General features: G+C 44.3%; 1 protein-coding gene across 2 annotated transcripts; it reads left to right on the top strand.

Moving 5' to 3' along the window:
• Positions 1–54,754: 54,754 nt before the first annotated feature.
• On the top strand, positions 54,755–137,931 carry LOC115086172 (vomeronasal type-2 receptor 26-like). 2 transcript variants are annotated; one of them, XM_029592670.1, is made up of 6 exons: positions 54,755–54,825; positions 55,043–55,168; positions 75,186–75,261; positions 120,420–120,644; positions 127,174–127,297; positions 136,498–137,931. In XM_029592670.1, exons 4-6 carry the CDS (start codon positions 120,504–120,506, stop codon positions 137,406–137,408), a joined length of 1,176 nt encoding a protein of 391 aa, XP_029448530.1. In that variant the 5' UTR covers positions 54,755–54,825; positions 55,043–55,168; positions 75,186–75,261; positions 120,420–120,503; the 3' UTR covers positions 137,409–137,931. The 2 variants fall into 2 exon arrangements, with proteins under 2 accessions (XP_029448530.1, XP_029448531.1); XM_029592671.1 differs by lacking the exon at positions 54,755–54,825 and having other exon boundaries at positions 54,949–55,168.
• The last annotated feature ends 6,248 nt before the right edge of the window (positions 137,932–144,179 follow it).

Here is a 144,179-nt window from a genome sequence, read left to right as displayed (position 1 = left end):
ATGATAGCAGATTTCTATCTGTAGAAAAAAATGAACAAACCATAAACTGAAGAAATGGAGAAATATGAAGATCAATAATCAGCAGTGTGGGAAGTGGACAATTTTTCTGGATGAATTTAGCTGGGCAAATTGTCACATATATTCAATGGAGCACTGCCAATTAGGCAGTTAACCAGAAAAACATTAGGACTGCTCTCCTGCTCGATCAGACTTAGCCAGATAAGTCTGAGTTAGCTAGATAAGTTCCCGGCTAAGTTAACTCTGCCCCAAATCACTTCCAACTTATCCAGCTAACATTTATGCAACTAAACAGCCAGCTACATCAAAGGCATCAGAATAGAAAGGAAATTAAAAAATTAAATACTTAGGGGCGGATTTTCAGAGCCCTGCGCGCCGGTAAGCCTATTTTACATAGGCCTACCGGCGCGCGCAGAGCCCCGGGACTTGCGTAAGTCCCGGGGTTTTCGGAGGGGGCGTGTTGGCGGGCGGGCCCGAACCGCGCGGCGTTTTCGGGGCGTGTCGGGAGCGTTCCGGGGGCGGGCCCGGGGGCGTGGCTACGGCCCGGGGCGGCCCGGGGGCGTGGCCGCGCCCTCCAGACCCGCCCCCAGGTCGCGTCCCGGCGCGCAGGAGGCCCGCTGACGCGCGGGGATTTACGCCTCCCTCCGGGAGGCGTAAATCCCCTGACAAAGGTAAGGGGGGGGCTTAGACAGGGCCGGGTGGGTGGGTTAGGTAGGGGAAGGGAGGGGAAGGTGAGGGGAGGGCAAAAGGAAGTTCCCTCCGAGGCCGCTCCGATTTCGGAGCGGCCTTGGAGGGAACGGGGGTAGGCTATACAAAATCGATAGCCTTGCGCGCGCCGATCCAGGTTTTTAGCAGATACGCGCGGCTCCGCGCGTATCTACTAAAATCCAGCGTACTTTTGTTTGCGCCTGGAGCGCAAACAAAAGTAGGCCTATTCACGGAGTATGAAAATCCGCCCCTTAGCTTCCAAGGTTTGTTTGAAGATTGAACCGTCTGTGAATGTTCCATCGAACTATTAAGCACCTCCCAACACAGCCATGTTTCGAAAATCAGCTTTCCTTTATCGGGAGAACACTTAGACAAATTTCTCTCACAGCTCTATCTGGCAATCCAGTTCATTTGATGTGGGTTTAGAGGAGGTGATCAAGCAGCTAGATTAAATTACAGAGAACAATTTTGGATTTATCAGTTGGACACTGTGATACCACAAGGACTGAATGAGGAACATGACTGGTCTTCATTGATTAGGGGGTAGTGCTTCCACCTGATTTGGTTAAGTTTGGAGGAGGACGTATAGGATAAAGTCTGTTGGGGGTAGTAGTAATTTAAACCCACATCAAATGAACTGGATCTCCAGATAGAGCTGTGAGAGAAATTTGTCTAAGTGTTCCCCTGATGAAGGAAACAGAAAAAAATGAAATAAAAAATTATTTTGCTGGGGATTTTGCTCACTATAAAATGGTAGATTGTGGTAAGTTAATGATTAAAAGTGAATGCAAGACCATATTAAAACTGGATGGCAGGTTTGAAAATGGTTAATGACATGAAACTTCCACCTTTTCACTATAATTTAATCTGTGTGTTGCACATTAGTAGAAGTATAGGTTCCCGAGGTAAATTTGTGGAAAGGGTTACTGGTTTTGTTAGCTTTGTTTGCTGTAATGGCATAGAATGTATTTTTGTTAGTTATAAAATGAGATGTTTGAGACTTTTGCACATGAGCCTGCGTTTTTATTTGCATAGAGAAAAAAACCCCAAAATGTGAAGCAGAAACCCAAGCTGAGAGTGAACTACATGCATATTTCCTGTTCACCCATAAATTTACCTACTCTGAGCAGAGGCATTCCTAGGGAGCAAGGTAAGGGAATGGTTAGAAATGTATTGCAGAGTGTTTGAATTGTCATGGGAAATTTATGCAGCCATTTTAGTAGGTATAACCTGTGCAGATAGATTTGGTGGAATAATTTTCAAAGTGGACTTATGCACATAGATCCGCTTTGAAAACTGGTGCAACTTGTGTTCATATTTGCTGGCTAAATGGTGTGCAAAGTTACAAAATTGCCCTGTAAGCTATAGCTATTGAGTTAGTAGGTTCTCTCATCAAGCCATGGTGCTTAATTGTCATAGGTGAGTCAGATGCTCTGAAACAAAGAAAATGGAATCTATTGGAAGTCAGTAATAGCTTACATGTTGAAGTTTGCTACCAAGTGAACTATCATTTTGGAAAATAAAATGTCTCAAAAAATATCTTTGTTTCACTAGAAAACCACAAACGTTTCAAGCTTAGTGGCAACATTATATATTTTGAATGGTGTGCTGCAGCCAGATGTTATATTTGCTGGCTCGTGGCTGCCCCAGTGAGCTGGCTCACTCGCCCCTTGCTGCCTGGCCATGAAACCTTGCTGTTCTGAGCAGCCGAAAAGCACTGCCAGGCCATGCAGCTGGAGACACTGCCACTGTCAACCTCTGGGTCCTCCTCTAGGCATGCACACAGCACACACCAACACTTAAAGAGCCTATAATGGGAACAGCATGGGCTGATGCCTCCAGATGACATCACACAATCAAGTATTTAAACCCTTGCCGTGCAACGTTGCAGTGCCTTAGCAACAGGTTGAATACCTTGCGATACTGCTAGTTGCTGTCTGTATCCAATCTGCCTTGCCTTCATCATCCAGCCTTGCTTGTGTATTAATCATCCAGCCTTGCCCTTGTCTTTAACCTCTTCTAGCTTACCTACCCTCAGACTGATTCTTGGAACTGACCTTAGCCTGTGACCTGACCATCCTTGCTTGCCATCTGCCTGGACCACAGGTTGACATCGGAGCCCCTCTTCAGCTTATACCTCAGAGACTGCCACTTAAGACCTGCCTGCCCCTGGAACCCAAAGGCTCAATCTACGGTGAAGGGGGATGATAAATGTGAAGTTCCAGCTCAGTTTCTGCACCATTTGTTCTGCCAAGTTAGCGGTGAGGACCTATAGGGCCTTCCCTATAGGTTGTGTCAACCTCACCCCAACACAAGAGTCCACAACCCTAACAGTTTGCTGAGATCATGGCTCAAGCATCACTCCTAGTAATACCAGGCCTGCTACAGTGCCTTCAGGAACAACAGAAGATACTCAATCGAGTTACCATGGCCCTGGAAAAATTAGTCATCACAGTGGATGCTCTGAGGCAGAAACTCACAATGACACCAACAATTTCTCCCCCTCAGGTGCTGCCTGACTATGCCAGTCCTTTACTGCAGTTATTGACACCCCCACATTTTATGGGGGATCCCAATGTCGTGGTTTCATCAATAAATGCTGGATACATTTCCAGCTGCAGGCCACAATGTTCCCTTATGATTGAACTAAGGGCATTTATGACCTCATCCTCTTGGGTGGTACCACATTAGTTTGGGCCTCACCCCTTTGGGAGCATGAAGATCCCATGCACCAGTATCTTAGAAGTTTTTTCCACAAATTTTGCCTTGTGTTTAATAAACCAAGAAGGGGCACCACCCGAGCTATTGACATGTTGCAGATTCGCCAGGGATCCCAGACTGCCTCTGAATATGCAAAATAATTCAGAACTCTCACCTCTCACATTAAGGACGAGCTCGCCGCTCGGGAACTTCCTACCTCTTTGGGTAACCTCATCACCTTAACTGAGTGAATAGACTGAAGGTTCAATGAGAGAACCTGTGAGCATTAAGCTTGATGCTCCATTCTCTTAGCACCTCACTTCCAGTGGCCCCTCTCTCCACCCATGACTTGGTCCTCCAAACCTAAAACTCAAGAGAAGCTCATGCAACTGGGTCACAGCTGGCTGATTGCTCAAGAAAAATCATGTCGTAGACAGCTGTGCCTATTTATTAATTTTGTTAGTTAGTTAAGAACATGCCATACTGGGTCAGACCAAGGGTCAATCAAGGCCAGCATCCTGTTTCTAACTGTTGAAGATCCAGGTGATAAGAACCTGGCAAGTACCCAAAAACTAAGTCTATTCCATGTTAATGTTGCTAGTAATAACAGTGGCTATTCTCTAAGTCAACTTAATTAATAGCAGGTAATGGACTTCTCTTCCAAGAACTTATCCAATCCTTTTTTAAACACAGCTACACTAACTGCACTAACCACATCCTCTGGCAACAAATTGTGCGTTGAGTGAAAAAGAACTTTCTCCGATTAGTTTTAAATGTGCCACATGCTAACTTCATGGAGTGCCCCCTAATCTTTCTATTATCTGAAAGAGTAAATAACCGATTCACATCTACCTGTTCTAGACCTCTCATGATTTTAAACACCTCTATCATATCCCACTCAGCGTCTCTTCTCCAAGCTGAAAAGTCCTAACCTCTTTAGTTTTTCCTCATAGGGGAGCTGTTCCATTCCCCTTATTTTGGTCACCCTTCTCTGTACATTCTCCATCACAACTATATCTTTTTTGAGATACAGCGACCAGAATTATACACAATATTCAAGGTGCGGTCTCACCATTGAGCGATACAGAGGCATTATGACATTTTCCGTTTTATTTACCATTCCCTCTCTAATAATTCCAACATTCTATTTGCTTTTTTGACTGCTGCAGCGCACTGAACTGACAATTTCAATGTGTTATCCACTATGACGCCTAGATCTCTTTCTTGGGTGGTAGCTCCTAATATGGAACCTAACATTATGTAACTATAGCATGAGTTATTTTTCCCTATATGCATCTCCTTGCACTTATCCACATTAAATTTCATCTGCCATTTCGATGCCCAATTTTCCAGTCTCACAAGGTATTCCTGCAATTGCTTGTGATTTAACTACTCTGAACAATTTTGTATCATCTGCAAATTTGATTACCTCACTCGTCGTATTTCTTTCCAGATCATTTATAAATATATTGAAAAGTAAGGGTCCCAATACAGATCCCTGAGGCACTCCGCTGCCCACTCCCTTCCACTGAGAAAATTGTCCATTTAATCCTACTCTCTGTTTCCTGTCTTTTAGCCAGTTTGTAATCCATAAAAGGACATCACCACCTATATCCCATGACTTTTTACTTTTCATTGAAGCCTCTCATGAGGAACTTTGTCAAACGCCTTTTGAAAATCCAAATTCACTACATCTACCAGTTCACCTTTATCCACATGTTTATTAACTCCTTCAAAAAAGTGAAGCAGATTTGTGAGGCAAGACTTGCCTTGGGTAAAGCCATGCTGACTTTGTTCCATTAAACCATGTCTTTCTATATGTTCTATGATTTTGATATTTAGAATACTTTCCACTATTTTTCCTGGCACTGAAGTCAGGCTAACTGGTCTGTAGTTGTTGTGGCTCACCCCGCCAGGAGGGCGGAGTTAGCAATCTGATATGGCTCAGCTCCTCCAGATGGGAGGAGTTAGCAATCTGTTGTAGATCACTCCTCGAGAAGAGAGGGGTTAGCAATCTGTTAGTGATGTGACCGCCAGGGAGGCGGAGTTAGTCTTCTGTAGAATGCTGTTTCCCCAAGGTAATGAGCTAGCAATATGTAATACTCCATAGGCGGAGTTAATGATCTGATGTGGGTTGGCTCCCACAGAATGGCAGTCTGAATGATACCGCTCTAGTAGTGTAAGGAATAAACACGTAGTGGAATTACAGGTATTTTGTTTTATGGCCACATGCCACATACTTCCTGTGGTCTGTACTAGACATGTGCATTCCTTTCTAAGGAAATAGGCAATTTCAATGAAATTGCCTAATTCGTTGTGGTTCGGGGGGACCTGAACCACGAAACGGATTTTCCGCGAGCTTCGGGGAAAATTCATTTTTCAGGTTAGTGCGGGGAAAGGGGCACATTTATTAAAAAAAAACAAAAAAAATACTACCCCAACCCTTCAATTTTACTTTCTTACACCCCCCCCCCCCCCCCCACCATCGCAATCCCTCCCCAAGACTTACTAAAAGTCCCTGGTGGTCCAGCGGGGTCCCGCAAGCGATCTCTCCCTCCATGCAGTCCGGCTGTCGGGCCTGTTATGACTCAAAATGGCGCCGATAGCCTTGCCGGCGCTACCTTTGACCTGTCATATGACAGACAGGCTGTCCTGAAACAAATATTCTAGTAGTATACCCATCTCTTTTACCTGTAAGTCAATGAACCCACCAAGTATTTCAGGAACCAGGCCTTGGGAAAGAGAGCTTCACATAAAAGGGTTAACCATAGACAGGAATGAAACATCAATACACAGTGCAAATCAGTTTTCAGAAACCCTCTGTCCTTAGGGCAATAATCTACAAATAATATGCAACTTTATATTTGCTAGTACCAAAGTCTGGTAAACATTTAAATCATCATAAGACTTGCCATACTGAATCAGAACAAAGACTTGCCATACTGCGTCAGATCAAAGATCCATCAAGCCCAGTATCCTGTTTTCAACAGTGGCCAAGCCAGGTCACAAGTACCTGGCAGATTCCCAAGGGGTAGATAGATTCCATGCTGCTTATCTCAAGGATAAGTAGTGGATTTCTGAAACTCCACAACAGTAATGGTTTATGGATTTTTCCTTCAAGAACTTGTCCAAACACTTTTTAAACATACTCACATCTTTCACCACATCCTCTGGCAATGAATTCCAGAGCTTAATTATGCGTTGAGTAAAAAATATTTTCACTTAATAGTTTTAAATGTAATTCCTAGTAAAGTCATTGTGTGTCTCCTAGTCTTTGTACTCTTTGAAAGAGTACATCGATTAACCTTTACTCATTCCACTCCACTCATTATTTTATAGATCTCTATCATATCTCCCCTCAGCCGTCTCTTTTCCAAGCTGAAGAGTCCTAACCTCTTTAGTCTTTCCTCATAGAAGAATCGTTCCATCTCCTTTATTATTTTCAATGCCCTTCTCTGTACGTTTTCTAATTCTGCTATATCTTTTTTGAGATGTGATGACCAGAACTGCACACAATACTCAAGATGAGGTCACATCATGGAGCATTATGGTATCCTCTGTTTTATTCTCCATTCCTTTTCTAATAATTCCCAGCATTCTATTTACTTTCCTGGCTGCTGCTAGGGATGTGCAGACAAAAAGTTTATGTTCATAAGTCCATAAGTCGAAAAGGGGGGTCAATTTCGGTCAATATGGACATATGGAGAATTCCATAAGTTGAGGCTATGTCCATACGTGCACCGGTTCCCTAAATAAAAATTTAAACCCCTCACCCTCCTTAATCTCCCCCCCCCAAGACTTACCAAAATTCCCTGGTGGTCCAGGGGGGAGTCAGGAAGCCATTCCTCTATTCCTTTGCGAGGAGCACGTGACGTCCGCGTCACGTTGGAGTGACGCGACCGTCACGTGGTCCACCGCGGTTCCGCTCCCGGACCCCTCGTTGGACACAAACGGAACTTTTGGCCAGCTTGGGGGGGTCAGGAGGTCAGGAGGCCCCCCCAAGCTGGCCAAAAGTTCCGTTTGTGTCCAACAAGGGGTCCGGGAGCGGAACCGCGGTGGACCACCTGACGGCCGCGTCACTCCGACGTGACGCGGACGTCACGTGCTCCTCGCAAAGGAATAGAGGAATGGCTTCCTGACTCCCCGCTGGACCACCAGGGAGTTTTGGTAAGTCTTGGGGGGGATTAAGAAGGGTGAGGGGTTTAAATTTTTATTTAGGATCAACGATCGCGATTTCCAACTTATTCAACATAGCTATGTTGAATATGTTGGAAATCCGATCGTTTTCGCCTCATCACTTTTTTAAGTTAAAAAAAAAAAAAGTAGCGTTTTACATTTAAGTTCAAAACGAATGCACACCCCTAGCTGCTGCTGCTGTACACTGAGAGGAAGATTTCAACATATTATCAACATGACACCTAGATCCTTTTCCTGAATGCCGACTCCTAATGTGGAACCTTGCATGTTGTAGCTATAATTTGGGCTTCTCTTCCCTAAATGTATCACTTTGCACTTGTTCACATTAAATTTCATTTGCCATTTGCATGCCCAGTCTCCCATTTTTATAAGGTCCTCTTGCAATTTCTAACAATCCTCTTGTGATTTAACAACTAGAAATAATTTTGTGCCATTGGAAATTTGATCACCCGTCTCATTGTTCCCATTTTCAGGACATTTATAAATATATTAAAAAGCAGTAGTTCAGAACAGATCCCCGGGCCACTCCACTGTTCACCTTTCTGCATTGGAAAAATGTATCATTTAGCCCTACTTTGTGTTTTCCATCGCAGATTCTACCATAAGAAGCTTGTTGGGCAGACTGGATAAATCATTTGCACCATTTCTGCCATCATTACTATGTTGCTATCTTATGTTAACCAGTTCTCAACCCACAATAGGACACTGCCCCACCCATGATTTTTTAATTTCCTAAGAAGTCTTTTATGAGGGACTTTGTCAAATTCTTTCTGGAAATCTATTTACACTATAATCAACTGGCTCACTTTTATCCACATGTTTATTTACGCCCACAAACAAAGTAGCAGATTAATGAGGCAAGACTTCTCTTGCCTAAATCCATGTTGGCTTTGTGCCATTAAACTATGACTATCTATATGTTCAGTCATTTTGCCTAGCAAAGACGTCACTCACTGGTCTGTAGTTTCTTAGATCACCCCTTGATTCCTTTTTAAAAATTGGTATAACATGGCAAACTTCCAGTCCTCAAGTAGCATAGATAATTTTTATGATAGTTTACAAATTACTAATAGCAGGTCCGCAATTTCACTTTTTATTTCTTTCAGCACTCTGGGATATATACCATCTGGTCCAGGTGATTTCCTGTTCTTTAGTTTGTCAATTTGCCCTATTACATCTTTCAGGTACACTAAGATTTGTGTCAGTTCTGCTGAATCATCACTTCTGAATATCATTTCTGGTATGGGCATCTCTCTTGGACTAAGGAATCAGGATGGTTGACTGTCAAGTAAAACCAGAGGGCAGAGCAAAAGAAAGGACCGTTCTCCTTAGATGTAAGGACTCCTTTATTGAACAGTTATATCAGGAATAGCAAGGTTAAAAAATGCCCATCAGTAATGCCCGACTCAGGCCGAGTTTTGCCCTTTAATGGGGCTGCATCAGGGGCTTCTAATTAATATAATAGTCTCTCAATCAAGTATCCGCCTGATGTCTACAAACATTTGTGGACACACACGTGAATCAATCAGCAGTACAGAGTACACACTTAAATTGTGTATACAGCAAGAGCCGGCAAAGTTTGAAAGCCTGACTCCATGATTTTATGCTGACAAGTAATTAAAATCACCCATTATTTCTGTGCTGTTGATTATCAGGCCGTTACAGTAAGGAGCGGTAGGAAGAGCTGCATTAGTGCCGGGCGCACCCGCTGTTGCCGCACGCCCAGTCCGGCTCACCTACCGCTCGATACTGTATGTAAATAGCTTGCAAATGCAAGCCGCGTCCAAGAAGCGTCCATGAAGCGTTAGGCCCGCGCAACCCATTTTACTGTATAGAGCACTATACAGTATCCTGGGTGCGCTGGCCTAACGCTTCACGAACACGCTGGTATCTGTCATTTCAAATGACATTTGAAATGACAGGTACCAGGAAGTGGACGGTTCTCCTACGCTCGGGATTGCCAGTCCTCTCTCCCCTCCTCCCGAAGCAAGGCGCAGGGAGGGGGGGAGAGAGGACTGGTGAAATGACATGTAAAGTGTAAAGCAACGAAGCGACTTACTTTTCTTGTGGCCCTCCTCCGGAGACGGACATCGGCGGAGACAGACCGCGGCTCCCCTGCCTCCCGGGGGGCAGCCGGCAGCGAAAGCGGTCCCGCCGGCGAAGATGGATGCCTGCACGGGCGAAAGCGGCCCCTGTGCGTGCAGTTTGGCCGCTCAAGACTTGACGTTACAACGGCATGTGACGTCACGTCTTGAGCGGCCAAATTGCACGCACAGGGGCCGCTTTCGCCCGTGCAGGCATCCATCTTCACCGGCAGCTGCCTCCGGGAGGCAGGGGAGCCGCGGTCCGTCTCGGCCGATGTCCGTCTCCGGAGGAGGGCTGCAAGAAAAGTAAGTCGCTTCATTGCTACTTTTTTTTTTTTTCGCTTTTTCGATTTTTTCCGCTTTCGTTGCTTCAGGAGGAGGGGAGAGAGGACTGGGGCTGCCCCGGAGACCAGCACCCATGGACGCGGCCAGGGCAGGTGAGCGGGGGCTGGGGGAAAGTTTTCTGCCTACCCTTACCCCTGCTTCTAACACAGGGGTAAGGGTAAGCGGTAAGTTAGAAGGTTAAACGCGTGGCAAAACTGCAGGTTAAAAAAGCGATAGTCGGGGCGCGGGTTACTGTATGGGAGGGAATAGCTAATTTGATCGTTTACATCTAATGTACATGCCGCGGGTGGAAGGGGTTACCCGGTAATTTTAAAGAGGCGGTAAGAATGGGTTAAAGGGGATAGTGTATCGCGGGTTGGACTAACGCGGCCGAAAAGTGAGTAGACTAGAAAGCGGGTTAGAAGCAGGGTAACCGCGGCCGCACTTTACTGTATTGACCTGTATGTTAGCTTCCCTAATTTCTTTTAGCAATTTTTCAAAGAGCTCATGTAATCTTTATAACAATTTTGAATTACTACCCTAGTAATTTAATAATTAGCCTTCTGTAAACATTCAGCTATTCTTCATAAATAAGCTAAACTTCATCAATGAACTCACTATTGTAAACCTGTGCAGAAGGAAATAGTCCCTGCCACTTTGGTGCTAATGCTGCTATGCTGTGCTATCTACTCCTCCCCTGCTTTCTGTTGTTTCCCATGTTGACATATAAGTCATGAAAGAACAGATTCCAGAATTCTGTAGCTATAAAGCCAAAGAAAAGCAATTTGTTTGATGTTTGAATGCAAATGTCTTTTATGAAGTTTATCTTATTTAAGAAAAATAATTGTTTACAGAAGGCTAATGATGAAATTACTAGGACAGTAATTTAAAACTGTTCAGGTTACTTGAGTTCTTTGAAAAATTGTAAGCAAGACTGTAATACTTCCCTTGTTTGAAAATAACCAACTTTTCTGCCAGCTTAGCATTTGCTTAAACTAAGGTATTATTCTCTTTGTAAGTGAAGTGCCAGTTTATTATTTCTCCTGTAAATCCAAACTGGTCTTTTACCATCTGAGGATCTCTCCTTGAAACAAATAATTGGAAATACCGAAGCCTAAAACCATTGTCCACTCTCATGGCAATGGATAAGAGAAGTTCCCTCCACTAAGCCAATGTCTTACTCTCTTTTCCCCTCTCCCCCCACCACTCCCCTCTTCCCACAGCATCTTCCCCTCTCTCTTCTTGCCTCCATCTCACAAAATGTTTCCCCACTGCTCAGAGGCTGCAGAGCTCCTTTATGGCTCCTTTATTTTCAGGCCGATACAGTAGAGTGCGCTCCAATGGAGTGAACTGTTAACCTGCCACTGGACGCACGTTTTCCCTTACCCCTTATTCAGTAAGGGGCGGTAAATGAGCGTCCAACCCGCCGAACCTAATAGCGCCCTCAACATGCAAATGCATGTTGATGGCCCTATTAGGTATTCGCGTGCGATTCAGTAAGTAAAATGTGCAGCCAAGCCGCATATTTTACTTTCAGAAATTAGCGCCTACCCAAAGGTAGGCGCTAATTTCTTTGGGCACTGGGAAAGTGCACAGAAAAGCAGTAAAAACTGCTTTTCTGTGCACCCTTCGACTTAATATCATGGCGATATTAAGTCGGAGGTCCTGAAGGGTAAAAAAAGTAAAAAAAAAAAGAAAAAAAAAATTTTGAAGTCGGCCGGCGGCTGTTGGGTCGAAAACCGGACGCTCAATTTTGCCAGTGTCTGGTTTCCGAGCCCGTGGCTGTCAGTGGACTTGAGAACCGACACCGGCAAAATTGAGCGTCAGCTGTCAAACCCGCTGACAGCCGCCGCTCTAGGCCAAAAGGAGGCACTAGGGACGCGCTAGTGTCCCTAGCGCCTCCTTTTGCCCGTTTCTACCGCCGGACTTCTTTTAAATACTGAATCGCGCGTGCAGGCGAGTAGCCTGTGCGCGCGCCGAGAAATAGGCGTTTGCCCGCTTTCCCGCGGACTTTACTGAATCGGCCCATTTGTTTTTAGTGACTCTTGTATAAAACTCCAATCTTTTTCTGATCCTATCACACCTGGTATATCACACCTTTCCTGTCTCCTTTGGTTTGTTTTTTATGGGGTGGAGGGGGGGGGAAGGATGGTAGGCTGCAGGGCACCAAAGACTTCAAAAAATTGTTAGCCTGTAGGATTTTCTAGTTACTGGTTACAGTAGGGTACCAAAATTGCTCATTTAACAGTTAATATGTAAAATCAATTGTACAGAAAATACAATACTTAATACTGCAAATTGCTACCTATTCCAGTAAGTACTGAAAATGTAAATAAAAATATTTTTCTACTTTTGTTGTCTATAACTTTCATAAGCATTTTTTCTTGTCTGTCATCTGCATCCTTTTCCTAGTTTTCTTTCCACTTTCCATTTCTCTGTATATCTCCTTTCGCCATCTTTCCCTCCCATTCCACCTCCTTCAGCATTTATCCCTCTCATCTAACTTCCAATCTGCGCTTCTTCATCTCTGTCTTTCTGCAGTCCAATGTCCATTTCCTGTTCGTTTCTCCCTATTTTGCCTGCTTTCACCTTTGTCTCACACTCTTCCAACTCCCCTCTCAACTTCTAACCTCCATCTCCCCCTACTTGTTCCCTCCTCACATTTTCTCACTTTTGAACTCGTTGGCCTTTCGGTTCTGTCCCCGTTTCTCCTTCTGTTTGGCTCTCAACTACCATCCGGGGCTTAATTTGCAGGAAAAAAGGAAGTGGAACTGTGGAGGAGGGATAGGGATGGGCAGGGCTGGGACCAGGGACAGGTGGGACCTGTGCAAAATGGTGGGACCAGAGTAAAGTGTGAACTCTTCTTTCTCTCACACAAAGATACCTGAACACATTCTTCATACTCTTAATTTGCTAGATGAGCACTGGAAGGCAAAGGGTGGCTGAGGGTTAGGCATGCATAATCACTGGGGTAAGGTTGAAATGGCGGACAGAGAGAATAGAGAATTTGCCTGCATCTTTTGTTTTTTTTTTTTACCTTGTCTATTGTTCCTCACAGCTTTTTAGAAAGATGTCTAGCAACCGTCATATATTGCCGTAAAATGCTTTCTGGCTTATATTGTGAAGCCCGTGTAGCAGTGGGCTTGTCTAATCATAGGTTGCGTAGATATCCGATATTCTCCTTTCGGGGCTATATTGCAAGAGCAGGCACTGTGTGATATGAAACAACTAATGCATGCACTTATCTCACATATCTTACAAGAACTCTGTGTTTGTTTTCCATATAGAATTGCATTGACAGTATGTCGTTTCCTGGAGCTCCCTGAAGAAGGAATAATACACTCCGAAACACTGCCGTGTCGGAGGATGGACTTCAGGACTACACATGCCATTAATTTTCTTGTGGACAGAGATAAGTGCATGCATTAGTTGTTTCATATCACACAGTGCATGCTCTTGCGATATAGCTCCGAAGGGAGAATATTGGATATCTATGCAACCTATGATTAGACAAGCCCAGTGCTACACGGGCTTCACAATAAAAGCCAGAAAGCATTTTGTGGCAATATATGATGGTTGCTAGACATCTTTCTAAAAAGAGTTCTCATAATATAGCTGAATTGATATTTTTGTGGTTTATTTCAACTTTTCAAGCTATTTTTTGGGTCATTTACAGTCTTGTCTCAGGGTAAGCAGCTCCAAGACTCGCTGTTCTTCTCTGCTTCCTCTAAGGGCTGGGAGTCCAAAAATAATCCATGCAACTGCTGGCTCTGTTCTGTTTTCTCAGGGGAGCCAGAATATATATATATATATATATAAATATAAATATAAATAATAAATAAATAAATATATATATATATATATATATATATATATATATATATATATATATATGTATACACTGACAGCTCTGTTGCACTTTCTTGAGTCCCAGAAAAAAAGGTGTCAGAATGCTGTTCTGAGTTGTTCTGTTGGCAATTAAGCCCTCAGTAGGGGTTGAATTAGCACAAGTTTGAAAGTTGTGTGCAATAGTGGCATGCATCAAGTCCAGGGTTGAAGCCTTGGCCATTGGCATTACTGCCCACAAGTTTCAAATGTGTGCTAATTCAAACCGTTATTGTGTCCATTCCTTGCAGTGTCTATCTCAGTGTCACCCTTCCCATTCCCATTCTGTGTCCTGCAATAGAGGAGAGGAGGGGAGGTTATGGGAACAAGAGGGGAGGGGCTGGATTACAGAACAGAGTGGTTGTTCTCTTCTCTGGATGCTCCATGCTCACCCCCTCTGCTTTTCTTCCCTGCTGGCTGCCTGGAGGGGAGAGGGCTGGAGAAGAACACCCCTGCTGCTCTTTTTCTCAAGCCTGAAAACAAGTGCTGGTAATGCATTCCCCCACAAATTAAGCCCTGACTGCATCTAAGCCTTCTACTTCCTTGCATTTGATTCTCAAACTTCCATCTTCCCCTTTCATTAATTCCCTATCTTCTCCTATCTCTTCTTGGTCTTCTTCAGTACCCCCAACCTCAATCTCTCTCTCCCTTAGAGACTCCTCAGCATCATCGCTTCCTCATTGCCTCCCCAACTTCAATCATCCTTCCTCAGTGCTTCCCTCGACTCAATTATCCCCTTAGCCTCAAGCATCTCTCTTCAGTGTCCCACAATCTAATCTTTCTATCAGTTCCCCATCAGGCACAATCATCTATTTCCATGCCCCCTGTCTCACTCATTTCCCCCTCAGTGACTAAGTCTCATGCATCTCCTATCAATGCAAACCTTATCAGCCCTCTTAATGCCCCCCCCCCATCTTCACTCATCCTCTCTCAGTGCCCCCCTCCAAGTCTCGCTCATCCTTCCTCTGTGCCCTCATCCTTAATTATCTCCCCCCACCTGTAGCATCAGATCACAGCTGACAGCATCCACTGTTGGGATGCTGAATGTGTGCATGCATGTTCATGCAAGGTGTTGCATATACGGAAAAATAACCCTTGCTGTAGTTACACGATGTTAGGTTCCATATTAGGAGCTACCACCCAGGAAAAAGATCTAAGCATCATAGTGGATATTGGATAACACATTGAAATCGTCGGTTCAGTGTGCTGCAGCAGTCAAAAAAGCAAACAGAATGTTAGGAATTATTAGGAAGGGAATGGTTAATAAAATGGAAAATGTCATAATGCCTCTATATTGCTCCATGGTGAGACCGCACCTTGAATACTGTGTACAATTCTGGTCGCCGCATCTCAAAAAAGATATAGTTGCGATGGAGAGGGTACAGAGAAGGGCGACCAAAATGATAAAGGGGATGGAACAGCTCCTCTATGAGGAAAGGCTGAAGAGGTTAGGACTTTTCAGCTTGGAGAAGAGACAGCTGAGGGGGGATATGATAGAGGACTTTAAGATCATGAGAGGTCTTGAATGAGTAGATGTGACTTGGTTATTTACACTTTCGAATAATAGAAGGACTAGGGGGCATTCCATGAAATTAGCAAGTAGCACTTTTAAGTCTAATTGGAGAAAATTATTTTTCACTCAACGCACAATAAAGCTCTGGAATTTGTTGCCGGAGGATGTGGTTAGTGCAGTTAGTGTAGCTGGGTTCAAAAAAGGTTTAGATAAGTTCTTGGAGGAGAAGTCCATTAACGGCTATTAATCAAGTTTACTTAGGGGCGGATTTTAAGAGCCCTGCTCGCCTAAATCCGCCCAAAACCGGGCGGATTTAGGCGAGCAGGGCCCTGCGCGCCGGGAAGCCTATTTTACATAGGCCTACCGGCGCACGCAGAGCCCCGGGACTCGCGTAAGTCCCGGGGTTCTCCGAGGGGGGCGTGTCGGGGGGTGGGCCCGGTCGTCGCGGCGTTTCGGGGGCTAGTCGGCAGCGTTTTGGGGGCGGGTACGGGGCGTGGCTAAGGCCCGGGGCGGTCCGGGGGCGTGGCCGCGCCCTCCGTACCCGCCCCCAGGTTGCGGCCCGGCGTGCAGGAGGCCCGCTGGCGCGCGGGGATTTACGCCTCCCTCCGGGAGGCGTAAATCCCCCAACAAAGGTAAGGGGGGGTGTAGACAGGGCCGGGCGGGTGGGTTAGGTAGAGGAAGGGAGGGGAAGGTGAGGGGAGGGCGTTAGAGGATTCCCTCCGAGGCCGCTCCGATTTCGGAGCGGCCTTGGAGGGAACGGGGGTAGGCTGCGCGGCTCGGCGCGCGCCGGCTATACAAAATCCATAGCCTTGCGCGCGCCGATCCAGGTTTTTAGCAGATACGCGCGGCTCCGCGCGTATCTACTAAAATCCAGCGTACTTTTGTTTGCGCCTGGAGCGCAAACAAAAGTAGGCTATTCGCACTCGTTTTAAAATCCACCCCTTAGGGAATAGCCACTGCTATTAATTGCATCAGTAGCATGGGATCTTCTTGGTGTTTGGGTAATTGCCAGATTCTTGTGGTCTGGTTTGGCCTCTGTTGGAAACAGGATGCTGGGCTTGATGGACCCTTGGTCTGATCCAGCATGGCAATTTCTTATGTTCTTATGTTCTTACATTCCATATCCCGCGGTAGTCCTGCTGTCTGCCAGTTCTATTTGCAATGCTGTACTGACTTTCAGAATTAGAGATATCAGGACTGATGCAAGGGTATTCGGCACCTTGGGCCCCCACCCCATTAATTTTAAGATTCATGGACTACCTCCTCATCTGAGATTTTGCTAATTAAAGTCAAACATAATGATCTTACCACCACCCCTCCCAAAGCAATACATTAAAAACACAAGAACAAGTTTCTAAAGCCATTTATATGGTTACATACCAATTTACCTGTATAAAAGGACTTTATAAACTTGCCCACCCTAAAAGCACTTTTTCCTTTGAGAAATGATGCAAAAACCTATGGATAAAAGTACTGAGAGAGAGAGAGAGAGAGAGATAGTACTCAGATAGAGAGTACATCAAGCTAGGGCGAGAGTACATTGTAGAAATCTCAACTTTGTGTATCTTTCCTCATTCCAAATCACATCAAATCTTCCCTGATGTGTACTGTGCTGTTCGTACCTCTGACTGTGCATGTAAAACTGGCCCCCAAACAATAGACCATCACCAAAACCTCACCTCAGGTTACTAGTTCACCCTCCTACAGTGGTATAAATAGATGACTAATATGTGTGCCACCCCAGAGTCTCTCTCTCTCTCTCTCTCTCTCTCTCCCCCTGCCTGAAAATGTCTAAAGTGGAATTTGCAATAAATATCACAAATCCCACTTCGGGCTTAACACCAGGAAAACAGGTGTAGTTATTTCCAGTGTGTGATAATGCCCCTCATTTTCATTGATCCCACCCCCTTGAATAAATTGAAATCATGTGTAATCACAGGCGTTAGGGCCCTAACACATTTTGATGAATGACCCTTTAAGGTTGATAAAGTTTCAGCAAACCCATTTATTTGATAGTCCATGAAGTTACAATGTTCTTTTGCCATACGTAAACATAAAGGAGAAATATTTTAATGGTATTGATTTCATTTGAGAGATTTATCTGCAGTATTGGACTTTATAATAATGGGGTAATATACATGATTAACCAAAAGATTAGATATAGTTACATTGCATAAAACAGGCAAAGTTCTTTGCATTTCTGGGAACAATTCTTTTATATTCCTTTGCAGACTGCAGTGTACAGTAATACTGCTAACAATTCACATTTCCAATTACATAAACATAAGAAATAGACCGAATGTCAACAAAATTCTTATAAAAGACAGTTCTGACAGAATGTGGCTGATGTATTTCATAATAAGTTTAGTTCAGGGGATATGATCTGAGCTTATTAGAAAACTACAGAAATAGAGGTCCATAGTACATCTCAAGAAATTTGTGTGTACCTTCCCCTGTTTCCAGACAGGATCCACTTTTCCTAAATCATGCCAGAAAAATGTTTATCTAATCTGCACTTAAAATCTAAAATAATAGATTCCAAATCTCCTTTTGCAGTCTGTTCCAGTGTTTAGCAAACTTTACAATTTTCCCTGAAGTCACTAAATCTCCCCCACCCCACCACTCCCAATTAGAACTAAACCTGTGGTAAAGAACTTTGTTTAAGAAAGAAAAGGCTCATTCTAGATATTGGTTTTACTACTAACATTCTAAAATATGTAATTAAAGCAGTTCCGAAAGGACATTAATATTAAAAGTAGTTTGAACTTACTCAGCTCAGCAATAGGCCGTAAATCCATTTTTGTGATTTTCCTTGTGATAAATGGGACACATGCACTTGAAGCAAATCCTTTAAAAAAGGAAGACTTTCTTCCCTGTAAGGATTGCACAACTCTTTTCTTAGCTGCTCTCCTTGTACACAAAGCTTCTGGGTGTATCTATTAAGTACGCATCTAAGTGGGTGGAGCTGAGAAAATTGATGGTTTTAAAGTGATCAGCATCTAAATTGTCTTGCTAAGGAAATTCTGTATCATAGTGCACTGCATCCCACATACTCCCCATCTGTAGTCAGAGGAAATAAGTTATAATCTATACACAATTCCTTGTGTAAATGCACATGCGTACACAGACACAAAACTCTTCCCACATATGCACATCCTACACAAACACAGAACTCTAACAGATATACACTTTTCCCTGCACAATCCCTGACACGGTTCACACAAATACACACACACACACACACACACACACTCTCTCTCTACCTACACATTCACTACATACTCTCACTAACCTGTTACATTATCACCTTACACTCTCCTCCCATAACAATGCCCCTAAACCTTAAATTCTCCCTCCACACACTTTGTTACAATATACCTTCACACTCACACTTTAAACACATTCTTCCAACCACATACACACCCCTACTCACAAAATACCACAAACCATCGCACATATACATACTCCCCTGCTTCCATATTTATTTATTTATTTATTTGTTTATTTAAGTCTTTTCTATACTGTCGTTAAGCTAGATGCCATCACAATGGTTCACAATGAGGCACAAAAATTAATGTTGCTTAAATGTATTAAATTATATCAACTAAACAGGTGCCATCAAGATACTGAAACATAGTTTCATAATAAATATTAATTGGTGGGTGTGATAAGTCATGTCCAATCCTATCCATATCAGCTATAAAATAAATTAGTACTTAAATCTTAGCCTTTGCTGTTGAAAGAAAATAAAATACACACATATTGAATAGGTGGAATGTGTGGGTGTTCTGCTAACCGCATCCTATATTTCCCTGGATTCTACTCTCCATTCTCCTTGTGGAATGCTTGCTTAAATAGCCATGTTTTTAAACTTTTTCTGAATGTTTTGATGTCTCTTTGCAATCTGATTTCTAAAGGCATGGTGTTCCATATTATAGGTCCTGCGAAGGATAGAGCCCTATCCCTTACTTGAGTTAGTCTTGCTGTTTTGACTGAGGGAATAGTTAGTATTGCTTTGTTTGCTGATCTCAGGTTCCTGTGGGGGACGTGTACGCGAAGGGCTGTGTTCAGCCATTCAGCTTTTTTGTCATGTATTAATTTATGTATGTGTTGCATTTGTGCCTGTTCTCGCCCTCGCGCCACCCTCTCTACCTTAGTGGCGACTCCCTTCGGGTCTGACGGACAGATGCTGCCGCGGCTTCTCTTCGACATTCTTCCTGGAATCCCCGGGCTGGCCTGATGCTGCGGATCTACCATGTTCCTGATGATGTAAGGGTGCGTGTGCTCGCTCCAGAGTTTGTACCGGCAAGGGCGTAAACCTCGGGGGCGTCCCCCCGTAGTGACATCATCCGCTTCCACCTTAAAAGGTATTTGCTTGCTACTACAAATCGGGTTAGCAAGGGGGAATTCTTTCTCCTCTGCTCTGCCTCCACCATCTTACTTAGGGGTAAGACGGGACTTACTTGGTAAGACGGGATCCGGTACTCGCTCCACAAGGGCCTACGACCCTGAATGCTCAGAAGACTCCCTACTACCTGGAAGCGATTGCAGACGTGAACACAGTGAGTTCTACAGATAGGAACCGGTACTCGCTCCACGAGGGCCCATGTTCCTAATCTCCCTTCTGTCTAAGACGTTATCGCAGGTACAGAGATCATGAGTCATTACTGCAGATTGCAGATAGGAACTGGTACTCGCTCCATGAGGGCCCATGTTCCTAAATCCCTTCTCAACTCTCTTCTATATCAGAAGCTATCATTTCTTCTATATCAGAAGTTATTATATACCTATCTCTTGTGCATTACTATTATAGATTGCAGATAGGAACCGGTACTCGCTCCACGAGGGCCTATGTCCATAAAACCCTCCAGACTCTCTTCTATTCCATAAGCCATCTCATACACAGATATTGTGAGTTCTCATTTCAGACTGCAAATAGGAACGAGCACTCGCCTACGGCTCCTGTTCCTGAATATACTGAAGACTCTCTGTTGCATAGAAGCCATTACAGATATATACAATTGTGAGTGTATCATCTACTACTGGTTATGTACTACCTATAGTCTCTCTGTACAGCTCAGCAACTCAGAGACCGCAATTCCAGTATCTGAGGGACTTCAGCCCTGCTGGGCACATCAGCTCACTACTGCCACCTCTGGTGGTTCTACTTCCTGTTTAATAAAGAACTATCTGTGTTTGTCTCCATACTCCAGCCTAGCCGGTGGTCCCTCTCGGGATATCCTCCCGGGGGCGCTGTCATCTGCCATCAGCCCAGGGATTCACCAATTTACCTCAAGTGTTCATTCCTTACACTACTAGAGCGGTATTATACGACTGCCACTCTGTGGGAAGCCAACCCACCACAGATCATTAACTCCACCTATGGAGTATTATAAATGTTAGCTCTTCCCCTTGGCAGGGTGAGGAAACAACAAAGAAGTGGATGCCACAGAAAAGTCTTTTTCAATTCTTTAATAAAGGAGACGTGTAGTATTAGTTAAAAATTGCCCTATTTTTTTTCTAGTAGATCATTCACAGTGCATTAGGATTGAAGCAGTGTCATATTCGTCCATGGCTCTTAATGTGGGAGTTCGACAAGGCTCCTCTCTTTCAGCCATTCTTTTTAATACTTATCTGTCTCTCCTTTGTAAGGTTTTAGCCCATTTAGATGTTGGCTAATGTCTATATGCTGATGATATCCAATTTTTTGTACCAGTTTCACCTTCTATGCCCTTTAAAGCTGCTTTTGACAGAGTTGGGATTTGTCTTTCAGCTGTTAACAGTTGGTTATCTACTAATAGATTATCCTTAAATATTCATAAATCTGAGATAATATGATTTTAAGACACTTTCCTTCCAAGGAAGCACCTGATGCATTTTACTTTGAAGGTCAGCAAATTCTAATTTCAAAACAGCTATGCAACCTGGGAGTCATATTTTTTATTCAGCTTTATCTATTTGCTCCCAGGTGAGAAATGTGGTGAATACTGGCTTCTTTAAACTGCATCAGATAAATAAATTAAACTTTTTGCTTATGATACATGATTTCAGAACTGTACTACAAGTACTAATGTTGAATTACATTGATTATTCCAACACTGTTTATTTAGGACTTCCTATGACTACTGTTAAAGCTCTTCAAATGCAGAATGTGACTGCGAGAGTTATTTTTTGAGTTATTTTTGTTACATACAGGCTGATACAGTACAGTGCGCCTACCCGAATTAGTGCCAAAGATGCTCCGGGAACGTCTCTCCCTGCAAACTCACGTGAGGAGCCTCGGCCCTGAAGGAGTCCCACTTGAAACAAGAAAGAGCATCGCCTTGATAGTTACATTCCAGTGCAGTAAGGGGTAATAGCGCATCGAAAACGCGCGTCCAACCCCCCCCGAACCTAATAGCGCCCGCAACATGCAAATGCATGTTGATGGCCCTATTAGTCATTCCCGAACCATTCACTAAATAAAATATGCAGCCAAGCCACACATTTTACTTTAAGAAATTAGCGCCTACCCAAAGGTCGGCGTTAATTTCTGCTGGCGCCGGGGAAGTGCACAGAAAAGCAGTAAAAACTGCTTTTCTGTGCACCCTCCAACTTAATATCATGGAGATATTAAGTCGGAGGTCCCGAAAGTTAAAAAAAGAAATTTTTTTTTAAATAGGCCTACGGCTTGCGGGTTGAAAACCAGATGCTCAATTTTGCCGGCGTCCATTTTCCGAACCCGTGGCTGTCAGCGGGCTCGAGAACCAACACCAGCAAAATTGACCATCGGCTGTCAAACCTGCTGACAGCCGCTGCTCCTGTCTGAAAAGAGGTGCTAGGGACGCGCTAGTGTCCCTAGCGCCTCTTTTTACCGCCGGCCCTAATTTAAATAAATTAAAATACTGTATCGCGGGCACTCGCCCGCTCTCCCGCAATTTTTACTGTATCGGCCCGTAAGTTAAGTGACAATATAACATGTGTACTATTTTCTTTGCACTGGCGCCTGATTCAATTCTGTATTAGTTTTAAAACAATTTTAATTCATAGAAACATAGAAACATAGAAATGACGGCAGAAGAAGACCGAATGGCCCATCCAGTCTGCCCAGCAAGCCTCACACATTTTTTCTCTCATTCTTATCTGTTACTCTTAGCTCCTTGTTCTATTCCCCTTCCACCCCCACCATTAATGTAGAGAGCAGTGATGGAGCTGCATGCAAGTGAAATATCTAGCTTGATTAGTTAGGGGTAGTAGGGGCAGTAACCGCCGCGATAAGCAAGCTACACCCATGCTTATTTGTTTTACCTAGACTATGTTGTACAGCTCTTGTTGGTTTTTTTTTTTTTTTTTTTTTTTTCTTCTCCCCTGCTGTAGAAGCAGAGAGCCATGCTGGATATGCATTGAAAGTGAAGTATCAGGCGCATTTGGTTGGGGTAGTAACCGCCGTAACAAGCCAGCTACTCCTCGCTTTGTGATTGCGAATCCTTTTTTTTCTTCACCCCTGTCGTTGAAGCTATGCAGGATATGCGTGAAGCATCAGTTTTTTGTTTTGTTTTTTTTTTTTTTTTTTTTCCCCTGCCGTTGAAGCAGAGAGCTATGCTGGAAATGCGTGATGTATCAGTCTTTCTCCCATGCCGATGCAGCAGAGAACCATGCTGGATATGCATGGAAAGTGAAGTATCAGGCACATTTGGTTTGGGGTAGTAACTGCCGTAACAAGCCAGCTACTCCCCGCCATGATGCACCTGATATTTTAAGTTCACTTCTTAAAATATATAGGAACACCCCCCCCCCCCCCTCATACTTTGAGACCATCAAATTAGAATTTAATAGACATACCATCTGTAAAACTGGCACATTTGGTCAAGACTAGCAAGAGTACCTCATTCATAACTGGTCCTCAACAATGGAATTCACTTCCAAAGCATTGAAGAAAGGAAACATGTTTAACCACCTTTAACATAGGGAAGCAAGACCTGCAGCTCGCTCCCCATTTGTCTCCTTCCCCCCCCCCCCCCCCGTACAAAACACAGCAACATCAGTATGGCTTTAAAACATGGCCGCAGTTTATTACAAAACACAACCCGAGCCCCCAGAACTTATTATACATAAACACCAAAAGCATATTCCTCCTCTCCTTCCTCCATCTTGCCCCTCTTCACTTACCACTGCATCCCAGTGATAAGACTACGTTGACGCTCCCCCATCTCTTACCCCGCCATGGCCCCAGGGAGGGTAAGCACATGGCCTGAGCATCGGCTCACCCCCTTGCTCGTAGGCCTTCCTGTGTAGCAGCCCCAAACTACACGAGCATTCCCCCCCCCCCCCCCCCCACAATGTCCTTTACAATCCATTACAACATATTACAACTTAGGGCTCGGGTTTTCCACCACAAACAAAGGCAACCAAAATTGCCTTTGTTCCCCCACTGAGGCCCTCCACCTAACACATTTGTTGTTCAAATCCTTCCTGCAGAGCATTGTTGAATAAATCCATACCAATGTCTGAAAGATGTACCCCGTCGCCCAGGAATAAACCCCCAAGTACTTCCCATGACCAATTGTGCTTTACCCAGAAACCGCCCTGTTTAATCAACTATTTCCCAATTTGTCGATTCAATTTTTTGACACCGTTGTGTCACAAAGGCTGAATATGGTGCCTAATCCGCACTATAATGTCGGACCAGCCCACCCTCATATCCGGCATCCCGTTTATAATCCTCGCCAAATCCTTTCTCATGATCACTACCAGAGCATGGCACGACACTTTATCGATGTCGTTGCCCCCTAAATGAATAATCATGAGCCGTGAAGCACCCCAAATTTCAACCCGCCCCTACAAGAAAGAGAGCAACTCCCTCCAATGCATTCCCCCTTTGCCGAACCAATGCACGGTCCACTGGCTGGTATTCAAATTCAAATTTTCTCCATAAGGCCTCTTCGCAGCCCTTCGCTGTGCACGGTGAACAAAAGAATGGCGCACGACCCAGGCACATTTTCAATTGCATGGAACCCCTTCTGTGTCTGCAAAGCAAAGAATTTGATTAGCCAATGCAGTAAGTGCCCCTCCCCCACCGACCGCAAATCTGTCACTTCTGCACATACGACCGGAAGGCTGCTCATTTCCAGCGTCCAATTGCTTGAATCTGCCAAACAGACCACCCTAGCTCCGCTGCCGAGGTTGCAGCTTCAATTTGGAACGAATTTGGTGAGTACATCCCCGCCTCCCACCCTAATTCCTCCACTACCCATTTTAAAACCTGAGAAAATTGAAAAATTGCCAACGGTGAACCAACCTCGTGTACTAAGAAATACCCCCCAATTTCCGGCCTTACGCACACAAAAGCTTGAGTGACATGCACCGGGCACGCCAGCTCATCACACGCCTGCAACAACGAAATCCAAAACCCTTTGACCTTTTGATCCATCTTCGATTTTCGAATACACAAAGTCGCCCAATGCTCATAAACCCAAACATCTTGAGTCCGCAACCCCGCCCCATATTTGCTCACCTTGGATCTGGCAACCAACTTGCTGACCCTCATGGCTCCGAAAAAAGCCAAGGAGAACGCAGCCCGAAACAGCAAGACCTCATACCTAGACCTGCAAACTACTGCCTTGAACGTCTCTCCCTCAAAACTCGTGTGAGGAGCCTCGGCCCTGAAGGAGTCCCACTTGAAACAAGAAAGAGCATCAGCTCATGGTACCAAGTTCATGGTACCAAGTACTTGCTTCGCCTTGGTAATTACATTCCAATGCAGACATAGGAAGACCAACTCCCTCAGCAACACTGACACATGGGGACACTGCAGACTGCCTGTTGACCACCTGAACAACCCCAAAATTGTCACACCACCACACTACCTTCTTGTTCTGCAACCTATTCCCCTAAATAGTTAATGCTACTATTATAGGGAACAGCTCTAAGAATGTGATATTTCTTGTAAGCCCATCAGACTCCCAGTCCCCCGGCCACTGCTCCACGCACCACTGCCCCTGGAAATACACATCGAAACCAGTCGCTCTGGCAGCATTGGAATACAATTCCAATTTCACGTTCATTACCTCAGTCTCTTGCATCATGCATGCTCCATTAAACGAGTCTAAAAAACCTTCCCAAACCCTCAGCTCTTCCTTCACCACTCGAGTAACTCAACACCGCTCGAGTACCTCAACAGTTCTAGCTGAAAGCCTACAGATGAATGCCCGACCCATCAGAATAACTCGGCATGCAAAATTAAGCGAACTAATCAGGGATTGCATCTGCTTCAAAGTCATTTTAGCTGACCCTTGAACCAGCTTCACCAGTTCCCTCAATTGAACTACCTTCTTGGATGGTAACCGTGACACCATCCCTACTGAATCCAGTTCAATTCCTAAGAAAGTAAGTCTAGTAGGTGGCCCTTCCATTGTCTCCCGTGCAATGGGCACTCCTAATGACCTAGCCACCTCTAGGAAACCTGTTAACTGACACTGACAGACGCTTGTCCCACTAGGTCCCACAAACAAAAAATCGTCCAAGTAGTGTAACATGGCTTCACAACCATTGTATGCATCGTGGCTCATTGGATGAATGTGCTAAACACCTCAAAGAACGTGCAAGAAATCGCACAGCCCATGGGCAAACAACGATCCACAAAATAACCTCCCTCAAAATAAAAACCGAACAAAGGGAAGCTCGACGGGTGAATCGGTAGTAGCCTAAAAGCGGATTCAATATCCGCCTTGGCTAGGAACGCCCCAGGCCCCGCGCCGTGCACCAAAGCTACCACCTCGTCAAAGGAGGCATATTTCACCGTACACTCTTGTCATGGAATAAAGTCATTGACAGACGATCCCTCCGGATATGATGAGTTCAGGATCAACCTAAACTTGCCCAGCGCCATCTTTGGGATGACCGCCAATGGCAACAGATGCATCCGGTCATAGGGCCAAGTACTGAAAGGCCCCACCACCCTCCCCAGCTGAATTTCCGCCCACAACTTTTCTCGAGCAACATCCACCATTCTATATGCCGATCTAGCGTTCCTCATTCTCCCCTCGGTCCCTCGTACGAGATACTAAACCCAACACTCAACAAGGTTGCCGCCGGTACATCCGGATAACACTGCTATCGCTCCTTTAACACGGAGACCACTATCGGTGAATCCGCCTTTTGATATAGTACCTCATAATTTTCCGCCCTTGCTAAGGGCAATATTCTGCCTTTGCAAGCACTTTGTGGCCGGGTGCGCTCCCCCACAAGAAGCACACGCGTGCCTGAATTTGCACTCCGGGAACAAGCATGTAAGCTTGTTAAACCTCCAACAGAGGTCAGACCCCCCCCCCCCCCCACCCCCCCCCCAATGATTTTGCTTCCTGAATTGAGCATACAAATGATTCCTGATCCATGAAAGGAACCACCTTTACTACCACTGGCCCCATACCCTACTGGGTTACTGCTCACACCTCCCCCAGCTCCTGCACTGCCACCCTTATTCGTCATCTGGGTTAGCCACAGATGAATATCCTGCGTTCCCCAAGACATAAATCTATTCCCCACCATTTTGTCCCAAAACCTTTCGTTGTAGTTGAGCCAAGCCTAACCTTCATAATCTTTTAATGCCCCGAGTATGCTGTCCGCATAAGACAGCAAGGCCCCATATTAGGTCGGGTCAAAATGACTTACCATGCTGGCCAAGCATAAAAAAACCCATACCCAATTTACTATACTTTTAGAAACTTTTGGGCCAGATCTTTCCCTTCTATTCTTCATTTTGGCTTTCTTTTTATCCTTTCTCCCACCCCGTCTACCCTCTAATAATTTGAAAATATTCAAAACTTTACACTTATGAATCCGCCTGACTAAGCGCTTCGGCACTTCTTCCCACAATTCAGTTAAAGAAGCCAATGCCGGGTGTCCCATGTCTTGCTTGGGCCCCTCAGCTAACACAGATCGCTGTCCCGGATCTACATCGCTTGAACTCGAGGAAGACGAAGACGAGCTGAAAGAACTGCTAACCCTAGACCTCTTTTTCTTCCTGTCGTGCCTTCTACCTTCGCGCGCTTCACCCCTAGGTGTCATACCTTCTCCCTCTCCTGCTGCACCGCTGTCCGGAACTTCCGCAGCATCACTTCCCGGAAAGCCCTCTGGATAAACTGCCGACATCATCCATCTGGGCATTGTGACCTCTCGCCCTGCTGGGAAATCACAGTCTCTCCAGGTCTCTTGACATGATGTTCCTGGGACAACCAACTCCTCTGCATCTGGAAACGAATCTGCTTCCCATTCCGCCCTCTTCCTACTTGCAGGACTGTTGCCTCGCATTCCCTTATCCCTGGCAACTGGCTTCGGAAGCCACTGATCCCTTCCCCCAACCCGCCCCTCCTCTCAGGGCTCTCTGCCAAATGTCGGCTGGAAAAAAACTCCTCCCTGTACCCTCCCTCCAATTCCTGCAGCCAGTCCCCAACCCCTCCCAAACCCCCGCTACCCCCCCCCCCCCCCCCCCCGAATTCGGCCTGGGAGTTAGCCCTGAACCGAGCACTCACAGAATGGCCCAGGATGTCCCAGCACCCAGTAGGGTGCAATGACATCATCACCAGGGCGGTGGGGTACCCTCATGGTCCCTAACTCGCTGCCGCCCCTAAGCACCCCAACCCCCAAAGCCTGTCTTCTGGCCCTCCCCTCCCATGGGCCTGCACTTGTGCTGACCAGCAAAGGCAGCAGGAAGCACTGAGCCCGGCTGCCTGCCATACAAGGAAGTCCCTCCTCCCCCTTTTACCCGTCCCTTCCCACTGCTCGAAGGAACCTTCCCCTTGCTCACTTTACTCGCGGCCACTGCCGAAGGAATGGGCCTGTGCCCCCTGTAGGAACTGCGGTGCCTGCGAGTCGCCTGCGCTGATACCGGGGCTGCCGATGCACCTAGGCTCACCGAGGGCTCTGCAGCCTCGTCAACGCCGAAGCAGCTGTGGGCAGGGCCCACAATAGGACCGGGCAGGGACAAACATTCACACCCGGATACGTTAAGAGAGATCTCGGCCGCCGCACCGGGAGGAGATGAGGTAGGAGAGGCACGGCCAGGAACTGAAGTGGTGGAAAAACCCGCGGCGTCGGCCGACTCAGGGCTACTCTCCCCCGAATCAGAAGAGGGGGAGCAGCCATGCTCAGAAGGAGCCAAAGCTAATGAAACAGAGTGGGGGCAAACAGGCGCAAGGGCTGCGCAGGGCAGGGCCCCGGGCCACGATCCACTCACCGCTGCCAACCTCAAAGGAAGGGCAGGGCCCGGGACCCCTGCCTCACCATCGCCGTCCGCCTGCCGACGATCCGGCGCCACCTCCCAAAGGGGGGCTGATGACCTGACCTTCGCTCTCCTCATATTATCTCGAGAAAAATGCGCCGCCGGGGAATTAGCAAAAAATTACCCAAAAAACGCAAAACAGCCAGAAATCACCACCGGAGCAAAAGCAGAAATCTGCCACTTGCTTCGCTGCTGATTCCTGACTGCCTCTAATCGCGCCAAAATCGGGCGCTCCAGCAGGTCAACCAATGGCAAGGCAGCAATTCAAAATTGCCATCGGTTACCTCACCCCCCTCCCCCCGCCTGCGCTCCCTGCTGATTGTGCCCATGTTAACATCTTGGCCCAGTTTTTTTCTTCTATCATGTTAACATCGGCAGCACAAGACCAGCTCGCGCCACTTTCTCTAAAAAAAAACACCTGATAGCCTTCTGGTAAAGGTCTATTTATTTATTTATTTATTTATTTATTTAAGGGTTTTTGTATACCGGGATACGTTGGGAACATCATCTCAGTTCACAGATAACTAAACTTAGCAACAGGCTTTACATAGAACGAGTTACAAGGTGAACGTAAAGGTAACCATAAACAATGGTCTATAAACAATGAGGTCCATATTCAGTCATGGTCTGGATAGCAAAGTTAGCTGGATAAACCTATCCATCTATTTTTGGAGATGTATTCAATAATGCAGTCGCATTATCCGGCTAACTTTAGGGCAACTCTACAGCATGGCCAGACTTAGTTGGATAAGTTATTCAGCTGTCACTGAATATCAGAGTTAGCCAGATAACTTTTTCAGCTAACATCATTTCTCCCCAAAATGCCCAGAATGCCCCTAAGTTATCCAGCTAAATTCTGGCCAGATAATAAGATATCTAGCTAAAATTTAGCCAGAAAAGTGCTCAAATTTTCATTTAGCTGGATAACTGGATATGTAATTTTTAATATTGTTTGGATTCTCTGAACTCATTTATTTTGTTTGAATTTTCTGTCCTCTTTTGCTTTTGACATTGTTATTCCCATACCCAAACCTCAGTTTGTATATATTAACATATTAATAAGATGTTATTTCTTCTGTTGGATTGTGCAATTTTTAATATTGTTGGATTCTCTGAACTCATTTTATTTTTAGTTTGAATTCTCTGTCCTTTCTTTGCTTTTGACTTAGTTTCTCACCCTTTTCCCCTACCCCTGTTATAATGTATTTTCTAGCTTTTGTTACGATGTGAACCGGCATGATGTGCCTATCTAATGCCGGTATATAAAAGTTATTAAATAAATAAATAAATAAATAAATAAATAACCTCTGAGTTAAATACCTTCAAATAAGGACCTCAGAATTGTTAATTCATTCATAGCTCAATTTTTTCTTGTGTTATCATGAGGTGTTTTTATTTTATGTTTTTATGAATGTTTTGCATTCTACACCACATAGAACAATGAATGTAGTGGTCTAAAAATGTATAAATAAATTAAATACAGTGTGCAAAAACGGCCACATACGCACGTATGTGGGCCGCACACGATCAATGCGAACTTTAAGAAGCCAGGAAGGGCGCGCCAGAATAAGAATAAGAAACCAGAAGAAGCCAGAAGAAGCCAGAATAAGAAGGTGGAAAAGGGGCAAGTCATAGGCATTCCAGGGGTGGATCCAACATTGGTGCACGTAACCACAAAGTTTGCAAAGGTGTTACGTGTATGTTACTTGTGAACTTTGCTACTGATCTTCATGAGATGCAGGAACCTGGAAAGAGTGGGGGGGGGGGGGGGGGGGGGGCAGGGTGGAGAAAGAGAGAGAGAGAGCCTCTGTATAGAGTCAATATGACACTCTCTATCTATGTACTACTCTAGAGGGGTGGATTTTCAGGAGGTGGGTTGGGATTAGGAAGGGTGTTTGAAAAGTCTAACAAGAAGAGTTGATTTGTACACTGCAGATGCTAAGTGCAGTATACAAATCTACTCCTTTTCATCACCTATAAGGGCTATAATTATTTACTGATGTCAATTTTACAATGAATCCCTCTGAATGTGTCTGAGGCAACACCCCTATCCCCAACCCACCTCCCGAAATCCCACCCCATTTAAAGTGCCCCTCTAGAGAGGTACATATATAGAGAGTGTCAGACTGACTCTATACAGTCTCTCTCTCTCTCTCTCTCTCTCTCTCCTCTCCTCTCCATCTGTTAGAGGCTGTAGAAGTATGCCTAGCAACAGTATTTTACATGTGTACTTTATAAAACAAGGCGTATTTTTGGGCATGTGTGTGTTCCTTCAAAATTTACCCATAAGTTTATTTCTGATGCAATAAGGACATGCATTGCACATTGTAGTTAAACAATAGAGGATAACATGTGCAAGCGCATCCATATACGCAACTATATGGATATGCACCCGTATACGCAACTATATGGATGCACACATAAGTTCGGACTTATCTGGCTATGTGGTGACAAATATCCGTGGTGATTCTTCCAGATGTTTAAACTTATCTGGCTAAGGAAGATAACCAGATAAGTAAGTAAAAGAAAGTAAAGGAAAAGCACTACATAGATAGACAGATAACTAGAGTTTGAAGACTTATTTGGCTAGCTTATTTATCCGGCTATGTAGCACGTTTTAAAACTTACCTGAATAAGTCAAATATAATGCAGCTAAATGGTGGGCACCCCAGAGTTCTGAAGGAACTAAGTATGAAATTTCAGACTTGTTTAGGTGATTTGAAACAGTGGTGTCCCCTTGGTCTGTCAATAGATGGCTCTAGATCCCCACTTAGAACCCTTACAACCATGAGCCTTCCATCCCCTTCTGCCCCTCCCAACCTGGAGGGCTTGGATTGGACGCCTCATCCTAGTTAGTCCAGCCATTTTAATGTTCTGTGTGGTCAGTTTTAGAAAGCCTCTTATCAATGAAGATGTCTTTTTCTTTACCTCTCTGGTGAGGCCTCCCAGTCTAAGAGGAGCAGTAGCTCTTTATGTCAAAAACAATATCCAAGCATCTGAGCTGCAAGGAAGATGGGGCAAAGAAGAAGCATTATGGGCTGTCCTAAAAAAAGATGATGGGGCATCCATTTTTATTGGAGTGGTTTACAGGCCTCCAAATCAAATGGAAGAATTTGACAGAGTTCTGGTTGAAGACATCCAAAAGATGGGAAAGAAGGGAGAAGTGGTGATCATTGGAGATTTTAATCTGCCAGATGTAGACTGGAGAATTCCTTCTGCAGAATCTAACAGTACAAACAAATGGTAATGGAACCCACGAGGGAGAGAGCTATACTTGATTTAGTTTTCACTAACGGAGATAATGTATCTAATGTGCAGGTGGGAGCCCACCTCAGCACCAATGATCATCAAACAGTATGGTTTTATATCACAAATAGGATACGGAGAAGTCGGATGAAGTCCCGAGTTTGCAGTTCAAAAACATGGACTTTGTTGAAATGGGGAAGTACCTGGAGGAAGAACTAGAAGTCTGGGAGAAAATGAGAGATGTGGAACAACAGTGGGCCAAACTAAAAGGAGCAATTACCAAGGCAACTAATCTATATGTTAGAAAAGTAATGAAAAGCAAAAGAAAATGAAACCTATCTGGTTCTCGAAGGAGGTGGCTGATAAAATAAAAGCTAAAAGATCAGCGTTTAAGAAATATAAAGGATCTCAAAGGGAGGATCACAAGGAAGAATATCTGATGGAACTGAGGAAGATGAAGAAAGTAATCAAGACAGCAAAAAATCAAGCAGAAGAAAGGATTGCCAAAGAGGTAAAGCGAGGTGACAAAACATTTTTCAGCTACATCAGAGAAAGGAGAAAAGTCCAAAGTGGTATAGTGAAATTGAAAGGGGAAAAGGATCAATGTGTGGAGAGAGATGAAGAAATGGCAGAAATATTAAACAAAACCTAAAGTTCGGTGTTCACTAAAGAGGACCCTGGAGAAGGACCATTGCTAGTTAACAAGAAACAGGACGGTAGTGGAGTAGAAGAAACTCAGTTCACAGAAGAGAACATATGGGAAGAGCTAGGAAAACTGAAAGTGGACAAAGCCATGGGGCCTGATGAGATTCATCCCAGGATACTGAGGGAGCTCAGAGATGTGCCCTTCCAGAGAAGGGTGAATAAAAAGTGGAGGGTCTTATAGAGATATGCCAGTGGATCCGCTGTGTGACATGTTCAATAGATCCCTAGAAACGGGAATGGTGCCGAGTGATTGGAGAAGAGCAGTGGTGGTCCCGCTTCATAAGAGTGGGAGCAGAGAGGAGGCTGGAAACTACAGGCCGGTTAGCCTCACCTCGGTGGTGTGAAAAGTAATGGAGTCATTGCTGAAAGAAAGAGTAGTGAACAATCTACAATCAGAAGACTTGCTGGACCAGAAGCAGCATGGATTCACCAGGGGAAGGTCCTCTCAGACAAATCACTGTGAACCTAGAAGATGTAGTAGGCCAGATTGACAAACTAAAGCGTAGCAAATCACCTGGACCGGATTGTATACATCTTAGGGTACTGAAGGAACTCAAAAATGAAATTTCTGATCTATTAGTTAAAATGTGTAACCTATCATTAAAATCATCTATTATACCTGAAGACTGGAGAGTTGCCAATGTAACCCCAATATTTAAAAAGGGCTCCAGGGGCGATCCTGGAAACTAAAGACCAGTAAGCCTGACTTCAGTGCCAGGAAAAATAGTGGAAACTAGGGATGTGAATCATTTTTTGACGATTTAAAATATATCGGACGATATTTTAAATCGTCAAAAAATCGTTAGGGCCACGATACAATACCAATTCCCCCGATTATCGTTAAAAAATCGTAAATCGGGGGAAGGGGGAGGGCAGGAAAACCGGCACACTAAAACCCCCTAAAACCCACCCCCGACCCTTTAAATTAAATCCCCCACCCTCCCGAACCGCCCCCCCCCAATGCTTTAAATTACCTGGGGATCCGGCGGTGGTCCAGAACGACGGCGGTCCGGAATGGCCCCCTCAATAGAATCGTGTTGTCTTCAGCCGGCGCCATTTTTCAAATGGCCACCGCAAAATGGCCGGCAGGAGATCGAGTGCAGGAGGTCGTTCAGCGGCGGTCCGGAACCCCCGCTGAACGACCTCCTGCAGTCGATCTCCTGCCGGCGCCATTTTCCGTACGAAAACGATTCGCGGCAAGAAATCGCTCCCGGAACCCCGCTGGACTCCCAGGAAAATTTTGGCCAGCTTGGGGGGGCCTCCTGACCCCCACAAGACTTGCCAAAAGTCCAGCGGGGGTCCGGAACGACCTCCTCCGTCGAATCATTTTTGTCTATGGCCGCCGCCATTTTGCGGCGGCCATTTTGAAAAATGGCGCCGGCTGAAGACAACACGATTCTATTGAGGGGGCCGTTCCGGACCGCCGCCGTTCTGGACCACCGCCGGATCCCCAGGTAATTTAAAGCATTTGGGGGGGGGGGGTTCGGGAGGGTGGGGGATTTAATTTAAAGGGTCGGGGTGGGTTTTAGGGGGGTTTAGTGTGCCGGCTCACGATTTTAACGATTTTTCACGATAGTTTACACATCCAAACGGCAACAATACGATTCCCTCCCCCTCCCAGCCGAAATCGATCGTTAAGACGATCGAGGACACGATTCACATCTCTAGTGGAAACTATTCTAAAGATCAAAATCACAGAGCATATAGAAAGACATGGTTTAATGGAACACAGTCAACATGGATTTACTCATGGGAAGTCTTGCCTAACAAATCTGCTTCATTTTTTTGAAAGGGTTAATAAACATAAAGATAAAGGTGAACCAGTAGATGTAGTGTATTTGGATTTTCAGAAGGAGTTTGACAAAGTACCTCATGAGAGGCTTCTAAAAAAACTAAAAAGTCATGGGATAGGAGGTGATGTCCTTTGTGGATTACAAACTGGCTAAAAGACAGGAAACAGAGAGTAGGATTAAATGGACAATTTTCTCAGTGGAAGGGAGTGGGCAGTGGAGTGCCTCAAGGATCTGTATGGGACCCGTACTTTTCAATATATTTATAAATGATCTGGAAAGAAATACGACAAGTGAGGTAATTAAAATTGCAGATGATACAAAATTGTTCAGAGTAGTTAAATCACAAGCAGATTGTGATAAATTGAAGGAAGACCTTCTGAGACTGGAAAATTGGGCATTCAAATGGCAGATGAAATTTAATGTGAATAACTGCAAAGTAATGCATATAGGGAAAAATAACCCATGCTAGAGTTACAAAATGTTAGATTCCATATTAGGAGCTACCACCCAACAAAGAGATCTAGGCGTCATAGTGGATAACACATTGAACTCATCAGTTCAGTGAGCTGCGGTAGTCAAAAAAAGCAAACAGTATGTTGGGAATTATTAGAAAGGGAATGGTGAATAAAACAGAAAATGTCATAATGCCTCTGTATCGCTCCATGGTTAGACCGCACCTTGAATACTGTGTACAATTCTGGTCGCCGCATCTCAAAAAAGATATAATTGCGATGGAGAACATACAGAGAAGGGCAACCAAAATGATAAAGGGGATAGAACAGCTCCCTTATGAGGAAAGACTAAAGAGGTTAGGACTGTTGAGCTTGAAGAAGAGACAGCTAAGGTGTTTAAAATCATGAGAGGTCTAGAATGGGTAAATGTGAATCGGTTATTTACTTACTCCATGAAGTTATCATGTAACACATTTAAAACTAATTGGAGAAAGTTCTTTTTCAGTCAACGCACAATTAAACTCTGGAATTTGTTGCCAGAGGATGTGCAGTTAGTGTAGCTGTGTTTAAAAAAGGATTGGATGAGTTCTTAGAGGAGAAGTCCATTACCTGCTATTAATTAAGCGGACTTAGTAAATAGCCACTGCTATTACTAGTAACAGTAGCATGGAATAGACTTAGTTTTTGGGTACTTGCCAGGATCTTATGGGCTGGATTGGCCACTGTTGGAAACAGGATGCTGGGCTTGATGGACACTTGGTCTGACCCAGTATGGCATGTTCTTATGTTCTTATGTTCTTATCTGATATTACTAGATGAGGAATTGAGAGAGCTGTAAAGAAAATGACCTATATTGAGGGTCATTGAGGGACATAAGAACATGCCATACTGGGTCAGACCAAGTGTCCATCAAGCCCAGCATCCTGTTTCCAACAATGGCCAATCCAGGCCATAAGATCCTGGCAAGTACCCAAAAACTAAGTCTATTCCATGCTACTGTTACTAGTAATAGCAGTGGCTATTTACTAAGTCCGCTTAATTAATAGCAGGTAATGGACTTCTCCTCTAAGAACTTATCCAATCCTTTTTTAAACACAGCTACACTAACTGCACATCCTCTGGCAACAAATTCCAGAGTTTAATTGTGTGTTGACTGAAAAAGAACTTTCTCCGATTTGTTTTAAATGTGCCACATGCTAACTTCATGGAGTGCCCCCTAGTCTTTCTATTATCTGAAAGAGTAAATAACTGATTCACATTAACCTGTTCTCGACCTCTCATGATTTTAAGCACCTCTATCATTTCCCCCTTTAGCCGTCTCTTCTCCAAGCTGAAAAGTCCTACCCTTTTTAGTCTTTCCTCATAGGGCAGCTGTTCCATTCCCTTTATCATTTTGGTCGCCCTTCTCTGTACCTTCTCCATCACAACTATATCTTTTTTGAGATGCATGACCAGAATTGTACACAGTATTCAAGGTGCATTCTTACCATTGAGCGATATAGAGGACATTATGACATTTTCTGTTTTATTCACCATTCCCTTTCTAATAATTGCCAACATACTGTTTGCTTTTTTTGACTACCGCAGCTCACTGAACTGATGAATTCCATGTGTTATCCACTATGACGCCTAGATCTCTTTGTTGGGTGGTAGCTCCTAATATGGAACCTAACATTTTGTAACTCTAGCATGGGTTATTTTTCCCTATATGCATCACTTTGCAATTATTCACATTAAATTTCATCTGCCATTTGAATGCCCAATTTTCCAGTCTCAGAAGGTCTTCCTTCAATTTATCACAATCTGCTTGTGATTTAACTACTCTGAACAATTTTGTATCATCTGCAATTTTAATTACCTCACTTGTCGTATTTTTTCCAGATCATTTATAAATATATTGAAAAGTACGGGTCCCATACAGATCCTTGAGGCACTCCACTGCCCACTCCCTTCCACTGAGAAAATTGTCCATTTAATCCTACTCTCTCTGTTTCCTGTCTTTTAGCCAGTTTGTAATCCACAAAGGACATCACCTCCTATCCCATGACTTTTTAGTTTTTTTAGAAGCCTCTCATGAGGTACTTTGTCAAACTCCTTCTGAAAATCCAAATACACTACATCTACTGGTTCACCTTTATCTTTATGTTTATTAACCCTTTCAAAAAAATGAAGCAGATTTGGTTTTTGATTGGGTGACTAGGGAATTGTATCAAGGAAGAACGCTCGATGTCATCTACTTGGATTTCAGCAAAGATTTTGATATGGTCTCGCACAGGAGGCTTGTGAATAAAATGAGAAGCTTAGGAGTGAGTGCCAAGGTGGTGGCCTGCATTGCAAACTGGTTGACGGACAGAAGACAATTTGTGATAGTAAATGGAACTTACTCTGAAGAGAGAGAGATGTTAAGCGGAGTGCAGCAAGGATCGGTGTTGGGATCAATCCTGTTCAATATCTTTGTGAGCGACATTGTGGATGGGATAGAAGGTAAGGTTTGTCGTTTTGTGGATGATACTACAGAGTGGACATGCCGGAAGGAGTGAAAAGAATGAGACGGGATTTAAGGAAGCTGGAAGAGTGGTCGAAGATATGGCAGCTGAGATTCAATGCCAAGAAGTGCAGAGTCATGCATATGGGGTGTGGAAATGTGAAAGAACTGTATTTGATGGTGGGTGAAGGGCTGATGTGCACAGAGCAGGATGGAGGCCTTGGGATGATAGGGTCTAACGATCTGAAGTCGGCGAAACAATATGACAAGGCAATAGCTAAAGCCAGAAGAATACTGGGCTGCATAGAGAGAGGAATATCTAGTAAGAGAAAGGAAGTGATGATCCCCTTGTACAGGACTTTGGTGAGGCCTCACCTGGAGTACAGTGTTCAGTTCTGGAGACTGTGGGGCGGATTTTCAGAGCCCTGCTCGCCTAAATCCGCCCAAAACCGGGCGGATTTAGGCGAGCAGGGCCCTGCGCGCCGGTGAGCCTATTTTACATAGGCCTACCGGCGCGCGCAGAGCCCCGGGACTCGCGTAAGTCCCGGGGTTCTCCAAGGGGGGCGTGTCGGGGGCGTGTCGGGGGCGGGCCCGGTCATCGCGGCGTTTAGGGGGCGTGTCGGCAGCGTTTTGGGGGCGGGTACGGGGCGTGGCTACGGCCCGGGGCGGTCCGGGGGCGTGGCCGCGCCCTCCGTATCCGCCCCCAGGTCGCGTCCCGGTGCGCAACAGGCCCGCTGGCGTGCGGGGATTTACTTCTCCCTCCGGGAGGCGTAAATCCCCGGAGAAAGGTAAGGGGGGGGTGTAGACAGGGCCGGGCGGGTGGGTTAGGTAGAGGAAGGGAGGGGAAGGTGAGGGGAGGGCGTTAGAGGATTCCCTCCAAGGCCGCTCCGATTTCGGAGCGGCCTTGGAGGGAACGGGTGTAGGCTGCGCGGCTCGGCGCGCGCCGGCTATACAAAATCAATAGCCTTGCGCACGCCGATCCAGGTTTTTAGCAGATACGCACGGCTCCGCGCGTATCTACTAAAATCCCACGTACTTTTGTTTGCGCCTGGAGCGCCAACAAAAGTACGCCAAAGCGCCTTGTTTGAAAATCTACCCCTGTATCTCCAAAGGGACAGAGACAGGATGGAGGTGGTCCAGAGAAGGGCGACCAAAAAAGTGGAGGGTCTACATAAAATGTCTTATGAGGAGAGACTGAAGAATCTAAATATGTATACCCTGGAGGAGAGGAGGAGCAGGAGTGATACTTCAAAAAAGGAATCAAGACATGGCTCTTCAAGCAGGCCTACCCCGATGCAAACCAAACCTAGCCTGATCCCAGCCGAGCTGTCTTGCATGCCCTCTAGCCTCCCACCTCTTCCGTATAATCCCCCCAGTGTAGTCCTACCCCCCTCTCCCCCCAGAACTCGTCATTGTATTATGTATATTTGTATATGGTTACTCCGGTTAGAACAAGTACACATCCTATGATGTGTTTTGTCACTTAATATGGTTTTGATGTACACATCCTATGATGTGAGTTGTCACTTATTTATTTATTTATTTATTTATTTATTTATTTATTTATTTAATTTTATATACCGGCAACCGTTTGCACATCGTGCCGGTTCACAAGTAACTTACAACAGAAAGTATATAGGCATAGCCTTTACAGAGAACGGTGTATAACGTAAAACGCAGTAACAGAACAAATAACTAAGTAACTGTGGAGGGATGAGGGGGGGGGGGTCGATACAAAGGGGGGGCAGGGGGAGGGTGCAAACAGATACATGGGGATAAAATGTGAATAGGGATTCGAGGAAGAAATATGTACAATGGTTATATACAGAAGTTGTACACTGGATATATATACAGATGTTGTACACTGGTTATATACAGGAGATGTAGGAAACTTTAGAGGGGGAGGGGGTTGGGTGTAGGTTCTGAAAGGGGGGTGTTGGAGAGGAATGATGGTTGGGCTAGCGTGTTAGTTGGTGAAGATGATGAAGAATGGGGGTATGCTTGGAGGAAAAGCCAGGTTTTGAGTTTCTTCTTGAAAGTAGGTGTGGAGGTTTCGGTACGTAGATTAAGAGGCATAGAGTTCCAGAGGGAGGGGCCTGCAAGGGAAAGGGCTCTATTGGTGGTGGAAATGAGTCTAGTGGATCTTATGGAGGGAGGGATAAGGGTTCCACGGAGGGAAGCACGGGTGGGTCTTGTGGAGGTACGAGGGAGGAAGGGTGGGTTTAGCCAGTTGCAGTGTTCATTAGTAATACTTTTGTGGATGAGGGTGAGGGTCTTGTAAATAATTCGTGAGTGAATGGGAAGCCAGTGAAGATCAATGAGGGTGGGAGTGATGTGGTCTTTCTTATTGACATTGGTGAGGATGCGTGCAGTAGCGTTTTGGAGGAGTTGTAGAGGTTTGATGTGGCTAGAAGGGAGTCCAAGTAAGAGAGCGTTACAGTAATCAATTTTTGAGAAAATTATGGATTGGAGTACCGTGCGGAAATCGGAGAAGTAGAGAAGGGGTTTGAGTTTTTTGAGGGTTTGAAGTTTGAAATAGCAGCTGCTAAGGATAGATTTGATGTATGGTTTGAATGTTAGTTGGTTATCAAGTATAACACCCAGGTTTCTTGTGTTATTGTGTAATATGGTTATTCTCCATCTATCTTCATAACTTCGTTCCTCTTTTCTCCCCTTGTCTTTACTATCTCCTTGCCCCCCCTCTTCCTCACTTTCTTGCCTGCTCCCCTCTCTCCGATCCCCGTTCATTGTAATTTTCCATTCTTTTATAGTTAATTGTAAACCGGCATTATGTGTCCTATGAATGTTGGCATATAAAAGTTCATAAATAAATAAAATAAAATGATACAGACTTTCAGTTACTTGAAAGGTTTTAATGATCCATGGTCAACACCAAACCTTTTCCACTGGAAAAAAAATCAGTAGAACCAGGGGTCACGATTTGAAACTCCAAGGAGAAAGACTTAGAACCAATGTCAGGAAGTATTTCTTCATGGAGAGGGTGGTGGATGCCTGGAATGCCCTTCCGGAGGAAGTGGTGAAGAATAAAAAGCTATGAAGGAATCTAAGGGGCATGTGGGTCCATAAAGCCTAGAGGATGGGAATGAAGAGAAGAGCAAAGGGGATGGCTTGCTGAAATGGTGATGGCTGCTACCTGGTGATTACTACCCTTACTCAATAAGCCTTCACATGGTTAATGCAACTCCAACATTGCTCTCTGTATCAATGGCAAGGGGAAATGTGGAAAAGAGAATTTGCATTCAGACAACAACCATCAAGGACTAAACTCCAACATTGCTCTCTGTATCAACGGCAAGGGGAAATGTGGAAAAGAGGATTTGCATTCAGACAACAACCAACTAGGACTAAACCACACAGTCTGGGTAAACAAATAAGCTTGGGGGTAGCTTGCTTATTGCGGCGGTTACTACCCTAAACCAATTAAACCTGATACTTCACTTTGAATGCATATACAGCATTGTTTTCTGTTTCAACGGCAGGGGGAAATGTGCAAAAGAGGATTTACATTTAGACAACATCCAACAAGGCATTGATCTGTGCAGTCTGGTTAAACAAGCATCGGGGTAACTTTCTTGATGCGACACTTACTACCCTTAACCATTAAGCCTTATGATTTACCTTTGATGCAACTCCATCATTACTCTCTGCATCAATGGCAGGGAGTGGCAGGAAATTCAAATCAAAAGTTACCAACAAGGGCCCTGAACTTGGTGGTCGGTGAAACAGATAAGTATGGGAAAATGAGTGTGGGAGCTTGCTGGGCAGACTGGATGGGCCGTTTGGTCTTTTTCTGCCGTCATTTATGTTTCTATGTTTCATCATGCACCTTTAAGTCTGAAGAAATCCTTTATCACGCACTCCCTGCCAGAAGGTCTCTTCTCTATTAGTTACAGAGAGATAGGTTTTGAACCGGAATCCCTTTTGGGCTCTCTATCCAGAGGACCAGGACAGCTCTTCTGAGAGAGATTTTGATGGCTGAAGATGTATCCAGTTTATCGTAAAGAAAGTATTTTGGACAGTTGTTTTGTGGGGAGGTTTTTCGATTCACCCTTCCCCAATGGGATGCAGAGCTGAGATAGTCTGATCCCCTTTCTAGAGACTTTTCCTGCAAAAGAAGTTCACAACAACAGAACTAAGGAGAATGATCAAGATCAGGAGACCCCCCCAACTGGATCTCTTCACCAAGGGACCAGGACAGGCTGGGTGTCCAAGAATGAGATGAATTCAGGTAGGACTGTTGTTTCTGTGTTTAAAGAGACCCCTCCCATAGGATTCCCATTTAGCCACTGGGAGAGCTTTGTGCCCTTAAAAACACCATGGGAAGCTTCACTCAGAAGCCTGAAATTAAGGACACCTACCTAACAAGAACTCATATCTGTACTATCAGTCAATTTTAACTTCAATATTATGGATAGAGTGGACTTTAATTTAATTGTTGTAAAATCAGTAAACTTTATTTTAACATTTAGAGCCTGTTCCTGCTTAGTTTGTCCCAGCATCTCACCCCTTGGGATGCAGCTACTAGCAACACACATGGGTAATAACACTCTACTGTCTGGCCAAAAGCGAGAGCTTTCCCCACAGAAAGAATCCACTCTGGGACAGAACGTTATGCATTAGGGATGTGCAGGGGAAAAAAAGTTCATTTTTGTCATTCAGTTTGTTTTCAGGAAGCTTTTTCCCACATATTTTGGTTCATGAATTGCTTGATTTGCTTCATTTGTCTGGAAGAAAAAAAAAAACGAATCAAGCAATAAAAAAAAAATGGCCAAAAACAAAAGCAAAGCCTCCCTCCCACAAAAATGCCAGGGCCAGAATCCCCCAGGCCCCTACTTATTCAGTTTGGTGGGGTACTGCCGGCAAGAACTAGGCCGAAGCCTTGGACTTGCATAGGTCAATGCCTTTGACAAGGCTGGAGCCCAGACCCATGTCCAATATTGCGGCCTGGCAGCCAGGTACCAACGTGGTGATCTTGGCCTGCACCCAGGCCCGACACTGTGACCCAAACCAGAGGCCGGGTCCTGATGCCGGGTCCACTGTCCAAGACCAGGCCTGAAGCAGCGACCCCCACCTGGAGGCTGGGTCCTAACACTGGGACCTCGGTCCAAATCCAGATCCGACACTGTGACTTACCCCAGAGGCCAGGTGCCAATACTTGGGCCTCAGCCTAGGCGGGAGCACAAGCTCAGGGTCGATGCAGCAACCCAAACTGGAAGCTAGGTCCCAAAGCTGGGGCCTTGGCCCGCACCCAGGCTCAACACCATCACCTGACCCAGAGGCTGGGTTTCAACATTGGGGTCTCAGCCTAGGCCGGAGACCAAGCCCAGGCCCGATGCTGCAACCCAACCCGGAATCCAGATCCTGATGCCGGGGCCTAGGCTTGGACACAGGCCTGACACCAGGGTCTCGGCCAGGAGGCCAGGTCCTGATGCTTGAGCCTCAGCCCAGAGTCAGGGCCAGGCCTCAGAGCGGAGGCCTGGGAGCTCCTCTTCAGGTCCTCTTCTTTCTTCAGCTCTTCACTGCCAAATGACAGCGTCCGCTGAGGCCACACCGAAGTTAATTAATCCCGGCGCATTTACCCCAGCGGACAGCACCATTTTGATGTACACAAAACCTACATGCTAGCAGAATATTTCATCTTCATCACACAAATAGAACACAGACAGACTCTCACATAATACAGAATAAGGGATCACAAATTAGAAATAGAAATATTGCAGGCAAAAACTGTTTCCTTCCCCTCCCTTTCTCTTCCCTGCAGATAGTGGGGGAAGGGAACAAGAGTGGAGAAGGGGCTGGATTAGGGAAGATTCTTCTTTGCTTTGTGCTGTGCTCTGTCTACTTCAGATTCAAATTCACCCCAATCCAGTTCCTTGCATGCTGCCTGGGAGGGCAGAGGCTGAGTAGGAAACAGAGGGATGATCTCTACTGCCTGAGGTTTTGGGTATTAATAGCCAATATAGTCATCAGGACAGAGCCCTGTGTGCTTATGCCCATAGGTAAAAGCAGCCTTGCTGATGATGCCCCCTTGGGCTTGACACCTGGGCCAGCCGCCCCTCTCACCTGCCCCACCCCCAGTCCCACCTCTGCTCCATAGTTTGTGCGGCATCCCATGCTAAAACTGTCTACAACCTGAGGTTTCTTTGAGATCCCTTGGTCAGACCATCGAATTATATCATCGGTTTTAAAAATAAAAGAACTTCCACCACAATCCACACAACCTATAACTATATCGCTTAGGAAACAGTGCTCAGGAGACCAACTCGGTGAACACCTAGCCAAGGAACTTGAGCACCTAGACCTATCCGACGTAAACTCAGCAACTTCATCATGGACCAACATCACTAAAAAGGTTGCAGATCAAATTTGCCACATGACAACTAAATCTATCAATCCAAACAAAGACAACAGGAGACCCTGGTTCACACCAGAGCTAAAAAATCATAAACACGAGTTGAGATGCAAGGAACAAAATTGGCGAAAAAACCCATCTACAACCACCCTCCTCATCTACAAATCATGCCTTAACTCATACAGAAACAACATCAACACAACAAAGAGAATATTCTTCTCCAAAAAAATCCACCACCTCATCTTTGATTCAAGAGCTCTTTTCTCCTATGTATCAACCCTCACAAAACCCCCGGCACCGACCATTCCAGATGATCAAGCACTCACTAAAGCGAACGAACTAGCAGACTTTTTCGACAACAAAATCACTTCACTTCTAGCTCCCCTCAAGGGACCATCTACACATCCAAAACACGTAATCAACCTCACCCCCCAATCTTCGCAATCACCCGCTCAACAAACACCTCATTCAACCGCTCAACCACCACTCCCAACAGATCAACAACCATCGCACCCAAATGTCAAACAACCTAACACTAACACTTCACTAACACTACTCAACACTTTTGAGCTCACATCCACTCTAGAAATAGAGAATATTCTCAAGAAGATAAAACCATCCTCTCATCCATCAGACCACATTCCATACAACAAACTGTGTCTGATCTCCAACACCATAGCCAAACCTTTAGCAGACATTATTAACTGCTCCTTCTCTCAAGGACATGTCCCGAACCAACTCAAGTTAGCCATGCTCAAGCCGCTCCTCAAAAAACCTAACTTACCCACCTCAGACCCAGCAAACTTTAGACCCATAGCAAACCTCCCGTTGATTGCCAGAGTTATGAAAAAGTTGTAAACAAACAACTTACAGAATATCTTGACGAAAACAACATCCTCACCTCAAACCAATTTGGCTTTCGCAAGTCTATGAATACCGAATCATTATTAACATCATTATCAGACACTATCATTTTCAACCTAGAAAAGGGCCAACCTTGCCTCCTCGCTCTCCTTGATCTTTCATCAGCGTTTGATACCGTTAACCACTCATGCCTCCTGCAACGCCTAATAGACATTGGCATTACAGGAGTAGTTTTTAACTGGTTCAAATCATTTTTGGAGAACAGAACATACAAGGTCAAGATAAATAACAAAGAGTCCCACACCATCGAATCCAAAAGGGGGGTACCACAAGGATCATCCCTCTCCCCGACTCTTTTCAATATTTATCTACTCCCTCTTTGTCAACTTCTCACTAACCTTAAGCTAAGACATTACCTATACGCGGATGATATTCAAATCCTCATCCCTATAGAAGATTCCATATACAAAGCCATATCATTCTGGAATAAATGTCTGTCAGCTATCAACAATCTACTCACCAGTCTCAACTTGGTTCTAAATAAAAACAAAACTGAAATCCTCATTATAACTCCGGAAAACTATACCCCTTCCTCACATTCTAACACTAATCAACATCCGGTCACCACAGGGCTCTCCACCACACAACAAGTTAGAGATCTGGGAGTCATCATAGACAACAGACTCAGTCTCAACAAATTCGTCAACAACACAACAAAAGAATGTTTCTTTAAACTTCAAACATTAAAGAAACTCAAACCTCTCCTCCTATACAGAGACTTCCGCATGGTTTTACAAGCCATCATACTCCCAAAGCTGGATTATTGTAACTCTCTCCTCCTAGGCCTTCCAGCATGTACCATCAAACCACTTCAGATGGTCCTGAACGCCTCTGCAAGAATTCTATCAAATGCCAAAAAGAGAGATCATATCACCCCAATTCTCCACCATCTCCACTGGCTTCCAATTAAATACAGGATCCAGTTCAAGTCTTTAATGATGATACATAAGGCCTTACACAACATCGCACCTCTCAACCTAACATTCCAAATTCAATTACACACATCTGTGAAACCAACCAGAAGCGCCTATCAGAACAGACTAATCACACAACCTATGAAATCCGTTCTGAGGAAACGTGCATTATCCACAGCAGGCCCTTCACTTTGGAACTCGCTCCCTCCAGACCTTCGTTTAGAACCATGCCACTCTACATTTAAAGGGAAACTTAAGACTTGGCTTTTCAAACAAGCTTTCCCCTAGAGCCAAGAACACGAAGAAAAGTCTTTTCAAGCCCACAACGAGTTATTCAGATCTATTTTTCTTCCTTTGTTAATCAGAAATTTACACATGCTGACTTCAATGTAAAACTTATTACTTTGTTTTTGTTCAATGTAAAACTTCTTTTATTCTGTTCTATGTAAACCGCTATTTGTAGCGATAGTTACTGTTCTTTGTGAACCGGGGTGATATGTATATTATACAGGAACCTCCGGTATATAAATTAATTTAAATAAATAAATAATCCCATTTCCATGACACCTGCTTCTGCAGCAAGAGAAGCAGCAGTTCTAACACATTGGACAATCTAGGGAGACATCTATGATAGTAATTTAGGGACTCAAGAAATGCTTTCAGTTCTGGCACAAAGCACGATGCAGGTGAATCTTCCAGTGTCTGCACCTCATTTTCAATGAGTACCCTTTTGCCTCAATGACGTGACTCAAAACTATAGAAATATTGTTAAAAAAAAAAAAGAATATTTGTTTTCCTCTAATTTTAATCCTGCTTGTTTTTTTACCTTTGACACACAGCCTGCAAGTTTTCCAGGTGTTACTTTTAGTCTTGTCCTGTCACTAGGATATTCTCCAAATTCACCATTGCATTTTGTATTCCCTGGAACACCCCTTCGATGGCACACTAAATAATTCCTGGGAACCATGCCACCCCAAAAGGTAATTGGGAAGAACCCTCAATATAGGTCATTTTCTTTACAGCTCTCTCAATTCCTCATCTAGTAATAGCTGCACATACGCATGGCTCAGGTCCAGTTTGGAAACAACAGTCTATACATTAGAGAGGTAAAAAATAAAAAATTCTAAAAATTGAGAATGAGTCCAGTTGTGCTGATCTATTCAATGTGACTCTAGTTTTCAAAAATTTGCAACAATCCATTGCTTTTCATAACTGAATGAATGGAGTTAAGCCAGCATTAAAATTACACAGGTTCCAAATCTTCTCTCTCTCCAACCAGAGGAGATCCCAGGCCACCATTTCCTGGAGCTTATAAGGCACCTAATTGGGAATGAAGAAATGGGGTTAAGCATCTGAAAGTAGTAGAATGCGGGCCAAAACTCCTGCAAATGTCCCCAAATTTGTGGCACTTCTGTAATATGTCATCCATTATTGCTGAGTAAAGCTAACTAATCTTTGACTAACCCCAAGTACAGAACAGGGAGCCATTTCCTTCCTAGAAAGCAAAGTGACAACCAGTAACACTGCAGCTCTCCCTCTTCCCTCATGTCCACCATGGCTTTCCTCACAAAAGGGAAAAAACTCACTAGTATATGCAAACAGCCTTATACTAACTGGTTGCATTTCTGTTGATTTCTCTAGGGACCCATGTGATAAAAAGGGGTTCATCTCCCATGAGAGAGAAAATGGCCCTCATATCAAGTTTCATTTCCACCTGTCTGTCATTGACAGTGTCTCCGAACCAAAATTGGAAGTGAATATGTTATATTATTCAGTTAATATACTCTCTTCTCTTCATCTACCATTGATTCTTGCAGGCCTAACCATCAATCTGGCCCTATGGTTGGCCCTTGTAGGAATGGATTCCTGCCAAGACTAATCCTGACACTCATTCCCCTTTAAACAAGGATGAAACAAAATGGTCCTAGGGTTGCATGTCTAAAAGGAACAAGTGCTGACTCCAGCTCTGCCAGGAGACATGTGTTTATTCTGTACCTACTTCACCAAATGGTCTCTGGGCCAAAAAAATTATATGTATTAAAATTCTGCCAGCCATCAGGCTAAGAAACTAAGTGACCTGACCAATGGCAGTGATCCTGTACCAAGTCACACAGTTCCTTTTTTCGTTCTCCGGCAAAATGGGAGCCACCACATTCTGAATCACAGAATAAGTCTCTTAATCACAAACTGTGAGAAAATGAACCATTGATGGGTCTTCATCAGAGATTTTCTTGGCCTTGAAATATGTCCATAACTCTCCACATATTCTGACCAATCACTGACTGCATAAAATTCTGATTCCATTACAAATGTTGCCCTTAAGTCAATTTTATCCTTGTCACCTCTCTATAGGATTTGCGGCTCAAACATTTTCAGTTTGATTCATTTTTTTTTGTTTCAAGATTTCCTTTTTCAGCTCATTTAACTTTTTTTTTTCAATCCTACTCATTTTGTGAACCTCCAAAAAATGATTATGCACCAAAAAAAATCCAAAAGAAAATAGATTGGGCTTCCCCAAAGTGCTTCAACCCCTCCCCATCTCAGTAAATTCAAACCTGGAGCCTGTGTTTACTTGTCTGGGCTGAACTTAGGCATCCCTAGTTCCCATCAACCTCCCTTCCACCTGGTAAAATCTATCTTGGGGCCCAGGCTTACCTAGCTGTGCCAATCTGTGCTCAGCCAGGGCCTCACCAGGTGCCTCCTGCCATCCCAGAAACATGTGATGGGTCCTAAGACTTCCCTCCCAAGCCCCCACCACCCCCTTGCAACAGATCTGAATAGAAAGGATGAAAGGGGCAAGAATGAGGCCCACTTGCTCCTGCCCTACCATCTGGAGTTTTTAAAATGACTCCAGTCACCTTGAGGATGACTGGCGCCTGTCTCAGTTATGGCTGACACCACTATGTTGCATGGCTTTACAACATAATGATGCCAGCTATAACTGAAGCTACATTAATTCAGCGCTGGCCACAGGTGACTGATGCCATTTTTATATATCCAGGCAATAACAGAAGAGCAAGTGGGTTTCACTCCTGCCCTTTCTTTCCTATTTATCTGGACTTTTGAGAAGGGATAAGTGGATGCCAGAGAGGAAGCTCTTCAGCCCAGGCACATATATTTCCAGGGAAACAGGAGGAAACCGGGAAGGTCTCATCTGGACCTGGCTCAGACCAGACATTTTAGGCCCAGTCCCAGTTCCTAGCTAGCTTTTACCAGATAGGAGGGGAATTAGAGGGTATGGGGAGGCTCCGGTTGGGCCCAGCTCAGGCTAGCTAGAAAAAGCCAGGTCCCAGGTTTGATTTTACAGGATAGGAAGGAAGTTGATAAGACGTGGGGAGGTCCTTTTTTAAAATGTGGCCAAAAAAAAAGAAAATGCCCTAAAATTTGCAGATACATTTGTGAGAAACCATTTTTTGTTTGTATGATTTGGAATTAACTGAAAATCTGTTGCTGGGGGGGGGGATGGGGACACACACCCTTGGGATGAGGTGGAGCTGGCGTAACCTGCAGAATAGAGCCCTGCAGGTCCCCACCGTTGGCTGCGGATCTGGCTAAGGCAGGAGCCTAACTGGAGCTTCATCTATACCAGCCCTCGTTCCTCTTAGATTAGTCATCAGGTGCTGACGCCAGCAACTCTTTGGCAGGGGCCTTTGCTGATGAGCTGTAGATCAATAGAGATAGATGGGTCACAGGCCAGGGTCCAGGGCAGACTAGGTATGGGCATAGTCAAAGAGCAGGCAAAGGTTGCTGGCAGGCAGAGAACAAATGTGATCAAGAGTTAGATGTTGGTCAGTGGCAGGCAGAGTTCAGGTATAGTCGTGAGTTAAGCCATGGTCAGAAACAGAGATCTGTCCAAGGAAAGGTGGGACAGACAGGCAGGCAGGGAGATGAGGAGCAGCACAGGTGAGCAAGTGAAGACATGAAAGAAACTGAAGAACTGAAGACTGACCACTAGATGAGGACCTGACAAAGAACTGAAGGCTGATTACAAAATGAAGACAAAGACCAGGAGTACAGGAACAAAGACCAGAAACACAGGAACGAAGACCAGGAACACAGGCAGGAATACTGAGGCAATTTGCTCTAATTTGCAATAGTGGACCTATTGCCGAGGCACTGGAGCCAAGTCAAGGAAGGACTTAAACAGGCCTTAGCATGAGACGCTACCTACAGGAGCCATGGGGCTTTTCCCACCATAGCCACTTTAAGGACCGGGGAGAGCCACGTATTCACACCTAAGGAGGATGCGCCACACAAGAGGCATCAACAGCATCTCGCCGTGACAGAGAAGGACAGCCAGCCCAGGGGGAAACCGATGGTGGCAGTTTTTGAAAACTAAGAACGACGGTCAATGGAACAGTCTGCAGACCACCAACTGCAACAGTAACCCCCCCATTTTAAGGTCTTGGGTCTGCGGGGGTACCAGCAACAAAAACTCCTTTAGATCCTTACAGGTTTCTTGGCTCGGTTTGTAACTTCTGAAACCAAATGATTGGTTTTCTCCCCTAGTTCATGCAATTCTAGGATGGAAGTGGAGCCTCACATGAATGAATGGTTCCTCCTGGGCTGACAGACTGTGAACAAACACCTCCTGTTAAGCAGACTGATTGTGAAGAAGCACCCTCTCTTCTGGGTGGCCAGGCGGTAGAAGAACATTCTCTTTTGGCAGAAGTCAGCCATGCAGGATTTGTATCTTGGCATCTTTAGAACATAAGAACATAAGAAATTTGCCATGCTGTGTCAGACCAAGGGTCCATCAAGCCCAGCATCCTGTTTCCAACAGAGGCCAAACCAGGCCACAAAAACCTGGCAATTACCCAAACACTAAGAAGATCCCATGCTACTGATGCAATTAGTAGCAGTGGCTATTCCCTAAGTAAACTTGTTTAATAGCCATTAATGGACTTCTCCAAGAACTTGTCCAAACCTTTTTTGAACCCAGCTACACTAACTGCGCTAACCACATCCTCTGGCAACAAATTCCAGAGTTTAATTGTGCGTTGAGTGAAAAAGAATTTTCTCTGATTAGTCTTAAATGTGCTACTTGCAAACTTCATGGAATGCCCCCTAGTCCTTCTATTATTCAAAAGTGTATATAACCGATTCACATCTACTCATTCAAGACCTCTGATGATCTTTGTCCTTGATAAGGACCTCAGTCTTCTGCTTAACAAGGTGGTTTTCCTTTTCCAAGCTTTCTCATGGGTATCTCTCTTGTTCCAATTTTTCCTTTAGCTGACCATAGACTGCTTTAAGAGTATTTTCTTGGAGGTGATGAGGAGTGGTCTGAATTCTTCTGGAGCTCTTACAAGATGTTGAAGTCTCGGAAGGGCCAGTCCCCTCAGGCTTGCCACAGGCTTTGGTGCATCCAAGTTCCCACTGGATGAGTTCAGCCGTGGACCAGTCAAATTGTGGCTGATGTCGCTGGAGCCATGGCATGCCTAGTATAATCGTGCTCATGGCTCTGGGAAGAATGTTGAAGCTAATGACTTCCTTGTGTGAGGACCCAACACGTAATGTAAGGGGAGCACTGTGAATCTTGTGACCCATTCTGGTAGGGGGTGTCCATAGAGAGATGAGAGCACTAAGATGGTGTCGAGGGAACAGTAGGGATTTGGAACTGCTTAAGAAACTCTTGCTGTATAAATTTCCCCCTGGAGCCAGAGTCCATTAAGGCTTGGGTGGAGCAATGTATGGAAGACTGCTCCAAAGTGAAAGACAGGAGGAGCTGGGGGGGCGGGGGGGGTTATGGTTGGGCAATAGGCAGGTGTGGTGAACACCACCAGCAGGGGTGACTCACGACAGGAGAATGGGAGCAACAGCAGAATATCTGGTAAGGCTAGTTAGTGTCTCTGCAGCTAGGTGCAGGATGATAGGAGTCTCTGGCGCTGGGTGCTGGCTGGGGAAGAGTCTCTGGTGCTGGCTGGGAAGAGTCTTTGGTGCTGGGTGCTGGCTAAGAGGAGTCTTTGGTGCTGGATGCTGGCTGAGAAGAGTCTCTGGAGCAATCTGCGTGGGGGTAAGGGTGAACTTCAGGAAACACTGGAACAGCATGGGGGGTACGCGTGGATGTGAGTGCAGGTAAGCATGGTCTGTACACAGGAGCTGAGTGCAAGAATGGGTGGAATCAGGATAGCATGCAGGTAAGCGTGAGACTGAATGTAGGTAAGTGTGAGCTGGATGAGAGAACCAGGGTGAGCAGGACAGGTGATGAATGGACTAGACAAACCAAGAGAAGACTACACTGAACAGGAACCACAAAGGCCAAAGGCAGTGTGGCAAGGAAGCAGAGGGAAGTAGGACAGCAACAGGGAGGGGTTCAGGAACAGAGAACAAGGAAGCAGGCAAGGCAGAATGCCTACAGGACTGAATAAGCAGAGGCCCAAGGCCACAGAGCAAGACAGGTAAGCGAGAAGCCCAGAGGCGCACAAGATAAGTAACAGGAGGCTAAAGCAGGGAGCCCAAGGGAACTCAATGCCAAAGCACTGAGGCATGGGCTAGGCAGGGTTAAGTAGGGAGTTCGGGACATGGAAAAGATAGGTAGGTCAGACTGGGCCAGCCAGGGGAGCTTGCTCATGAGGGGCCTCTGGTGGTGAGGAGGCTGCACAGCAGCCATAGTCGTAACAGGGGTTTTGAGGCAGTAAGCCCTAGGGTTACCTGCTTAACTGGCTCTAGGTATTTTATCCTTTCCCTTTGCTCAGGACCCTGGGAAAAGGACATGTCTTTGAGCAATGCAATATAGGCAGAGACCTAATTGTCTGCATTGTCTCTTCTCTTTGGGTGCCAGGTGACAGCCGCCCAATTGCATGGGTTCCTTTGGTGGCAGGGTCATGCGTGTGGCAGCCTCCATCAGGACCAAGGATTGAAGTAGTGGTGCTTGGGTAATTTTTCTCCTTGCGGAGCGGTTCTCTTGGGCTTCCTCTTTTAGGTATCGATCTATCTTCCTGGTCAGTTCGTTGAGCACTTCTAGTGTGATAGGCAACTCTCAGGCAGCAACTTCATCTTTAATCAGTGGCACAAAACCTTCAATAAAGATGGTGAGCAAGCTAACTCCATGCCATTTCAGCTCTGTTGCCAGGGTCCTAAACACAATGGCATACTCTGTAAATGTGCTGGAGCCCTGGTGGAGATACAGTAGATTGGGCCCATTGTGGCCATTCGGCCTCACTCCTCAATGATTGTCTGGAAGTGGCCCATGAATTGTTGTAGGTTAAGTGCAGAGGATCTGTATGCTCCCAGAGGGGAGACCCATACTAAGATCTTCCCATCCAATAACGAGAGAATGTAGGTGGTTTTCGTCAAATTGTCAGGGAATAATGGCGTTTGCAGAGTAAAGTGCATCTGGTACTGGTTGGGATCCCTGGAGTACCGGGTTGGGGCTGATAGTTGCGGTACATGAAAGCTAATAACTGGTAGCGGTCCTGGTAACGCTATTGGTGGAGGCGGGGTGGCGGGTACGATCAAGGTGTTCAAATGCACAGTGAGTCAATTCCAAGGCCAATCTGTATTGCTTGCAATTTCTAGGCTAGGCCAGGAATGGCCTTCAGTGCAGACAAGTCTGCCGGGTCCATGGCCTCGGAAATCTGTTCTGGACATCAACCCTTGGGCCGAGGTGGAGTTAGCTGAGGCAGGGGTCCAACTGTAGCTTCACCTATAACAACCCTCGTTCTCCTTATGTTGAGCCCTCAGGTGCCAGGGCCAGCAGGTTTTAGGCAGAAGCCTCTGCTAATGAGCTGGAGATCAGTAGAGCTGGTTGGGTCACAAGCCAGAGTCTGAGGCAGGCTAGGTATGGGCATAGTCAAAAAGCAATTGAAGGTCAGTGGCAGGCAGAAGTCAAACATGGTCAAAAATCAGGTTGTCAGTGGCAAGCAGAGCTCAGGCATAGTTTTGAGTCAAGCAGTGTCAGCGGCAGGCGAAGTTCAAGTGTAGTCATGAATCAAGCCAAGGTCAGAACCAGAGATCTGTCCAAGGAAAAGTGGGACAGAGAGGCAGGCAGGGAGATGAGGAGCAGCACAGGCAGGCAGGTGAAGATGCAGAAGACACTGAAGAGCTGAAGACTGACCACAAGACGAGGACCAGACAAAGAACTGAAAGTTGACTAGGATGAAGATGAAGACCAAGAGCACAGGAATGAAGACCAGAAACACAGGCAGGAATGCTTTTGCTCATATTGCAGTAGTGGACCTATTGCCGAGGCACTGGAGCAGAGTCAAGGGAGGCCTTTTATAGGTCTTAGTGTCAGACATAATCTTCAGGGGCTGCTGAGCTTTTCCTACTGCGGCCCCTTTAAGGCTTGGAAAGAGCCGTGCAGGCACGCCTAGGGTGGGCACACCATGCAAGAGGCATCAGCAGCATCTCACTGTGATGGAGAAGGACAGCTGGTCTGGGGTTAATAGGCGACGGCAGCCCACCTCATATGCTGGGCTAGGCTGGAGGTAAGAACGGAGGTCCGTAAGACAGCCCACAGACTACTGCTCACAAATGGCCTTATTTGTCCCATTTTACACATTTGTTTTAAAGGAATACACATTCCTACCAGTATGTAATAATTCTCCGACTCGTTCAACACTAATCCAGAGCAAGAAATACCGGGAAGAATCTACCTTAATACAAATCAAAATAACCGGGACCAGTTACCCTATACACGGGACTAAGTATCAGAATATTCTAAGTGCTCTTAAGAATAATCTGCAGGCTCTTGCCCGCAATGGGCTTCAACCAGCATTCATACCACTGAGCACATGGTTCTCATGTCATTTACTCATTCCCTTTCTATACTACCCCAAGCTATTTAACATTCATTTTTATTTATATTAATAACAAAATTATCTCAATATCTAAAAAGCTATTTGCAACTTATCTTTTAAACTGCACTTAGAATATTCTGATATTTATTCCCGTGTATAGGTCAGGGTTATTTTGATTTGTTTTAGGGTAAATTCTCTGACTACCATGAAATGTGCAGCTAACCTTTTATTAGGAATTCACATCAGTTCAGACTTGATATCCAGCCAGCCACTGCTCTGCTTCCTATTCAATCATTTGCAGGTATAAATGTCTCCACACAGGGACATAAACCATTGTCATTGTTAAGAAACTATCTGCCAATTATCTACTCTAGAAGCATCTAGGGACGGCTTAATCATCAACCCCTAACACCACGTTATAACATCTCTCTCTTGTTACAGCTGGGAGCAAGCCCTTCTGAACTGCTTGCCCCCACTCACAAGAACCGATCAGCCACGAGAGGTAGAAAAGCAATATCAGCTCAGAAGAGCTTCCCTGATGCCCTCGCAGCCCTGCTTTCCCAGAGGGAAAAGAGGCAGCCATGCTGAGGGGGGGGGGGGGGGGGGAGGGGCGCGGTGATGCTCCTAGACCCTTTCACTGTGCCCATTCCTTCTGTGATCTTTCACTGTATCTCCCTCCAGACGGGAGCTAATTGACCTGCTGCTCCTTTCCCTATCAGCTGCCCCACACTGGAATCACTTCTGCCACAACTACTGGCGGCTGTCTTTAGGCCTGTGCAGGTGCGACCACCGTGAGGCATCTCTAGCTGCAGGGCCCAGTGTGGCCCCGAAAACCTGGATGCGTGGTGAGTATCAAAAAGACCTCAATATATAATTCTGCTACATACTCAGAAAACAACAAGCAACATACTCACAAGGCGATCAGACTGGATATTTCATTGCTGCTTTCTCAGTCCTGTTTTTCCCTCTGGGCCCCCTTGTAACTACTGGGGGCAGTGAAGAAGGGATGATGTGCCCCCGCTCATACTCTGGACAAAGTGTTTTCTCTCTTGGCTGTGCCAAATCCTCAGAATTTCTGAAACTTCTTTAGTTCACTCTGGAAAACAAATGCAAGAAAACAAGGTTTAGCATATGCTGTACTAAATTCTTTCATCTAATTTCACATTTCTGCTTACCTTTCCCTTCAGCAAATTGGCACATCAACAATGTTTACTGATCCCAAAACCAGATAGTTTTGAGCTCTGCCTCTTCTTTTCTCTTAAATGAGTGGTAAAGAAGCTTTCAAGGGCTTGTGAGTATCACGGACCATAGTAAGGAAAAGTAGCTATGGCTTTGTGATTCTACCACCAGCTGATATCACCATGTGTGTGACTAGTTAGGCAATGAACATTTTTTAATATGATGCAGGGCATCCATAAGGTTAGCGCTGGTAGTCATTTCAACAGTCCTCATCTAATATAGCAAAGTTCACCCTGTAAGAGGACTTCCTGCCTTATGTTGCCCCAATAGGGTGTGAACAGCAATTATTTCTGTTTTGTTTCAGGGGGATCCATTTTTTTTTTCATTTTGTTTTGTTTTACATTTTTGTGCACACAAACTGTAAATAGAACAATTTTATTCTGCATGCACTATTTGCATTATGCACACACTATTTGCAAACCGCACACACAAAAAATCAGAAAACAAAATGAAACAAAAAAAAAAACCTTTGTCGGCATTTTGTTTTGTTTTATTTCGAGATGAAGCAAAATGAAACTGCCTACCAATCCCAGCACCCAGTACTGGAGGGCAGTTGCATGCACAGTCTTCACAGCCAGATTGAATCCAGATATACAGACCCATACATTGCAGCCCCTTCATCCATGTCCCACCACAGAAGACACTGCTTAACTAAATCTGAGTGGCATTATTTTAAGTCCAAATTTGCTCATCATAAGAACATAAGAACATAAGAAAATGCCATACTGGGTCAGACCAAGGGTCCATCAAGCCCAGCATCCTGTTTCCAACAGTGGCCAATCCAGGTCATAAGAACCTGGCAAGAACCCAAAAACTAAGTCTATTCCATGTTACTGTTGCTAATGGCAGTGGCTATTCTCCAAGTGAACTTAATAGCAGGGAATGGACTTCTCCTCCAAGAACTTATCCAATCCTTTTTTAAACACAGCTATACTAACTGCACTGACCACATCCCCTGGTAACAAATTCCAGAGTTTAATTGTGCGTTGAGTAAAAAAGAACTTTCTCCGATTAGTTTTAAATGTGCCCCATGCTAACTTCATGGAGTGCCCCCTAGTCTTTCTACTATCCGAAAGAGTAAATAACCGATTCACAAGGCCCAGACAGTTCTCTCAATAATTCTTTCCTCTGTCATGCATTGCCATTGCACTTTCCTATTGTCTTGGAAAAGAGTAATTTTCTAATTTTTTGTTAGATTTGGGCCCAAATGTTCTATGAGCTCTTTCTCGCTCATATTTTTCCAGGTCTTTCTTGTTTAATACTTCAGAAACAATTTTCTTAACTAGGGCTTTCATGCCTACTCCTTCATTCGCTTCCAGAACCCCCACAATTCTTATATTATTCCTGTATGAGCCCATGCTAAGATGAAAGAGGCTTTTTGTATGTTCCGGTATATTGCTGGCCCTTTTCTTTCATTAATAAGATGAAAATATTGTCTGCCCCACCCAATCTCTTTTAAGTTTTTGATGTCTGATGTATGAGAGAGATCTGCCTCTGGGGAGGAATGCATTAATCCCTTGAATTTTTGATGTGGTTTATGACTTTATGTTTTATGAAATAGTTAAATCCATTTACATTCCACAATAAAATAATATATCTGTGAATTATTTGTGACAGGTTCTTTATCTTAGTTCAGTATTTGGTATCAAAGCCTGCAAAGAATCCAGTTTATCATTTACAGTATATAAACTGAATAGCTAAGGCAGGAAAAAGTCCTCCCAAAATAAATGCTGAAATCTTATTAACAACAAATGTACCCATCTCTTGACAAAAGTTGTATTTAGCAAACATTGTTGGACAAAGAACTCAATTCATCAAGGGGTTTTTCTCACTGACAAATAATGGAAGACTATCTGAGTGCCTCATTTCCAAAGTTCCCCAAGGTTAATATAGTGGGGCATTATAGTGAGAGAAAAAGAATGAAAAGCAAAGATATAACAAAAATACAATAACAAAAGAAATAATCAAACATTATTACTTTACCAAACAATACAGTTCAAATATCAATATCATTATTTATATCACACTTTTCCAGCAAGAGAGTTTAAAGCATGTTATAAAGGGATTTGGTTATAGCAGTTTAAATATATAAGGATTAAAGACAAGGGGATCAAGTAGTAATAAGACATTATAGAATACAGTAAGGCATTATAGAACAATATACAGTGATTAAGGATCCAATATATGAAAAAACATTACTATGAGAGTACATAAGAGTTTATGGTCACTTTAATATGGGTTTAGACCAGGAGCAGATTGACCTATCGGGGGATCTGGCATCCCCCAGTAGGCCGTTGCACTGATCACATGGTCTGCTGAGAGGGGCCGTGGCAGAGTGCAACTCAACTAGCTGGAAGAACAGCTCGGCGGGGCCGCAACTCAAACCGCAGTGGCTCGATGAAGGGCTCAGCAGGGCTTCAACAGAGTTCTACCTGCTGCCTGCTGTGGCCCGAAGAGAAAGGCCTACCTGGCTGGAATGACGCATCTAGAAGTTGCAGGGCCACCAGGACCACTGACCTCCTCCCACCTGTCTTCCAGCAGTAAATAAGGAGCAGCGCTAGCATGGCCAAGGCCCAGCAGAAAGGAGGAGGCCTAAGGTATATGTGTATGAGAGAGAGCATCTGTATGTCTATGTGTATGAAAAAAAGAGCCTGTGTGTGTATATGAGACTGCCTGTGTGTGCATGAGAGAGAGGGAAGAATTTGCATGTGTTCATGAGAGAAAGGGGAGAACATAAGAACATAAGAACATAAGAAAATGCCATACTGGGTCAGACCAAGGGTCCATCAAGCCCAGCATCCTGTTTCCAACAGTGGCCAATCCAGGCCATAAGAACCTGGCAAGTACCCAAAAACTAAGTCTATTCCATGTAACCATTGCTAATGGCAGTGGCTATTCTCTAAGTGAAATTAATAGCAGGTAATGGACTTCTCCTCCAAGAACTTATCCAATCCTTTTTTAAACACAGCTATACTAACTGCATGAACCACATTCTCTGGCAACAAATTCCAGAGTTTAATTGTGCGTTGAGTAAAAAAGAACTTTCTCCGATTAGTTTTAAATGTGCCCCATGCTAACTTCATGGAGTGTCCCCTAGTCTTTCTACTATCCGAAAGAGTAAATAACCAATTCACATCTACCCGTTCTAGACCTCTCATGATTTTAAACACCTCTATCATATCCCCCCTCAGTCGTCTCTTCTCCAAGCTGAAAAGTCCTAACCTCTTTAGTCTTTCCTCATAGGGGAGTTGTTCCATTCCCCTTATCATTTTGGTAGCCCTTCTCTGTACCTTCTCCATCGCAATTATATCTTTTTTGAGATGCGGCGACCAGAATTGTACACAGTATTCAAGGTGCGGTCTCACCATGGAGCGATACAGAGGCATTATGACATTTTCCGTTTTATTCATCATTCCTTTTCTAATAATTCCCAACATTCTGTTTGCTTTTTTGACTGCCGCAGCACACTGAACCGACGATTTCAATGTGTTATCCACTATGACACCTAGATCTCTTTCTTGGGTTGTAGAACCTAATATGGAACCCAACATCGTGTAATTATAGCATGGGTTATTTTTCCCTATATGCATCACCTTGCACTTATCCACATTAAATTTCATCTGCCATTTGGATGCCCAATTTTCCAGTCTCACAAGGTCTTCCTGCAATTTATCACAATCTGCTTGTGATTTAACTACTCTGAACAATTTTGTGTCATCTGCAAATTTGAGTATCTCACTCGTCGTATTTCTTTCCAGATCATTTATAAATATATTGAACAGTAAGGGTCCCAATACAGATCCCTGAGGCACTCCACTGTCCACTCCCTTCCACTGAGAAAATTGCCCATTTAATCCTACTCTCTGTTTCCTGTCTTTTAGCCAGTTTGCAATCCATGAAAGGACATCGCCACCTATCCCATGACTTTTACTTTTCCTAGAAGCCTCTCATGAGGAACTTTGTCAAACGCCTTCTGAAAATCCAAGTATACTATATCTACCGGTTCACCTTTATCCACATGTTTATTAACTCCTTCAAAAAAGTGAAGCAGATTTGTGAGGCAAGACTTGCCCTGGGTAAAGCCATGCTGACTTTGTTCCATTAAACCATGTCTTTCTATATGTTCTGTGATTTTGATGTTTAGAACACTTTCCACTATTTTTCCTGGCACTGAAGTCAGGCTAACCGGTCTGTAGTTTCCCGGATCGCCCCTGGAGCCCTTTTTAAATATTGGGGTTACATTTGCTATCCTCCAGTCTTCAGGTACAATGGATGATTTTAATGATAAGTTACAAATTTTTACTAATAGGTCTGAAATTTCATTTTTTAGTTCCTTCAGAACTCTGGGGTGTATACCATCCGGTCCAGGTGATTTACTACTCTTCAGTTTGTCAATCAGGCCTACCACATCTTCTAGGTTCACCGTGATTTGATTCAGTCCATCTGAATCATTACCCATGAAAACCTTCTCCATTACGGGTACCTCCCCAACATCCTCTTCAGTAAACACCGAAGCAAAGAAATAATTTAATCTTTCTGCGATGGCCTTATCTTCTCTAAGTGCCCCTTTAACCCCTCGATCATCTAACGGTCCAACTGACTCCCTCATAGGCTTTCTGCTTCGGATATATTTAAAAAAGTTTTTACTGTGAGTTTTTGCCTCTACAGCCAACTTCTTTTCAAATTCTCTCTTAGCCTGTCTTATCAATGTCTTACATTTAACTTGCCAATGTTTATGCTTTATCCTATTTTCTTATGTTGGATCCTTGTTCCAATTTTTGAATGAAGATCTTTTGGCTAAAATAGCTTCTTTCACCTCCCCTTTTAACCATGCCGGTAATCGTTTTGCCTTATTTCCACCTTTCTTAATGTGTGGAATACATCTGGACTGTGCTTCTAGAATGGTATTTTTTAACAATGACCATGCCTCTTGGACATTTTTACTTTTGTAGCTGCTCCTTTCAGTTTTTTCTAACAATTTTTCTCATTTTATCAAAGTTTCCCTTTTGAAAGTTTAGCACGAGAGCCTTGGATTTGCACACTGTTCCTTTTCCAGTCATTAAATCAAATTTGATCATATTGGGGTAGATTTTAAAAAGCATTTACTCGAGCAAAACTGGTTTTTGCTCGAGTAAATACACTTTACTCAAGTAGTGGGCTTTTCAAAATTGCTACAATATATGCCATTGAATTGTCCATAGGATTTACTCAAGTAAGTGCACTTTACTCGAGTAAATAGCTTTTGAAAATTGCTACGATAGTATGTCACATTTACATGCGTAACTCCTTTGAAAATGACCCCCATTATGTTCACTATTGCCAAGCGGCCCCACCACCGTTACCTCTCTCACCAAGTCCTGTGCTCCACTGAGAATTAGATCTAAAATTGCTCCCTCTCTCGTCGGTTCCTGAACCAATTGCTCCATAAAGCTATCATTTATTCCATCCAGAAACGTTATCTCTCTAGCGTGACCCGATGATACATTTACCCAGTCTATATTGGGGTAATTGAAGTCTCCCATGTGTGAGAACTTGCATGTGTGCATGAGAGACAAAGAGAGCCTGCATGAGAGCACTTGTATGAGTGTATGAAAGAAAGAGCCTACATAAATGCATAAGACAGAGTGCCTGCATGTATATTGAGAGACAGAGAGCCTGCATGTGTGTTGAGAGACAGAGGACCTGCATGATTGTTTGAGAGAGAGCGCCTGCATGAGTGTTATGCGAGAGAGCGAGCCTGTGTGTGAGCCTGAATGTGTGTATGAGAGACAGCGAGAGCCTGCATATTTATATGAGAGAACGACTGCATGAGTGTTTAAGAGAGAGAGAGAGCCTGTGTGGTGAGCCTGAATGTGTGTATGAGAGACAGAGAGAGCCTACATATGTATGAGAGAGAGAGCGCCTGCATTAGTGTATGAGAGAGAGAAAGCCTATGTGTGAAGGAGAGAGACAGAGGATACAGATTTTGAGCCCCCCCCCCCCCTTCCCCCAAATTGACAATAATCTCTGGGTGAGTGGAAATCAAAAGATCCTGGTATTTATTTATTTTATGGTATGGAGAGCTGGAGATTTTTTAATCCTATTTTACATTTGGGGGTGTTATTTCATGTGTCTACAGATTTGAAATAGTGTAGTGGTATTTGGAAAATATTAGAACACATTTAAATGACATTTTGCAATTATCAGATGTTTGTGGCTTGTTTTGACATGAGGAAGTCAGATACCCCGTGGGCTGGTTTTGAAAAAAATCCCCTGGACAGGTATTTTCCTGCAATCTGCCCTTGGTTCAGACTATATTCTAACTGGGATTGTTGTGGTCTTCCTGCACATAGTGCCCTAACCCTGATACCGGGAGTGTTGTGATCTTCCTGCACACAGTGCCCTATCCCTGATACTGGGAGTGTTGTGATCTTCCTGCACACAGTGCCCTATCCCTGATACTGGGAGTGTTGTGATCTTCCTGCACACAGTGCCCTATCCTTGATACTGGGAGTGTTGTGATCTTCCTGCACACAGTGCCCTATCCCTGATACCGGGAGTGTTGTGATCTTCCTGCATGCAGTGCCCTATCCCTAATACCGGGAGTGTTGTGATCTTCCTTCACGCAGTGCCCTATCCCTGATACTGGGAGTGTTGTGATCTTCCTGCACACAGTGCCCTAACCCTAATAACGGGAGTGTTGTGATCTTCCTGCATGCATGCCCTAACCCTGATACCGGGGGTGTTGTGATCTTCCTGCACACAGTGCCCTAACCCTGATACCGGGAGTGTTGTGATCTTCCTGCACTGAGCAGGGATATGGCACTGCTTGCAGGAAGATCACAACACTCCCTGATTCAGGGATATGGCACTGATATGGCACTGCTTGCAGGAAGATCACAACACTCCCTGATTCAGGGATATGGCACTGATATGGCACTGAGTGCAGGAAGATCACAACACTCCCGGTATCAGGGATAGGGCACTGTGTGCAGGAAGATCACAACACTCCCGGTATTAGGGATAGGGCACTGCATGCAGGAAGATCACAACACTCCCGGTATCAGGGTTAGGGCACTGTGTACAGGAAGATCACAACACTCCCAGTATCAGGGATATGGCACTGAGTGCAGGAAGATCACAACACTCCAGGTATCAGGGATAGGGCACTGTGTGCAGGAAGATCACAACACTCCCGGTATCAGGGATAGGGCACTGTGTGCAGGAAGATCACAACACTCCCAGTATCAGGCATAGGGCACTATGTGCAGGAAGATCACAACACTCCCGGTATCAGGGATAGGGCACAAGTTCTAGTCACATTGACTGATCACATTACTTTTTTTGTCAAGCTACCAACTGTTTCCATTTCCCATCCCCCATATATTGTCAGTGGGAACCTTGGTAACATGAATAAATAAGAGGGCAGCCAATAGGAATACATATTCATTCCTAAACTAACCTTAACTGACCTGAAAAGTGTCAAATTGTATCATTTTCTTTTAGTGCGCACTAACAATGGTTAGTGCGCACTAACAATGGTTAGTGCGCACTAACTCCCGTTAGTGCGCACTAATTGTAAAAACCGATTTTTTTAGCTAAAAAATCGTGCCAAACACGATTTTCTTCTCCTGCCAGATGATTTTGATCGTTAAGACGATCGGGCACACGATTCACATCTCTAGTATGCACATTTTTTATTTATTTATTTATTTAATTTTATATACCGGCAACCGTTTGCACATCGTGCCGGTTTACAAGTAACTTGCAACAAAAGATATATAGGCGTAGCCTTTACAGAGAACGGTGTATAACATAAACGCAGTAACAGAATAAATAACTAAATAACTAATAAATAACTAAATAACTAAAGGGAGGGATGGAGGGGGGTAGTCGAGACAAATGGGGGGGGCAGGGGGAGGGTGCAAAAAGACACAGGGATAGGATATGAGTTGGGATTCGAGGGAGAAATATGTACACTTGTTATATACAAAATTGTATGAGTCATTAGAAGGGGAGGGTATTGGGTGTAGGACCTGAACGGGGGATGTTGGAGAGAGATGAGGGTTGGGCTAGCGTGTTAGTTGGTGGAGCTGATGAGGAAAGGGGGTAAGCTTGGAGGAAAAGCCAGGTTTTGAGTTTCTTTTTGAAAGTAGGTGTGGAGGTTTCGGTACGTAGGTCAAGAGGCATAGAGTTCCAGAGGGAGGGGCCTGCAAGGGAAAGGGCTCTATTGGTGGTGGAGATTAGTCTAGTGGATTTTATGGAGGGAGGGATAAGGGTTCCACGGAGGGAAGCACGGGTGGGTCTTGTGGAGGTACGAGGGAGGAAGGGTGGATTTAGCCAGTTGTAGTGTTCGTTAGTAATACTTTTGTGGATGAGGGTGAGGGTCTTGTAAATAATTCGTGAGTGAATGGGAAGCCAGTGGAGATCAATGAGGGTGGGAGTGATGTGGTCTCTCTTATTGACATTGTATTATAGATGCTTTGATCATTTTTCCCTATGTTATAGAAATATTATAAGACAAATTTTAAAAGCCCTACAAATGCCAAAACCAGAAGTCGGGTCGGCAGGCACCGTGTGGATTTTAACAAGTATGCGTATACGCATGTTTCTCCCAATATGCACACAAAATTTTTTTCAAAAAAGGGGTGGGTTGTGGGCATAGTCTGGGCAGTTCCTAGATTTCTCAGTGAAACCTGCATATAAGTATTTATGTGCACAAGCGTGCGCCGGGGTCCCCAACTGCGTAACTTTATTTCTGCTACAGATGACATGTATGTCAACAATAAAAACTAGGGTAGTCAGCGGGGTTATAAGGGTTGGGGCTAACAGGGTAAAATGTAGGCTAGTTAACTAGGAGCGTTAAGGAATCCTATCCTTTACCTGGGTGAACTGGGAACGAACTGGGGAAACTGCACGCATGTCTATTAAAATCCCCCCACTTGCATGGTAGAGGCAAGCAGTATTTGCGAGGACTTACACGCAGCCATATAAAATTCTGCACACATGTATGTATATACAGCTTATTTTATATACATACTCACATGCTCCTTCACATGCTCTTGCACACATGCACATGCTCTCTCTCTCTCTCTCTCTCCCTGGTACATACAGGCAAGAGCAGCCTCCTTTTTGAACTTGCACAGTGTCTCTCTCACACACACACATTCCTTGTCTCTCTCATTTATGCTCTGTCTCACATACACATGCACACATGCTCTATCTCTCACACACACACATACATACTTATGCTCTGTCAGTAGTCTATAGGTACACTGTCAATCAAAATTGACATCAGTCAAACAGCATTCACTTCCATTCTAAGCCCCGCCCATTCTCCGCCCACTCCCATAGAAGTGAATGGGGTGTAGTCCTGCCCCATTCTACCCCCGACCATGCCCCCTCATGCCCCTTCAGCCCTTGGCCACACCCATAGCTCCGCTCCAGCCACGTCCATGCTTCTCCCCCTAATAGAAGTGAATGGAGTGGCCCCTTCCATGCCCCGACCCCAAACCAAACCCCTATGATGTCACTGGTGGCCATGGCCATGATCCGCCCCAAGCCAAACCCCCAATGATGTCACAGGTAAGAAATCACCGGAAGTTGAACCCCTCACCACACCCCCCCTCACCACACCCCCTAGAACATCATCAGAAAGGGCCCTGTTGCTTTTTAATGATGACAGAATTAATGGACTCTGGCTGTTTTTGATGATCTCACCACAAGTACAATTCAAAACCCAACCCATCCCCCAAAAAAGTGTTCCCTAGAACATCATCAGAAATATCCCTGTTACTTTTTAATGATGAGCCGGAAGCATGCTTTTTTTTCTATCCCCTCTGTTTTAAATGTTACTAGCTGTGAGGTGGCAGGAAGCTGTCTCTCATTCTGTACACAGAGACAGGGAGACTCTCCCTCCCCTTCCCTCCTCCTCTCACTGTAGCTACGCATGCCCCAATGTCCCCTATCCTGGCAGAGTGAAATTTCAGCAAAGGATAATTAACAGCAGGGTGTTGGGTATTGGAAATTATAGGACTTTAAAAGAGAATAAAACAGGATTTTGTTTTCTTTAAAAAAAACAGGCCTCTGTGTTTACAGCCATACAAAAGAGATTTGCACAGGCAGATCTTAAATAAAATTTATTATGAACCAGGCACTCCCTGCTATTAATCATACTTTTTGTACATTATAAAAGGATCTGCTCACATTTCACTCTGCATGTCTGCCTGGTGCGGTCATTGGGCATGTGTATTTACACTCAGGGGGAGGAGGGAAGAGGAAAATAGAGAGAGCTTCCTGCTATGTCATAGCTAATAACATTTCACGCTGTATACCAGCCAAGCAGGCTATTTGGGCATGTATTAGAGATGAGAATCGGAACCGGCGCCATCTTTAAAAATGGCGTGGGCCATCCAGTGCTCCTACCATGTGACAGGGGCCGGCCAATGGCACGGATACCTTGTCACATGGTAAGGGCAAAGGGCCATCGGCACCATTTTGATTAGTGGCAGCCGATGGCCCGGGAGCGGGAGATTGCTCCCGGGACCCCCACTGGACCACCAAGTACCTGTAAAATGTTTTTTGGGGGGTCAGGAGGGTGGGGGAAGCAAAGGGATTAGTTTTAAAGGGTCGGGGTGGGTTTAGGGGTTATTTTTGTGTGCCATTTTTCCCACCCTCCCCCAAAACAATAAGAGAACCCCCACGATCAATATTGTGGGGGTTTCCTATCATTTCGGGGGAGCCCCCGATTTCTGACGATTTTGAAAATATCGACGATATTTTCAATCGTCCGAAGCTCGATTCACATCCCTAGCATGTATATTTACAATAAGGGGAGGAGGGGAGGGGGGAAGAGAGAGAGTTTCCTGTTACATTACAGCTAGTAACCTTTAAATCTAGGGTCAGAAAATCCTGTTTACAGCTCTGTCACCACCCCTAGTAGCAATTACTTGGAATTGCAGTGTAGTTATCATAAAGCAGAAAGGGTCCATTAATTTTGTCATCATTAAAAGCGACAGAGCCATTTCTGATGACATTTTAGGCAGTGTATTTTTTTTGGTGTGTGTGGGGGAGGAGAGGGTGGGTTGGACTTCCGGTGATGTCATCATAAGGCAGTCAATGGTCATTTCTAGTGACATCATAGGGGGTGTGGTTTGGGATGGGGCATGTTTTGGGGTAAAAGGGGGTGGAGCTTAGGGTGGAGCATGGGAGGGGATACTCCATTCACTTCTATGGAGTAGGAGGGGCATGGTAGAGATATGGGTGGGGTCAGGGTCAGGTTGGGGGTGGGATGGGGTATGGTTCAAAGCAAGACTTGGGTGGGGCCTACATCCATTCACTTATATGGGGTGGGAGGGGTGTGGGCAAATTTTGGGGTGGGAGTGGGTGGGGCTAAGCCAGACGTGAATGCTAACTGGGTGGGGCTAAGCCAGAAGTGAATGCTAACTGGCTGGTATCAATTTTGAGTGATAGTGTACTCATTATACTATTGCCGATGATGAGCTGTTTTTTCTGTCCTTGATGCTGAATTTGTAGGAGTTGTGGTTACGTGTGTTTTGGTGGATCCTTGAGTGATGTGGAGATGACCCTGCCCATGGGGAGGAGCCTCGTGAGCAGCCACAGCACTGGGCTAGACTCTTATACACAAAACACAGAGTTTGAACTTTTATTAGACAGCTTGATGTTGGCCACCAGGTGGCAGTAGTGAGGCAGTCAGTAGTTGCAGTCTCAGGGACTTCGGCAGAGGGAGCCCTTCTCTCCTAGATGATGTCAGGAGGTTCCGCAGCAGGTCTCCCAGTGAGGAGATACTGTGGATGAGATAGACTGAGAGATTAGAGTACTCACTCGGTGTTAGCTGTAGGTATGCGATTCCATCAGATAAGTTGTAGAAGGTACAGGCACCGAGGCAGGGAGAGCAGGCCCTCAAGGAGCGAGTACCTGTTCCCTGTAAGGCACATGAAATAACGCAGAGGGCCCCCGAGGAGCGGGTACCCAGGTTAGTTGATACCCCGAAGGAGGGAGAGCTTCCAGCGGCAGCACGGAAGCAGCAGAATAGCGTAGACAGGAACAGATTTGAGTCCTTGCTAACTCAACGAGCTAGCAAATTTGTGAAGGTAATATACCCGGATGGTGTGATGTCAGGATGAGGGAACGCCCTCGAGGTTCGCACCAAGGGTGGTACAAAGACGTGGGTTGCGCGCGCGCACCCTAGTAGGTACCTGGGAGGAGCAATGACGGGAGGCTGCACTACAGCCATTCTGGGAATGCCAGAGAGATCAGCTTGTAGACGCTGCAGTAGCCATCTTGCCCAGGTAAGCGGGAGGAGCCAAGAATAAGGTGAGGCAAGTGGGGCGAAGCCGTCGAAGACCGACGGACGCAACAGTAGGCATGTGGATGTGGGCGAGCTGCTGCCTGACTGCCGAGGCTCAGGTTGCCACTTCCACTTCCTGAGCAGTGGTGTCACTGTCCTCACGCTTGCTTTTACTCCCTGCTCCTCCCCTCTGCCCTGACAACTCCACACCCCTCTGTCCTCTCTGTTTTGCCCTACCCTGCCTTCCTCCTCCCTCTACAGTCACCTGCTATACCCTTCCCCCTCTCCTATCTCTTCCCTGCTCTCTATCTCTACTCCTACTCCTCCTACAACTCCTGACCTCCTCTTCCCTCCTTCTCCTTCTTCTCCTCTCCCTCCTCACCCCATGCCTACCAAGATGCATCCTCTCCTCACTACTACTCACCACACCACTCATCGCCACTCCTCTGCACCTCGACACTCCTAAACACTCCTCCATACAAAGGCATAGACAAACTTGATAAATACACTAAAACATTCACACACAAATAGAGACGAGAGACGAAAGTAAAGGAAAACAGGTAAATGAAAATAGGACAACTCACTCAGGAACTCAATAGAGAAAGCTCCTAAACTCCCATTAACCACTAATTAACTCACCTCTTCTCCTCTCTTTCCAATGCCTGACATGCCCTCAAAGAGGCAGCTGCAGAAAGCCGGTATATATATAAAGAAAAAATTAACGTGCAACGCGTAAATTGACGCGTGACCCATAAAATGACATGCGATGCCTATACTGACGTGCGACGTAATAGTGCATCGCACATTGCAATAGATTATCGTACGATGTGAAATTTACATGCGCAGTGTGGTATGTCCTTAATTTCCTTAACCACACCCATCTTTTATCACAGCCTGCGAAAGCACAATATTCTAGCTTTATTTACCGCAATTTTATGATTCTCGACCTAAGGGCCTCATTTTCTAAAGTATCGCAGGCCTGCGATACTTTAGAATATGAGGGGCGGGGGGCCGAAACGGGGGGAGGGCCTGTGCTAGCCGGCAGCGATCGCACCGTCGCGGTGCAATCGCTGCCGGTTTCGCACCCAATAGCGCCACCATAGGAGGTGTAGCTATTGGGAGCGAAAGCTGACGTGAAAAGGCACTTACCTTTTCGCTGTCCATGGTGTCGGCACAGAGTCGGTCCTCATTCTCACACAGTCTCTCTCTCTCACACATGCACATACAGGCTCAGGCTCTCGCACGTATATTCTATCTCACACACACAGCTCTCACTCTCAAATGCTCTCTCTCAAACATAAATACACAGTATCTCTTTCACATACTGTCTCAGACAAACACACATGTTCTGACTCTCACATGCTCTCACACAGACAGGCTCTGACTCTCACATGCTGTCTCAGACAAACACACAGGCTCTCACTCTCACATGCTGTCTCACACACTCACACACACACACACAGGCTTTCACATGCTGTCTATCGGATCATACAGACTCTCACTCCCACAGTCTCTCAACTCACTCTCTCTCCAATCTCTTAACTCACTATCATACACACACACACACACACACACACACACTCTACAGGGCCTCAGCCTCTCTCTTACTTCTTGGCCTCCTCTTCACGGGTCACCACAGGATGGGCTCTGCAATGGCCCTGATCTTCTTAGACCATTGCGTAGTAGGATACACAGTCACACTGCTACCGGGCATCCTTTTCTTGGGTTGCTGTGAGGAGGAAACCATGGCAGCCCTGCTACAAATGCTTCTGCTCCTCTGCGCGTGGTTGATGCTCCTCCTCCTCCCTGCCCTCACGGCTCCGGCAACGATTTTCTTCCGAGACTGCGCAGGCAGGAAGATGGAGCAGCAGCTGGACATGAATTTTTCTTTGGGCTGTGGTATGATGAGCTGCAAGCCCCCTGCCCTCCCCCCCCCCCCCCCCCCCAGTACAAAACTGCTTCCTGCTTGTTCTGCTGCATGTGGATCCGATCCCACTGGCAGTGGAAGAATTTTGCTTTTTCTGCTGCCAGTAGACCAGGTCCCAGTAGAAACACAGGCCTCTTCCTGCTCCTGATGCCACCCCACTGGGTGTGCTGCTCTGTGCAAGGATTCTGAGTGTGGAAGTGGAAGCTAGATTCCACTTAGATAGTTGAGGAAAAGACAGGGACTTTGGAGGTCTTTCTCATTTCTTTCGACAGGTACCAGAAGCTCCCAACAACTGAAGAATGGCTGGGAAACAAACATCATATCACCAAAGCTGTAGCTGTTGTTATCACTTCTACTGCTATTCAGACAGATGTCCTGATCCACAGTGAGGAACTGGTTCAGTATGAAAGATGTCTGCAGATCAACTCCCTCTGGAAATGGATGGTGGAATTCAGAGAGGAGGTGGCAAGATTGAGAAGTATCTGGAAGAATGAAGACTACATCAATAAAATGATTATTGCGGTGTCAAAGATGGAAAACTCAAAGCACAGGGGAAAGTAAAACCGGACCACAAGATGACAGCTGGATCAAGATTGCTACACCATGACTTCAATTTCTCTTCTGCTGAAGAATGAGTATGCAGCCCTGGAAGCAGAGGAGGAGCTCCTAGGATGAAGAGAAACCTGCTCCTAGAATGAAGAGAAACCATCCCTGCTCCTCCCTTGCGGCGTCGGGCAGCCTTCCTCCGCGGCCGGGAATCCAAGATGGCCGCCGCCATCTTAGGCACGAAGCCGCGCCTCCTTGCTGAATTTAAAGGGACTTCGTCCCTTTAATTGCCTGCACCTGTTTCCAATGCACCAGACCAGGGCAAGTATATAAGGAGACTTCCTCTGCTCATTCCTTGACTTGGCAACGCCTCCTCGTTGTTTGAGTCTGCTTGCTTCAGTGAGTCTTCTTGTCCTTTGGATCCTTGTTTCCTGGTTCCTGTTTCGTCTCTGTGATTCCTGGTGTGTGACTTCAGATTGGCAAACGGTGATTCCTGGTGTGTGACTTCGGATTGGCAAGTGGCGATTCCTGGTGTGTGACTTCGGATTGGCAAGCGGTGATTCCTGGTGTGTGACTTCGGACTGGCAAGCGGCGATCCCTTGGTGTGTGACCTCGGATTGGTAAGCGACGACCCTCTGGCACTGGACCTTGGACCTCTTCTGGACCATCATCTCCAAGGGCCCACCTAAGTCCCAGCAGTCCGGGTCCTTACGGGCTCCTCCCGGGGGGACCGCGGGCTTCCAGTAGTGAAGCTCCAGTTAGCCCTTGCACCGACCTCACGACTCCTCGACCTATCAAAGGTCCACCTAAGTCCCAGCGGCCCGGGTCCCTACGGGCTCCTCCCGGGGGGACCGCAGGCTTCCAGTGGCGAAGACTGAGTTGGCTTCTCCAATGTCTCGACTCTTCACCTCCTCCACAGTCGCCTCAGTCTTCAGTGCCAAGGGTCAGCCAGTCACATCTTCTGTTCTGCCTCGCCTCCCAATGGGGAAACATCAGGATCCACCTCCTAAGGTATACCATCCTCCTGTCGGTCCAAGGGTTCACAAGCCTGATCATAACAGATTGCCAAGTCCATGAACCCAGCGGAGGCATCTGCCCACCAGGCCATTCCGGGAATGGCCCAGCGTATGATGGACCAGCAAAAGACCCTGGATGCCCTTGTTTCTGCAGTGGAGGGCCTGAACCAACGCTTCGAGGGGTTAGGGCCCATGAACCCCACTCTGCCGACCCCGCCTGTGGCTTCCAGGGGCCGCTCAGTAATCCGCCTGCCTACACCGCCACATTTCTCTGGGGAACCCCGGGCCTGCAAGGGTTTCATTAACCAGTGCAATATGCACTTCCACCTTCAGTCAGCCCCTTTTCCCGACGATGCTACCAAGACCACCTTCATTCTCTCTCTCCTCGAAGGGAAGGCCCTAGAGTGGGATTCCCCCCTGTGGGAATAGGATGACCCTGTTCTGAGTAATTTGAGAGAGTTCTGGGAGCTCTTCCGGATGAGCTTCGGTGATCCCACTCAGGAGGTTTCCGCCAGGCCCAAACTGCTTCAACTACGCCAAGGTTCAAGGATGCTGGCTGAATACACCATTGATTTCTGGACTCTTTCTTCGGAGCTCGGCTGGGGCCCCGACTGCCTATGAACCATCTTCCTTCAGGGGCTTAGCCCCAGAATCAAGGACGAGCTTGCGGGCCGGGAACTACCTAGGTCCTTGAACACCCTTATCGACCTGGCAGGGTGTACTGATAGGCGCCATCAAGAATGCCACCAAGAGGCCCAAACAACCACAAAAACCTCGACTCCTTCAAGACGCCCTCGACGCTCGCCTTCTCCCAAAGGAGAATTGGGATCCTCCCAAACATCGGTTGAAGAGCCCATGCAATTGGGCCGTGGGAAACTTTCCACACAAGAGCGCTGACAGCAAATTAGGAAAGGACTTTGCTTCTACTGCGGCGCAGCGGGCCAAGTAGCCACATGCCCGGCGCGGCTGGGAAACTCCCGGGCCTAGGACCTGAAGGAGGTCTCTTCCTGGGCCTAACCTCACCTGCACCTCCACTAACCGTACCATTGGCACTAACGTCCGCAGACGGTGAGTTCCACACGTTAGCTCACTTGAAGATTCCACAGGTCCGTGTTCCAGCTCCATTGGTCATCTTATCGATTCAAGGCAAGCCCCTCCCGGGACAAGTGACACATATCACGGAAACCGTCCAGCTGAGGGTTGGGCTCCTTCACCGCGAGCGGATGCCCTTTCACATCCTGGAGCATTCCATACACCCTGTCGTCCTGGGTCTTCCCTGGCTTCAAGAACATGATCCCCAGTTTGACTGGAAAACCTTGCAGTTAACCCAATGGGGGCCGAATTGTCACCACAATTGCCTCCAACTGGTAATTCCAGTTCCATGCTCCACCGTGCTCGCCAGTCTTCAGGGCCTGCCGGTCTCCTATGCCAAGTACGCGGACGTCTTTTCCAAGCAAAAGGCCGAGATACTTCTGCCCCACCGGCCATTGTACTGTGCCATCAACCTGCTCCCTGGCACAGAACCTCCTCAGGGGTGCACCTATGCCCTTTCGCCTGTGGAGACGCAATCCATGACCCAATACATCAAAGAGAATCTGGAGAGGAGCTTCATCCGCAAATCAACATCCCCAGCAGGGGGTGGGTTCTTCTTCGTTGTGAAGAAGGATGAAACCCTTTGCCCTTGCATTGACTACCAGGGCCTGAATGCCATAATGGTCAATGACTGGTACCCCTTGCCCGGCCATCCATTGCTCCTACCATGTGACAGGGGCTGACCAATGGCACCGGTAGCCCCTGTCACATAGTAAGGTCAAAGGCTATCAGTGCCATTTTGAATACCAGCAGCCAAGGGCATGAGTGCAGGAGATGGCTCCCGGACCCCCCGCTGGACCACCAAGGAGTTTTGGTAAGTCTTAGGGGGGTCAGGAGGGTGAGGGGTTGTAGTTAATTCAATTTTAGCTGGGAAACGAATAAGAATGAACGCATTAACGTATCGGGGGCCACCCTTGCCGAATGCAATGTATCTGCCCCCGATGAATACGAATTCCGAATGCAACGTATGGCGTCCCTCTGCACATCCCTAGTGTGCTATATGCCAGGTGCCAAAATCCAAGACATTATGGCAACATTGCCAAAAATCCTCAAGGCTACTATTATCTGATGTTGGTCATCAGTTGGTCATCATGTTGGCATGAATTATATTATTAGGTACCACATAGATCATATTAAATGTGACTTCATGGCTCTGGGAGAGAAAGCAAAGCAGATTGGTGCACAGGTAGTATTCTTCTTCATCTTTCCAGTCAAGAATAAAGGCTCACTGTTGTGATTCTGCCTGTTATGCATCTTCCCAACCACCAGAGGTCCTCAGGGAGCTGCCTTACCCTCTCTCCAGTCATAGCCAGCATGAGCTCATGACTCAGCAGGATCCAGACTACTTAACCCTGTCTCTGGTTGTGCTCGGTGCCTTGTCATTGAATCTACTCGGCTCCCTGCTTGTCCCCATATCTCTGAATGTTCTGTGGCTTTCCTAAGCCTTCTGTTCCAGTCTTGCTCTGTGGCTTTCCTAAGCCTTCTGTTCCAGTCTTGCTCTGTGGCTTTCCCAAGCCTTCTGGTTTAGGTCTGCTCTGTGGTCTCCATAGACTTTTTGTTCTATCCCTGTCCTGGGCGTTTGCGTTCCTTGTTTGTTTTGGTTTGTCCAGTTCCTGTCTTATCCTGTCCTGTTCTGTTTATCCCAGCCTGCTTCAGTGTTCTATGCCTGCCTCTGATTCCGTCCTTGGCTCAGTTACAGTCTCCAGTCCAGCCTGACCTCAGTCTACAGCCCCTGCCTAAGTCCTGCCGGCTGCCAGAACCCAAGGGCTCAACCTGTGGAGGAAGTGGCTGGTATGGGCCAAAGATTCGCTAGCTTAGTTCTATCTTGCACTGTAGCCCTGGACTGTTCCACAATCTAGCTGGGTCCTTACCCACAACAGTGAGACAAGGCCATACCATCCCTATGACAGCGGGTCCAGGATTTCTTGCCTGTCTGGTAGGCCCATTGAAATGAATCCAAATTATTAGAACCTTCAGAATTTCCAGTGTTATATGAGTAAATCTTCCAGTCCTGCCATATAGGAGTCAAAAGGTGCACATTTCTGAATCCTATGCATCTAGAGACCTGTTTTAGATGTCCTATGCCTAAACTCAGTCCTGTTAAAATATCTGCTCTCCCAAAAAATTCCAGTTCCTAGAGCACAACCTTCTGTCCCTTGATACTGGGAATGCTAGGGAGTGCAAATATATGAATTCTATGTCTCTAGAGGGTCACCTTAAATGTGAGGTACTGACAAAATACCTGATCTTCCAAAAGCCTTCCAAAGAAAACTTGTTTCTGCCCTGGTTTCATATAACATGCATTTACAGCAAGTCCAAAATCAATCTGTAGTTAATATGCAGCAGCAGGCACTGAAAACTGAGAAACATGACCAGTGTTTAAAGTTACCTGTTTTAAATCTTTCTGAAGAAAATACATTTCAGCAGAACACACAAAAACACTGCAATCAGATTAAAGTAAATTATTTATTAGAGGACTTCAGTATTCCTGTAATCAGTAGCAGTAAGAAGAAAGCCCAGCAGCTGAAAACCAGTTCCTTCTTGGCTTTAATTAAAACTCTGTTCCAGGACCCTCTATGTTGCATAAAAGTTAATTCTCAATACCAAACTTTAGAAAAGGAAAAGCACTTTGATTCTGCCTCTAAAACATCTGCTCTGACTTTTCCTGAAAGTATCTCTGTGCAGAAAGCTGTGGATAAGAAAAGTATTCAGTTCCAGAGATTCCTGCTTATTAACTGCTCCTTGTATTCCAGATTCTTTTAACACCCTGCCTCCTGGTTCTACTAGAATTAACGGCTACGTCTGGCAGTATTACATCTCCAGCTCAAGGTAATTTATGTTTAAACCCAGCTTCTGAACAAGAAGTTGATGAAATCTGATTCAAAACTGCCTCTGCATTTTTCCCCCCCTGTTAAGTAATGTTGAAAGCCGTGCTCTAAGCTTGAAATTTCAGTTATGCCTAATCAGAAGCTAAACAGAGCTTGAACTCCACGGAAAGCAGACTGCACATTCTCCTTCCCAAGGTCTAATCCAGTGTTGCACACCACTCCACATTTTCTGCTTTCCTCTTCTGCAAAATACTCTTTGCCTGAAAAGGATCTGGTATTCTGCACCCAGACCTTGCCCTTAACTTCAGAAGAGAGCTCTAACCCTACTCCAGGTTCCATGTTTGTCTCAGATCCTGTCCTGAGTATTCCAGCCCTGCCAGAGGTATCCAGTTCCCAGCAACCCCAGGAGGGGGTGAAGCCAAGTCCAGGTACCTCAGGAGGAGTTCAGCCAAGTCTCACTACCCCAGGAGAGGTGAAAAAGCAGCCAAGTCTCACTACCCCAGGAGAGGTGCAGCCAAGTCATGTGCCTCAAAGACACTATTCCTTCTTCCCAAAGGGATTCAGGGGGAGGGGCACTTAAGAGGGGAGGTACTGTTGTGATTCTGCTTGTTATGCAGCCTCCCAACCATCAGAGGCCCTCGGAGAGCTGCTCTTACAGTCTCTCCAGTCATTGCCACCATGATCCTAAGACTCAGCAGGTCCAGACTATTTAACCCTGTCTCTGGTTATGCACAGTGATTTGTCATCAAGTCTACTCGGTTCCCTATTTGGCCCTATGTCTCTGAATGCTCTGTGGCTTTCCTAAGCCTTCTGCTGTAGTTTTGCTCTGTGGTTTTCCTAAGCTTTCTGCTCAGGTTTTCTCTGTGGCTTTCCTAAGCCTTCTGTTCTAGTTTTGCTCTGTGGCTTTCCCAAGGCTTTGTCTTTAGTTCTGCTCTGTGGCCTCCCTAGACCTTTTTGTCCCTGTCCTGTCCCAGTCTGTTCCATTGTCCCAGCCTGCTTCAGTGTTCCTCGCCTGCCTCTGGTTCCAGCCTTGCCTAAGTTCCAGTCCCAAGTCCAGCTGATCTCAGTCTACACCAGCTGTGTAAGTCCTGCTGGCTGCCAGAACCCAAGGGCTCAACCTGCGAGGGAGGTGGTTGGTATAGGCCAAAGGTTTCCTAGCTTAGTTCTGTCTTTCCCTGCAGCTCTGGGCTTTTTTTGTGGAAGTTCCCCAGCCCAGCTAGGTCCTCAACCACAACACTCAGCCAGGGAAAGTTGCATCTGAAGATGAATGACTGGCTCTATAGATGGTGTCAATGAAAGCATTTTGGCTTTCTGTGAACCATGGGATGTTGTTTTGAGAACTGCTAACCAGTGTATAGTCCACCTATCAAAGAAGGGGCGCAGTGTCTTCCAACACAGACTGATAAACATTAAGGAGGGCTTTAAACTAATATCATTGGGGGCTGGGTGAACAAAGCCCTAAGCCAAGTTAAACATTAAAAACGCATATAAAAATTGGAAAAAGGCTACATCTGGATAACTATCTATTTCAATGCTCATAGAATGGAAATAATTTCCTGGATCTTCAAGCAATTGTCATGTTTGGCTCGCTGTGGGAAGGCCACAGCTGGCTGGACTCACTCCAACTTCACCATTTGCTCTCGGATGCCACAAACATAGATTCCCTCTTCGTGGCTAGACTGCTTTATTAGCAAATGCACGCGCACATCCATTACTTGAGGGCCTGGCAGTGGAAGCTCGCCGGTGCATCTCTGGTGTCAGAGCATCTGGATATTTAAACCACAGCCTCGCTTCACATTTTGCCTTTGCAATGGTCCTCCTGCTCATTTGCAGAGTGTGTTGTGGTCTAGTTCCTGTTACTGCTCTGCTCCAGCATGTTCCTTGCCTCTTCCAGTCTTTCCTTGCCTTCCTCTGCCGTTTTCTGTTCCTGCCCTTGCCCTGTATCAATTGTCTTGCCCGGTCTTCCTGCCTTGTCCTTGTCTTGCCTTGCTTTGTCTGTCTTGTCCCTCTGTGTCTTGTCTGACTTGCCTGATCCTCCAGTTCTGACCTCAGCTTGGACTTTGATTCTGTCTTGCTTCATGCCTGCTCTGACTCTTGGCCTGTCTCTGGACTCTCTCTTGGATCACCGTCACCTAAATCCTGCCGGTCTCAGAACCCAAGCGCTCAACCTGCGGGAAAAGAGACTGGTCCAAGTGAAGTCTTGCCCTTGTCCAAGCATCAGTGTGTCTACCTGATGCCAGCCAGGCAGTACCAATCTCACTGCAGCTTGATGGACTCACTATCCTTACAGATTGTGAAGACCATGGGTTCTGCGGACTCTTCCCAGTTCAGGCCATTGCTGGGCTGGCACTCCAGATGCATCATCAGATCCAGCTGAATAGCCTGGCTGATCTTCAAGGTTTATACCAGAATAAGCAGCAGCAGTTTCATCATGTGTCTAGATTACTTCAGAGACTGGCTCCTCGATTAGATCCTATACAGGCCTAACAGCTGCAGTGCCAGCTCTAGTGAATCCTGTACCCACGCCTGTTCAGATCTCAGAACCCATGCTGCAACTTCCACCACAGCTCAAGTATGGTGGTGACCCCAAAGCATGCAGGGGGTTCCTCAATGTATGTAAGATGCACTTTGATCTTCAGGTATCTCATTTCCCATCAGACCTCAAGATGACATACATTCTCTCCTTATTGGATGCTCCTATCCTATCCTGAGCTTCTCCCTTGTGGGAACAAGATGAACCCCCTTCTTGGGAATTTTGACAATTTTATACAACAGTTTTACCTGATTTTGACAAGCTTGGTTGCTTCTCATCCACAGCCACTGAATTGTTATGTATCCACCAGGACACTCGCATTGGGGGGGGACTATGCCATAGAATTTCGCACTCTGACTGCCAAGCTTGGCTGGGGTGAAGACAGCCAAATGGCCAAGGGCTAGTTGGAAGAATAAAGGATGAGCTGGCAGGCTAAGATCTTCCACACACTGTGGAAGCTCTCATTGTCCTGGATATCTGTGTGAATTTAAGATTCCAGGAACAAGTTCAGGAGAAGAAATCTCATCAATCTATCCATTTGACTTCCTGAAGCCTCCTGAAGCCTTCCCATGATGGATATCCCCTCTGAAGAGCCCATGCAGTTGGGTTGAGCCCAACTCTCAGAAGAAGAGAAAAGGAGGTAAAGAGAGTATAATCTCTGACTGTACTACACCATGCCATGGAATTTTGCTAGCCTCTGCCTGATAAGTTGGACAAACATCAGAATGTGGCTTAGTCGGAAAGTCAGTCCAGAGTCACTTGGCTCCCTTTCCACAGCCAGTGTTACCTGTGTGCATCACCTTCAGGGAGCACATAGTTCAGACTGAAGCATTGCTTGATTCCCAAGCAGGGGCAATTTCATCCAGAAGTCCTTGCCACACCAATGTGGCTGGGCCACCACCACCTTGACCATGGCCTGCATCATTTCTTTAATCTATGGTGAGCCTATGCCTGGTTATGACCATGGCCACCTTACCCATCACTATGCAGATAAGTTTACATCAGGAGAGCATAGAGCTCTAAGTATTAGCCAAGGTGGTCAAAATTGTCATTCTTTGGTTGCCTTGGCTCAAACTCCACGAACCCTCTATCAACTGGTCTACATTGCAAATTATCCATTGGAGCCCCTTCTGCCAAAAACATGATGTTTCTCAGATTCTGCCTCTGGTTACTGTGGCTCAGACCATCTTCCTCACCTACTGACTCTACCACTCCAGTACACATCACTTACCAACCTAAGCTACAAGCCACAGCCTATCCTGTCTTTTCACAGCTTTGCTGAACACCTTATTCCTCAAAGACCTTCATCTTGGAATAGATGCTTCTGCACCTGAGGCAGGGGTTGTCCTCATTCAGCATGTCTCAGGGACCCATGAGCCACATTCTCCCCTCTCCAAAGGATCCTCTCCTGCAGAAGAGGATCAACTGGCTGATGCTTTTTTATGTTCTTCTAAAATCGAAGAAGTCTCAGAACCACCTCTGGAATTCATGTCAAACCTCCCAGTTCCCCATATCACAAAAGTATCCCATTGGGGTTCTCCCCACAAGTCAAAGACAAGGGGGTTTGAAGGTGGGGTACTATCATATTTGGCTGGCCATGGGAAGGCTACAGCTAGCCGCACTCACTCCGATGCCACCATTAATTCCCGGATGCCACCGATGAAGACTCCCTCTTGGTGATAGGCTGCCTTAGATGCGTGCATGCAAAGCTGCTACTTGAGGGCCCCATGGAGGAAGTTCAACCCTTGCACTTCTGTTGACATCAGCGCTGCTGGGTATTTAAACCCCAGCCACTCTCCACAACTTGTCTTTGCAACAGGTCATCCTGCTCATTTGCAGAGTGTGTTGTGGTCTGATTCCTATTCCTGCTTTGCTCTAGCTTGTTCCTTACCTCGCCTAGCCGTGCCTCATCCAGTCTCACCTTGCTCTCCCCTGCCATGTTCTGCTCCTACCCATGCCGTCTCTGTTATCTTGCCTGGTCTCCGTGCCTTGTCCTTGTTCCTGTCTTGCCTTGCCTTATCTGTCTTGTCCTGATCCTCCAGTTGTGACCTAAACTTGGACTTTGGCTCAGTCTTTCTTGCTGCTTGCCCTGACTCTGTCCCATCTCTAGTCTCTCTCTTGGATCACCATTGCCAAAGTCCTGCCAGCCTCAGAACCCAAAGGCTCAACCTGCAGGGGAAGAGGCTGGAGAGATGACGTCTAACCCTTGTCCTAGCATCAGCGTGTCTGCCTGCTGCTGATGGAAGGTCTAGCTGGTTTGCCAACTGGGCAGTACAAACTCACCACAGCTCAAAGGGCTCACTCTCCTTACAGCAATTATGGAAGACAGTGACTTGGTTTTAGTGGCTATCACAGAGACATGATACATGGAAAACCTTGACTGGCATACAGTTATACTAGGCTACAATCTATTCAGGAAGAACCATGTAAAAAAGAAGGGAGAAAGTGTAGCACTATTTATAAAAAAAAATAAATATTAAAGCAACAGAAGCACAGGGATTTTGAGCTAAAGAAGAAGCACTGTGGAAAGAAAAAAATGGAACATGTATTTATATTGGTGTAATATACAGACCAAACAATGCTGTATTCATTCTTTAAAGGAGGAAAAGACCTCCATGTATTTGTTTAGGTAAACATGAAAGCATATTTTGGTAACCTCAATCATTGGTCAAAATCCTTCTCTTCCATATACTTTATTTATTATAAGAAAAATTGTTTTTGAATTTTCAATTTTTTTAAATAAAAATCACTTATCATAGTACAATGAATTTTTGAAAACGAGGTTCACCAAATTAGCCTTGCTACTGATAGTGGCCAGCATTTTGTTATTAAAAGCTGATTCAGGGTAAAACCTAAAAAACACAAGATAATCTTGCATATCCATAATATATTGGGCTTGGTAGTGTGTCCGTCAGTGCTCGCGCATGTTCCACAGCCCACCAATAGATGGCGCTATAATATATCGGGCTTGGTAGTGTGTCCATCAGTGCTCGCACATGTTCCCCAGCCCGCCGATAGATGGTGCTATAATATATCGGGCTTGATAGTGTGTCCGTCAGTGCTCGCACATGTTCCACAGCCCACCAATAGATGGCACAGGTGGCTCCCTGGCCACCTTGAAGTCTCAAACATGCCAGAGGTACAAAGGACAGCGGCCATCAAGGGACAGGCAGAAAATAGCAGAGGAGACCCTGGCATGCCACAAACGGAGCACGTCCCATGGCACACGCTCCGTTTGTGGTGAGGATGAAGGCCCAGCATGCCATTCGTGGCGAAAAGGGAAGGCCTCTGTATGCCGCGATCAACGTGCCCAGGCCTTCATCTTTGCTGCAAACGGAGTGTGTGCCGCGGGACGCACTCTGTTTGCAGCACGCAAGGGTCTCCACTGCTATTTTCTGCTCAAGGTGAAAATGGAAGGCCCCCATGTGCCACAAATGGTGTGCCGGGCCTTCATCTATGCCGCAAACGGCGTGCCAGGCCTTCATCTTTGCCGCGAACGGTGCGGGTCCCATGGCATGCTGGTGAGAGAGAATGTGTGTCGGGGAGGGGAGGGTGAAAGAGAGCAGGAGGGTGTGAGAGAGAGCATGGGGGGGATGCCGGTGAGAGAGAATGTGTGTGTGAGGGGGGGTGACAGAGAGCATGGTTGGTGAGAGGGTGATGGGGAGAGGGGGTGGGGAGGGTGTGAGAGAGAGCATGGGAGGTAAGAGAGGGTGGGTGGGGGGATGCTTGAGTGTGGGTTTCAGAGAGAGGGAGCCTATATGAGGGGAGGGGGATGCCGGTGAGAGAGAATGTGTGTGTGAGAGAGGAAAGGGGGTGTGGGGGAATGTGAGAGACAGCTTGGTTGGTAAGAGGGGGAGTGTGCGGGATGTTTGAGTGTGGGTTTCAGAGAGGGAGCCTATATGAGGGGATGTGTGTGTGTGCCAGAGAGTGAGGGAGCCTGTATGAGGGTGTGTGTATGTGGAAGTGACACTCTCACAGTGAATTTCTAGAGAAATTCTGCTCAAAACAAGAGAAAAAGTGCCAATAAAAAGGCTCACCACTCGGGTGTAGAATGGGTACAGTTGCTAGTTTGCTATAAAAATCTCCCAAAATAAAAATTCTTTTTTATTACATGTATACTCACTATTTTGGCAAATTCAGTTTATTCTGACCTTGGAGCAACCTGCTTTCTGTGTATGTTTCCCAAAGAATGATAAAGCATGCGCTGCATAGATTCTCTGAATGAATTTAAACATAAGCACTGATTGCCTGCTCTATATGCTGGTTGCTTAAAATTGCATTTTATCTGATGAATCAGATTGATACAAATAATAATAAACATATTTATTCTCAAATTCATCCCATTGAATTAAATCTTCCAAACTACTCTCAATGTCTATGATTCATCACTCGAAAAATAAACCAACATGCTGCCACAAAAACCTGAAAGAAAAGCCCCCAGTCAAAAAAGGATGCCTATTCAATCTTGCAAATAAGTCCATGTGGTTCAATTGTGTTCAATTTGTAAATCAAGCATTGTTCTAATTAGGTAAGTAGTTTGTCTCGATTTCCACCTCTTACATGCTGCTTTACTTGATCTATTGCCAAACACGTAAGTATAGAAAAATCATGTTTACACTCCATACAATGAAGAATAGGAGCCTCTGTTCTTTCCTTCTGTAAACAACCTTTGAGTTCAGACAAGCATGTTCTCAATACTCTCTTGGTTTTTCTGATATATAATAATGAACATGAGCATTATATGATGTAATCTACGTAATCTGAAACGCATGAAGGGAAGTGTTGAAGGACATACTGTCTTGTCGATTGTCCTTTGGATTGACAAACTCTTTAATCTGAAGCATGATCCGACAGTTCAAACATCTTCCACAATGATAATGTCCACATGGAATGGACAAAGTGGAGAATTCTTGATACCTGCTTGTATTACTGGAGAGACATATTCTTTTAAATTTTTAGATCATGTAAAAGATGCATAAATTTTATGATCTGTAAAACAAGAGTGGTGCTGCTTTCTTAAGATATTTATAATTGAAGACATGACTGTAGAATACCATAATACAAAAGTCAAAATTCCTGTTTCAGAATGGCTAGAGCAAATATTAGATAATAGCAAATCCGTATTTGAAAACAACACCTGTTTATAGGACTTTTTAACCTGAGAATAAAGATAACCCCTTTGAAGTAATTGATCAGTCAGAATTTGTGAATGTGTTTTAAATTCTCCAATTTCTGTACAATTTCTTTTAATCATTAGAAACTGAGAATATGGAAGGCTGTTCTTGAGATGTTGTGGATGAAAACTTGAGTAATGAAGGAATGCATTGTCATCTGTTGATTTAATAAAAAGAGTAGTTGTCAGATGTCCATTGTCATCTTTTCTTTACTGTAACATCCAAAAAGGGTATACTATCAAAATAATACTCCATAGAAATTTGTATATGTTCTTCACAGCAGTTAATCTACTGATGAAAGGACTTCAGATCATTGTCAGTGCTCCCCCATGCTACATCTATAAATGTTTTCCATAATATGATATTATCTGTGAATGGAGAATCATCTATCCATGTTCGTTCAAATTCAGACATGTAGAAGTTGGCTAATGATGGAGGCCACTGTGGCGCCCATTGTTGTTCCAGAGATCTGCTGATAAAAACTCCATAAAAAATAATAAAATTCTTAGTCAGTGCAAGATCTGCAAGATACAAATAAAACTTGTGGGTATAACATGTGGCTGCTGTCTACTACTTAAAACTTTTTTAAAGACCTGTAGTGACTCATCCTGTGGTACTGATGTGTATAAAGACTTCACGTCCATAGTGACTAAATAATACCCAGAACAATCTTCTTGGAAACTTTGTTTCTCTGATATAGGAATTAATTTCCACAACGAATGGTATAAAAAAAAGTATCAATATAGACCTAAAGCCTCTCCAGTGCTTAATCATATGTGGAAATTATGGGTCTTCCTGGAGGCCTGTTGAAATCCTGTGTAGTTTGTTGGGACACATGGATGTTTTGGTTTCAAATAAATAAATTCCAGTTACAAAAGTGGATATAAATGCACTTTTGTTAACTTTTTCAATGTCCCTCTGTATTGGTTTAGTTGGATGCATGTGCAACCCCTATAACAGGCAGAATCATGCAATTGCAATTTCTTCAACAAAAGCCACCTGTCCTTGTACTACCATAGAACCACCCTTGTCTGCACCTTTAATGACGATCATGTTGCCATTCTTCAAATCCGCAAATGCCATTCTTTCTGCATGTCTTAAATTGTCAGGTATTCTAAAATGTTTGATGCAATTACATTCAAAATCATCTACATCATAGAGGATAGCATGGGGCTTTTTTTAGATTCCAGTATAAGGGTCCGGAGAAGAGGAAGAGGCAACTGGAGAAACCAAAGGAGGGTATCCAAGAAGTAGCAGGAACAGGAAAGCCTAGAAAAGTAGAAGTCAGTCTCCCAAGCTGATCCCCAGCCTCTTCTTCCAGTGAGATAACAGGCAAGCAGCCCCCAGCCCCACATCAACAACAATCCAACAAACAGCAGAGTGAGTGTTTTACCACATCTCTGTCCCACAATAGCTGCTTTGTTGCTCTTTAGGTGCACTGTGGTGCCCTTTGCTCCTCCATAGGTGCCTTGAAGTCTTTGTGCCACTATTGGTGGTACCCTTTGCTCCTACGGGGTAAAGTCTCAAATGAGTTAATTTTGTGCATATCTTGACAGGAATAAACCGCAGTCTCTCAAATTCACTGCTAATGCCCTTCTTAATACTTGCATTGTGCTAACAGCTTCCTTCTGGAGTTCATAAGATGTTATATGCACAGGCAACATGTCTAAATGCACTTAAAAGTTCTTTTTCATCAGCCCAGTGGCACCCAATACATTTGAGAGTATTTCTGATTCTTTCTGCCATGTTTTCTTGTTCTCAATTATAGCTTCTTTGTGGTGTTCTACCCACATTTTGCTTCTCTGTAGATTCCTTGTGGTGTACATAGCATTACTGTTAGTGTTCCGGTAACCTGTGGTGCTCAGGCCACTATTTTTTGTGTGCCTTGCAACCCTCTTTAGGTGTTCATACCACTATTGGTGCCCTTTGCTCCTCTATAGGTTCTTTGTGATGATCATCCCACTTCATATAGTGTTCAAGCCACTGCAACTACTGCTAACCCTCTTCTCCCCATCCCCCCACTGTGCATTAAGGTGTTCATCGCAATGCAGCTGCTGTTGCTAAATCATCTCTCTATGCCTTGGTGTGCTCATGCTACTGTTGCTGCTGCTTTATTGCTCTTTAGATGTCTTGTGGTGTTCATGTCCCTATCGTTGGTGCCCTTTGCTACTTTGTGGGTACATTTTGGTATTTAGGGTATGATTGTTAGTGACCTTTTTGCTCTTTTAAGTGCCTTGAGGTGTTCATCTCACTGCTGCTGCTGCTTTGTTGCTCTGTAGGTGCCTTGTGCTGTTCATGCTAGTATTGTTGGTGCCCTTTTCTTATCTTTAGGTGCCTTGTGGTGTTCATGCCACTGTTTTGGTCCTCTGTACATGCCTTATGGTATTCATGCAACTATAAGTGCCCTTTCCACCGTTTCAGTGCCTTGGGGTGTTCATGTCTGTTTGTGCTACATTGCCCCCTCACAAAGCCTTGGGTGTTGCTGCCACTCTTTTTGTCCTTATAGTTAGCAGTTTTTCAATGCCTCTTTTGGTGCCTTTGGGTGATTATGCCACTGTTCCAGCTTTTCACTTAAGGTTCTTTTCAGATTCCTTTATGGTGCTTTCTAATGGTCAAACCATAGTATGGGTCCTGCCAGTGATAGTGCTCTCTCTCTTACCTGTGTTAGTCTTGCAGTTTTGACTGATGGAATGGTTAGGAGTGCTTTGTTTGCTGATCTTAGGTTTCTGTTAGGGATGTGTACATGTAGGGCTGTATTTAACCAGTCTGCATGTTCGTTATGTATTAACTTATGTATGGTGCACAGCATTTTGTATTGTATTCTTTGATCGATGGGAAGCCAGTGTAGTTCAGCCAGTGTTTCGGTAATGTGATCCTTTTTACTTTTGCCAGTTAAGACTCTTGCGGCTGCGTTTTGTAGACTTTGCATTGGTCTTAGTGAGGTGTATGGAAGACCTAGTATAAGTGCATTACAATAATCAGTGCTCGCAAATATTAGCTCTTGTAGTACTGATCTAAAGTTGGCCATTGTCAGAAGTGGTTTAAGTCTCCTGAGGACCATGAGTTTAGCGTATCCTTCTCTTACTTTTAGAGATATGTGTTGTTTTAAGCTTAGTTCGGGGTCAATTATTACTCCTAGGTTTCGTACTTTTTCTGCAAGTTTTATTTGTTGATTGTTTTTTAGTGTGATTGGACTATGTTTGATTTCAGTATTTTTTCTCTCTAAATGTAAGAATTCTGTCTTCTCTATATTAATTACTAATTCCATCTGGTTTAACAGCTGTTTAATGATATCTAGATACATGTTGGCTAAGTTTAATGTTTTCTCAATTGTGTCATCAATGGGTAAAATTAATTGGATATCATCAGCATATATATAGTGTGTGATTCCCAGTCCAGCTAGTAGGTGGCATAGTGGTAGTAAGTATATGTTGAAAAGAGTTGCGGAGAGGGCAGATCCTTGGGGAACTCCTGTTTGAAGGTTTATTTTATTTGATATAGTGTCTTTAATTTGAACCTGAAAATATCTGTCATTGAGATATGATCTGAACCACTTGATAGTTTTGTTGTTTAGGCCTATTTCTTCTAGTCTATTTAAGAGTATGTCATGATTTACAGTGTCAAATGCTGCTGACAGGTCAAGCATCACTAGTATGTACTGTTTACTGTTATCAAATCCCCTCATGATGTTATCTGTAAGTGCAAGCAGAAGTGTCTCTGTGCTATAGTGTTTCCGAAAGCCATGTTGTGAAGGCTAAAGGATGTTATTGTTATCTAAGGGTTCTGCTAGTTGTTTTTGTATAGTTTTTTCTATTAATTTTGCGATTAAGGGTAGGTTTGATACTGGTCTGTAGTTACTCAGGTTCAGTGGGTCACTGTTTTTCTTTTTTAAAATAGGTTTTACGATAGCTCCTTTTAGAGTGTCAGGCATGGATCCTTCTTCTAGGGATAGATTAACGATCATTGCCAGTGTTGGTGATACAGTGTTCGCTACTTTTTTTATGTCTGCGGTTGTAATTGTGTCAAGTGCATGGGGTGCAGGATTAAGTTTTTTTAGCATATTTTCAATTTCCATTTCTGATACTTCATTGAAGGTAGACCATTGCGTGACATCTCTTTCCTTCATTTTAATTACTTGTTTTGCTGTATTTGGGATTTTTGTTTTTAGATTTTTGATTTTATCGCTAAAAAACATTGCAATCTCATCTACATGTGTCTACATGTGACACTCTATGCAAAAGACTGGGAAGCCCCCCTCTTGCTGCTGGACTGCTGCCTTCATCTCAATTTTGATCAGTTCCTAGTTAAGTTTTAGGTTGCTATGGGAGTGGGAATGTGTCTAACATCCTTTAAATGTATTAGTGAATTCACTATGACTCTGGTAGTTGCCTACCGGGGTCTGATCGAATTCTCAATAAAGATTTTGTTGATTTTTTTTTTTTTTTTGTGAAAGTGGCACCTGCCTATAAATTAAGGGATGAGCTAGGGGTGGGTGGGCAAGGGGTGGGAGGGTTGGGAAATCCAAACAGTCTAACTTCAGTTAGTCAGCCAGAGTGACTCACTGCTCTCTTGATTAACAAATGTTGGCCCCTATTCAAACGCAATCACACTGCCTCAACACCTTTCCAAGGTGAGTAACTGAGCTGAATTATTCAACCTTTTTACTTAGGTATACACTGCTCCTAGCTTATTTCTAGCTTCTGGCTACTTTTTGTGGATTTTTTTTTTTGTGTGTTTTTTTTTCAATACAAACACTCAGTTTGTATTAAATACAAACACTCAGTTCTGTAAAAGTCTGCAGAACATTCAGTTCTGCAGACTTTTAAAAATAAACACACTACCTACTGCTTACTAGCTACCTTATTGACTATTTAAAAATACAACAATCTAACTTGTTTATTCACTGCCTTTCTGACTATTAAAGGCACAAACACACAAACACACTAAATAATATTCCCAAATAGTTAACTTTGCCCCAATACTTTTAAAAAAAGACAATGTCCCAAGCAAAAACTTACTGATACCTTTCAGCCACCAACAGGTGATCCTCTCCTCTCAGTGTTCCCATAGGCTCGAACATCCTAGGCCATCCGGGACACCAATAGTATTGGGACAGTAGTTCAAAAGTTCGGGTTCTGCCTGGGTGCTCAGCAGTGATGGAATCATGTGCCCAAGCTAATACCTTAGGTCAAAGATGGAGTAGAACCATAGTCTTCCCATGGGGTATGGTGTCAGTAGCTGCCAGTAGAACCTTGGCAGGGTCCAAGATGTAGCGGGGTAAATCCGGTGCATCCTCTGATTCATGTAGTCTGGAAAGTGTGTCTGCCTGTGTATTCTTTGTTGCGGGATGATAGCGTAGTATAAAATCAAACTGGCTGAAGAAAAGAGACCAGCGAGCCTGGCGCGTTGTGCTTTGCTGAGGTATTCTAGATTTTTATGGTTGGAGTAGACCGTAATGGGGTGCTGTGCCTCCTCTAGCCATTTTCTCCATTCTTCAAAGGCCATCTTGATGGCCAACAATTCCTTGTCTCCGATTCCATAATTATTCTAATTCTAATGGGGAGTTACCACGTGCAGTCACCCCTAGTGCCTCCTCGACAGTGCGAGCCCTAATTTAAATATTACATCGTGCCCCCAGGAAAGGTGCCTGGGGGCATGTTATGAAAGCAATCATTTAACACACAGTGCCTGCTTCAGCATAACTTTTTTGCATTGGCCCCTTGGTGTTTTGAAAGTGCTCGTCCCTCTACCAGTTTTGAAGACCCATATATTATGCATTGCTTCCTCCATTGACATTAATGGGAAACAAATGAACAAATTACAAGAATAAATGAATAGTTTTTCATCATTTGAAATGAATGAAACAAATTATGGGGGTCATTTTTCAAAATGCGATAAGGCGTTTTTGCATGCGTTAAGGGCTTATCACGTGTGAAAATGTGTTTACTGCATATCGTATGGTGCAATGCAAATAGGAGGAGTGTGGGCTGGGTTAGCCTATCTGCAAAGAGCTATCACACAGCTGTAATGCTGATTTTAACTACACCTCTTTTGATTGCATTGCCATCTCATGAGTGAGAGAGAGAGAGAGAGAGAGAGAGAGAGAGAGAGAGAGAGAGAGAGAGAGAGAGAGAGAGAGAGAGAGAGACTGGCCATAATATCATGGCCCATAGGTAGGTATTTGTATCCCTATGGTAGGCCCACCTAGTAACTCGAGGTGGGGATTAGGTAAGTGTGTAGGGGGTTAGGGGCCACATTGACATGCTACGTGACACCTACGAACAGAACAGTGGTCTCTTGTGAAGATTTGCTGGCCTTCGGAGTGAGGAAACTCACTCCAAGATGAGATTTGGGCAAAGTTATCTCACCCTAGCTTGATGGACTCTGGGTAACATCAAGCTAGGTTGAGAGAACATTGCCCAAATCTCATCTTGGAGTGAGTTTCCTCACACGAAGGCCAGCAAATCTTCACAAGAGACCACTGTTCTGTTCGTAGGTATCACTTAGAATGTCAAAGTGGCCCCTAACTCCCTACACTCTTACCTATTCCCCACCTCGAGTTACTAGGTGGGCCTATCATAGGGATACAAATACCTACCTATGGGCCATGATATTATGGCCAGTCTCTCTCTCTCTCTCTCATCCTTAAAAATGGTCCCCCAGTGGTTGAATGCAGGAAATACAACAGGTCTGGCACTTATCACAGAATCTGAAATGGTATCACAATTTGCACAGGTAATTAGCAATAAATGCTATATTAGCATATTGCATGCAGTACTTACTGCATTTTGATAAATCCACCCCTAAATGAATTAATGTCAAACATTTTTCTGTGCATATATTCATTGTGGGTATCCTGAAAACCTAGTTGGCTGTGGAGTCCCCAGCACAGGTTTGGGAAGCACTGGGATAAGCATATTTTCCATTTTGAAAAATGTCCAAGGAAAGCTTTATCTACAGAGATTTGCATCTACATTTTCGAAGGCATTTTTCCAGCCAAAACAAATGTTGCTTCCCCGTACCTAACCTGCCTCAGGAATGCACAACAAAAATGTGGGTAATTTGAACATCACTTATCATTCAATATTCTGAGGGAAGGAAACTGTGCAAAAATCAAAACTTTTTTGATAAATTTATGTTTCTTGAGAGAGAAAAAAATCTCTGAAAATTGACTTTTAAACTTAATTTTATCATTAGAATTTAGACATTCAATATTTATAACAGATTAAACCCTCCTAAAATGACCAAGAGGTTGGTGGCATTTTCAGGGTAGGCAACTATGGTCCTAGAGTGCCACAAACAGGTCTGATTTTCAGGATATGAACAAGCATGAATTATATTTGGATACAAAGGAGGCAGTGGAAGCAAATATATCTCATGCATATTTATTGTCACTATCCCGAAAACCAGACTCTGTTACAGACTAACCAATTTATTGAAGGATGAGCTTTTAAGGATAAGAATTACTGCTCTGGAAGTTTTCCTGAACCTAAGTCTTAAAGCCATTTTCACTTCCATATTACCCCTCAACTTCTGAAGGCATTCTGGATCATTCAAGTTGTCCCATTTACTGCAGTTACACAGCAGAAAGGTAGAGTTGTGGGAAATGTAGCAGGTTTACCCCCACTATAGAGTCTCTTGAGTAGTTAGAACTGTCACAACGTCACAGTAGCACAAAGCTGACCAGCTAAACACTAAACACTGTGACTAGGAGACCTAGCTCCCTCCTCTACATCTTCCCCTCATCCCCTATCCTAAGGCCCTTAAGACTAAAAATGCTTTTTTTCCCACCAATTAAAATAGCATTTGAAAATAACTATTTTGGACAGTGTAGGTAACAGCCGATTATGGCCACTAGGTGTCACCAAAGATTCACGTCTCCTAATCCAAGCCTGATCTGATCCTGTGGAATGGCAAAAAGAAGGTGGCTGAAATAAAAACTTCTACTTTTCTGTTTCTGTGTTTACCTCTGCACCTCTTTACATCACTTGGCTTTGAGCCCAAGTGACAGTCACGTTATAGAGCACTGGTTCACACTGCAAGTCCCGGTTCACACTGCAAGTCCCGGGAGCCAGAGGTGGTTCCCACTGATGCTAGGTGAGGCTCCCTGATTCTTTTTCTCCAATGCACATTCTTTCCCCACTTTCTGTGTCTGTCTCCTGCCATATACATGCCTGGTTGCCTTCTGCCTGTCCTGACCGCTGCCCTGCTTGATTCTGCTTCTGGTCTCCATACTGGCCTGCAATGTTTCCATCGCAAAATCTCTTCAGCTCCACAGAGGCCTGCACATACGACCAGCCAACCCTGGCAGCCCAATGCTCAAACTAGGGGGAATGTGGGCTGGTATTGGCAAAGCTACAGTTGGGCCTCTGCTTTAGCCAGCTCCACCAGCCGATGGTGGGGACCTGCGAGACTCCTCCCCGCAGGTAGTGCCAACTCCTCCTCAGTGTAAGGGTCCACAACTCCAACAGCACTCATCAATTTGTCAAAGGTACCCATTGAACTCAGCCAGTACATACTTCCACTTCTGCACTACAATACTAAGTCTTCCACAGAAAAGTTTGAAAAATGTACTGCCACCAATGCATGCATATCCTCCTGTGTTGTGGTTCTTCTACTGCTCCTCCATTGGCTATGTCTCCTCTATCCTATCCCTGGTCCTCTATAGCTGCAAGTCTTCTGCATCAGAATAGCTAATACAGCTTAAAATAAAAATTACAACTACAACCTTGTGTCATAACTATGTGCCCTTTTATAGGTTGCCATTTGAGTAATTAAGGCTATGTGCTTGCTGTTAATGCACAAATATTAACATATGCATGTTAACATTCTTGTTAATGAAAAAAGTTAACTACATTTTTGGGGGTAAGTTTTTGATATAAAGGAGGCTGCTTTAAACCTGGCAGGATGTAATAGACATGATCAAATCATGCACGAGTTTGCAATGAATTGATTAGCATAAGTTTGCATTGCAACAGTTCTTTAACATGAGCATTAGTGTCACCGTAATGCAGACGCATGTTAAGAGTCAATACAGGCTCATTAACCCTGATACAACAAGAATTAGAGTTCTGCAAACTTACACAATGCCTAACAAAGGGGCTGATGTAATACAGTGCGCTCAGCCAATGTCAAGTTGCATTAAATGCTGGTTAGTGCTAATGCTTTAGTACTATCCTGCATAGTTTCCCATTGAAAATCCACTAAAGTTATGCGGTAGAAAACTCCCTACTTATCTTGCCACTGCTATTTCTATAGCTGGTGTTACACAGGGGAAAATACACATGTATATTAGAATTTCCAAGAATACAGGTATAGTTTACTGCTCTTCCCAAACACACCCCAGGAATGCCTACTTTAAAGTGGCTATATTTAGCTAGCTGGCAAGATCCTTTTAAAAATGTCCCTGTCGGAGGGCAATTTCCACTTACTGCATAAGTGCAAATTTGCTAAAAGTACAAAATTATCTTTATATGTTGCTCCTGCTTTTGCTGCAGCTTGTGCTACAGGTGAGAAACTATGTGAGTATATTTGAAAATTCAATTACAGCCTGTAGTTTAACTTTCCCAACCAAAACAAACCCTCAAGAATGTCTCCTTTAAAAACAGTTAAGTACACCCATCTAGTGAAGCTCAGTGGGGGATGATTTTCAAACCCAAGTGTCTACTCATTTAACTCCAGATTTAGGCAACTAGATCCCATTTGAAAATTGTCCCCCCAGTGCATTACTTTGGCAACACATGTTCTTAATTTTATGCTAATAAAGTTTCTTGAATCAAATTTTAAATAGATAATGGCAGATGATGCATAAAAAACAAAGCAGATCTAAAGTGATGGAAATCAGAAAATGAAAACATTCCTTTGGGATCAGAAAAATAAAGTCATCTGCCAATTTACTAAAGTATACAATTGCAATCATCTTATTAGACATAATTGAAGTATAATTATAATCTGCATTTGCTAACTGCTGTTGAAAATTATGAATTCCCTTTTATATACTTCCTGTTGCTTCATATAAATTGCAGCTATAAATTTGGATGGCTGAGTTATGCTTAGTACAGATAACACAAGTTATCACAAAAGTGAATACATTTGAGGAATGGGACATTTTTTCCAAGAAACAAAGACAACATTCTTCTGGACCACATTTAATTTCCTATTCTTATTTTTGGTTTATTATTGTACTTACTTCTTGTTTTTCCTCTGTTACTGTGGTTTTCATTTTGTTAAATTCTACTCTTATGTTAGCATAATATTCCTCCCTAGCATGCAGAAACCAACTGCAAATACTAGTGAAGAGATAGAAGGAAACTCAGGCAGCATAGATAGAAACAGGAAGGCAATAATAGAGCCTTAGAGATACAGTGCACTTGTGGGGCTATGCCTAAAGGCCTGCTTTACCAAAGCACCTGATTTCTTGAGGAAAATAAAATTAAAATTAAATAGATTTTATTATGTTTTTTTTAGTGTAATTTACATTGCTTTTGAATTTATTTGTTTATTTGGATATACTGCATTTTATCCAGACACTCTAAGTCTCTTACAGTCATCTGAGGTCTTAAGCAGAGCTTTTACCTAGATATAACTGTTACATAAGTTCCAATGAAGTTAGCTAAAGTTTTGATGTTGATTATCCTTATCCATGCTGGCAAAGAATCAATCCCACCAGAATGTTACCTGGAGAGACCGATGATTGAAGACTTCTCAGTGCATGGAAATGTTATCATAGGCATTATTACATATATTCACTCCAAAGTCCATCACCCTGACATCAGCTTCCAAGGAAAACCCCAAGCTTTCTCCTGCGAAGGGTAAGCCAGTTAGTTCATGTAGATTACTTGCATGATAGAATGCTTTCAATGTATAAACCAATTCTTGAGCTTTATGAAGAGAATGGAGCCAATCTTGTGAACTCTCTACAATGGGAGTTCTTCCTCAGTGCCGGTGCGAGGGTTTGCAGCTGTCATAGGTGCTGACATCACCATGTCAAGTGGTCTCTCTCCCGAAATTGCCAATCTCTGCATGCTGCGTACCTCCATGCCTTGTGCCCAATATCTATCTCCTGCTCTCCCGCTCATCAAACCTCCACTTATACGCCCCTGACACTCTCACCCTTCATTACCCTATGGCACCCCACCCACTTCCCTTCCTTCCTTAAAATAGTCCCCACCCACTTCCGGCACCCTAGGTGCTTGCCTAGTCCTGCCTAATGCTCACACTGAGCCTGCCCTTCCTCACTTCCTGTTCTTTTCCAGTGTGTGTGTCTATGTAGCCAAAAAAAAGAAAAAAGTTTTATCTATAAAAGACTTAAAAGTTTTATCTATAAAAGTCTTAAGGAAAGGAGTCTTTTGATTATCAGAAAATGTATGCTTATTATGGGAATAACTCCAGGGTAGAGCAAGCTAAAGTTATTGAATCTTCCATGTTTTTGAAAAACTATTTCATAATCTAGCAATAAAGATCTGCAAAGCACTGTTTCAAAAGATAACCTGATATAAATAAAGAGCAAATGAGAAAATGTCAATGTGCTTTAGTTCATGCAACATGCATTTATTATGGTTTACCTCAAGCTTTTGTCACAGATTAGAGAATATTATTCTAATACAACAGGATTTTTATATAGAGAGTTTTCTGTAAAGGGTTCAACTATGTTTACAAAGATGTTTAAACAAAATAATGTGAAAGGAACATGAACTGGAGGCTAGGTTGAGAGCTGAAAGATAAGAAAATCTAAGGAGAAAGAAGAGATAGTATTGAAGAAAAAAGAAGTATAAGCAGAAAAGAGAAAGCTAGAGAGAATGAAGGAGAAGGAGAAGGACAGATCTTGAGTGACTGCTGGCAGCAGCAGTAAGTGGCACTGCTGTGGTAGGAACAGCTCACTGGGGAAGGGATGGGACATTAAAATTTCCAAAAATTAGGGTATACATGCTACTTGAGAAATGACTTTATGATAAACATCCCCTTAATGTCTTATTTAGTTTTTTTATGTTGAAATCTGTTTATTAAGTCAATAATAAAAAACATTGCATGTAACAATTGCCAGGTTATTTACCAGCATCATAACCCAGGTATGATACAGCAGGTTTTCTTTTTTTTAAAAAAACAAAACAACTCCAAAATCCAATATCTCATCGCCAGGCTCAGCAACCATTTGAATAGTGCTTATTATTATTAAAATATGCAGTTGGTCAAGTTGTATATTTTTGAAGACAGATGTTTGTATTTATTCTAAAAATTACTCATTCCTGTGACATGAAAGAATTCAACAAAATCATAGAACAAAATAAACAGAAAAAAATCAGATTGCTAATAATGTTTAAAGAAAACCCAACAAAACTAAAATAGCTGACACAAAACTGAATTTCCAATGAGCTAGTTCTCCATATACACATTCAGTTTTAAGACTGCATAGCACCAACATCACTTTTGCTATGACCCTACCCCTGTCCTTTTCAGAAAACTGCCAAATTGGGCATAGAAATAAGAATGCACAGGACATTCTGCACATGCACACCTGACTTACGGATATAATATCCTTTTATGGAACATTTTGAAAATAATTTTCTCTTGCAGTTGCCACATTTTTTTTTTCATAAAAAGCACATGATAGAATCAGTGCTCACAGAGACTTCTATTCTGCAGAATTCAGAAGTATGAAAAAAATAAAAAAAACATTCGCAGGAAAGAAAAAAATCTGAATGGGATAGAATCTAGTATTCCCTGAGCCAACATGAATCTCTTACTATTTTTAGAATTGTGAAAAAAGAGCAGTGGGTTAAATATTTCTAGATATCTGAAACTAAAGCCAGCTTACTTTAGGACAGTCCTACATCCTGACCAGAGTTAGCCAGTTAGGTTAGCCAGCTAACCCCAAATATCAGAGTTAGCTGGTTAACTGGCGAGCTCCACTCCTCCCCAGAACAGATACTGCCCACCTACGGAATGCCCCCATGTTATCCGGCTAAATATAAATGGCTTTTGAATATCAACCTCATACATATACATATATAGGTAGATAGATATAAATATTAAAAAATGGCAGTAATGACACTCACTAAAGTAGAGCTCGTGTAATAACTAACAAAAAAATACTACTATCGAAAAATCTTTAAACAAAAATGAATTTCACATCTGGGACAACTCCCCATTCATATTGTAATTATTGTGGTCACTCATATATTAGGGAAAATTATAAAGACATTTTCTTGAAAAAAATATATTGGGGGAAAAAAAGCCAGTTCATAACTTACTGAAAAACCAGCAAGCAAACTTGTACGTCTGTCACACCTCAATGTAGCTGTAATCAATATTGACAACACCCCCCCCCCCCCCAAATTAATTGCTTGAGTTGCCAAAAAAAGATTATCTGAAAAAGTCTGTTGTGATTTTATAAGCCTTATGTGGACTTAATGGTGTAAAATATCATTATTTTAGAAGGCTTCATTCATTATTTTGAATTACTTCATAATTTGAAATATCCAGCTCAACTCTGTGATAAAGCAGCACAGTGTTAATATGCAATAAAGGATCTGGACTAGAGACCTTTGTTTTGTCACCCATATGGCTTCCTCAGGGGGATTAAAAATGGCACTGGCTGTCTGCAACAAAGAAAAAAACTTTATTAAAAATGTTTTCTTCAGAATGAAAAAAAATTGTTCCTACTAAACACCAGTAGCACTTACTGTGGAACTAAATCCAAATTCATTCTTTTTTCATTTCTAGCAAACAGGTCCTTTTTTGATTACATGATAATTATGATTGTAAAACTAAGCAAGTTGTCTATGTGATTGTCCCTGTGGCCTGTTATATGTAGGTCACACCAAAGGGACTGGTAAAAAGCCATATTATACTGCACAAGAGCTGTTTTCGATCAGTTAAACTGGAAGCACCAATTGTAAAACATTTTCACGATTATAACTATACAAACGAGGACATTCAATATTTTGTGATATACTAACTTAATAAATATCAAGGAGGTAACATATCAGCATTGTTACGGAGAAAAGAGCAATATTTCATTTTTTTTGGAAGATTGTCATTTCTAATGGCCTCAACCTATCTATAGAATGGGAGGCATTTTATTAAACTTTTATTTAGAAACAAGAACATAGGAACAACCATTTATTTCAGTGTAGTTAGCTCATGGAGTTCAGATTTTTACAAACTAACACATACAATTTTGTTTTTTCCTTTGTTGCAGACAGCCAGTGTCATTTTTAATCTCTCTGAGGAAGCAAAATGGAGCCTCAAGTCAGGGTCCTTTATTGCACATTAACACTGTGCTGCTTCATCACAGAGTTGAGCTGCATATTTCAAATTATGAAGTAATTCATAATAATGAAGGAAACCTTCCAAAATAATATTTCATACCATTCAGTCCACATAAGGCACACAAAATCTTCACCTACTTTTTCAGATAATCTTTTTGGTGACTCATATTCATTTGGGAGGTTTTTGCTAGTATTCATTACAGCTATTTTGAGGCCTGTTGGCATGAGGTGTGACAGACCTACAAGTTTGCAGGTTTTTCAGTAAGTTATGAAGTTTTTTCCCCCAATATATATTTTTCAATTTCTTTATAAATTTCCCTAATATATGAGTTTCCATAATAATTATAACATGAGTGTGGAATTGTCTAGGATATGAAATATAGGTTGTTCTTTTTAAAGGATTTAAGATAGTAATGTTTTTCTATGTTTTATAATTTTTATAATTATTAAGTGGTGAGAGTGCCAAAGAAATATTTAAGGAGAAAAGTAGGATGCAGAAGCTTCTCAGCAGCATTATAACCTCTTCTTTCTGTGCATATTAAGGACAATTTTCAAATGGGAGCTAGGTAGTTAGATCCATGGGTTTAAAAATTGTCCCCTGCTGAGCAGCTAAGTATACCTGCCTAGGTACACTAAGGGGGTCATTTTCTAAAGGGTTCGCACGCAGTGAATTTCAAGGGAAACTACCCAGGCAGTTTGCCTTTTAGAAAATTCACTGTCACTTTGGACATATAAAAGTACCCATGTACTTTACTATTAGTTGGCATATTGAAAATTGCTCCATTATGTAGAAGAATTTGATTTAACCCATAAGCTAAAAAACAGATATAAACTAGAAATCAAAGAGCTGCCAAACATAAACTACCTTGTCATAGGTGGCATATGTCACCTATGACATATGACAAATATATGACATATATGAAATATAAAAATATTATATCACTGTTGCTACACTGTAAACCTCTTATACAATACGTCCCTATAGTTTAAACTCATATTTTCCAACGTGTTTCATCTCAAACGCCTTTGGCGTAATGTTTTTGTTCAATGTACACCGATGTGATATCTTTGATGAACGCCGGTATATAAAAAACGTTAAATAAATAAAATAAATATCTCAAGATACAGTTTAAATGGTTGTGAATTGCACTATAATTTCTAACTACAATTGATACCTTTACAGATTCATTATAAGGTATTATCGAGAGGTGTTGGCTATGATCTTTGCCATAGAGGAGATTAATCATCAGAGTCAACTCTTACCAAATTTCACATTAGGCTTAAAGGTGTATGATTCATGTGTATCTGAATCCAGAGCAATTCAAAGTGCCATGTCCTTGTTGTGGGAGAAGCAGAAAGCAAAACCCAGAAGTTTTAATGACTGCCACTCTTGGCCACCTCTGGCTGGTATTGTAGGAGATTCTATGTCAACTTTATCAGTTCCTATAGCCAGGATCCTTGGACTATACAGCTTCCCCCAGGTACTGAAGCAAATATCTTGTTGAATTTTATTGGAAAGAATAAAATGTTGTCATGCATATTTATAGTTAATTTCATAGCCAAGTCACATCTAAAAGTTCTATCAATAGTCTTTGTTTTTGATACTTCAGACATCTATATTTGTGTATTATCGCTGTGCTTAACACCAATGTGAATTTATGTGCTGTATCAATATGACTTGTTCCTCAAGCAGCCTAATCCAAAATCATCATCACAATGCCACAATCTTCTAAAGCTTTTCTGCATATACGAAGGGCCAGATTTTCAAAAGCCTACACGCGTAAATCGCCTTCCGCGCACCGGGCCTATTTTAAAAAGGTCCGGCCACATGTGTAAAGCCCTGGGACGCGAGTAAGAAAAGGAGTGGGGCGAGGAGGTGCAGGGTCAGAGGCTCCCAGCACAGCGTCCATTTGCCAGAGGCAGGCGCAACAGGTAAGATAAAGGTCAGGGGGAGGTCTAGATGAGGGCTAGGGGGTGGGAGGGTTAGGGGAAGGGGATGGGAGGTTAGGTTAGGGGGTTGGGAAGTTCCCTCCTAGGCTGCCCTGGGAGGGAACGGGGGAAGGCTGTGGGCGTCGGCACACGCGTTTTATAAAATCGGGTATGCATGTGTGTGCGTCGGGTAGCGCGCGGAAATGGACGCTCGCACATACCTTTTAAAATCTACCCCTTTGCTTTTCAGCCATCAGCATTATCAGGAATAAATCAAATATCTACTGCATGTATTTATTCATTCCAAAATACAACCTTGAATTGGTACCTATCACTAAAATCATTAACTTACCATTAAAATCATCCATTGCACCTGAAGACTGGAGGTTGGCTAACGTAACCCTAATATTTAAAAAGGTCTCCAGAGGTGATCCGGGAAACTACAGACTGGTTAGCCTGACTTCAGTGCCAGGAAAAATAGTGAAAAGTGTTCTAAACATCAAAATCATAGAACATATAGAAAGACATGGTTTAATGGAACAAAGTCAGCATGGCTTTACCCAATGCAAGTCTTGCCTCACAAAACTGCTCCACTTCTTTGAAGGAGTTAATAAACATGTAGTTAAAGGTGAACCGGTAGATGTAGTGTATTTGGATTTTCAGAAGGCGTTTGACAAAATTCCTCATGAGAGGCTTCTAGGAAAAGTAAAAAGCTATGGAATAGGTGGTAATGTCCTTTCATGGATTAGAAACTGGTTAAAAGACAGGAAACAGAGAGTAGGATTAAATGGACAATTTTCTCAGTGGTGGGGGGTGGGCAGTGGAGTGCCTCAGGGATCTGTACTGGGACCCATGCTTTTCAATATATTTATAAATGATCTGGAAAGGAATATGACGAGTGAGATAATCAAATTTGCAGATGATACAAAATTATTCAGAGTAATTAAATCACTAGCGGATTGTGATAAATTGCAGGAGGACCTTGTGAAACTAGAAAATTGGGCATCCAAATGGCAGATGAAATTTAACGTGGATAAATGCAAGGTGATGCATTTAGGGAAAAATAACCCATGCTATAGTTACACGATGTTATGTTCCATATTTGGAGCCACCACCCAGGAAAGAGATCCAGGCGTCATAGTAGATAACACATTGAAATCGTCGGTTCAGTGTGCTGTGGCAATCAAAAAAACAAACAGAATGTTGGGAATTATTAGAAAGGGAATGGTGAATAAAACAGAAAATGTCATAATGCCTCTGTATCGCTCCATGGTTAGACCGCACCTTGAATACTGTGTACAATTCTGGTTGCTGCATCTCAAAAAAGATATAATTGCGATGGAGAACATACAGAGAAGGGCAACCAAAATGATAAAGGGGATGGAACTGCTCCCTTATGAGGAAAGACTAAAGAGGTTAGGACTGTTGAGCTTGAAGAAGAGACAGTTAAGGTGTTTAAAATCATGAGAGGTCTAGAACAGGTAAATGTGAATCGGTTATTTACTTACTCCATGAAGTTATCATGTAACACATTTAAAACTAATTGGAGAAAGTTCTTTTTCACTCAACGCACAATTAAACTCTGGAATTTGTTGCCAGGGGATGTGGTTAGTGTAGTTAGTATAGCTGTGTTTAAAAAAGGATTGGATAAGTTCTTGGAGGAGAAGTCCATTACCTGCTATTAATCAAGTTGACTTAGAAAATAGCCACTGCTATTACAAGAATCAGTAGCATGGGATAGACTTAGTTTTTGGGAACTTGCCAGGTACTTGTAGCCTGGATTGGCCACTGTTGGAAACAGGATGCTGGGCTTGATGGACCCCTGGTCTGACCCAGTATGGCATGTTCTTATTGTAATCTACTCAAATCATATTGAAGGGATAATGAATGATGCAGAGTTTTGTGGCTCAAAAAATTACAAGTCACTACTGTCCCAGCACTACTGCACCCTCACTGCAGAACTGAACTATGCAATAATTTATATGATGCTGTTTAAGAGTGATCTGGGAATAAACTCCTCCCTTGCTGTCCTTCCCTCCTCAGGAGATACTGGCTGCAGTTTCTGAGGAGGGGGATGTCATGCCTTTTCTGAAGGAGCCAACAGATATAAGTAAACAACCAACAAAACAATCTAAATTTTAACCCTGATACAAGCCGATACATTAAAGTGTGCTCCAGTAGAGCGCACTGTTAGCCTGCATTTGGCTGCGCGTTTTAGACGCGCTATTTTTACCCCTTATACAGTAAGGGGTAATAGCGTGTCGAAAATGAACGGCCAACCCCCCTGAAACTAATAGCGCCCGCAACATGGAAATGCATGTTGATGGGCCTAGTAGTTATTCCCGCGTAATTCATAAAGTAAAATGTGCAGCCAAGCCACACATTTTACTCTCAGAAATTAACTCCTGCCAAAGGAAATTAACTCCTGCTTTTCTGTACACCCTCCGACTTAATATCATAGCGATATTAAGTCGGAGGCCCCAAAAATTAAAAAAAAAAATGTTTAATTAAAAATCTGCCCGCAGCCTGCGGGTTGGAAGATGGACGCTCAATTATGCCGGCATCCGTTTTCCGATCCCGTGGCTGTCAGCGGATTCGAGAACCGACGCCGGTAAAATTGAATGTCGGCTGTCAAACCCAGTAATAGCCACTGCTTCTGTCAAAAAGGAGGCGCTAGGGACACGATAGTGTCAATAGCACCTCCTTTTACCGCGGGCCCTAATTTATATACCTGGGCTTTCTAAATCGCGTGCCCAGAAGAGTGGCCTGTGCACGTGTCAGGAGAACGGATGCTCGCCGGCTCTCCCGCGCATTTTTCTGTATCAGCCCGATAGTGAGAACCAGAGGGTGTTCTCTAAAGGTATATTCCTGGATGCTACACCGAGTGTACTGCACTAAGAGTTTTGCCCTAAACTTGCAAATTCTACAGGAGGGACAGACTGCAGGGGAATTCAATCCAGAGAAACCCACTGTGCTGTAAACACTGAGACTAACAGTGGATGCCTGCTCAAACAAACACACAGTTTGAACTAAACCAGGGACATTCGGTAAGTCTTGGGGGGGGGGGTTGGACAAGGCTTGGGGGGTCAGGAGGGTGGGGGGGTTGCAATTAATTAAATTTGAAGGGTTGTAGTGGGTTTGGAGTTTTTGATTTTTTTTTAATAATGTGCCCATTCTCTCCCCCCCCCCCCCCCAAAACCAATAAGAAAACCACATGAAATTTAATGGGTTTTCTTATCACTTCGTCGGCCCCCCGAGCCACAACGAAATAGGAAATATCATCTCTATTTCCTATTTGATTGCAAACGAATGCACATCCCTAATAGAAATGTCTTTTGTAGTCTTTTGTAGTCCAATAGACTTATGTACAGTCCAGTAGACTTGTGTGTAATCCAATGAACTTGTGTGTATCTTCAGAAAGAATAAAATGTCGAAGAAAGCAGAAAACAGTCATAAGAACATAAGAACATAAGAAAATGCCATACTGGGTCAGACCAAGGGTCCATCAAGCCCAGCATCCTGTTTCCAACAGTGGCCAATCCAGGCCATAAGAACCTGGCAAGTACCCAAAAACTAAGTCTATTCCATGTAACCATTGCTAATGGCAGTGGCTATTCTCTAAGTGAACCTAATAGCAGGTAATGGACTTCTCCTCCAAGAACTTATCCAATCCTTTTTTAAACACAGCTATACTACCTGCACGAACCACATTCTCTGGCAACAAATTCCAGAGTTTAATTGTGCGTTGAGTAAAAAAGAACTTTCTCCGATTAGTTTTAAATGTGCCCCATGCTAACTTCATGGAGTGTCCCCTAGTCCTTCTACTATCTGAAAGAGTAAATAACCGATTCACATCTACCCGTTCTAGACCTCTCATGATTTTAAACACCTCTATCATATCCCCCCTCAGTCGTCTCTTCTCCAAGCTGAAAAGTCCTAATCTCTTTAGTCTTTCCTCATAGGGGAGTTGTTCCATTCCCCTTATCATTTTGGTAGCCCTTCTCTGTACCTTCTCCATCGCAATTATATCTTTTTTGAGATGCGGCGACCAGAATTGTACACAGTATTCAAGGTGCGGTCTCACCATGGAGCGATACAGAGGCATTATGACATTTTCCGTTTTATTCATCATTCCTTTTCTAATAATTCCCAACATTCTGTTTGCTTTTTTGACTGCCGCAGCACACTGAACCGACGATTTCAATGTGTTATCCACTATGACACCTAGATCTCTTTCTTGGGTTGTAGCACCTAATATGGAACCCAACATCGTGTAATTATAGCATGGGTTATTTTTCCCTATATGCATCACCTTGCACTTTTCCACATTAAATTTCATCTGCCATTTGGATGCCCAATTTTCCAGTCTCACAAGGTCTTCCTGCAATTTATCACAATCTGCTTGTGATTTAACTACTCTGCACAATTTTGTGTCATCTGCAAATTTGATTATCTCACTCGTCGTATTTCTTTCCAGATCATTTATAAATATATTGAACAGTAAGGGTCCCAATACAGATCCCTGAGGCACTCCACTGTCCACTCCCTTCCACTGAGAAAATTGCCCATTTAATCCTACTCTCTGTTTCCTGTCTTTTAGCCAGTTTGCAATCCACGAAAGGACATCGCCACCTATCCCATGACTTTTTACTTTTCCTAGAAGCCTCTCATGAGGAACTTTGTCAAACGCCTTCTGAAAATCCAAGTATACTATATCTACCGGTTCACCTTTATCCACATGTTTATTAACTCCTTCAAAAAAGTGAAGCAGATTTGTGAGGCAAGACTTGCCCTGGGTAAAGCCATGCTGACTTTGTTCCATTAAACCATGTTTTTCTATATGTTCTGTGATTTTGATGTTTAGAACACTTTCCACTATTTTTCCTGGCACTGAAGTCAGGCTAACCGGTCTGTAGTTTCCCGGATCGCCCCTGGAGCCCTTTTTAAATATTGGGGTTACATTTGCTATCCTCCAGTCTTCAGGTACAATGGATGATTTTAATGATAAGTTACAAATTTTTACTAATAGGTCTGAAATTTCATTTTTTAGTTCCTTCAGAACTCTGGGGTGTATACCATCCGGTCCAGGTGATTTACTACTCTTCAGTTTGTCAATCAGGCCTACCACATCTTCTAGGTTCACCGTGATTTGATTCAGTCCATCTGAATCATTACCCATGAAAACCTTCTCCATTACGGGTACCTCCCCAACATCCTCTTCAGTAAACACCGAAGCAAAGAAATCATTTAATCTTTCCGCGATGGCCTTATCTTCTCTAAGTGCCCCTTTAACCCCTCGATCATCTAACGGTCCAACTGACTCCCTCACAGGCTTTCTGCTTCGGATATATTTAAAAAAGTTTTTACTGTGAGTTTTTGCCTCTACAGCCAACTTCTTTTCAAATTCTCTCTTAGCCTGTCTTATCAATGTCTTACATTTAACTTGCCAATGTTTATGCTTTATCCTATTTTCTTCTGTTGGATCCTTCTTCCAATTTTTGAATGAAGATCTTTTGGCTAAAATAGCTTCTTTCACCTCCCCTTTTAACCATGCCGGTAATCGTTTTGCCTTCTTTCCACCTTTCTTAATGTGTGGAATACATCTGGACTGTGCTTCTAGAATGGTATTTTTTAACAATGACCACGCTTCTTGGACATTTTTTACTTTTGTAGCTGCTCCTTTCAGTTTTTTTCTAACAATTTTTCTCATTTTATCAAAGTTTCCCTTTTGAAAGTTTAGCACGAGAGCCTTGGATTTGCACACTGTTCCTTTTCCAGTCATTAAATCAAATCTGATCATATTATGATCACTATTGCCAAGCGGCCCCACCACCGTTACCTCTCTCACCAAGTCCTGTGCTCCACTGAGAATTAGATCTAAAATTGCTCCCTCTCTCGTCGGTTCCTGAACCATTTGCTCCATAAAGCTATCATTTATTCCATCCAGGAACGTTATCTCTCTAGCGTGACCCGATGATACATTTACCCAGTCTATATTGGGGTAATTGAAGTCTCCCATTATTACTGCACTACCAATTTGGTTGGCTTCCCTAATTTCTCTTAGCATTTCACTGTCCATCTCACCATCTTGACCAGGTGGACGGTAGTATACCCCTATCACTGTAGTCTTCCCTGATACACAAGGGATTTCTAACCATAAAGATTCAATTTTGTATTTAGTCTCATGCAGGATGTTTATCCTGTTGGACTCTATGCCATCCCGGACATAAAGCGCCACACCTCCTCCCGACTGCTCCTCTCTGTCATTGCGATATAATTTGTACCCCGGTATAGCACTGTCCCATTGGTTATCCTCTTTCCACCATGTCTCTGAGATGCCAATTAAGTCTATGTCATCATTTACTGCTATACATTCTAATTCTCCCATCTTACTTCTTAGACTTCTGGCATTAGCATACAAACATTTCAAAGTTTGTTTTTTGATTGTATTTTTATTCTGCTTTTTAATTGATAGGGATAAGTTAGAATTTTTTAGCTCAGGTGAGTTTTTAGTTACAGGCATTTGGACTACTTTTCTAATTATTGGAACCTCACTGTCGGGATGCCCTAATTCTAGTGCATCATTAGTATCCTTTAAAGATACATCTCTCCGAACCATGCGCTGCTGAGCGACTGTCGGCTTTCCCCTTTGTTCTAGTTTAAAAGCTGCTCTATCTCCTTTTTAAGGGTTAGCGCCAGCAGTCTGGTTCCATCCTGGTTAAGGTGGAGCCCATCCCTTCGGAAGAGACTCCCCCTTCCCCAAAAGGTTCCCCAGTTCCTAACAAAACTGAATCCCTCTTCCTTGCACCATCGTCTCATCCACGCATTGAGACTCCGGAGCTCTGCCTGCCTCTGGTGACCTGCGCGTGGAACAGGGAGCATTTCAGAGAATGCTACCCTGGAGGTTCTGGATTTAATCTTTCTACCTAAGAGCCTAAATTTGGCTTCCAGAACCTCCCTCCCACATTTTCCTATGTCGTTGGTGCCCACGTGTACCACGACAGCCGGCTCCTCCCCAGCACTGTCTAAAATCCTATCTAGGTGACGCGTGAGGTCCGCCACCTTCGCACCAGGTAGGCATGTTACCAGGCGATCCTCACGCCCACCAGCCACCCAGCTATCTACATTCCTAATAATCGAATCACCAACTATGACGGCCGACCTAACCCTTCCCTCCTGGGCAGTAGGCCTTGGGGAGATATCCTCAGTGCGAAAGGACAATGCATCACCTAGAGAGCAGGTCCTTGCTACAGGATCCTTTCCTGCTACATCTGGTTGGTGCTCTCCCATTATGAGACCTTCTTCCTCCAAGGCAGCACCAGGGCTGCCAGTCTGAAGTTGGGACTGGACTACTATGTCCCTGAAGGTCTCATCTATATACCTCTCTGTCTCCCTCAGCTCCTCCAGGTCTGCCACTCTAGCCTCCAGAGATCGGACTCGTTCTCTGAGAGCCAGGAGCTCTTTGCATCGCGTGCACATGTACAACTTCTCACCGGTGGGTAAAAAATCATACATGTGACACTCGATGCAAAAGACTGGGAAGCCCCCCTCTTGCTGCTGGACTGCTGCCTTCATCTCAATTTTGATCAGTTAGGATTTCTATGTTCGGGGCTTCTATGTTCTATGTTCGGGGCTTCTATGTTCGGGGCTTCATTACTCAATGAATGTTTTCTGCTTTCTTTGACATTTTATTTTCCTGACTGCTGTTCCTGTCTGTTACCATGGGGCATTATTCTGCTATTGTTTTGATTGCCATTGCATTTATGTCTCTTTGCCATTGACAAAGAGTAAAGTTGTGATGAAAGTTTCAGCGTCTGGGTCATCCTGGGTCACCTGCTCAGGAACAGGGGTAATAACTAGAGATGTGAATCGTGTCCTCGATCGTCTTAACGATCGATTTCGGCTGGGAGGGGGAGGGAATCGTATTGTTGCCGTTTGGGTGTGTAAAGTATCGTGAAAATCGTTAAAATCGTGAGCCGGCACACTAAAACCCCCTAAAACCCACCCCCGACCCTTTAAATTAAATCCCCCACCCTCCCGAACCCCCCCCCCCCAAATGCCTTAAATTACCTGGGGGTCCAGCGGCACACTAAAACCCCCTAAAACCCACCCCGACCTTTAAATTAAATCCCCCACCCCCAAATGCCTTAAATTACCCGGGGGTCCGTAGCCTTAAATTACCTCCGTAGCGGCGGTCCGTAGCTAAATCGGGGGAAGGGGGAGAGCAGGAAAAGCGGCACACTAAATCGTGTGGTCTTCAGCCGGCGCCATTTTGCAAAATGGCCGCCACAAAATGGCGGCGGCCATAGACCAAAACGATTCGACGATTCAGCGAGGGTTCCGACCCCCGCTGAACGACCTCCTGCAGTTGATCTCCTGCCGGCGCCATTTTCCGTACGGAAAACGATTTGCGGCAGGAAATCGCTCCCGGACGCCCGCTGGACCCCCAGGAACTTTTGGCCAGCTTGGGGGGGCCTCCTGACCCCCACAAGACTTGCCAAAAGTCCAGCGGGGGTCCGGAACGACCTCCTGCGTTGAATCGTTTTGGTCTATGGCCGCCGCCATTTTGCGGCGGCCATTTTGCAAAATGGCGCCGGCTGAAGACCACACGATTTAGTGTGCCGCTTTTCCTGCTCTCCCCCTTCCCCCGATTTAGCTACGGACCGCCGCTACGGAGGTAATTTAAGGCTACGGACCCCCAGGTAATTTAAGGCATTTGGGGGTGGGGGATTTAATTTAAAGGGTCGGGGTGGGTTTTAGCGTGCCGTGTTTTAGTGTGCCGTGTTTTAGTGTGCCGCTGGACCCCCAGGTAATTTAAGGCATTTGGGGGGGGTTCGGGAGGGTGGGGGATTTAATTTAAAGGGTCGGGGGTGGGTTTTAGGGTGTTTTAGTGTGCCGGTTTTCCTGCCCTCCCCCTTCCCCCGATTTACGATTTTTTGACGATAAATCGGGGGAATTGGTATTGTATCGTGGCCCTAACGATTTTTGACGATTTAAAATATATCGGACGATATTTTAAATCGTCAAAAAACGATTCACATCCCTAGTAATAACTGCATTGAATCCAGGGTGCCTAGAGTATTTCCCCCAGTATCTAAAGAATCTGCAACCCCCATCTGGCCCTATTACACAGGGGCTGGAGGTGTCTTCTACTGAAGCACACCTCCAACTATTGGTGGCAGGTTTCTCCTCATGTCGCCTGGTAGGGGTGCTACATATATTTTCCTGCATCTGAGAAATGATATGTTGTTGAGCATGTTATTTTTAGTTTGGGTTTTTTTGGGGGGTGTATGGCACAACAGTGCTTGTCTTTTGGGGGAAAATAGCAAAAAATATTTATTTTTATAATAAAATAACAAAAATATTTAAAAATTACAAAAATAGTGTGTTCCAGCATGTTTTATGTTTTCATTTCAGGCCATCCTGATAGAATGGCCTAGTTAATCTTTAACTTGCAGTTTTCTTTGCAGAGACATAATCTGTGTATTCCCAGTTTGGATCCTTGCTGATGCTTCAAGGTTTTTCGCAGGTTTTGTGTTCTGTCTGTAGCATAAGATGGAATGTTCCTAGTCCAGGATATACATCTAAAGAGATAAGAAACAGCATGGAAGTTCCTACAGTGGTGATCATCCACAGCTGGTAAAGGGAAAGAGCTATAAATTATTAAAGTACATCCAGATGGGGTAAAAGAAATTGGTCATATGAAATGGTAGTGGCAATAATTTCATACAAGTGAATTATGCATTAGTTCAGACTGAAGTGTTAACTCATGAGGATGTCACGGATATCATACTGCCTCAGTATCATTCCATGGTGGGACCACACCTTGAGTATTTTATGCAATTCTGGTCACTCCATCTCAAAAAAGATATAGTGGAGTTGGAAATGTTACAGAGAAGAGCAACCAAAGTTATAAATGTCTCCCCTAAGAGGAAAGGCTAAACAGGTTAGGGTTCTTCATCCTGGAGAAGAGATGGCTGAGAGGAAACATAATAGAGGCATATAAAATATTCAGTGGGGTGGAACAGATAATAGGGAAAGGTTATTTATGCTTTCCTATAGTACCAAGCCTAGGGACACTCCATGAAGCTAATAGGTAACAAACCAGAAAATGACTTTTTCACTCAGCACACAATTAAACTGTGGAATTTGTTGCCAGAGGATGTGGTGAAAGCAGTTTTCCTAGCTGGATTTAAAAAGGGATGTGAAGGTAATGAAGCAATATGACAAGGCAGTGACTCAAGCCAAAAGAATGCTGGGCTGCACAGAAAGAAGCATACCTAGCAGGAAAAAAGAGGTGATAATGCCCCTTTACAGTTTGTTAGTGAGGCCTCATCTGGAGTATTGTGTTTATTTATTTTATTTATCGAGTTTTATTTACCGTCGTTCGGTTTCGCCATCACAACGGTTTACAAAGTTTCGTTGTTTAACATAGTGTCCAAAAGATTCATGCGATTATTAACATAGATATTATATGCTTTATAAACGTAATTCGGATGTCAGACTCTACAGGTTCTATTATGTGCTTGCATTGGTTCCACATGTTTGCATAGGGCCAGTAGGAGGGAAGTAATATCTGAGAGTTATTGGGTGTTTTGGTAGGCTTTGGTGAACATCCAAGTTTTTAGTTCTTTTTTGAAGGTTTTAAATTTTGCTGTGTTCTAAGTTCAGTTGGGAGGGTGTTTCAGAGTTTGGGACTTCCTAGCGATGTGGCTCTCTTCCGAGTTGAGGTAAGTTGTTTGGAATGCGCAGGTGGAATCTTTAATAGACCTTTGTTAGATGAGCAGAGGTTTCGGTTTGGAGAGTGGAGTTTTATAGATGTACTTAGCCAGTTGGTTTGTTTTTCATATATTATTTTGTGTAATATGGATAGTATTTTGTATTCTATCCTGAATTTCATTGGGAGCCAGTGTAGTGATATAAGTGTTGGAGTAATGTGATCGTGTTTTTTAGTTCCTGTAAGTATTAGTATTAGTAAAGAGCATAAGAACATAAGAAGTTGCCATACTGGGTCAGGCCAAAGGTCCATCAGGCCAGGATCCTGTTTCCAACAGTGGCCAATTCAGTTTACAAGTACCTGGCAAGTACCCAAAACATTAAGTAGATCCCATGCTTCCAGGGTCAGCACAACCTATTAGGCGAACTAGGCAGTCGCCTATGGTGCCAACCATAAGGGGGCACTAAAGAGCACCCATATGGGGCCGCAAGCAGAGGAGTAGAGATTCAGCAGGCCACGAATGAGGTAGGAGTCGGGGCTGAGACAGGGTTTGGAGCAACTGGGGTAGGTGTTGCACGACCAGGGCGGACCAGTGGCATGACTGGAGGGGGCGAGCACAAGGCAGAAGGTTCCAAGAGCACATAATACCCTTGTACCAGCCCTGTATGCTTCTAATGCCAGTAATAACTGGCTATTCCCTAAGTCAGCTTCATTAATAGCAGTTAATGGTCTTCTCCTGCACTAACCACATCCTCTGGCAACAAATTCTAGAGCTTAATTGGCACTGAGTGAAAAATAATTTTCTTCAATTAGTTTTAAATGTGCTACTTGCTAACTTCATGGAGTGCCCCCTAGTCCTTCCATTATCTGAAGAGTAAATAACCGAGTCACATTTACCCATTCTAGAACTCTCATAATTTTATAGACCTCTATCTTATCCCCTTCAGCTGTCTCTTCTCCAAACTGAACAGCCCTAACCTCTTTGGCCTTTTCTCATATGGGAGCCATTCCATCTCAAAAAAGACCATGTCTCAAAAAGAAAAGAGATACAACAGAAGCACTCAAGAGAAAGGACGCTTATGATTGAGGAAGAAGGATTGAATCTATTCTTTGGGATCCTGCTGGGTACTTGTGACCTAGACTGTCATCTGTCTAAGACAAAATGCTGGTCTGACCCAGTATGGAATTTCCTATGTTCTTATATCAGAAGTGTTGTAGAATAAGATTATGTAGCATATCCCATTCTGCCATAAGAACATAAGAACATGCCATACTGGGTCAGACCAAGGGTCCATCAAGCCCAGCATCCTGTTTCCAACAGTGGCCAATCCAGGCCATAAGAACCTGGCAAATATCCAAAAACTAAGTCTATTCCATGCTACTGCTGCTAGTAATAGCAGTGGATATTATCTAAGTCAACTTAATTAATAGCAGGTAATGGACTTCTCCTCCAAGAACTTATCCAATCTTTTTTTAAACACAGCTATACTAACTGCACTAACCACACTCCCTGTCAAAAAATTCCAGAGTTTGATTGTGCGTTGAATGAAAAAGAACTTTTTCCAATTAGTTTTAAATGTGCACATGCTAACTTCATGGAGTGCCCCCTAGTCTTTCTATTATCCAAAAGAGTAATAACTGATTCACATTAACCCATTGTAGACCTCTCATGATTTTAACACCTCTATCATATCCCCCCTCAGCCGTCTCTTCTCCAAGCTGAAAAGTCCTAACCTCTTTAGTCTTTCTTCATAAGGGAGCTGTTCCATTCCCTTTATCATTTTGGTTGCCCTTCTCTGTACCTTCTCCATTGCAACTATATCTGTTTTGAGATGCGGTGACCAGAATTGTACACAGTATTCAAGGTGCTGTCTCACCATGGAGCGATACAGAGGCATTATGACATTTTCCATTTTATTCACCATTCTCTTTCTAATAATTCCCAACATTCTGTTTGCTTTTTTGACTGCCGCAGCACACTGAATCGACGATTTCAATGTGTTATCCACTATGACGCCTACATCTCTTTCTTGGGTAGTAGCACCTAATATGGAACCTAACATTGTGTAACTATAGCATGGGTTATTTTTGTTATGCTCCTGCCCACAAGAAGCGTGTGCAGGCTCTTACCTCTCACAGCCACAGCCAGCCAGGCTGCTGACGCTGCTTCTTTCTCCCTGAATCAGCTGTTGCCATGCGGTCTGCTTCTCTGCTACTGTTCCTGCCTTCCCCCGACGTGCTGCTGTGATCCTGGGTCCTTGCCTGGCAGAGAGCCGTCCCGGCCGGTACCTGCACCTCTCTGTTCTCTCTCACAGTTCCCTGCAGCCAGCACTTCTCTCTTCAGCCTTGCAGCGTGGAGCAGGGCCTGTAGCTTACTACAGCTTCCACTCTGCCTGCAGCCTTACCTCTCTTCCTGGGGCTGTCCTCACGGCATGGAGCGGTTCCTGCAGTCAGCCCTTCCCCCGCTTCCTCTGCAGCCAGCCTTATCTCTCTGCTTCTGTCCGTGCAGCTGGGAGCTGCTCCAGTGACCTGCCTTCACCCAGCTCCAGTCCAGGGTTGCTCCGCGGCTTCCTTGGGCCCTCCACGTGGCTGAGGACGCCACCAGCTTCCAGCTCTTCTCTCCAGCCTCCTAGGGCGCGAGCGCGCGCCTCTCTGCTTCTCTTCAAGGGCCAGCCAGGTGTGGCCCCCTGCTGACCCCTCCCTGGGCGTTGTCCACCTCAGCTCTACTAAAGGGCTCAGCTTTCAGTGTGTCTTTGCCTTCGCAAGGAGTTGGTCACTCCTGAGTTCCTCGTTCCAGGAGATGCCTTGTATTCCAGCCTTCTGCAAGGTCCAGTGTTCCATGTTTCCTGTTGAAGCTTCTTGTCAAGTTGTTCCAGTCCTGATGTCTGCCTGCCATTCCAGTCCTGATGTCTTCAGTGTTCCAGTCCTGATGTTTGCCTGCTGTTCCAGTCTCAAGGTCTGTCTCTTGTTCCAGTCCTGATGTTCCTGATGTCCATGTTCCAGCCCAGAGGTGTGTCTCCTATTCCAGTATATGTGTTCCAGTCCTGATGTTGCAGATATCCTTGTTCCTGATCCTGGCGTATATCCTTGCCTTGTGCTGCCAGGAGAGCAGCGTATATCCTTGCCTTGTGCTGCCCGGAGAGCAGCGAACCTGCTTCCTCTTTCCTGTCCTCTCCTGCTCTCTGTGTGGTCCGTGACCAGCCTTCCAGGGCTGTGTAGGGCGCGCACGGGACAGGGTGGTCCGCGACTCAGTCCCGCGGGTGGCCTGAGTAGGGCGCCCCGAGGGTCAGTGCCCATGTCTTCCTTCAGCCCTCGTTCCTAACTCCACCTCTGTGCATCCAGTACCTCGACCTGAGTTCTCGTCTTGCCTGCGTCCATGTCTATGCATACTGCACCCCGTTCCTGAAGTCCACGTCTATGCCTGAGTCCACGTCTAAGGATTCTGCATCTATGCCTGAGTCCACGTCTATGGATCCTGCACCTCGTCCTGAGTCCATGTCTACGCCTGAGTCTACGTCATTCCTGAGTCTCGTCTGAATACATGTTCCAGTCTTCACTGTCCTGGCCTCCATCTGGCCTGCCGCTTCGTGCCGTACCCTGCGGCAGGTCCGAAAGGGCTGGGAACGGTCGGAGGACTGTTCACAAGACCAACATTGCGTTGTTGGGTCTTCCGAAGCGCGCAGGTCCAGAGGAGGGCCTGTCAGCCAGTCTTCACTCCAGCCCTGCTCCCGTCCAGCCCATGCTCGGGCATGCCACGCCTCCCGCGGCACCTCTCCAGACCCCTCTGGCGTCGAGCCGCGGCCCAAGGGCACACACATCTCCCAGGAGTGGGATCGCTCTCCTAGCGCTCCACAACAATTTTTCTTTATATGCACCTTGCACTTATCCACATTAAGAACATAAGAACATAAGAAATTGCCATGCTGGGTCAGACCAAGGGTCCATCAAGCCCAGCATCCTGTTTCCAACAGAGGCCAAACCAGGCCACAAGAACCTGGCAATTACCCAAACACTAAGAAGATCCCATGCTACTGATGCAATTAATAGCAGTGGCTATTCCCTAAGTAAACTTGATTAATAGCCGTTAATAGACTTCTCTAAGAACTTATCCAAACCTTTTTTGAACCCAGCTACACTAACTGCATTAACCATATCCTCTGGCAACAAATTCCAGAGCTTTATTGTGCGTTGAGTGAAAAATAATTTTCTCAATTAGTCTTAAATGTGCTACTTGCTAACTTCATGCAATGCCCCCTAGTCCTTCTATTATTTGAAAGTGTTAATAACCGATTCACATCTACTCGTTCAAGTCCTCTCATGATCTTAAAGACCTCTATCATATCCCCCCTCAGCCGTCTCTTCTCCAAGCTGAACAGCCCTATTCAGCCTTTCCTCATAGGGGAACTGTTTCATCCCTTTATCATTTTGGATGCCCTTCTCTATACCTTCTCCATCGCAACTATATCTTTTTTTAGATGCGGCGACCAGAATTGTACACAGTATTCAAGGTGTGGTCTCACCATGGAGCGATATAGAGGCATTATGACATTTTCTGCCATTTGGATGCCCAATTTTCCAGTCTCAGAAGGTCTTCCTGCAATTTATCACAATCTGCTTGTGATTTATCTACTCTGAACAATTTTGTATCATCTGCAAATTTGATTACCTCACTTGTCGTATTTCTTTCCAGATCATTTATAAATATCTTTACAGTTCTGCATACATCTAGTACTACTTTAGAAATGCTAACTTAGTAACAGTAGTAAATTCTTCTATCAACAAGTTTCTCTCTATGATCACCAGGCTGAAAGTATAGAAACAACTAGCTTCTCTTAAATCACGTTCATTCATAATGGAGATTAAATATCTTCCTTCCTTATATCCAACTTGTTTCCAAATGGGCAAACATTCAAAAAAATACTGTGACAATTCTAGTAATAACATGTATCATATTTCTTTTAAGATCAACTATGGGATCCTAGATTCTCTCTTAGGAGACAGACTTCAGTTTCCTTCACTTCTATCAACTATACCTAATGAGAAGACCCAGGACATGGCGATCTCCCACTTGTTAAGTCACCTGGGCTGGACCTGGGTTGGAATCCTAACCAGAGATGATGACTTAGGGGAGACAGTGGGACAAAGATTGAAGGAAAAAATTGAAATTGATGGAGGATGTGTGGCATTTTTGAGAAAAGTTCATTTCCATTATTCGCAGCCTAAAATAAATGAAATTGTAGATGTTATCAAGAAATCCACAGCAACGGTGATTGTGGTATATTGTGAGGAAACACACATGAAACCACTCCTGGAGGCCTTGTCTGCTCAGAGAGTGACCGGCAAGGTATGGATCTTCTGCCTTGGCTTTTCTTTCACTGTAGGGTTCTTCCTAAATGAATCCTGGAGGTTGTTAAATGGGTCCATTGGCTTGGTTCCTCATAATGGAAGAATGCCTGGCTTTGGTGATTTTCTCAGCAGAATGCATCCATTCACTTATCAAAATGACTTTTTAATGAAAATCTTCTGGGAGAAGGTGTTTGGTTGTAAATGGGCAGAGAATGGCAGTCTTCAAAGCACACCACCTGAAGACTTGAACCTAGAAAGACTCTGTACAGGGGCAGAATTCCTTGAGCCACTTGTTCCTTCTCTCTTTGAGCTGGAAGATCTGAGTTTCACTTTTCAAGCCTACATTGCTGTCTATGCTTTTGCCTTTGCTCTCCAGGATCTTTTATCATGCACAGATCAAAAAGCATTGTCATCAGCTGATAGTGCTTATGCTATCTACAGTCTCCAGAATTTGCATCCATGGAAGGTAAGAAGAAATATCTCTTTGTTTCAAGGTCTCTCTGAATCAGTTTAACTGGAACATTAGATTAACAGACTGGCTATGAAAGTGATCTCTGGACCATGATGCAGTCTTTAATTATTTGTTAATACTTTACTGTAAGTTGCTAACAGTAGTAGTAGATATTCATGTTCTGCTTTGGTTATTATGAATGAAATAAACCAAATCGTGTAAGCTGCTTTTTGCTCATAGCTTCAATTTCCAGTCTGATTTTATTATTTTTCAGTAGTGGCCTGGAATGTTCTTGTCTCTACCCCAATAGTGATGATCATGAGCCAACACTGAGATGCAATACAACTTTACATCAGTTTACAATATGCACATGCTACATCATTTTGGCAGTGCATTGGCTGTTCCTAATTCAATAACTACATTGTGGCTGTACTGTGCTTAATAATTAAGTTGTATGTCATAATAAAATAATAGTTTGACTTACAATCATAGGGCCTGATTTAATTTCTCACACAGTTGACATATGATGGCACAAAACCACAAGCAGTGCATATTTTCCTGTTTATGGACCAATATGTAATAGGAAGTAACATGACATATCTAGTTTAGCATCTAGTATTCAAAGCTTTAGCATGTTAATTTTGAAACTTCACTGTACTGTTTGGCCAAAAACATGTTAAAATATATGTGGAAACAATATGCAAACTTGGAGTCAAATTCAGACCAATATAGTTGGCCTGCATCTCTCCTCTAGGCAGATAATACCAGTCCCAACAATTTGCATTCAGACACAGATTATCACTACCTTGTAAGTGTAGACAGAATCATAAATAGGTAGAAAGATATTGCAATGGATATTATATATATATATATATATATATATATATATTCCCTTTGCAGTATTTTATCAGATTTTATGTGATTTCTTAAAGCATACACAAAAAAATAGTATGAAAAATGAATCTTGAAAAAGATTTAAAAATACCATTTTTGACACAGTTTGAAAATGTAGTTTTATCTTCTACCTGATATACTACAGAATATGGACTATTCTTCAACCTGTGGCAAATTCGATCTTACAAAAGGTAATAATCAAAAGTTTTTCTGCAGACAAATGCATGTTTACCTGCATAAAAATGCATTTTGAAAAATGTCCCAACTATCCTGCCTGATATGGATCTGGTGACCTCCCTAGGTTTGACCTTTTGCTTCCTGGAACTCAAGTATACAAAACTGTTTGGGTGGGAGGATCCTGCCCTCATCATATTCTGTCTTGATAGAATATTAAGAAGTTATCATGCAGTACCAGAAAATGGCCACTGGATGGCACTTAAGGACGTGAGTCACAATTTTAATGAGGTAAATATTCAAAAGCCCTTTAGACGTATAACTGGCAATATGGCATAAGAACATAAGAACATGCCATACTGGGTCAGACCAAGGGTCCATCATGCCCAGCATCCTGTTTCCAACAGTGGCCATCCAGGCCATAAGAACCTGGCAAGTACCCAAAAACTAAGGGGTAGATCTTAAAAACATACGCGCGCGTACTTTTGATCGCACACCAGGCGCGAACAAAAGTACGCTGCATTTTATAAGATACACGCGTAGCCGCGCGCATCTTATAAAATTCGGGGTTGGCGCGCGCAAGGGGGTGCACGTTTGTACAACCTGCGCGTGCCGAGCCCAGTGCGTGCTGCCTGTTCCCTCCGAGGCCGCTCAGATTTCGGAGCGGCCTCGGAGGGAACTTTCCTTCGCCCTCCCCCACCTTTCCCTCCCTTCCCTGGCCCTATCTAAAAACCCCCCCCTTACCTTTGTTGGCAGATTTACGCCTGCTGAAAGCAGATGCAAATCTGCGCGCGCCAGCGGACTGCTGGCGCGCCATCACCCGACCCGGGGGCTGGTCCGGAGGCCTCGACCACCCCCCCGGGCCGGCACCACGCCCCTGGGCCCGCCCCCGAAACGCCGCGTCATTCTGCAACGCCCCCGACACGCCCCTTTTACGAAGCCCCGGGACTTACGCGCGTCCCGGGGCGCTGTGCGCGCCGGTGGCCTATGCAAAATAGGTGCGCCAGCGCGCGAGGGCCCTGCGCGCGTAAATCCAGCCGGATTTACGCGCACAGGGCATTTAAAATCCGCCCCTAAGTCTATTCCATGTTACCGTTGCTAGTAATAGCAGTGGCTATTTTCTAAGTCAACTTAATTAATAGCAGGTAATGGACTTCTCCTCCAAGAACTTATCCAATCCTTTTTTAAACACCACTATACTAACTGCACTAACCACATCCTCTGGCAACAAATTCCAGAGTTTAATTGTGCTTTGAGTAAAAAAAGAACTTTCTCCGATTAGTTTTAAATGTGCCATACGGGCGACTGTCGCCCGTATGACATAGTGAGGGCAAAGGTAGCGCTGGCACCATTTTGAAGATTGGAAATACGGCTCGCGTGCAGGAGGTCGCTCCCGGATCCCCGCTGGACTTTTGGCAAGTCTTGTGGGGGGTCAGGAGGCCCCCCAAGCTGGCCAAATGTCCCTGGGGGTCCAGCGGGGGTCTGGGGGCAATCTCCTGCATGCGTGACGTCGGGAACCAGGAACCAAAATGGCGCCGGTGCTACCTTTGCCCTGTCACATGATAAGGGCAAAGGGCCACCGGCGCCATTTCTCTTAACGCAGCCGTGGCCAGAGAGAGGGAGATCGTGCCGGGACCCCCCTACTGGACCCCAGGTAATTTAAAACATTTTGGGGGGGTTCGGGAGGGTGGGGGATTTGTTTTAAAGGTTAAGGGAGGGTTTTAGGGTTTTTTTGGTGTGCCGGTTTTCCCGCCCTCCCCCGATTTACGATTTTTAACGATTTAAAAAAAAAAAAAAACCCACACAACGATCAGATTTCCCTCCCCCCCCAGCCAAAATCGATCGTTAAGATGATCGATCACACAATTCACACCCCTACTCTTTAGTACATCTTGCTCATAGTGTTCCCTGCAAAGTAAGAGCACAGCATCAACAGAGAGAAAAGAAAATAGACATACGAGATATTTATTTCTTTGAAGTGCCATTGCTGTTATGCTTTGGAGGGGTTAGGGTTTCTTTCCCCACCTCCAAAGTGAACCTCCTGCAGGTTGTCCCAGCTCTTCCACTCAGCATCGTCACCTTCTTAGGCTGCTTCTTGAAGTCAAGGAAGATACTGATGATGGAGCAGGTGGAGGTGGAGGATCTCAAGGCCATGATGCCTTCATACTGGTATTCATGACTTTTCTCGCTGCACTTTAAATGGCTTCTGCCAAGTCTGTGATGCCATCTCCAGGCGGGCTGAAAGCAGCTGCATCTCAATCATGCTGCTGTGGAGCTTATTTATTTCATTATTGCATTTATGAATTGCATCATTCCTAAGATTCCGGGTGTTATACAAACCCAAATAAAATTGTTATATATAAAATTAATATTAATATTAATATTAATATGTAAATAGAAACAAAAATATAAAAGAAATATAAAAATCTGAAAAAGAAATAAAAATATAATAGCATAAAATACTTATCTTCAATCAATGAATAGCCTAAAGAATTTCATCAGACAGATACCTGATCAAACAATCAGGCCTAGCGTTAATTTCTGCCGGTGCCAGGGAAGTGTACAGAAAAGCAGAAAAAAATGCTTTTCTGTACACCCTCTGACTTACTATCATAGCGATATTAAGTCGGAGGCCCCAAAAGTAAAAAAAAGTAAAAATTAAAAAAAAAAAATTAAAAATTGGCCTGCGGCCTGCGGATCGGAAGACGGACGCTCAATTATGCCGGCGTCCATTTTCCAAACCCGTGGCTATCAGCAGGTTTGAGAACCAACACCCTGCAAATTTGAGCGTCGGCTGTCAAACCCGCTGACAGCCGCCACTCCTGTCAAAAAGGAGGCGCTAGGGACATGCTAGTGTCCCTTGTGCCTCCTTTTACCGCGGGCCCTAATTTGCATAGGCCACCCTCCTGAATTGCGCGCCCAGGAGAGTGGCCTGTGCGCGCACCGGGAGAGCGGGCTCTCCCGCGCGTTTTTCTGTATCAGCCTGTCAGTTATCTCAAGATATGTACCAAGAATAATCAATTGCTCCAACACCTACATTCAGAGCTACCACCTTTCTCACAGCAGTGACACATTTTTCTCCACAGAGGCCTGCCTTTTATATGTTTCAAAGAGGGAGGATGTGTCAGAATAGACAAATATTTCTGGCCATTTTGTAAGAAAGTACAAGTGAAGCTACGGCAAGTACTGCCTCTAAACTCTGCACATGCAATAAATAAATAAAACATCTGATTGGAACCATGCAATGCTCACCATACCACTTCCTCTCCTTTTTCTAGTTCTTTTAATTGAATTGAATTTTCTTCAAGCTTTACTTTCTTTATGTATGTAATTGAGATATATTAATAAATACATTTCTTTCTTCTTCACAGTTCTGGCCTCAGAGGTAGCTGCATTTATGGTCTGGAGTACTAACTTGTAAAAGTGTGTTCAGATTCTGTTTGGATGAAAGGCACCATATAAATCACAATTATTAAACTGTATTCTTACTATTGATATTTCTTTCTTATCTCGAAAGATATTATTCAAATGTAATTCCTTCTTATAAAGGCACCAAACCAGCATTTCTCTTACTTGCAAAACTGTAGAACAGGAGGTTTATGTGGAGATTTTAATAAATTAGCAGAACTAATCATTATCTCACCAGATTCTTTCTGTCATTGTTAATTCAGGTCCTTCAGCAACTGAGGAATATTCACAATTATACCCCAGGTGGGGAGGAAGTTCTTTTTGAAAGAAGTGGGGAGATCCCTGCCATGTTTGATATCATGAACTTGCAGATCTTCGCAGATGAGAATTACAAGCTGATAAGAAGTGGGAGATTTGATACTCGAGCTGCCCAAGAGAAAATCCTCTTGAACACCAGTGCCATTGTCTGGAGACAGGAATATAAAGAGGTGACTTAGGGCCTCATTTTCCAATATCACATTGGTAACGCATTAGGGGGCGTTACCAATGCAAATGAGGCTTCTTTCGTGCAGTGGGGAAACATCGCGTGCGGCGATGTTTTCGCCAAAACATTAGCACCACATGCGATGTTTTCCCAGTGTGCAATGATTCTTTCGGTGTTTCATCAGAGAGAGAGAGAGAGAGAGAGAGAGAGAGAGAGAGAGAGAGAGAGAGAGAGAGAGAGAGAGAGAGAGAGAGAGAGAGAGAGAGAGAGAGAGAGAGACTTACTATAGTGCTGATGCCCTAGACAGTTATTTTAACCCCTATGGGAGGGCCACCTACTAACTCGGGGTGGGGATTAGGCATGAGCGTCGGGGGTTGGGGGCCACTTTCGCATTCCACATGAGACCTACGGAAAGAACAGTGGTCTCTAGTGAAGATTTGCTGGCCGTCGGAGTGAGGAAACTCACTCCAAGAAGAGATTTGGGCTACGTTCTCTCCACCTAGCTTCTTGTTGCCCAGGTAGAGTGTCCATCAAGCTAGGTGGAGAGAACATTGCCCAAATCTCTTCTTGGAGTGAGTTTCCTCACTCCGACGGCCAGCAAATGTTCACTAGAGACCACTGTTCTTTCCGTAGGTCTCATGTGGAATGCGAAAGTGGCCCCCAACCCCCGACGCTCATACCTAATCCCCACCCCGAGTTAGTAGGTGGCCCTCCCATAGGGGTTAAAATAACTGTCTAGGGCATCAGCACTATAGTAAGTCTCTCTCTCTCTCTCTCTCTCTCTCTCTCTCTCTCTCTCTCTCTCTCTCTCTCTCTCTCTCTCTCTCTCTCTCTCTCTCTCTCATGGGCTGTTGTGGACCGTGATAATTGGAAAATGAGGCCCTTAGTTTGCCAGGACAATACTAACTAATGGGTAGATTTTAAAAGAGATACTCTTTATAACGCTCAGCCTGACACAATATATGCACCATTGTAAGGGGCTGCTTTGATTCAGGGTGAGTTTTGGGAGGGGGGGGTGGTGTTACAGAAACATTCAGGGGTATTCATTGTAAAATTGACATCATTAAATAATTTTTGTCCTTATAAGCAATGAAAAGGAGTTGATTTGTATAATGCAGCTAGCAGAGACTGCAATGTACAAATCAACTCCTCTTGTTAGAATTTTCATCTCTTACAGAGTCTAAAATTATTTAATAGGGATGTGAATCGTTTTTGAACGATTAAAATTATCGTCAGATAATTTTAAAATCGTCCTAAATCGTTAGAGTGCACGATACAATACAAATGCCCCAGATTTATCATCAGGGGCATTTGTATTGTATTGTTAAATAGGGCACGGGAATTATTTGGGGGAGGGTGGGAAAACCGGCACACCAAAACAACCCCTAAACACACCCTGACCCTTTAAAACCAATTCCTTACCCTCCCCCACCCCCCCAAAATGTTAAATTACCTGGTGGTCCAGTGGGGGGGGGGGGGGGTCCCGGCGCGATCTCCCGCTCTCGGGCCATCGGCGCCATTTTGGCTGCCACTAATTAAAATGGCGCCAATGGCCCGATAAAAAAAAAACCCACCCGACCCTTCAAATCGACCCCCCTTAGCCTCCCCCACCCTCCCTACCCTTTTTTTTAGGGAGGCCCGCGCCACTAAAAAAAACCCCACCCGACCCTTTAAATCGACCCCACCCTCCCGACCCCCCCAAAACCTTTTAAAATGACCTGGTGGTCCAGGGGGGCCTCGGGGAGAGATTTCCCGTTCCCAGGCATCAGCTGTTCTAAAACAAAATGGTGCCGATGTCCCTTTGCCCTTACCATGTGACAGGGTATCTGTGCCATTGGCCGGCCCCTGTCACATGGTAGGAGCACTGGATGGCCGGCGCCATCTTTACTCATCAGCCCCTATTATACTAGGGGCTGATGAGTAAAGATGGCCATCCAGTGCCATCCTGGTTATTTACAATTCTCGTAGCTCCCATGCGTGTAAGTGGCCATTTTTGCACACGCAAGGCTTTTAAAATCTACCTCTAATTGAGTTGTGTGACTGTGCGATACTATGTGATGAACCAAAGATTGATTCTACTGTAAACTCAAGTTTATATTTCATATTGCAAAATGGGGACTATCAAGGAAGGTAGTCTCAGGCATCACTCAACACTAACACCTACTTTATAACTCGAGGTGCAAATTTATGAGACTTGAGAAGGAGACATATAACTTATTCCTAATCAAGAGAAATGTTGCGGTACTATCTGAGCTGATAATCAAGGATATGGTTGAGTTATGCATTGCTTTTCAAACCAGCTCTGGGGTACCTCCTGGCCAGTCTGGTTTTCAGAATATCCATAATGAATATGCATGAAATAGGTTTTCATGTTCTGCCTCTAATGTACACAAATTTTTCATGCATTGTCATTATGGATATCCTGAAAACCAGCCTAGTTAGGAGCTACTCCTGGTCTGGTTTGAGAAGCACTGAGCAATAACAATAACAAATGGTTGCTCATGGCACCAGGATCAAACTAAATATCCCATGTTTTTGCTTCATTAAACTTTTTATTTATTTAATCTGATAGCCCATAATTCCAAAACTTTGCAAAGTTGGTTAAAATAAAACCAATGTACAGCAATACACAGTATAAATAAAACAAAACAATTTAAGACATTAGATATCCAACAATACACAGATACATTGCCCTATGCAATCTGCAGTCCATAAAAGATGGCATCCCAGCTCCACTAGAAGCAAATTATCCTTCTAGAGAACAACCTTCAGCTTAAGTCTCTGAGCCAGGCAGCTCCTTAAGAGGGTATTTTTCCCCAGCATAACCTACAAGGCTAAGGTGATAGCAGCCTCCTGCTGAATGATCCGAGTACCTATTTATATAACCAGGTTTTGATTTTCTTGCAAAACACTAAATAATTTGTTTCCACCCATCCCTCTAGTGCAGGGGTGGGCAATTTTTGTCCTCAAGGGCCGCAAACCAGTTGGGTTTCAGGATATCCCTAACGAATATGGATGAAATACATTTGGAGACAATTGAGGCAGAGAGCATGCAAATATCTCTCATGCATATTCATTAGGGATATCCTGAAACCCAACTGGTTTGCAGCCCTCAAGGATCGAAATTCCCCACCCCTGCCCCAGTGGTATATTATTCCAAATTATGGGGTACAGCAACTAAAAGCTATTTTTCTGGTAGTTGTCAGCCTTGCCTGTGAAAGAGAAGAGGTCTTCAAAAGTTCTTGCTGTAAAGACCTCAATATTCTGGTGCAAATGGAATGGAAAAGTGGCTGTCAGGTACGTAGGGGGTAGCCAAATGTGCACACCTGAAAACAATAAAGAGAATGTTTAATTTAATTCTAAATTAAACTGGAGCCAGTGCAACTCCTTTGACACTATCATTGTAGGATTAGTGCTTTTACTTGCTGTCAGCAGCCTCGCAGCAGTGTTTTGGAGAAGCTGCAGCTGCTTGGCACTAGAAAAGGGGAGGCCCTGTTACAATGAGTTTGCATTAATCTAAGAGGTCCATATTCAGCAGCACAAGGAGCAGAAAGTTACCTGGGTACGTTTACTCTGGTGACTGCAGGCAAGAAATTCTCCGGGACAAACCTGGGTAACTCTGCCCCTGAATATACCTCTTTAAAGTTAGCTAGGACAACATTTTTTCTGACCAGACTCACGTGGGTAACTTTTGCCAAGTAAAACCTGCCCCTAGAATGTCCACTGCTCTCCCTTCTTTCCACCTGTCTAATTTTACCCAGGTAAAATTTAGCCAGCGAGAGGGGAAAATATTCAGTTAAAGGTTTTTATCTGGAGTTACTCGGACAAACCCCTTTTGATATAGACCTCTATGTGACTAATAATTAAGCATGGATGTACGTGGTTCAATCTTTCCTGTCTATAAATGTAGAGAGCAGGCAGATAAGTCACCACTGCAGATACCGGCTTCTCCATAGTTAGCTGGGCATCGAAAATAACCTCCTAAGCTCTTTAACAGTTTCTTTAGATAATAGGGTCACACCTGCTATAGAGGGAAGGACAAACAAAGGTCTCCTGAGGCTACTCACCCATAAAGTCTCAGTCACAGTTTGTGGTCACATAACGATTGTGCAACAGCCTTCAGGGAATAATTAGGGTGGTAATTCCAGAAACCTGCTCATGTACATGACTAGTTGAATATCCATAAGATTCTAATCTAAACACTTTGATGAGGGCCACTAGTGGGGAAAGACAGATATTTAAAATGGGTCAGTGAAAATGCTGCTTTTGATATGAAAATGTTTGTACTTTGCTTATCACTAGGGTCAAAGTTCTGGCTGTTTAAATATGCCAACAATCTTCATCACCCTGCAAATTGCTTTTTAATGATTTAAATGGAGCTGCAGTAGGTTGATGTGGAAACCTGCAATGTATTCCAAGAAATGACTGCAATGCCAGTGTGGTGATTCCTTGGTCAGCCACTAGATGTTTTTAGAACCCTCCCCATAGAATGTAATAGCTTAGTGAGAGACATCAGTCCTGTGCAATCCTTCCTCTTGAAGCTGGCTGTGATTGATGGTCTCAGTCTATTTGTGTGTGTGGGGGGGGGGGAGATGTAAGGAATAGAAGCAGTGTGGTCAGTTTGATTTAGCTTTTAAGGAGTAAGGAGCTGATTTTTGGGTTCCCCAGTATTAAATGAGGCCTACTTTACCCCACTCAACTTTTTTTGCTCACTGAGGAGATCCCTAGAACTGCACTCCCTGTCTGTAAGGGTCTGCCTCCTATTGGGGAAAGGCTATTTTAAGAGTTTCACTAATTATGAAGTTGACTGATGTGAAACCTTGGACATTTTGGAGAAGGCCATTTTCCCGGCTCCAAAGGTCAAGGGCTGGAGACCTATTAGTACTGCTTCAAGATCACAGAAGAGGCGAAATCAGGGACAGCATCACAGCAGGGCTAGAGTTTTGGAACTGCAGAAGGTTTTTCCTTTTTGTTTGTGAGGAGGCTTTTAATCCACCCCTCCTCACAAGGGAGCTGGACTGGTATAGCTGGTTTCCTGACCAGAGAAGTCACATCTACTGGAAGTTTGAGAAGAAGGAGGAAGATCAGGAGACCCTCAACAGTATCTCCATCCTAAGGGACCAGGGAAAGAGTCAGCACTTTGGACTTAGGTAGGATTATTCTTGGATTTAAAGAATTTTCCACAATAGGATTTACCTAACCCACTGGGACAGTTTATATACTAACTAGAAGGTACCAATGTGCCTAGTATAATTAATATTTACTCAAGAACCTGTGATGTTATGAACTTCATAATAGTTTGCATCGTATAGTATTAAATTTCACTTTCACACTCAGTCTTATATATAATCATTGGTCATGAAATGTACATTTTTTTTAAATATTTTCAAATTGCATTGTGCAAATACACTGTGATCCATAATTTTTCAAAGTTTTCTTGATTGTATTACTTATCTTAGAGCTGTATCATAGATGAAAGCCTTCCACTCTGAGGTAACTCTGTCCGGGAGCTACCTCGGAGTGGAAGGCTTTCATCTACCTCGGAGTGGAAGGCTTTCACCTATGATACAGCTCTAAGATAAGTAATGCAGTGAAGAAAAGTTTGAAGAATTATGGATCACAATGTATTTGCACAATAAGGGTATATGTTGCAATTTCAAAATATTTAAAAGAAATGTACATTTCATGACCAATGATTATATTTATTTATTTAAAATCTTTTCTATACCGTCGTTTAGTAGAATACCGTCACAACGGTTCACATATAGGCACATATAGTAAATTGTACATGCAACTGTTCCTATTAATAGTAATGGAGGTGCCTGCTGAGTGTGAAAGTGAAATTTAATACTATACAAAGAAGCCTATTATGAAGGTCATAACATCACAGGTTCTTAAGTAAATATTAATTATACTGAGCACATGGGTACCTTCTTTATAGTCATCATATATTTACCAACGGTCCAACTTTGATAAAAAAAAAAACAAACTCCAAGGTTACCATGGTGATATAAGTGATTGTACAGTTTATATACTGACAGGAAAAATAATAAGCTCCCTTCCAGGAACTTGAGAAAAGGACATGAGCCCAGAACTCAGGAAGAAAGAGTACATTTTTTCATTGTACAATTTCATTGGCGGAGTCCCTATTGGACATTGACGGAAGTTTTTGAAATAATAAGTAAATTTTATTTGAGCACCCAGTCGGTGTCCAGTTTGTTTGCCCAGCAGTAAAGACATCTACAGAGAAAATCACACACTTAAGGAAAAGCACACCATCATCTGAGCCATGAAGAACTACCTTCATCTTCATAGAAAGAACTCACACCATGGGATTTGTAGGAAGGGGGAATGTGCCTATGAAGACAGCCCCCTATATAAGAAATAGTTTTATGGCCCTAGGGGAAACAGCCAACCCCCAAACAAAGGGTTACAACAGTAATTTTAGAAAGCCAGCACTGCAAGTTTCAAGATTGTGCGATCAGATAGCTAGGTTATACTATCAAACACATCTGTTTGTATCTTGCATTCAGATCCCACGTTCTGTCTGCAGTGAAAATTGCCAAGCGGGACACAGAGAGGTGTCTATAGAAGGACAGCCAGCTTGCTGCTTTCAATGTGTGCCTTGTCCCAGTGGAAAAATCACAAATGAAAACAGTGAGTATTCTTAGTTTAATTGTAACCCAGACCTCATGGTGGTAAAACTCCTTATCTAGAGACAGTCAAGAATCTTCTCTGTCTATAAATGTCCACACACAGGAATACCCTATTTGCTACTAGAAATAGTCTAACTCAGATCAAATAAATCCAAACTTGCTGTACCATAGGTTTTTAGATGTATCCATTTTGGCCTAATAAAAAGTGCCTCATCTGTGCGCTCAGCTGTCTGGCTTAAAAAAAAAAACAACAAAGAAAATGACCAAATAAAAAAATTAATCTATTCTGCAAAGTATGTTGAATAGATATTGTTGCAAAAACATCATCTACTCCTTATTTTTCTTACTTCATGTATTAACAATAAATGTTTATGAAACACTAGGGACAGTGTTACATTTTAAGAGTCCATGTTGAAAAGATTTGTTTGAGTATTTTTGGAGGTGATCAGAACAAATCTTTGGTTTCAAAAATTCCCTCCTGGTCTCCATTTAAATTTTCCCTGGGTAACTCATTAACCATACAAAATTTTCTGGATAAAAAGAAAAGCAGTGATGGGAATATTCCAGGGCTGAGACTTAACCTTAGCCAGTTAGCACTGATAGTCAGCACTCTCTGGATAAAGTTATCCATGTAAGTCTGGTAACTTTGACTTTAGCCGGGTATATTCAGCAGAACTTGTATCCAGGTATGTTCTGATGAATCTCCTAGCTAATTTTATCTGGATAACTTTTCCACTCCGCTGTCTTACTCAGTATGGACTTCTAAACAATTAAGGGTCCTCATACCAGGGTTCAACCAATTTTGTCTCTGTGGTCTATGCCACATTTATCATCAACATGGGGTCCATGTCTCTTTTTGTTTTATTATTATTTTTTCCTTTTGCAAGTTAAATTACTACTCAGAATGGAGTCACCTTAGTACAAGCTGTCAGCAAAATTGAGGTAGATACTTATCTTCCTACATGGCCATGTCTTGCATTAGATCATCATCAGGGGAGCATCTCTTTTCATTCAATGTTTAGTGCATAATAAATTCCTAATGTCTACATGGTGAATGTTCACACTCTTACTCCGACATTTCTAAAAATGACAATATAAACGTAGGGGTTAAATGCTCCTAGCAGGATGCATGTCAAGCCAATCACAATGTTGGCATCTTCATCACTTTTCACTGGATATCACTAAGGATATGCACATTTAAACTTTTCCTTTCAATATGTTTTTTTTTCACTTTGGGGTTATGGTCATTTTTTAATTAATTTAATGTTTTTTTTAGTTTAGTTTGTATTGTTTCCCAAATTAAACAGCCAAAAACATCCCCATAACAAAAAAAAAGAAGCTCGTCCTTCTCAAGGCCCTCAAACCCGCCTTCTGCCCTATTAAAGCAACCTTGGGGCCTGGGTCTACCTGGCTGGACTGAGCTGAACAGGACCCAGCTGAGGCATTCTAGGGCCACTCGAATCCCTACTCCTAATGTCAACACCTTGCCCTCAACACTAACAAAACTGAACTCCTACTCATCTCTTCACACTCCTCCCCCACCCTTCCCCAACCTAACGACCCCATGCTCAACCTAATCTCAGTGCAACCATTTGTCAGGGACCTCGGAGTTCTCCTTGACCACCAACTAAATATGAAATCGTACATCAACTTTATTCTCAAAGCAGGTTTTTTCAAACTCAACATCCTGAAAAAACTCAGACCTTTACTATACGCCCAGGACTTCCGTACTGTGATTCAATCCACCTTAACCTCCAAATTAGATTACTGTAATGCACTCCTACTAGGGCTCCCCTGTCCTCTTTAAAACCCCTCCAACTGTTACAAAACGCCACAGCAAGACTCATTACAAACACGCGTAAATACGAAAACATCACCCCCATCCTCAGAGACCTTCATTGGCTCCCCATTCTCTCCCGCATCCACTACAAAACCCTGACCATAGTACACAAATCCATCCATGCCCACAACTCCAATTGGCTTGACTTCCCTTTCATCGCCCCTCAGTCCACCCGTCTCACCAGATCCACCAACAAAGGCACTTTACACGTCCCCTCTCTTAAAACTGCCAACCTCTCTTCCACTCGCGAACGTGCCCTCCCTATTGCAGGCCCCTCCCTCTGGAACTCCCTCCCTGTGCACATGCGCCTCGAACCATGTGCCATCAAATTTAAAAAGAAATTAAAAACACTGCTGTTCAAACAAGCTTATCCAGAATAGTATACCCCTCAATACCCTGCACCACCCTACAGTGATCGCATATTCCTTATATTAAGGATCTAACTATATTACTATATTGTTATGTTATGTTCTGTTCTCAATTATTTTAATTCTATCGCTTCCATACTGCCTCTGGTTTATTCCCTCCTTGTTCATTTTCCCCTGTTAATATGTACTCTCAATTCTTTTGTTCAACTGTAAACCGGTATGATGTCCCCACTAATACCGGTATATAAAAGTTTCTAAATAAATAAATAAATAAATACTCCTGCCCATACAAGTCTTTTTTAGGTGATTCTGCACTTGGAGCATGTAGTCAATGAAGTTCTGGGGTCAATGGGGTTTACTTCGGCCTCCCAAGTCTCACGAGCTAGTCCAAGATTCCTTGGGCTCTTCCCATATGGTAGGTCAAAAGGGGAAAAATTCCATCGAGCTCTATGGTGTTTTGCGGATTGCGAACAGCACGTAAGGTTGTAATGCATCCCAGTTCTTGCCATTTTCATCCACAAATTTCCTCAACATTTGTTTGAGTGTCTGATTGAAGCACTTGACTAGGCCATTGGTCTGTGGGTGATACATTGAGGTTCGCAGTGTTTTTACCTTGAGCAAGGCGTAGAGTTGTTTCATTACCTTGGACATGAACAGGGTTTCTGATCCATCAGGATCTCCTTGAGGAGCTCAAAGTCGTGAAAAAACCTCCATTAGGGTGGTCACCACAGTTGGGGGTCTTCATATTCCATAGTGGGACTTCCTCCGTTATATTGTGGCATAGTCAAAAATTACGAGGATGTACTTATTTCCTCAACTGGATTTCTTTAGTTGCCCCACAAGATCCATGCCCACTTTTTCAAAAGGAGTTTCAATTATGGGCTTTGGTATAAAAGATGCTACTTGTATGCCAGCAGGCTTTGTGAGTTGGTAGGTAGGGCAGGACTGGCAATACAACTGGACCTGTTTATGTATGCCCAGCCAATAGAATTGTGCCAATATTTTTTCCCAGGTCTTTTCCTCACCCAGATGACCCCCCTTAGAAGGTTGTTGTGTGCTAGCTGCATAACCTTTTGATGGTAGGGTTTGGGAACTAGGAGTTGTTTTATCACTTCCTCCTTCACACTTCCCTTTGCAACTCTGTAAATTAAATCACCTTTGATCACAAATTAAGGAGGAACAGGGTCTGTAAGCTGTGCTCCAGGGACTACCTTTCACTCTACCCTCTATCAGATCGATACTGTAAAGTGCGGCTGGAGATTCCCCTTCTGTAACTCACTGTGGGCGCACAATTCGGACGCGTAAGGCGATCCTGCGATACAGTCTCCAGTTTCACGTATCCTTAGGGCTTCTTGAAACCGACCCGTAACCCCTTCCGCACGCGGCATGTATATCAGATGTAAACGATCGAATTAGCTATTCCCTCCCATACAGTGACGCGCGCCCCGACTATCGCTATTTTACCCTGCCATTTTGCCCCGCGTTTAACCTGCTAACTTACCGCCTACCCCTACCCCTGCGTTACAGGCAGGGGCAATGGTGCACGGCAAACTTTCCCTCAAATCATTGCACTACACATGCGATTCCTTAAATTAACTTAAAACAATAATGCTAGATCCATCCTTACCATAATTTATCCTGATCAACAAGCCATTTATGTACATATGTTATATACTATAGTCTAATGTTCCATGTACTCCTGTTAGTTCTGTTACAACTTGTTATATTTATTACCATGTTATAATGTAAAATATTCTTATATCTATTTAATACCATGTTATAATGTAAAATAGGGCTGTTATCACCCTATTCCTTTAGTTATCTGGAAACCGATGTGATATCTCGATCGAATGTCGGTATATAAAATAAATAAATAAATAAATAAATAAATAAAAATACAAACATTTGCAGCGAGCCCCGCTTTTGGTAAAGTTGTTATATATATATATATATATATACCTAGATGTCAGTTTCCGAATCCCCCATCTCCACACGTGATTATCCAGGCGGCGGCGGCGGGAGCCGGGGCGGGTGGGCACCCGTTCATCCAGGCGGCGGTGGGAACCGGCGGGCGGGTGGGCGCGCGTTCATCCGGGCGGCGGCGGGAGCCGGCAGGCGGGTGGGTGCCCGTTCATCCAGGCGGCGGTGGGAGCCGGCGGGCGGGTGGGCGCGCGTTTATCTGGGCGGCGGCGGGAGCCAGTGGGCGGGCGTGCGTTCATCCAGGCGGAGGGAGCCGGTGGCGAAAGCGGCCTCCAGCAACCCCCGCCGGCAGTGAATGAATGCACGCCTGTGTACGACCGTGCAATTTCGCGCTCAAGGCACTCACATGCCGTGACGTCAAGCGTCGTGACGTCACGCCTTGAGCACCGAAATTGCACGGGTGTACACAGGCGTGCATTCATTCACTGCTGGCGGGGGCTGCTGGAGGCCACTTTCGCCGCCGGCTCCCTCCGCCTGGATGAACGCACGCCCACCCGCCCGCCGCCTCCTGCATAAACGCGCACCCGCCGCCTTCCGCCGCCTGGATAAACGCGCGCCCACCCGCCCGCCGCCTCCCGCCACCGCCTGGATAAACGCGCACCCTCCCACCGCCACCTGGATGAACGGGCGCCCACCCGCCCACCGGCTCCCGCCGCCGCCACCTGGATAAACGCGTGTGGAGATGGGAGATTCGGAAAGTGACATCTAGGTGTTTATATATATATATATAACAACTTTTGTTTTAGTTTTCGCCCTGCGCCTTGCTTCGGGAGGGGGGAAACCATCCACTTCCTGGTACCTGTCATTTCAAATGTCAGTTGAAATGACATTTGAAATGACAGGTACCAGCACACCCAGGATACTGTATAGGCGCTGTATTAAGCGCCTATACAGTAAAATGGGTTGCGCGGGCCTAACGCTTCGCCTAACGCTTCACAGATGCGGCTTGGATTTGCAAGCAATTTAAATAGAGTATCGAGTGGTATGTGAAGAGAACTGTGCGTGCGGGGAACGAGGGTGCGCCCGGCACTGCCGCACTCTTTCTAACGCGGCATAACTGTATCGACCTGTATATATGCTGCTAGGCCCACTTAAATGATTCATCCTCCCTCTGGGCCCTCCTGAAACTCTATGAGTCATCCTCATTTTCCCACTCAAAAGGGCCCATTAAGACATTCTGGGTTGGTGACAGGTTTTCTGCTTACTCCGAACCCTTCTTTCCATTTGCCTCTAAATTAGCAGCATATGTATATTTATTCTGTCATCACTGAAATTAGGATTTAAGAGTCTTTATGAAAGAGATCTGGGTCATCCAAAGGGAAAGTTCTGGAAAGTCCACCTCTTCATGATTGTGACTGGATGAGCCCATTGTGAGCTGGTTCCAGAGGCTCTTGAAGTTTGGACAGTCCTGTCCTGTGACCACAGAATAGGGTAGCCAAGGAAGGATTCCCACCTCAATTGTATCTTAGCTGGCCGGGGTCTTCAGTAATAAACCAGTTTGTGGGATACTGTCAATGGTCCCTGTGGATGCATGCCAGGATCACTACTCTGTTGTAGTCAATTTGGATTCACTTTATCAAGTCTCTCCATATGAGCATTTTCACACTCCCTGAGTCCACTAATGCTTGGGTTGGAACACTATTTAGCTCAACTTTAATCTCAAAAGTTGAAACCCCTTGGCTGGAGATATCCACAAAATTACAAAAGTGTGAGGTCACTGCATTAAAGTCCATCAACTCATCTCCCCAATCTCTGGCAAAATGGCCCCTTTCTCCACAGCTGAAACATGGCGGGCTGGCTGAGGACTGCAGGTGAGGTGAGAGGTCTGGCCAGACCTGTACTATGGATAATTGAGACCTCCCACGGATCATTTTTTGCCAAAAACGAAACTGGAACCCGAACCCGAAACCGAAACCAGAAAAACGAATAAAAAAAACAAAAACACGAATCGGGAAAAAAACCCATCCCAACCCTTAAATTTTACTTTCTTACACCCCCTCCACCATCCCGATCCCTCCCCAAGAATTACTAAAAGTCCCTGGTGGTCCAACGGGGTCCCACAAGCGATCTCTCCCTCCATGCTGTCGAGCCTGCTATGACTCAAAATGGCACCAATAGCCTTGCCCTTACGATGTCACAGGGGCTACTGGTGCCATTGGTCAGCCCCTGTCACATGCTCCTACCATGGCACCCCCAAGACTTGTCAAAAGTCCCTGGAGGTCCAGTGGGGGTCTGGAGTGATCTCATGCACTCGGGCTGTCGGCTGCCAGTATTCAAAATGGTGCCGATAGCCTAGCCCTTACAATGTCATGGGGGCTACCGGTGCCATTGGTCAGCCCCTGTCACCGGTACCCATTGGCCAGCCCCTGTCACATGCTCCTACCATGGCACCCCCAAGACTTGCCAAAAGTCCCTGGAGATCCAGTGGGGGTCCGGAGTGATCTCCTGTACTCAGGTCATCGGCTGCCAGTATTCAAAATGGCGCTGATAGCCTAGCCCTTACGATGTCACGGGGGCTACCGGTGCCATTGGTCAGCCTCTATCACATGCTCCTACCATGTTCTTGCCTTGGTGTCTCACTCCTTGTTTGCCTTGCCTCACTCTGCTTTGCCTTGTTTGTCTCTGGTTTTCACCTGTGATGTCCATTTCTTTGTTGCCCTGTTTGTTTCAGCTTTACCCTATCTCTTTGTTTTGTCCATCTCTCCCTGACTTCTGGTTTTGTGCTTGGCTTTGGATTCTAACTATTTATTTATTTATTTATTTAAGGGTTTTTATATACCGCAGTACGTAAGGAAATACATCACCGCGGTTTACATTAAACAATAACTTAGCAACAGGCTTTACATTGACATTCTTAATAGGTATTAAATAAACTAATATCCATATAACAGTTTTGACGGAAAACAGGCTGAACAGACTGTGGACCATCCAATAAAGTATAACATACCATTAAACTATTGATGTAACTATTAAACCTTAACAAACCAACACAAAAACTGTTGCCCTGACCTCTGCCTGATCCTTGATGCTGCTGATCCTTGATAGGGATGTGAATCGTGTCCTCGATCGTCTTAACGATCGATTTCGGCTGGGAAGGGGAGGGAATCGTATTGTTGCCGTTTGGGGGGGTAAAATATCGTGAAAAATCGTGAAAAATCGTGAAAAATCTAAAAATCTAAAAATCGCAAAACCGGCACATTAAAACCCCCTAAAACCCACCCCCGACCCTTTAAATTAAATCCCCCACCCTCCCGAACCCCCCCCAAATGAGTTAAATAACCTGCGGGTCCAGCGGCGGTCCGGAACGGCAGCGGTCCGGAACGGGTTCCTGCTCCTGAATCTTGTTGTCTTCAGCCGGCGCCATTTTCCAAAATGGCGCCGAAAAATGGCGGCGGCCATAGACGAACACGATTGGACGGCAGGAGGTCCTTCCGGACCCCCGCTGGACTTTTGGCAAGTCTCGTGGGGGTCAGGAGGCCCCCCACAAGCTGGCCAAAAGTTCCTGGAGGTCCAGCGGGGGTCAGGGAGCGATTTCCCACCGCGAATCGTTTTCGTACGGAAAATGGCGCCGGCAGGAGATCGACTGCAGGAGGTCGTTCAGCAAGGGTTCCGGCGCCTCGCTGAACAACCTCCTGCAGTCGATCTCCTGCCGGCGCCATTTTCCGTACGGAAACGATTCGCGGCGGGAAATCGCTCCCTGACCCCCGCTGGACCTCCAGGAACTTTGGCCAGCTTGTGGGGGGCCTCCTGACCCCCACGAGACTTGCCAAAAGTCCAGCGGGGGTCCGGAAGGACCTCCTGCCGTCCAATCGTGTTCGTCTATGGCCGCCGCCATTTTTCGGCGCCATTTGGAAAATGGCGCCGGCTGAAGACAACAAGATTCAGGAGCAGGAGCCCGTTCCGGACCGCTGCCGTTCCGGACCGCCGCTGGACCCGCAGGTTATTTAACTCATTTGGGGGGGGTTCGGGAGGGTGGGGGATTTAATTTAAAGGGTCGGGGGTGGGTTTTAGGGGGTTTTAGTGTGCCGGCTCACGATTCTAACGATTTATAACGATAAATCGTTAGAATCTCTATTGTATTGTGTTCCATAACGGTTTAAGACGATATTAAAATTATCGGACGATAATTTTAATCGTCCTAAAACGATTCACATCCCTAATCCTTGATGCTGCCCAAACCTCTTCCTGGATCTCAATTATGCTTGTCCGATGCATACCCTGATCTCTGCCTATTACTTGACTCCTGTCTTCTTTCTATGGGATTATTGCCTAAGCTTTTCCTGCCCCTGGAACCCAAGAGGTCAGCCTGTGGGAAATAGGATTGGTATAGGAAAAGCTCTAGACCTTGTCCCAGGAGAGCCTGACCACCTGCTCTCAGCATGGACCTAGTGGGTTTGCCTACTAGACTGTGTCAATCATGTCACAGCTAAAGGCTCACATTCTGTGACACACACTTTTTGCATTATAACATTATCACGACAAAAAGTGAGGTTTGGGTTGATAACATTAACATCTTATGTACTAAAAAATTGTCACATATTTTATCAAATCTAAGCACTTATAATGCATGAAAAATAACAGCTAATTCACAATGTCAGGAAATTTTGCAGGTATATAATATGCATAACAAAGTTAAATACTAAGTTCACTCAAGTTAAAGAGAATGTAGATGATGCATCAAGTTGTTTAAAGCCAAAATGGAAACCGAGAGACATAAAAAAAAACAATAAAAGGTAAGAAATATTTTAATCTTAATTTGTTTTCCTCTGTAGTATGTCCCTTTGGCATATCTATATTTTACTATTTTATATGTAATATAAATGTATAAGATAATCACAGAAAGCTTAGTTTAAGATTGATAGTCAATAAGATTTTGGAGACTGCTGGTACTAATAACATTTTTTTAATTCAAAATTTCTTACCAGATGGCAAAGTGTTTAAGAAAACAAACTTAAACCATCTTGTATTCTGATGTTTTTCCAAATTTTTCGATGCTGATTCTTTTCCCTTTAGATCCCACTCTTTGTCGCAAGTGCCCAGAAGATCAATGGCCTAATGAAAATCAGGACCAGTGTCTCCCGAGGCAGCCTCAGTTCCTCTCTTTTGAAGAAACCATGGGTGTTGCCTTGGCTGCAGCTGCTATTATCTTCTCCCTCCTCACTCTCTCCATCCTGGCTATTTTCAGAAAGTATTCTGAGACCCCAGTTGTCAAAGCCAACAATAGGAACCTCAGCTACCTTCTTCTCATGGCCCTCACATTATGTTTCCTCTCTGCCTTAGTGTTCATTGGCCATCCAGTCAGAGTGACTTGTCTGCTCCGCCAAACTATCTTTGGCACAACCTTTTCCATTACTGTCTCTTGCATGTTGGCAAAAACTGTAACAGTGATCATAGCTTTTAAGTCAACCAAACCAAACATGCTTGGGAAAAAGCTTGGTTCTAAGGTTACCAGTTTCATTGTCCTGTTTTGCCCACTTGTCCAAGTCTTGATTTGCATCATTTGGTTGGCAAGTTCTCCTCCTTTTCCAGAGTTCAACATGAAATCCAAAAGTGATAAGATAGTGATTGAGTGTAACGAGGGTTCCCCCCTCTTCTTTTACTGTATGCTGGGATATTTGGGGGTATTGGCCACTGTGAGCTTCATAGTAGCATTTCTGGCAAGAAAATTGCCTGATAGTTTTAATGAAGGTAAATTTATCACGTTCAGTATGTTTGTCTTTCTGAGCGTTTGGCTTTGCTTCATCCCTGCTTATCTAAGTGCGGAAGGGAAATATATTGTGGCAGTGGAGATATTTTCCATCTTGGCTTCCAGCGCTGGACTACTCAGCTGTCTTTTCTTTCCAAAATGTTATATTATTATATTCAGACCCGACATGAACACTAAGCAGTATGTAAGAGGAAAGCAAGCATCAACTGCCAATTAATTTCATTTACATTAATAATAGAAGTTTTTAATTCTTGTACATTTATTCTAGAAAGAATGTCATTTAATATGAATTTTACTGTTGTAGGATCCTTCCTTGTGATTATAAATGCCCCTTGGTGTTTTGAAAGTGCTCGAACTGCCAATTTTGAAGACCAAAATAGTATGCATTGCTTCCTCCATTGACATTAATGGGAAACAAATGAACAAATTACAAGAATAAATGAATAGTTTTTCATCATTTGAAATTAATGAAACAAATTATGGAAGCAAATGAAATGAATTAATGAGCCAAACAAACATTTTTCTGTGCATATCCCTAGTTAATGCTGTGAATTGATTCATGGACATTTCTGTTGTACCTGGAATGCTGTGCAAATTGATTATGAGATTAAGACCCTAACTGGGAGAGTGAAACCTTATACCATCTGGGTCCAGCAGTTAATGAACATCTGTTTGAGTGTTAATATCAATTCTTTTTGCAGTGCTGTACTTGCTATATAACCAAATAAATTCAGCAAGTTAGGAACAATTTAATCAGTGTGAATAAGCTTTTATTAAGAATAGCACCAACACAGTGAGAAAACTAGCCTTCAAACCCACTTTTTGAAGAGATGATATCCTTGTGAATCCTGATAGCATTTAGCATAGCTGAAAGATGAGTTTAACATTGTTGATCTGTCACACATATTCATTGTGGGTATCCTGAAAACCTAGTTGGCTATGGGGTCCCCAGCACAGGTTTGGGAAGCACTGGGATAAGCATATTTTCCATTTTGAAAAATGTCCAAGGAAAGCTTATCTACAGAGATTTGCGTCTACGTTTTCTGTAGGCATTTTTTCCAGCCAAAACAAATGTTGGTTCCCCGTACCTAACCTGCCTCAGGAATGAGCAACAAAAATGTGGGTAATTTGAACATCACTTACCATTCAGTGTTCTGAGGGAAGGTACGTGTGCAAAAAAGAAAACTTTTGTGATAAATTTATGTTTCTTGAGAGAGAAAAAAAATCTCTGAAAATTGACTTTTAAACTTATTTTAGCATTAGAATTTAGACATTCAAAATTTATAACAGATTACACCCTCCTACTAAGATGTGGAGGAGTATCCTAGTGGTTAGAGCAGTGGGCTATGAACCAGGAGACCAGCGTTTGAGTCCTGCTCTTGTTCCTTGTGACCTTGGGCAAGTCACTTTACCCTCCATTGCCTCAGGTACAAACCTAGGGGGTCATTTATCAAAATGCTGTAAGGCATTTTTGCATGCGTTAAGGCCTTATTGCATGTGAAAAGCCCTGTTAACGCGAGTGATAATGTGTTAACACATATGAAAAGGGCTGTATTGCAGATCGCGATGCAAATTTTAAAAAAGGGAGGAGTTGGAGAGGTCTAATGTAAAGCTGTTTGCAATAAATTGTGTCCATTAGCGCAGGCCATTAACACGGAAAATAACTACACCTTTTTTATTTGCGCTAAGGACTTATCGCATGTGATATCGCATACCGCGCTATTATCATGGTGTATACCGCGTGTGATTAAAAACTCTAAACAGCTACCCAGCCTTCCTGGACCAATAAAAATGCTTGTTTTTAGTTGGTGAACCTTCATGAGACCATTTGCTCACTGCCAGGTGTATTTATTCACGGCCACTTCATGCCTCGCCAGCACCGTCGCAGACCACAGCATGTGGAAGCAGGACAACATGAACAACAGGCCAGACCACATCCAAGATATCACAGGGAGTTACCAGCAGTGCAGGCAGAGGCTGCACTCCCGTGGGGTCACAGGCCTGGTCAGGGCTGGCCACATGCCTGGTCCCAGGCGAGGATAAATAGGGACCATATATTTCCTCCATGTACTTTCTTGGAGGGCATGCCTGACGACTTAGTGGTTAGCAGGTATTGTCTCAGCTCTCAGGCAATACATGAATTATATGAAGAAATGCGAGTTGATCTGGATCCTGCAACCACAAGGTCCCATAGGGGTGTGCATTCGTTTTCGCCGTATTGGCGATCCGCAACGTATATTACACTATTCATAGTATTCGTGGGGAAGCGAAACGTATCGTGATTCCCCACGAATACACGAATCTTCCCCCGAATTATACGGCCACCTAAATACAAATTTAAACAAACCCCCCCACCCTCCTGAACCCCCCCCAAGACTTACCAAAACTCCTTGGTGGTCCAGCAGGGGGTCCGGGAACCATCCCCTGCACTCACAGCTTCGTGCCGGTTTCATCATGGCGCTGATAGCCTTTGTCACCGGGGCTACCGGTGCCATTGGTCAGCCCCTGACACATGGCCATCGGCACCATCTTGTGCTCCTACCATGTGACAGGGGCTGACCAATGGCACCGGTAGCCCCTGTGACATAGTATGGGCAAAGGCTATCCGTGCCATTTTGAGTACTGGCATCGGACGGCCGGAGTGCAGGAGGTCACTCCGGGACCCCCGTTGGACACCCAGGGACTTTTGGCCAGCTTGGGGGGGCCTCCTGACCCCCACAAGTCTTGCCAAAAGTCCAGCGGGGGTCCGGGAGAGACCTCCTGCACGCCGGCCGTCCGATGCCAGTACTCAAAATGGCACCAATCGCCTTTGCCCTCACTATGTCACTGTGACATAGTGAGGGCAAAGGCGATCGGTGCCATTTTGAATACTGGCAGCCGACAGCCCGAGTGCAGGAGATTGCTCCAGGACCCCCGCTGGACCACCAGGGACTTTTGGTAAGTCTTGGGGGGGGGTCAGGAGGGTGGGGGGGGTTTATTCATTAGATACATTATATTCGTGGGGAGTTCGCCAATCGTTTTGTGACCCCACGAATACAATGAATAGGGACATATACGTTGCAGATTGCCAATACGTCGAAAATGAATGCACACCCCTAGCAGCAACTTTTGATTTAAGTTGGGCTTTGACATTCTGATATCAGTGAGATTTCTGCTCCCATGATCGTTGTATGCCACTGTGCCAGCTGATGTTCTGGCCTATTCCCTTCCATAGCTGGACTTTAGCTGCCTTGCTGGTCTTGGCTGCTCTGTTGCCAAAGAGGTATGCATAATTTTCCAGCACATCTGCTATCAACTAGGGATGTAAATCATTTTTGAACGATTAAAATTATCATCAGATAATTTTAAAATCATCCAAAATCGTTAGAGTGCACGATACAATACAAATGCCCACGATTTATCGTCAGGGGCATTTGTATTGTATCGTTAAATAGGGCACACCAAAAAAGCCCTTAAACCCACCCTGACCCTTTAAATCGACCCGATCCGACCCATCGCTATTTTTATTTACGGAGGCCCGCGCCGCAAAAAAAAAACAAAAAACCATTTGACCCTTTAAATCGAACCCCCCCCCCCCTCCCGACCCGACCCATCGCTAATTATTTTTTTACGGAGGCCCGTGCCGCAAAAAACCCCCAAAAAACCCATCCGACCCTTTATATCGACTCCCCCAAAACCTTTTAAAGTTACCTGGTGGTCCAGGGGGTCCTCGGGGGGCCTCAGGGAGAGAGCCAGGGGGTCCTCGGGGAGAGGAGAGAGCCAGGGGGGCCTCGGGGAAAGATTTCCCAGGCATCAGCTGTTCTAAAAAAAAAAAAAATGGCGCCGATGCCCCTTTGCCCTTACCATGTGACAGGGTATCCGTGCCATTGGCCGGCCCCTGTCACATGGTAGGAGCACTGGATGTCCGGCGCCATCTTTACTCATCAGCCCATATTATACTATGGGCTGATGGCCGGCGCCATGTTTAAAGATGGCGCCGGCCATCTTTACTCATCAGCCCATATTATACTATGGGCTGATGAGTAAAGATGGCCGGCGCCATCTTTAAACATGGCACCGGCCATCCAGTGCTCCTACCATGTGACAGGGGCCGGCCAATGGCACAGATACCCTGTCACATGGTAAGGGCAAAGGGGCATCGGCGCCATTTTTTTTTTTTTTTTTTAGAACAGGTGATGCCTGGGAAATCTTTCCCCGAGGCCCCCCTGGATCTCTCCCCGAGGTCTCCCGAGGCCCCCCTGGACCACCAGGTAACTTTAAAAGGTTTTGGGGGGGTCGGGAGGGGGGGTCGATTTAAAGGGTCGGATGGGTTTTTTGTTTTTTTTTTGCGGCGCGGGCCTCCGTAAAAAAAAATAGCGATGGGTCGGGTCGGGTCAGGTCGGGAGGGGGGGGTCAATTTAAGGGGTCGGATGAGTTTTTTTGGTTTTTTTGCGGCGCGGGCCTCCGTAAAAAATTAATTAGCGATGGGTCGGGTCGATTTAAGGGGTCGGATGGTTTTTTTTGTTTTTTTTGCGGCGCGGGCCTCCGTAAAAAAATAATTAGCGATGGGTCGGGTCGGGAGGGGGGGGGGTCGATTTAAAGGGTCGAATGTGTTTTGTTTTTTTTTTTGCGGCGCGGGCCTCCGTAAAAAAATAATTAGCAATGGATCAGGTCGGGAGGTCGATTTAAAGGGTCGGATATGTTTTGTTTGGTTTTTTTTTTGTGGTGCGGGCCTCCTAAAAAAATGTGAATTGGAATCGGAACGATTCCAATTCACATATCTTAACGATCAGTTTCGAGCCCCCCCGCAGCCGAATCTGATCGTTAAGACGATCTGGCACACGATTCACATCTCTACTATCAACAGCTCGTTCTCCTCACAACTAAATCTTATGGCCCGTAGTCTTTGGCGGGGTGCTGGCTGGCTGCCTGAGGGGGGTGCCACTTCCAGTCCCGGAGGGGTGTCTCCCCTGCCCTCACTCTCCGTCCCGCTCTCATCTCCCCTCCCTTCATTCCCCCCCCCCCCCCCAACTCATCCTGCCCTGGCAAATCCCTTCCCCTCTGTCCTGACTCTCTAACCTCTTGTGCTCCTCCCACCACTCTTTCCTGACTAACCCCTTCCCCCTTCCCCCTCCCCCACCCTCCTATTCCTTCCCTCCTGCCTGTCCCTGCTGCTAGCCCAGGCCCTACTTCTACTCCTAGTTCTCATTCCCCTGCCACTTCTTTCCTCCTCCTCCCACTCCTTCTCACTCCTTCTTCCTCTACTATCCTCACTCCTCTTCTCACCTCTCTTTCCACTCCTCTCATGCTCCATTCTATCCCACCACTCCTCTCTTCCACCACTCCTCCACTCCCACTTCTCTCTTCCACCACTCCTCTGCTCCTCCCTTCCCACCACTCCTTCACTCCCACCTCTCCTCACCTCCTCCACACAGAAATAGACAAACAAACTAGCACTCTAACAAATAAGACACAAGACAAAAGGTTAAGGGAAACAAAGGACAACAAAGAGACAGCACAACTCAAATCCCAGCAATTGTTCAATGGCAACACCTACTAGTTAGAACTAGAGTGCACATTTAAAACTAATCAGAGAAAGTTCTTTTTCACTCAGCGCACAATTAAACTCTGGAATTTGTTGCCAGAGGATGTGGTTAGTGCAGTTAGTATAGCTGTGTTTAAAAAAGGATTGGATAAGTTCTTGGAGGAGAAGTCCATTACCTGCTATTAATTAAGTTGACTTAGAAAATAGCCACTGCTATTACTAGCAACGGTAACATGAAATAAACTTAGTTTTTGGGTACTTGCCAGATTCTTATGGCCTGGATTGGCCCCTGTTAGAAACAGGATGCTGGGCTTGATGGACCCTTGGTCTGACCCAGTATGGCATGTTCTTATGTTCTTATAACAGGTTGCAGAAGGAACCACAGTCTGTGACCGTCTCTATAGACTCTGTGCAAGAGAAGATTATAAAAATAGGAAAAATGTCCTTGGTGGTTGTGAATGAATGCTCATGGTCATTGGTAACATAGTCCAATAAATGTCAGTTCAGAAAGGGCTGGAAGCCCAGAGGAACAGGAGGATATTTCTGATCCAAAATTTTAATAGTAAATACAAGAAAAGAGAAATTAAGAGACAGACAAAGGTCAATGTCATCCTAAAAAATAACAAGCATATTATTGAATTAAAAATTGGGCAAAAATGAAGCATATTTGATATTGCCAGTTTTAAAATGTTCACATCATTAAATATTCTTACATTCAATTGTTACAGTTTTCTCAGGCTAGAGAGATTAGAGTCTATTGTTTCAAAGACTAGATACATCCACTATATATGTGATAGTTAACGTATTTGTATAGATTGTCATAATTTAATTTTCAAAAGATCTGTAAAATATTGTTTTGATCCCCCAGAAGCAATATTTTTCTATTTCTACATTCCTTTCCAAATTCCTTTATTATTCTCTTTTACTGTTTTTTTTAATCAAGTTTTCAAACTACTTTCTTTCAACATTCTCTTCCAGCTTTTTTTCTACAAGAAACCCAGATCACTGAGTCCAGATTCAAGCAAAGCTCCCTCCTCTACATCTTCCCCTCATCCCCTAAGACGAAAAATTCTTTTTTTTCCCACCAATTAAAATAGCATTTGAAAATAACTATTTTGGACAGTGTAGGTAACAGCCGATTATGACCACTAGGTGTCACCAAAGATTCACATCTCCTAATCCAAGCCTGATCTGATCCTGTGGAATGGCAAAAAGAAGGTGGCTGAAATAAAAACTTCTATTTTTCTGTTTCTGTGTTTACCTCTGCACCTCTTTACATCACTTGGCTTTGAGCCCAAGTGACAGTCATGTTATAGAGCACTGGTTCACACTGCAAGTCCCGGGAGCCAGAGTTGGTTCCCACTGATACTAGGTGAGGCTCCCTGATTCTTTTCCTCCAATGCACATTCTTTCCCCACTTCCTGTGAAGGTTTGTCATAGGTATTTCTTCTGGAACTGCTTTTC

This window comes from Rhinatrema bivittatum, chromosome 2 (genome assembly GCF_901001135.1).
Source record: "Rhinatrema bivittatum chromosome 2, aRhiBiv1.1, whole genome shotgun sequence".
Lineage (NCBI taxonomy): Eukaryota > Metazoa > Chordata > Amphibia > Gymnophiona > Rhinatrematidae > Rhinatrema > Rhinatrema bivittatum.
This window is presented reverse-complemented; position numbering and strand designations above follow the sequence as displayed.

Excerpts from the sequence above, each read along its gene's own strand:
- LOC115086172 (XM_029592670.1), top strand. The coding sequence starts at position 120,504 with ATGTTTGATATCATGAACTTGCAGATCTTCGCAGATGAGAATTACAAG. Across the intron at positions 120,645-127,173 it reads GGAGACAGGAATATAAAGAG|ATCCCACGTTCTGTCTGCAG; the intron begins GTGACTTAGGGC and ends TCTTGCATTCAG. Across the intron at positions 127,298-136,497 it reads AAAAATCACAAATGAAAACA|ATCCCACTCTTTGTCGCAAG; the intron begins GTGAGTATTCTT and ends TTTTCCCTTTAG.